Source organism: Tachysurus vachellii, chromosome 23 (assembly GCF_030014155.1).
Source record: "Tachysurus vachellii isolate PV-2020 chromosome 23, HZAU_Pvac_v1, whole genome shotgun sequence".
NCBI classification, from domain to species: Eukaryota; Metazoa; Chordata; class Actinopteri; order Siluriformes; family Bagridae; genus Tachysurus; species Tachysurus vachellii.
Genome location: NC_083482.1, coordinates 9,205,647 through 9,349,825, shown reverse-complemented (window position 1 = coordinate 9,349,825; position 144,179 = coordinate 9,205,647). Strand labels below are relative to the sequence as shown.

The 144,179-nt window shown below is 37.9% G+C and overlaps 3 protein-coding genes across 9 annotated transcripts; all 3 read right to left on the bottom strand.

Moving 5' to 3' along the window:
• Positions 1-32,117: 32,117 nt before the first annotated feature.
• On the bottom strand, positions 32,118-98,223 carry mtss1lb (MTSS I-BAR domain containing 2b). Of its 5 annotated transcripts, XM_060858864.1 has the most exons (16): positions 97,701-98,223; positions 87,164-87,225; positions 86,986-87,059; positions 51,771-51,855; positions 50,408-50,499; positions 50,224-50,298; positions 47,237-47,394; positions 46,720-46,827; positions 46,220-46,317; positions 43,748-43,967; positions 42,624-42,698; positions 41,679-41,828; positions 41,085-41,249; positions 39,386-39,551; positions 38,442-39,219; positions 32,118-35,514 (listed from the first exon to the last, which is right to left on the bottom strand). In XM_060858864.1, exons 1-15 carry the CDS (start codon positions 97,782-97,784, stop codon positions 38,456-38,458), a joined length of 2,376 nt encoding a protein of 791 aa, XP_060714847.1. In that variant the 5' UTR covers positions 97,785-98,223; the 3' UTR covers positions 32,118-35,514; positions 38,442-38,455. The 5 variants fall into 5 exon arrangements, with proteins under 5 accessions (XP_060714847.1, XP_060714846.1, XP_060714848.1 ...); XM_060858863.1 differs by having other exon boundaries at positions 32,118-39,219; XM_060858865.1 differs by having other exon boundaries at positions 32,118-39,219; positions 43,748-43,880.
• A 20,215-nt stretch (positions 98,224-118,438) lies between these two features.
• On the bottom strand, positions 118,439-126,664 carry cpeb1b (cytoplasmic polyadenylation element binding protein 1b). 3 transcript variants are annotated; one of them, XM_060859276.1, is made up of 12 exons: positions 126,544-126,664; positions 125,884-126,052; positions 123,652-123,840; positions 122,877-123,094; positions 122,524-122,773; positions 121,974-122,087; positions 121,760-121,864; positions 121,344-121,480; positions 120,608-120,806; positions 120,108-120,202; positions 119,889-119,969; positions 118,439-119,720 (listed from the first exon to the last, which is right to left on the bottom strand). In XM_060859276.1, the coding sequence occupies exons 1-12, from the start codon at positions 126,556-126,558 to the stop codon at positions 119,610-119,612; spliced, it is 1,683 nt and encodes a 560-aa protein (XP_060715259.1). In that variant the 5' UTR covers positions 126,559-126,664; the 3' UTR covers positions 118,439-119,609. The 3 variants fall into 3 exon arrangements, with proteins under 3 accessions (XP_060715259.1, XP_060715262.1, XP_060715260.1); XM_060859279.1 differs by having other exon boundaries at positions 121,775-121,864; XM_060859277.1 differs by lacking the exon at positions 126,544-126,664 and adding an exon at positions 126,368-126,443.
• Positions 126,665-129,726: 3,062 nt separating this feature from the next.
• Positions 129,727-136,291, bottom strand: rbpms2b (RNA binding protein, mRNA processing factor 2b). Its single transcript, XM_060859650.1, has 7 exons — positions 135,893-136,291; positions 134,594-134,671; positions 134,473-134,511; positions 134,207-134,269; positions 131,823-131,973; positions 131,391-131,539; positions 129,727-129,798 (listed from the first exon to the last, which is right to left on the bottom strand). The coding sequence occupies exons 1-7, from the start codon at positions 136,013-136,015 to the stop codon at positions 129,730-129,732; spliced, it is 672 nt and encodes a 223-aa protein (XP_060715633.1). The 5' UTR covers positions 136,016-136,291; the 3' UTR covers positions 129,727-129,729.
• Between the last annotated feature and the right edge of the window lie 7,888 nt (positions 136,292-144,179).

The following is a 144,179-nucleotide window of genomic DNA, read 5'->3' as shown; positions in this document are numbered from 1 at the left end:
TTATTCAAACCTAATGAAAATTTAGAATACCACCATGATTTGTAGAGTGAGGGGAAACTAGAAAACCATGGTATCAAACCATGGCACCTGGAGCAGTGGTGAGACGCTGCTGCCCACTGAGGCAGTTTGGAAAACTTCAGTTGGGAGACTTTATTTGTGCCCTCAGGCCAATGCATTGACATGCATTCATGTGGTTTGATTAAAGCAAATGCTTTAAAACCTGGTACATTAAAAGATAATCCAATTATTGTGATGCACATTGTATATCGAAGATTTTATTTTTTTCGACTTTGAACTTGGCACGGCCAATTTTGCGTATTTTAGAACCAAATTTAGAATTATCATTGTTGTAAAATGGTTCAGGTTGTCATTGTCAGAGGAAGATGATTACACATGCTCAAAAGGTGTGTTTTTCTTCTCCCTTTCTTTTTAAAATCCTAAAACCCTAACACACCCCTGTCATTATGGGGGCTATTGAAATTTTATTGATATCGACATATTTGATGATCTATGGCCTCTAAAGAAAGGAGACAGAGTAAATAAATGCTAATTTAAGTGAATGATGGATGTAGGTGTGACAGAACTCCCATGGTTGGAGGCAAAAGCAGGGCACAGCAGATAAAACATCAGGGATTGGCAAAGATACATCAAATCTAAACAAAAGAGACACAGCAGATTATCTAAATTGTCAGACAATGAACAGTGGTCAAAGCAAAGGTCTGCAGGGTAATTTCAGAAGCTAGACAGTGTCAAGGTCGGAAAAACGAGCAAAACGAGAAAAATAAAATAAACAGTATGTAAAAGCACCCCCCATGTAAACAGCTGAGTGATGTAAACAACGAGGAAGTGAAAAGGGGCTTCAAAAGATTGAGAAACGTACATAAAAGGGAACATGTGAACAAAATTAAAAGATGTTGGAGTCTTTGGCAGCCAAGATTGTCAGCCACCGTGAGACCGAGATGATAAGCTATGAAACGTTAACATATGACATATGACTAAATACATAACAGATACAACAGAAGATTTCAAACAGGGTGGGTTTTTATTTACTTATTTAATAAAAGGGAAAAAAAAAGGAAAAGCAAGGATGGGAAAAAGTGTAGGGAGTAATAAAAGAAATAATTAAATCACCATCTTTCTGGTTTCTACCTATGGTGCACATGTACATTATTTGTACTGTAGGTGCTGTTGAATATTATGCTAGTTGAAGTTTTAAGCATCTGAGAGAATTATATTCGAGTGAAAGCTGCTATTTCAGGGCCACTAAAACTAATAGCGTGGTGACAAAGTGCACCAAAATCTCACACACACACAAAGTTAACTTACAGTAATAGTAATGAGAAAAAGATACAAATGGCAAAGAAGGTACAACAATATTACCTTTCCCCTTTAAGCAGTAAGCTGAGGTCTACTACGTTATATCATGGCATATCGTCTTATGTAGCCGTTTTTGCTGGGTGTGAGTCATGTTCATTAGTGTTCATTAATTATGTTCATCAATTTCAGTTTCTGTCTGCAAATAAACCATTCATCTAGTTCTACACATTTATTTAAAATTTTTAGTGTAGGGAGCAAATACACAAATGCCACAGAACCATAGACCCTATAGACTCTATAGACCCTATAGACCATAGACTCTCTTGGTTGTGCACCCTTATGTATTTTACCAAACTACAACTAGATTTAAAACTTACTACTTACCTATTCTTGTGCATTGAATAATCTTCCCAGCCTTTGCCTTATACAAAGCCAGTTCTGTATAGGGGAATAAAGACTACTGTTCCAGTTTCTAGCCCCAATTCCCAATTTCACAGAGTATATATATATATATATATGATATAAATTTTGAATGAAGGAGACCTCCACTGACTGCAATGATATAACATTAATAGGTCTCCATAACAGGTCGAACTCTCCCTCAAAGTTGTGGGTTCAGTCGATCGACTGTGTGTATTGACTGTATTCTAAGTGATCGTACCCAGCAGGTGGGTCTATGCTTTTTTTACAGACTGTATTGCACACGTAACAAGTCCTTGAATTTCCAATGATGGCTCTTTGAGGAGGAATAAAAAGTTCTAAGCTTGAGTAAAGTCCAGAAAGCAAGTCACCTGAATCTATGAGAATTGAGCCTTTACCACCAGCAATAAGACAAATCAATCAGTTTCGGTGATGGTGAAATACTGACATAAAATTCATGTTAATATGTCAGAAATTGTTTAATAGCACATTAGTGACATCAATGCATTTGTCATCTCAGTCCATGTAAATAAAGGCCTGTAATGTTATCCACATAATGTTATACCTTTGTCGTCTCAGTCCATGTAAATAAAGTCCTGTAATGTTATCCGCATAATGTTATACCTTTGTCGTCTCAGTCCATGTAAATAAAGTCCTGTAATGTTATCCACATAATGTTATACCTTTGTCGTCTCAGTCCATGTAAATAAAGTCCTGTAATGTTATCCACATAATGTTATACCTTTGTCGTCTCAGTCCATGTAAATAAAGTCCTGCAATGTTATCCGCATAATGTTATACCTTTGTCGTCTCAGTCCATGTAAATAAAGTCCTGTAATGTTATCCACATAATGTTATATCTTTGTCATCTCAGTCCATGTAAATAAAGTCCTATAATGTTATCTGCAGCTTTGAATCTGCCAGTAATTCAGCCGGAGGTATTACAACACCATTTAATAGACTCTCTTAAAGCTACTGAAGTTTTGAAATAAACAAATTAGACATCTTATATTTTATATTTAGCTGCATATGTTCTGTGTATGGGGCACGGTGGCTTAGTGGTTAGCATGTTTGCCTCACACCTCCATGGTTGGGGGTTCGATTCCCGCCTCCGCTTGTGTGTGTGGAGTTTGCATGTTCTCCCCGTGCCTCGGGGGTTTCCTCCAGGTACTCCGGTTTCCTCCCCCGGTACAAAGACATGCATGGTAGGTTGATTGGCATCTCTGGAAAATTGTCCGTAGTGTGTGATGGCGTGAGTGAATGAGAGTGTGTGTGTGCCCTGCGATGGGTTGGCACTCCATCCAGGGTGTATACTGCCTTGATGCCCGATGACGCCTGAGATAGGCACAGGCTCCCCGTGACCCGAGATAGTTCGGATAAAGCGGTAGAAAATGAATGAATGAATGTTCTGTGTGACGAGACAAGGGCTCATGTTTTAACAGCCAAACTAAACAAAATCTGTGTCAAAAAAAGTACATTTGATAAATGCGTATATTCAGCATCCAGCTGATCTCATGCCACTGTGGCCAACCCTATTTACCTTAATTTATAAACTCTTTTGTATTACTTTCTATTAAAAGCTATTTTCTGAATAGCTCATTTCTTGTATATTTGCCTGCAAACAATTTACAAATATTAATTAGTATCAAGTTTGATTAAAAAGTCTGATTCTTATGGAAGTGTAGAGGTTTAATCCTTTAATCCTGGTGATTTTTGTCAGAGGATTAATCCTTTTCTCAAAAGACATTAATTTACTTGTGAAAACTCATTGCCATGCATAATCTGTCTCACTTTCATTTGGTTGCACTCAATCAGGAGAATGATATGTTTTTTTATTTCCAAAATGTTTCAAACAAAAGTGAATAAAACATACTTACAAAAATGTACAAAAAACACTGTAAAATTGAAATACTGACATTTTAGTAACAAAACATGTCCTATTTATTGAAATTTGTCAATTTGTCTATTCATTCAAAGGAAGAAAAAAAAACTGAACCATTTTAAATCCTTCAGCAAGCTGTTCTCCACTGTCAAGCAAAAGGAACAGAAATAATTACACATTACTCTCACTGTTGGAGGAATACGATGTGTGGCAATCATAATCAGGCTGACTGTAGTCAAGGTCAATGCAACACACACTTCAGTCTACTCCACTAGGCTCTGTATCTTTGTTTTACTCAATAACACTGATGGAGAATAAGAATCATGTGATAGCGACATTGATCGCAGCATAGAAAATAATCCAGGGACAGACAACAAAAGGAAAACCAGAGGCAAATGGAAAAAAATAACTTGTTCATTGAATGGGAGAAATCAGAGAAATCTCTAACCTGGCCTGTAAGTGGTCAACAATTGATGTGGTCTGATTAGATTTCTCTAGAGTGCTCCGAGTGTTTATGGGAAAAGTTTCATGATGATTTTTTTCCCCTGATATATATTGTCCCCTGGATAGAGCACCCATGATATATCAGAATGAAAGCTGTTATATCCTTCTAAATGATTTCCAATGCTTTATCTCTCAGTGCTCTGGAGGAGCAAATAAACATCCACTGCATTGCAGAATAAAGTTAAATAAAATTTAAATGCTTAAAATTCAAATGCTTGATTATGCTCGTATTGGATGACAGCCAAGTCAAACCATGGCGTCAGTGCCATCATTTCAAGGCACTGACACTACCTTTCATATCGAACTGATCTGATCAAGTTGCAAATCATCTCCAGGTATATAACTCTTCACTCGGCCTATCAATCAACTTCCAGTGGGATCTCACCGAGACTGATTTATGATCTGTTTGGTGGAGAGACCTGAAGAGGAAGCCCCCTGCTGTAGCTAATAATGCTATCTCTACCCTGTAGCACCAACCTCAATAATCTCTTATTCAAAGCACAGTGCACGACACAGCCTCGCTTGTAGGAGATTGGAAAACTTGTTTACTTCTTATGGTAGATCTAGAAGTAAGATGTGAACCTTCAAGCATAATACAAATGACTTGAACTGATCATTTTGAATATATTCTTTGTGAAGACCTAATTCAGTAGTAATTTTTAAAAATGGAACAGCAATAAAAACAGTATACAGTATCTCTTTGTATTCCTTTCTAATAGGATATTAGCTTTTCTATAATTCTTTGAGGCTGAAGTTTTTTTACTAGCATGAGATATTTACGATTGAGACAAATCACTACATACTCACTCTGGATAAGGCCGTCTGCCGTTCAACACAATTTAACAACGCTGCAATTAGCGCTAATAAAAGACAGTTAAAAGAGGATATTGCAATAGTGGAACATGGAAGAACAAAAGAAGTCTAAATCTGTTTCCAGTTTTGTAGGATGTGTTTTGTCAAAGTATAAATGAATATATAAAATGCATATAAGATTGATTTTTTGATTAAGTAAGGTTAAACCATGTATTTTAAGGACAGGAAAATGTATGGATGAGAAATGGAAAGAGAGCGATAGACAGAACATGTGCATGTGCATCAACAATGTCACAGCCCATAGCATGTGCTCTGTCAGAAAGCAGAACCACATTAAACAGTACTAAATAAATAAGAAAGTGAAGAATAGTAATCCCTACAGACATGGCCAGTCAGGCTAGTAAACATCTTCGAGGGAAACTGTGCATAAATCATGCTGAAATAGCTTCTAGGAAAAAATACCCATGACTTTTCTAAGGAAAAGGCCTTCAGTTCAGCTCATACTGTTACAGCTATGATTACTGAAGGTGAAAACTGTCATTCTATAATCAAGTGCAATGACTGTTATTAACAGCAAAATAATTAGAATTAGTTCCTGAGCACTACAACATGATGTTCCCTTTACAGGGTCTTACTTGTAAGTATTTTATTTGCTTATACCTGCTGAGAAATACATTAGACGCACAATTGTTATTTCATGCCACATAAACAGTATGTAAAGAAAAATGTGTATTATATCAATATATGGACAAAAGTGATTCAACTTCCTACACAATATTACAAAACTACAGTATGCATAATTCATCAACGATTGTTCGCTTGCATATTGGTTATCCTGTGAGGAAATATTCATAAACCCCGTCTAATGTTTGAGTCCCATAGAGCACCCTGAATAAACGGAATATCAAAACGCAAACTATACCTCTGTAAATCCATCAGATTATAATAAATCGAGGTCATTACAACATTATCATTTGGGCAGTTTTACTGCTTTGTACTCATGGAAAGATTATTGTAATGAAACATTTGCATAAGACATATTTTCTCACTGCTAAAAACCCATTTAAAGAATGCTTTTCAAAGTTGAACAGACATGCTGTGATGAAAGACCCAGCAGCACCGTGCCACTGTGGTACCAGCTGCATGCAGTAAGAGCCTCATGCTGATGGAGTAAAGACTGAAAATGGACGCCCTAATGGAGACACTTTTCTTGAGTGAACATACATCCTCGGTGAGAGCCTGTTAGACAATAAAGTGCCAATTTCCACATGTCCCCATCCAATGGTAGAACAGTATGCTCACTGCCTCTCCGGTATTCCGATTCATTAGGAAGCAGTAGCGATGGATAACAGAGCAGCAGCTACCAAGCATACACTGATTCATGCAGCGTCTAGGCTATTTAGAAAGATAATTGACAATGCTGTCACATCTAAGTACTTACTACCTTTAGCTTGAAGGGCTTCTAGTACTGTTTTCAAGGGGAAAATAGAAGATTTTTAGTGCTCATGCTGGTTTAGAAACTTTGGTGCACAATAAAAGGCCTTTGGAGAGACTTTTTCTAACAGCAAAGCTACATTTAGTCTCTACTAAGACCATCTTTCAAAAATTTCTTCTGGTCATTTGAGTGTCTGATTTTCTTCTGCAGACAGAGCAGATATATAATGGGTAAAAGATTCTACACGCCCCTGTTAAAATGGCAGATTTTTTTTATTTATTTTTTTTTTTTTATGAATCATGTAAGTAACTTTTTTCCACCTTAAAAAAACAAGCGAAAAACAGAACCTTTAGGTGGGGAAAAAAACATACAATATTCTGGTTGCATAATTGATTATTTAATTATTAGATTCATTTAATTATTTAGATTCTTACCCAAAAAGACTGAGTGATTTAATAAAAGGACCATGGCATCTTGACTTGGCAACATTCTGCCTCTCTTTCTTATAAAAAATGATCCTTTAACTTGTACGGCTATCTCCTGTGAACAGACTGGTTCAGTTCTCCCAGTTTTATTCAGGTCTGGGGTCTAGCCATTCAAAAAACACTGAACATCTTTTGTTAAGCCATTCCATTGTTGATTAATTAAATATTATCATCAGCTTACTAGCAGAAACCTGAAGGTTTTGCCCTAAAAATCGCCAGGTATTTTTAGCCATTCATGATTCTCTCCACCTTGTTAAAAGTCTCATGGTTTGGGGTGATTTAGTTGAGCTTGGATCTCTTTTTTTAAGAAAGGGCTTCTGTCTAGTCTCACTTCCCAAAAGCCCAGACATGTGAAAATGAGAGATTGTCATCACACACAGAGAGGAATCAGTACTTGTCAGATATTCCTGCAGCTCCTTTAAAGTTGCTGTAGGTCTATTGGCAGCCTCTCTGGTAAGTTTTTGTCTCATCCTTTTATAACTTTAAGATGGAAGTCCTACATCACTAGAACTACTTTGTTCGATTGAATATTATCATCAATGCAGATATTGTTAATAGTAAACCTAAGGCCAGCAAATACCTCCTGTATCCCTGAACCTCCTGCCCCTCTACCATCCAACCACTAGTATTTTAAATTGCTGAATTGATTGCATTCAGAAAGGTTTGTTCATTAGTAATGGGGAAAAGAGTGAGTGAGAAAAGAGTGACCAAGACTAAACACAACATTGGGTAATGGTTATTGAGTACTGGTGGAAGGACATCAAAAAAAAAAAAAAAAAAGAAATGCATAGCATGAATTTCCCAGAATGGTATTCCAACATCATTTATTTTGAAAAAATAAACCATTTCCTAAAGCAGAGATTTTAATTTGATCTCCACAATAAATTGAGTTCAAACCACAATGTTTAATACTCTCATGTGTCTGTAATAGTCAAATTAACTAACAAATTTACGTCACAATACAGCTACGTATTAAAAAAAAACAAATAAACATTTGGATTTCTATAATAAAAATAATTTTCATTAATTCCTATTTGAAATTACACTAATTTCACTAAGTACTAATGTCAGAAAAGCCATTAAGTGCATGGAAGTCCTGCTTCACATGGGTTTATTGTTCACTGGTGTATGCTAACTGGATAAATGTTGAGCCAAGAGAAATAACATCCAACACTGCATACTGTAATACACCCACTACCCTAGGCAGCAAAATACATCCTAGATGTATCTCAAAGATTCCTGTACTTAAAAAAGTTTGAAAGGACTTTGGCAAGCACAGGTTTTGCATTTATGCGCCTCATTTCCCTCTACTGCTTTAGATCCCAGCTATTCCCTTCACACATTTATCAGCATTGCTTTCTGGAATCAATATCTGCTGATAATTACTCTCAGCTTTCAGCTAAAATTCGGTCAACAAATTTGTTTGTCTTTAACACAGATTATCTACAATCGAATTACTTTCAAGTAATGCCAGGGATTATAGGTCCAACCCAATCATTTTACAAGCGCCTAGATAAAGCAGTCCCCATTGAACACATTACAAATGCGGCTTTTTTATTGGTGCAGGGAGTCTGTGATATTCTCCCAAGTCAATCAAACCTGCACTATTGGAAATCAATACACCAGCAAGTCTACTTGGCAAAAATATGAAAACTATGAATCAAAGGACACAGAGGAAAGAGTCGAATCATGCAAAATAGTTCATTTGGTTCAACAGGGCTGGTGAGCAACAAAGCGGCTAAAGTTTACACCTAAAGTGCATGGTGACATTGTTGTGTTAACATAAGACCCTTTTTGGGACACCACAAAGGAATGGCTTGTGATGATGGACCTGCACCAAGGCAAGGTCTAATTTTATTTTATGTAACTGCTATAGACATGGCTGTAGGCCTTTGAAGGAAGAATGGAAATACTCTGCAAGGTGGATGTTTTTTTTTATCATGTTAACACATTTATGGAAGATTGATGCTAGGAAAAAGACCCAATAAGGCCTAACCAACAACTGGGTAAATTGGCCAAGAGTCTCTGGTGGTGGAAGACCTACAACATCTGAAGTGATATTTAACTGAATCAAATTTTAGACATTCTTGTTTTGTTCATCAATTTCAGTTGCAGCCTTCTAAACTAAAATAGCACTACATTGCTTGAAAGACCAAGGAAAGGTCAGTCCATGGTAAAATGTGTTACTGGGCACAGTGGCTTTATCCAATAACCTATTGTTCAGTAGATTGTGAGTAGGAGTGTACTTGTTTGTTTAGTCTCAAGGCTTCCTGAAATTGGAAGAAAAGGAATGCTGGCTGACTTTTCATGCACAGCTTTGTGAGTTGACCGAGGCATCCATGTGTCCTACATTGTACATGTACAGTACAGTGCCATTGTCTGAAGGTCAGGGTCTCGTTGAGAACTTGTTATACAATGTTAAACAAATGTTTCTCTGGATTTAACTTATCTAATATTACAAAATATTGAGTCAAAATTTGTTAAAAAGAAATATAAAAAAATACATTTAAAAACTCAAATGGAATATAGATATTAATGAAGTGTGACAACTCATGTTTAATCCAATAAAATATTCAATAAAGGATCTTTCAAATGCATGACCACGTCTCACCTGACAAGTGACTGGAATGCCAGGATTCAAGCCAACAGGAAGCATTTCCTTTTAAACAGAATTACCCTCAGCAACAGAATAGCATATAAGCCAAGTGAGAAAGAAGATATTCAAGTAAGCATCTTAATATACTGTATGACTCTGTGAATAACGCTAACAACCAGGTACAAGTCATTCTCCTTTATAGAAGAGAAAATTATGTAGGTAAAAAATTATGTACATACTCCTAATTCACTAAGCAGAAAGTATAATCCATACACCACAATTCATTCAACATTTAAAATATCAGAATATTCATTTAAACCTCATGAATTATCTGAGAATTTGGTATCTAGAAGAGTGCACATTTGAGGACCATACAGCTGGTAAAGGACCATACAGTACAAATGACTGTATGAGTATGTTAAGGTGGGGGCACGGTGGCTTAGTGGTTAGCACGTTCGCCTCACACCTCCAGGGTTGTGGGTTCGATTCCCGCCTCCGCCTTGTGTGTGTGGAGTTTGCATGTTCTCCGTGTGCCTCGGGGGTTTCCTCCAGGTACTCTGGTTTCCTCCCCCGGTCCAAAGACATGCATGGTAGGTTGATTGGCATCTCTGGAAAATTGTCCGTAATGTGTGATTGCGTGAGTGAATGAGAGTGGGTGTGTGTGCCCTGCGATGGGTTGGCACTCCGTCCAGGGTGTATCCTGCCTTGATGCCCGATGATGCCTGAGATAGCCTGGCACAGGCTCCCCGTGACCCGAGGTAGTTCGGATAAGTGGTAGAAAATGAGTGAGTGAGTGAGTGAGTATGTTAAGGGTTAGGGTTAGCCAAGCAGGCTAACAAGAAGACAAGACAATAGAATAACCATTCCAAGGATGGAGGATATTGACACAGTCAAGACAGCAAACATCAAAATGATTAACGCTTCAAGCTGTACTGTACATGTTAACATACGTTATAAGTTTGCAAACTATCCTGGGGTGGCAAGGATACTGCATAGAGATTTCAGATTTTTTTTAATGCGTTTAATAAACAATTAGAAAGACACTATAATAATTCAGCCTAAAATGAAAATTCTCCAGTCCTAAACATTATCGTAGGGATGCAACATAATATAAATACATTCCGAATACATCCAATATATTTATTCATAATTCACAAACAAGAAGTGTAGAGGCCTACTTGGCATTTTCATGACCGTTTAAAATAGTCACAGTTTATCTGTGTGCAAATCAGTTTGGACAAAAACTATATATATAATTCAACTATCAAAATTTGGTCACATGGAGATGGCAATCCTTTTAAAACAAGGGAAAAAAAAACAAGGAAAGAGATGCATGCAAGGGATGTTCTACAGTACTGTATGCCGTAGAGGATGAAATTATGGAGACTGCGCTATTTATTGACGTTCAAATACTTTATTATAGTACTAACTTCTGATTTAATCTACAGTATTTTTTTTATGATTTACAGACATTTTCCAGACATTGCATTCATTGCAGCTCATTTACTTCAACACTGCTAGCATGCTGATCATCTCAGTTACTTCTTTAAAGCATCCTAGCACAAGCCAGGCATATTTTGCTGTGTTGTAGTCCTTAGCATACCACACGTGTCTTCTCTTTTAGAGCCTTTTAACATGACTATTCTCGTAACAGAATAGAACAAGTATCATTTCATACACATTAATGCTCTCAAATAAAACTGAGCTGTTAGGAAGCTTTAGTCTGCATGGAAATATCTAACTGAAGAGCTTTTTGGTTTTTTTTTACCCTGGTACAACTTAATTGATAATTGTTTCTTTATAACCATTTCTATGTACCTCTTTTCCTCTGATCGTGTTTCATTTCTTTCTTCAGCCTTTTCTTTCTCTCTGGCGCTCTTCATTAATGTCCAAATAGGTTTCTTTTATTGATGAAGGAAGCGTCTCATCTCTCATCAAAGCCCACTTCTGATGTTGAAAGTAGTTGAACTAAATGAACAATTGTTATTATTTCTTTAATGCATGAAATGTCTTTATAGATCAGTCTGTCCAGATGAAACAAACATTACACAAAAAGGATGCATGCTGTGTGAGGAATTAACGTCAGCGTTTGGTCTGATGAAGGGGAGGGAAAATGTTTCAGAAGAACAAAGATACATATCACTGCAAAGCAAGTGGTACAGTACAATTGAAAACGAATGGTTTGGCTGTGCAAAGCATTAACTATTTTGTTGTAGTGTTAGCATTTGTGACTAAAATCAATGCCTCAGGGCAAATAAATATGGAAAAAAAAAAAAGTTGAGTGCGTGTGCGCCTGCCCATGGCCCCTATTCAGAATGATCAAAGCAGAGCCCTACTTTCAATCTCCATGGCCTATATAAAAGGATAGTGCACAGGGCTTAACAAGGAAAACGCTGAAACGCACCCGCATGTTACAGCATAGAAACACACGTTGAAACCATGTGAGAAGAGATACAGAATATTCCCTGCTAATTTATACATACTGGCACAGCAACAGGATTTATCTTTCACACTGAGTCACTGTCTAGCATTCACACAATAGGATCCTGAATATATTAACTGCTCCAAGGTAGATTGTCTTAATGAGTCAGTCAGTTTGTAATGATACTAATAGTATCAGAAATTACTGCAGTCATTACTCTCCTGAGAAAACACGAGTTTAGATAACAATCACACATTAAATAGAAATGCTCCTTTTAATTAATACATTGCTGCATCCTACTATGCTCTTGGCATATTAAATTTATGCTTAATAAGATCTCACGTCTTAGCAAATTTCTTAATTAGTAAATACCTCGATTAGATAGGATAAAGGCAAGGCTTATTTTTCTTCATTTTTTCTTCCTTCCCTATGGAACTATCCCTCAGGGTCTGTCTAATTTAACTGTGAATTAAAAAAAAAATTAAGCACTTTGCACAATGAGCAAATCTGATTTAAGAGGGGGGTCATTTTTCACAACAGACTCTTAAATAAATCAATAAGAGTCAGCCAAAAGTAGTGTGCTTACTCAGGATGTTGGGATAAAGATGTCTGGTTGAGCCGTTTCATTTTCAATTATACCAAATCTATAATGGTTTTTTACCTCTACTGTATCTCTGCCTGTTTTTTTTATTTTTTATTTATTTTTATTTTTTTTATCAATGATAAGTAATTACCTCCACAAAAGGTTTGCACAATATTGTGAGCCAAAGTGGATTCTTTCAGGTGATTATTAAATGGCCATCCATTCACTGGACACAGAGTTGGAGTCAGATCAACTCTGACCTGAGGACTGTTAATACAGACACCATACTATCAAGCCCGAGACATACGTTTGACACAATGTACACCCCAATCTACCTCACAGCCATGAACCTGCACACATATTTACAGCCTCCTCACCTTCAAAGGCTTAAATATAGTTATCTGTGACTCCTGGCAGCAATTACTTTTTCATGCTTTCTTATCTATGCATTGCATGCCGTTGCCTGGTCACTGATGTGTATTTTATGTATTAGTTGCTAGTTATTTGTTGTTATTATATACTGATCTGATCAAGGCAGGTCAAACCAAGAAAACGCAACACACACTGAGTGATGTAGAATGACTGCAAGTGCACATGTTCATTGCAAGTTATATATAATATTATAGGAATTGTATTTGGAATAGAATGCAGGGGCCAAGACACAGGCAGGGCTGGTTATTGCATGCAGAACTACAATTTAGGTGATTAGACAAAGATTAAACAAGGAAAAACCATACATGAGACAAAGAACTCAAACTGGGAAAATACAGCTTAGAAATGGACAGCTTAGAATAAACACAGTACAGGTGAACACACTTGTGCAACAATGTCAACAATGGACAGAGGTGAAGACAAGACTAGAACAGAAAGGGTTTAATCACCTTGAGAACTGCAATACGATGGGGGAAATTGTGACAACCAAGTCAACTACATCCGCTATGGAGACTATTCCCTGCCAAAGCAAAAAAGTTGCTCCAGTGTAATAACATGAAATGCATTACACAGACAGGATCGGTTTATATTTCTGACATGCTGACAACATACCATACTGACCGTCATTGCGTTGGTCTTACGTCAACGATATCTTCAGAGATGAAACAATCAAAGGGATTTCTCTTCTGAAGGAAGATAAATAAACAACGTGAATGTACAGTAGTTAACAGTTTTTGCATTTTAACGAATTATTGTTTCTCAAAAAAAAAAACAAAAAAAAAAAACACTGAAGCAAGTATTGAAAAATGTGTGGGATTATAGTCATTGAGTCAGTAAACCTATTAATCCTGATCAGGATCATAGTGGATCTGAAGTCTATACTGGAAACACTTGGCACAAGGTATGGATAAACTCTGGACAGGTCTTCTGTTCATCACAGGACCAAGATTTCAACTGACTTTCAAGCATTAAATATAGCCTGTATGTATAGAGATCAGAGGAAGAGAGACTGGGTGTGTGTTCAGCTGTAACTCTCTTGATTTACAAGCATGTACTTTTTTTTTTGCTTCCTGGCTCCACCATTTACTCCAATGATCCCTAACAAGCTGGAAATGTGGCAGCCGGTTAGTTTATTTCCTGACAAGTGGTAGTGGAATAGGCAAAATAAATCTAATAGAACGACAACCCACAATTTCTGAGAAATTGCAAATTTATTCAGCTTATTTCCTTACCACTTGTCTGGAAATAAACTAATTTGGTGTGGGCTGATGGATTTCGAGCACAATTAAAGGTGGAAAATGGAAGGTTATGTATGAAGCCACGGTTTTACGGCTCTCCTCTGTACAACTTTAACCTGATGTAGATATTCCTAATGTTTTGTACATTTAAGTTTTGGACTGAAGTGGCCTGCCTTAGCATTATAGTTCATTCCTATCTGGAAAGATAATGCTTGTTGAACAAAGAAAACGATCAGCATAACAGAGGGTCCCTTGTGTACAGAGATCATATTGGAACTCCATCATATGTATGGCATGGTTTCAAATGGAATATACGTAGGTACCTCTCAAGCAGCCAAGAATTTAATCAGATAAATCACTTCTCGTTGATGCATGGAGCCAGTCATTGCCTGAAGGAAGCAGTGGAAAAATATGCAAACAAGATAGAATATGATCCACGTCCGAGTTGAACACGAGTATAAATCTATGGCTCTTTCATTTAATTCATTTGGTAGATTTGGACGACTGAAGAGTAAAGCATATATTTCAGGATTTGTTTCTAATGATATCATTCAAACCGCAGAAAAAACTTTCACAGCACATCACCACTTGCTCCTGCTATTAAACAGTATTTAATCAGACAAATCTGAATTAAGGTGTTAGTAGCAGGAAAAAGCATGTAATTAAGAAAACCATCAGTGATGTCAAAGCAAGTAGTCTGCTATCTGTAAGCGAAAGCTCAAAGCTGTTGTGTGTGTTGAGGACAATTCCAAGTATGTCTTAAAAAGCTATTTATATTGGATGTTAAATTAGACAAGCTGGTATATATTAACCTGCAGTTTTCATTAAGCAAAAAAAAAGTTTAATTTCTTTTAGTATGAATTTCCGTTGCACTCTCTTCAAATTGATCGAGCAAGCTCGTTATGCAGTAAATATTTCATGTTGATTTGAGGTCTTTTTTCAAGCTACATGTCTAGTGACAAACAGAAACCCTGAAGAGGTACAAAGTGTAGTCCTCTCTAATGGGGGATGGGGGGATTGGCAGTAAAAATGCAGTAGACATTAATAAAACAAACAAATAAAAAAAATAAATTAAAAAAACAGTACATTTTAATATCCATTTACAAACTGCCACTTGTCAAACTGCCATCGCAATAACCATTAAAATCTGTTGCTGTTCAAGCCATTTAACAGAACCACAAACAGCACTTATAATGACTAAAATTACTGTTAGATTTGAGAAACTTTTGCAGACCAATTTTTGCTCTATGCACTATTCAAGAATTTTGTTTTTTAGCATATTAGCAATAAATATAGACAGCATGTTAACTATATGCATCCATGTCTAACTACCTACAGTGAAACATATATTAATAGGTTTCATTGCATGATTTAAAAACAACTGCCCCATTGTCAATCATTCCATATTCATGCCATTTGGTGTTGATTTCTCTGGGAAAAGATTGGACACTCTTTTACTGTACTCTAAAATGAGGAGTACTCTAACTGTTAGTGAAAATCTATGCCAATTGGCAGCCATGCTATCTCAATGAATAAGAAATAAGAAACAAGAGGAAAAAGTAAGTTCCCACAGATTGCCATAAAGATTATATACACAATGGCAGATTTAGAAATGCACGAGGCAGCAGGACATACCATCTTTTTTTCTGAAAATCAAGGAAGCATGTTACTATCTTGGCTTCTAGTTAGATGAGTATCTATAAATTTACAGAAAATTTAATTGAAATTGCATTTATCCTTAGTCTTTCTGAAGACACGTGACCCAAATGTTCAGACAGTAAATGCTAATGTCCAAAATTGCTTGACACACTAATCACCAAATGCTTAACTTAACTAGAAATCTACTAAAGCAAAAAATAATAATAACAATAATAAAATAATATTTACTACAAATAAATTCGACCCAGAAGATCTTTCATATACAAATGGTTATGGCTCAGCCCTCCCAAGGTAATCATTAGGTCTAATGACAAGTCTGCATCCTTAACAGCTAATAAATAAAATAATTTTACATAGATGAATTTATAAAAAATTATATAATATAGTATACATGTACACATAACCAGGAAACTGTGCATGCAAAAAAGTACTCAGATCTATAAAATCCTGCATAACGCCACTTCTACCCTTACCTTTCATATGTACACTCCTGAAAGAGTCCCTTAAGCAGCTATGTTACTGCTCTCTATTTTATACAAACAGCCAATACATATTACTTCATGAAAACTTAAATGCAACATGCTCCATTCACTGAATTCATCCATTCATACATCAGTGATGATAAATGACAGAATATAAAAAAAAAACAACAAGCATTTTTGCATGTGAGTGCAAGTTAGAGGCTCCTGTATTGGATCAAGGTGAGGAAAATGTCATTGTGAAGAATTGTACATTTTCAGTATAGAGTGGAAACATGGAAGCTGTGGCAGTTGATTGTCACTGGTGTGTACAGTATGTGTCAGGAACTACTGGGACAATTCACAATAGTGTTTTGCGACAGTTTGTTTAATGTTATGTGGTTATATCATGTATCCTTTTGTTTATTTTGTATCATGATCAGGTTACAGTGTTGGACATGAATAACTTGGTTCTGACTGGTTGTGTTCATCTGGTCATCAGTAAAAGCAGGTGGATGCACTCCCCAGATGCGACTCTAACGGAAGGTATTAATATGCTATTTACGTGGCTACGTTATTAAAATATCCTATTGCTTATTAATGGGGATAAAAGGTTCATTTAATTTGTTAGTTTACTTCATTACATAAATTATGCTAATGGAACGTTGATTAACATGTTGCAAATATAACCAATGTTGTGGTCAGACAACATGAGTATACGCAATACATCTGCAATTAATATCGTGGACTAAACACTTAAAGGCCTGCAAATACAACATTTACTTCACATTTCTCAATGAGAATTAAAAAAAAAATAAAATAAAATCAGGAGTGTAATAAATTCTAATTCTTCAAACATTATGCAATCCTGCATCCATGGCTTTCTCTAAGCAGCTGTCTGAGGCTAAAAAACAAGATTTGGGAGACCAAAAAAAATCCACATTTAAATAAAGCTGAAAAGAAAGGCAAAGCAAAACCTGTATATGACAAAAATATGCCTGAAGGTTTAGCTAAAAAAGGTGCATCGTTATTCCATCACAATGATTATCTGCACCTTAACAGTATCTGAAGTACACTAAACATAAGCCAGAGAGATTCATTCATTCATTCATCTTCTACCGCTTATCCGAACTACCTCGGGTCACAGGGAGCCTGTGCCTATCTCAGGCGTCATCGGGCATCAAGGCAGGATACACCCTGGACGGAGTGCCAACCCATCGCAGGGCACACACACACTCTCATTCACTCACGCAATCACACACTACGGACAATTTTCCAGAGATGCCAATCAACCTACAGTACCATGCATGTCTTTGGACTGGGGGAGGAAACCGGAGTACCCGGAGGAAACCGCCGAGGCACGGGGAGAACATGCAAACTCCACACACAAGGTAGAGGCGGGAATCGAACCCCGACCCTGGAGGTGTGAGGCGAATGTGCTAAACACTAAGCCACCGTGCCCCCTAGCCAGAGTGATGTTGGGAATAAATTCTGTGGCAGTGATGAAGTAAAAATGGATCTCTTTAGTATGTCTTGAGAAGGGAGAATTAGATATTTTATTTATTTTTTTTTTTTTGGAGGGGTGGATTTATTATGCTTCGGAGTTGTGCGACAGCCAGTGACATGAGAAACATCTCACAAGTAGATGGACACAGTCAAGAAAATAAACTAAAAATTATATTTTACAACTGGACAATGAGCCACAATATACTTCAAAACCCACCATGAACCACATGCAATTATTTTAAATGCAGGATGAAGCTTTTGGATTGGTTCACAATCCTCTAACATAATTGAAAAGACCTGAAACATGCAAGACAACCCAAGAAATACAAGTGTTCTGCAAGGAAGAGTGCATGAAGATTCATTAAACTATAATGAGTAGACTCCTAGCTGGCTGCAAAAAGCTTTTACATGAAGTGATATCTGCCAAAGGGGGTGTTACTCAGAGATATAAATACCTACATGCAGCATTTGCTATTGATTGCTGTTTACGAGATGCGTCAGATGCCGAGCCAGATCGGCAATATTAGGGCAGGATTCAGTGCTGAAAAAAACAAAACACTCTAGACTGTCAAGTGATGCTTAGAGGTTTTTCCAGTAGGCAATTTTAACCTAGCTGTACAGGCCACAGTGTGGTACACTAAACCTAATTAATTCATATGACTTATTTCTTCACTCTTTGTCAAGACAAGGTTTGGATATTTAAGTTTAGCTCTGGAAAAAGTAATCTATTGTCTTGAAACAAAGCTTACCTTCAAGTCTACTCACATTAAGGCAGCAGGTGAACTTCACTTTCACAGTTTACATTTAATTTATGGTTAAAATACTACACACACACACACACACACACACACACACAGACACACACACACACACACACACACACACACACACACAATCTCCATGGTACCACCTCACTTGTATGTTTATTAGGAGAGCAGATTCCAGTCTTTAATCCAAACTACTCAAATCCAAAGTAATGACTAGTTGATAGTATGACTAATATAAAGTTTCATGTTTCCTTATTTATTATATAAAAAAAAAAATTAATACGGATCATTGATTCAAATGCTATCAAACAGACTACACGTTGAACCCTGTTCAAGTCAAGTTAAGTCAAGAAGCTTTTATTGTCATTTCAACCATATATAGCTGAGACAAGGTTTCTCCAGGACCATGGTGCTACATAAAACAAAGACAGAGCTGAGGACTTCAGTAAGTCAGTCCTAGCCACATGAAGTGCATCTGTTCAACCTGGTGCAAGCACTGCAGGACAAAAGACAGTGCAAACAAACAATACAAAACGTTACACAAAAGACGATACACAAAAGCAGCGCCAACCAGTGTACATACTGGATGTTCTACAGTACATGTGCAGAAATACTAGAATGAACACTTTATAATAGCAGCAGTTATATTGTAGAGATATTGTAATGTATTTTGCAAAACAGCAATTGACTGAAATGTGCAAGACAGCATGTAAACAGTTTGACATGGTGTGGTGCTGTATACATGGATGTATATTGGAAAAGTGTTGTATTTGGTGTAGGTCAGTGCAGTCTATACAGTTGAGTGTGCGTGTGTATTGTTCTCAGTACAGTTCAGTTCTTGGTTTCTCTTCACTATGCATGCACACAAACATCACTGTAATCAACATGTAATTTACTGAAATAATTTACCTACATGTGAAAGGGAATGCCTTCTTTGCTGGATCTGTAAAATCTGCTGTATAACACAGCAATTCAAAACTCCATGACACATTGCAGCTTGCCAATGAAGCATTTAAGCATTTCCATATATAGTGTTTCCAAGTACATAATTAGTAAGGTGCTTCAATATATGAACATGCCACCATTGCCATTTTATTTTACTTCATTGTGCATCAATATTTGCAGAAAAAATTATTTAATAGTTTATTGCAGGATTGTTTACTTCTTTTCACATCAAAAATCAGCAAAATACACAATCTGGCCAAGGGTTCCCATACTTATGCATACAGCTATAATTTCCCATTGGGTAGATATTTATAAATCTTCATATACATGTGGGAAATGATGAGCACACTGTGTGTACCTAACATTTCTAGATGAGCTTTATGCATAATGACTTGTGTGAAACTCCAGCACCAAACTGAATTAAAAATGTTTCTCTGTGCTCAATAACCCAACCCTTTTTCCAGTTCTGCCATTAGCTCTGGCAACTGAATGCTTGTACAATATCTTAACTGCAGAGTTCTCTTTACCTTTCAACATGCTATCCTTCAGATCACAGTTTTGGGCCAGTGACAGATCCATCTCCATCAGCTAATTTATCACAGGTGATGAGATTGAGGAGACAGGAAAAAATTACACGTTGATCAAAGGGTGCTACAATTTAATAATGCAATTTAAATGAAACGTTAAATGACTAAACTAGGGAATGTATATCTACAAACATGCACTAAAAACAAAAGGAATAAGTGGTCGGTCAGATTTATCTATACTGTAGTTTATTTAAAAATATGTTTCTCAGCAAAATGTGATTTCATTGCTTATTCTAAACTTAATTTAGATTGAATTATGAGCGAGTGTGATTACTTGATGTAGTATTAACGTAGCCCAATTACACTGTGAGATCACGCGAGGATGTTGGCACTGAATGGAACTACTGTATAACTGCAGTATTAAATGTAGGATCTTGAATAATGCAGTGGCAACGTGTCTGGTAGAAAACACCAAGGTTGTTGGTTTCACACTGTACAGTTTCCAGCTTAATTTTCTAATCAAAGGCAAAAATCACTTGTTTAAAGCTAATTCTTAGACATAACTTGAGACGCTATGAGACATATTTATCTGTAATGAGTTACGTTGTTAATGTGAACCCATTGCACAAGCCTGGATCTTGTTGACTGACTGATGATGTAAGCATTTATAATGCATTCATTTTCCTTAATCGCCATTTAATCTGACATGAAGAACACATTATTGTATAGTTTAATGTTTGCTTGCCACTACCTTGTACAGTGTGTAATCATTTTAAAAGTATGCTATCAAAACCAGGAAGCAAGGACTTAAGAAGAAAGTGGGAAACAAAATATGTCAGACAGGTGTCAAGTGAGGAAATCAGCTGCTGTCAAGGGTTTGTTTTTGCTGATGTTGTTCTGTAAGGATGAGCGAACTGATACTGATGTTTCAATACAGTGAGATAGTGGGAGCAATAACTATATCTATACTGGGTTCTTATTTTTTGTGTGACACTTCTGCAATCACTCGCTGCCCACCACTCCATTTCATTCTCTCTCTCTCTCTCTCTCTCTCTCTCTTACACACACACACACACACACACACACACACACACACACACACACACACACACACACACACAGACACTATCAGGCAAGCATGTAGACAGGAGTAAGAGAAAGAGAAAGCATACTGTAATGTTAATGCAAGAAAAAGAAAGAATGTATAATGTATAATATGTTTAATAGAAGACAAAGAAAATAAATATTGCAAACCTTTATCCTGAAAGCATTAGCAGTATGCTTTATTGAACTATCATGTATAATTCAATCTGATTTTACTGAATTAGGCAATTCTTGTGAAACCGTAATGAATAATTGAACAGAACAAAACAAAAATCGAAAAGTCTTAAATTGTGAGAAATTTAGAAATTGGAGGAATCTGAAAATGCTGATTCTTACGATTTCTTAGAAATTACAACTGCCCCCTTACCCCCAAGCCCCAACCCCCCCATCTCCGCCACCACCAAAACCATCACCCCCACCATTTCCCACCAGCACCACCATTCTCCTCCCTACACCCCTTATAACAACCCCACACCTACACCATCATCCCCAACCCCACCCCTCCCAAAAAAGTTGCAATATCAGCTGTGGTATTGTAATACTAGTCTTAAAGTTACTTGGTAGTGGACTGTAGAACAAAACTGTAGTATCTCATTTCCACCGGTATGTACTTTGCTATTTATAACTGGAGTGTATTAATAAACAAAGATGTCACACAAATGGTCTGTCTTATAGGTTCTAATTTTAAGGATTTGATGCATAACCAGTGATGAAATTTGGAGAATCAACCATCAACCTCAGCTCATCAGTTCACTTTGAAATATGACCCAATTCAAAAATTCAATAAGCAGTGGTCAAGAACACTGCCTGAGGTTTTACAAGTTATAATGACTTGGCTGTAGATCTGAAAAGTGGGACTCCAGATGCCATTATGTTGTTTACACATCCTTCCTTGCTCCATATATTCAACACAGCTGATCACACAGCTGAGAATCATAGAACAGATTTGTATTAGTTAAATGCAAGACTGAAGAAAGCAAATACTGTAAAACACAGCAGTAAATGAATTTACTGTGCAATATATGGAAATGACCTTAAAAGATTGGGGAGATGAGTAGCAGTACACAGAGCAGTGAGCTTAAGATGGGAAAGAAGGTGACGAAATGGAGGTGGAGAAGGAATGGAAGAGGTGCTGGAAAGGAAAACCGTGCCAAGTGAGAAGAGAAAAAAATTAATGATGAAAGCAAATTGAAAAAAAAAGAAGGTCAAGAATGAGCAGAATAAACAGATGCTATGCTCGCTATAATTCTTTTTTTTTTTTCTTTTTACCTCCTATCCTCTGCATGCTTATTTTGAATGAGGGTCTGGAGTACAATACACCTGGTAAATAATTAGTCAGTTGAAGTAAGTGTCTCCACCAAGACTCCAGGTCTAGATTCGGTTACACACCAGTTACTCATTTCTATTGCATCATACCACATTCATGTTGCTGCAGAATCAATAATCTAGCCAAAGTGTGGAGCTGGACCTGATCCTGGACTTCCTATAAGATTAACCCTAACCTATTAGACATTGGACGCAGAAAAAAAAAAAAACACTCATACAGCCTGAAAGTGTTGTCCTCGAATCAACCCTGAGAAGAGACACTGGATCAGGTTAGACAGCTGAACTTTTTAGTTCTGTAGAAATGACTAAACTACTTTCATCATGTAGATGAATTTAAGACTAGAAATTTAAGAATCTTTCCAAAGTTGGCAGTTCACAGCTTTTTATCAGTAAATTATCAGTTAGATTTATATTAGTACATCGGTTTTTGTAAAATATTTTTTTGTAATTCATTATAAACTGAAGTGTTAAAGATTATTTTAAGACTTTTTATTAGCTTTTTTCGAACCATACTGTATACGCCACTTCTGGGTCACTTTGGGATAAGAGATTGGGATTTTTTCCCAGCTGGAGGGTTGGAATGATTCTTTTGCTCAAATTACAAGAATGCTCTTCTAAATTAACAATACATTTTTGTACTGCTTAGCTTCTTTCATGACTTTCATCCAGTTTTGAGATTTGTCTATGCTAACCTCATTTGCTTATTCCCTGACCCTGGCCGTAGATTCTCGCTAACATCATCTTACAATTGTTAATAAAGTTCTAATGTTGGATTCCCAAGTTAAATCTGTTACAATACAGGGCTTAGAAAAGAGGAAGTGTCAGAGTGTAAAGGCAGTAATCAGAATGAGATGCAGTTTGACAGAGCAAGGCTAAAAGGCAAGTGAAAGCAGAAACTATTGTTAGAAGTGTCAGGTGCATTAAAGTGAAATGACGAAGGAGAAGAGAAAAAGTGAGGAAAGAATTAGGAGTGTGCTTCATGCATCTACATCCTGCTTGCTCCTTAACAAGGCCTAAACTCCTCAGTTCACCCCAATTGGCCACGTTTAATCACAAACTGTCAAATGGCTGGGTACTTTATGAAATCTCATACATAAAATATCAAACCCTGTCAGGAAGTCAATGGAAGCTGAATCATTGGCTCATTTATTACTCAATATTTTATTCCACCTATTTCAAAATCATCTATTTTTCTGATTGTGTTAAGTCAGTAACTAGAAGTTTGTATGGCAGTTCAAAAATTGAACCAGTTATCTAGAACGAGCACATCTTTTCATTAAAGCATATATTCTCATCACGCTAATGCCAACTTATCATAGCCACAGAGCAGATCGGGTGATAAGTTTTCAAAAGCACTAGGAAAAAATGAGAAGGAAAACGAGAAGAAAAAAAAGGAAGGGAAAGCAGCAGCGTTGCTGGGCATAAAGACTACGGTGTGTATTTGATAGACGCAATGATAACCAGACAATTAAAAAAAAAATCATATTTAATTTCTACATCGTGTTTAATCAGATGCTGGATAATAAACACGATAATGGCTTTTGTTCCATTTGCAGCAAACAGAACTAAGGTAAGTTGCGATTTACTCTGAGATCCTAAACAACTTTGGAAACAGGACTAAATAAAAGGTTATTAACTCTTACTTGAAATAGAGCATCTAATCATGAAGATTTCCTTCAAATCATGACAAGATATTTGTATGGTGTGTAAGAGAGCACATTCTCTGTTGGAGGATAAAAAGGCAGTAAAAATCAGCAATACCGACATAAAAAACCCCCCTATATTACAAACACAAATCTTAGCCTGTAGGCAAGCTATTTTCTGCCCACACTAGAGAACATTATGAAGATATAGTAGTACCTTGTTGTTTGTATACTTCCCATTACAATTATATGAAGGATGAGGATCCCTTCACTGCAACTCATACATTATTTACAACCAAATAAAATGTGTGTTTCTTAGCACCATACAGTATGAGCATCGGGAGGTCTAGAGAGATGTGTATAATCAAGATCTGCTGTGCTTTGATCTATAGGATTCATCTTTTTTTTTTCTGCCTAATCTTATGATAGAGAGGTCATTCTTATGCTCGAGAGACTTCATATAACACATTTTATTTGATTACATTTGCATTTTCTTTTCTAAATCAAATAAATATTAAAATCGATAGATCAGTGTGAGGCTAAATTAAGTGGGTATCATGTGGGTAACAACATTCTATTTTTTTAAATCGATAGTGGTCGATCTATTAAAATATGAAGTGCATATGCCATTAAAAAGATTGTTCATAAATATTCTGTTGCAGTTTTTTCTTAGTTTACAGTACAGTGAATAGACAGAGTTAATAGAACCACTTCCTCTTCCGGCTTCACTCTATGATTTGCAATTCCAATATAAATTAGTGGGACTGTATTTATATAATTGCAAATCAAGATTTTATATTTAAAATATAGTAGTGTTGACAGTCTCATGGCTTTGACAAGTGACAAATGCAATCTCACTTAGCTACACCACCTCTTTAAAAACACTGTCTTCAGATTAAGAGTTAATTAAACCAATGGAGATCACAGCTTGAGTAACGTAAGAAAACTCAGTAATGAATTCAGCTTTTATTTTATGCAAAGCATCTTATTCTTGGCAAGATGTATTTTACGTGTTGCCAAATTTATCAAAAGTGTTATCCATTACAGGAAAGAAAGCATAGACCTTTCAAGATGACTACACATTATCATCCCATTCCCATGAGACTTTAAGAATGGCAGAATGTAGTGTTTCTGCATATCTGTTTTTTATATTAAATAAATATATAGAAAAAAATATGCCTTGTTACTCCAAGCTATTTAGCAGTATGAGACCACTTGCTCTTATTTCGCACAGTAGAGGCTGATACTTATTTGTCTGTGCTTGTGTTTCTTTGATATTAGCCACCAAGTTTCTCTTGCGCAGCCAGGAGCTTAGTGCCAAAAGTACCATATTCCAAAAGTCTTAATTTTTTATTTTTTTTTACTCTCATAAAAAATGTCTAATTATCCAAGCAGAATTTGCAATATTTGAGGTTTTTTTGCAATTTTTTGCAAGATTTGACAGTCTATCGTTTTATTTTTATTTTGTAATTATGCACCTGGTCGGTTTCCTTAACTTGTTCAAGTTTAAGACCCATAAGTCCAAGTGAAAACTGGCCTCCAAATGAACAAAAATGTATTTAAAATATTTCGATTTTACAAACATTTTAGCAATAAGAATATTTGCAAAGAAATATTTTGCAATGGCTTGTCTAATTTTAAAACTTTATTAAATGAACTTTACTATTTTGTGTTAAAATACAATGTGTTAATTACATTAAGTGTTAAATAGAGTGTGTTGTTGGAGTGTGTAGAGATTTGATACCGTGAAGGTGATGGCATATTATTTCATTTGAAGCGTAAAGTTAGTTTCATACTTTCATATACAGTACATCCATGTTTGTATATTCATATGTCCTGGGAACACTGACTCGTTCTTCTTTATGAAATTGATGTTTAGTTCTTTGTGGTGTAGTAATGATGCTCGAAGTCTACACTGCCAAAAATGACACTGATTTCCAGTGATCATTTCAAAGTTAGTCTAGGAAGTGCAAATGTGCAAATTCTTCCTAACCAAGCTGTGGAAAATAAATGGAGGACAAGATACGAGCAGGCACAGCAGAAACAAAAGCCAGAAACAGAAAATTGTGTGGGAAATTATTATGAGGGGAAAGAATAGGGTAGCATTTCATCTGGAAATTGAGTCTTCAATGTTTAATAAGTTGAATAAGATAGAATTAAGTTCCATGCTTTCCTTTATTTACTGAGATATGATCCAGGATGCGAGCATTGCTATGCTCATGCTATTCATTAGAAAAATGTGCTCATTCATTAGAAAAATATGCTCATGCAATTCATTAGAAAAATGTGGTTTGAGTACAGGCTGTCCATTGGTTTCAGTCATTCATCCATCTTTTCTGGTGAAAAGATGAAAGGACATTGAGTATGTGGAGGGAATACACCCTGGATTAAATGCTGGTTTATTAAAAGGCACCATGCACACATGATGATGTTTTCAGGAGGTGGGAGAAACCTGGGGAATCCCACATGGCCACAGGAAGAACATGTAAAACTACATACAGACAATAACCTCAGCTCAGGATCACAGCAGGATCCCTGGATCCATTAGGCAGCAACACTTCCTGCTGTGACACTGTGATGGCCCACTGAAGAATGTTTGTACTGTAGGATCAGGTGCAACCTTTAAATGTAGGATAAGTTCTTTAATGGGAAGCATTGATACTGATACTTATAGAGGAAAAGTTGTACCTGTAGGAAATTCAATGCAAGTACGAAGAGTAACATCTCAGTAGCTCAGTGTTGAACAACTGATCGGAAGTTAGTTTAAATCCCAGGGCCAATAAGCTGCCACACCAGGGCCCCTGAGCAAGGCCATTAACCCTCAATTGCTCACCTGAATAAACGAGATAACTGAGTTGCTCTGGATAAGGGCATCTGCCAAATGCCAGAAATGTAAATCTTAGAGAAAGCAAAGAAAATGTAATAATGTAAAATAAAAATGATAAAAAAAAAGATTAAGAGAAATAATAAAAATAATACATTTACATTTACATTTACAGCATTTGGCAGACGCCCTTATCCAGAGCGACGTACATAAGTGCTTAAATCTCTAACATTGAATACATTACTGCTGGCTCACTAAGTTACATACTTAAGATACCATGAGTTTAAAACATTTGTTCAAAGTTACAATGAAAAAGTGTCAAAGGTGTGTTTTTTTTTTTTTTTGTTTGTTTTTTTGTTTTTTTTTTTTTGTTTTTTTTTAAATGCAAAAGATAGGGAAAGAAGTGCTAGTTGAAGTGTTTCCTGAATAAGTAGGTCTTCAACCGCCGCTTGAAAATAGCCAGTGACTCAGCTGTCCGGACCTCTAGTGGAAGTTCGTTCCACCACCTTGGTGCCAGTACAGAGAAGAGTCTTGTAGTATACTTGCCTCTTACCCTGAGAGATGGTGGGACCAGTCGAGCAGTGCTGGTAGATTGGAGGGTTCGGGGTGCAGTGCGAGGAGTGATGAGGACTTTTAGGTAAGAGGGAGCTGGTCCATTTTTGGCTTTGTAGGCCAGCATCAGTGTTTTGAATCTGATGCGTGCAGCTACCGGAAGCCAGTGGAGGGATCGCAGCAGCGGGGTGGTATGCGAGAATTTTGGCAGGTTGAAAACAAGCCGGGCAGCTGCATTTTGGATCATTTGCAGAGGACGGATTGCGTTCATAGGTAGACCTGCCAGCAGTGCGTTGCAGTAATCCAGTCTAGAAATGACAAGAGACTGAACAAGTACCTGAGCAGCCTGTGTGGACAGAAATGGTCGAATCCTTCTAATGTATAGATACAATAAAATGAATCAATGTGTATGTATATATGCTAGACATGTTCAATATCTATGGAATGACAATTAACTATTGCGTGCACGTGTTGGTGAGACTCAGTCAGTGGACTGGTACTGTTGTACCAGTGTGAAATCTGGCACACTATGCTAATTTCTGACCCCAGCATGCAATACGTCAAGATACAGTATTATGTATGTATGTAAGTCTAGTGTAGGCTTTCATACTAATGAGCATCGACACAAAATGTCCATGACCTGGATGTGTTTCATGTTTGATGATCAAAGCAAAGCAGACTTCAAACACTACACTGTGAAAAAATCAAGAGGTTTTACAACAGAATCGTCCTACAATATCTGTAACTCGGTTATAGTGTTTAAAGCGTATCTTTAATAGAGACATGAGGATGGTTGAATCGAGCATGCAGAGCAGTGTCAGCAAGAGTGGTGTTAAAAATGAGTGCAAGGGGCTGTGTGTGCTCACACTGAGGTATTTGGGAGCATGAGGCAGTGAAGCAAGTGTACAGAGAAAAACACACATCAGTGCACTTCATTTCTGTGAGCACTGTGACACACTTACACACACACTTTATATCCCCTCACTTACACCGATAACTAACAGTTTTATGTTCAAGATGTTCTTTGCTAGCAACACACAGCAGCGACAGACATAAACAGAGCTGAATGAAATTTTCTCCATCACAAAATATTTCATTCATTCATTCATTCATTCATTTTCTACCGCTTATCCGAACTACCTCGGGTCACGGGGATCCTGTACCCCTGATCTCAGAGGTCATCGGGCATCAAGGCAGGATACACCCTGGACGGAGTGCCAACCCATTGCAGGGCACACACACACTCTCATTCACTCACGCAATCACACACTACGGACAATTTTCCAGAGATGCCAATCAACCTACCATGCATGTCTTTGGACCGGGGGAGGAAACCGGAGTACCCGGAGGAAACCCCCGAGGCACGGGGAGAACATGCAAACTCCACACACACAAGGTGGAGGCGGGAATCGAACCCCGACCCTGGAGGTGTGAGGCGAACTTGCTAACCACTAAGTCACCGTGCCCCCCATCACAAAATATCATAGTCTGAAAAAAAATAGTACTGATAAAATCTTCAGCTTTCATTTAATATTTTCAACTTGCACAAATGTATATAGTTTGGTCAAATTATATTCCTTAAATGCCATTATATCTGTAAGTCTCAACCGTTTCTTGAACAAGTATGAAAACAATAGCAACAAGAGCATCTAATATGCTGAAGACCAGTGAGTCAATAGTACATTATTACTCATAATACATTCTCAGAAAAGACGTACATTTTCTTGCTCCTAGCGTTTAACTTTTGAAGTAGATCCATCTTCGCAGCCAGAAGGGCCATTTTCACTTCCCCTTGAAAAGCTGTCCTGTCTATAGCATTGCTGCTGCTACCATACCATGATACAGCATGGTATGATACAATGATGCTCTCCATAAGGAATAGAAGATTGCTGCACTCATTCCAGCTCTCTTCAACCTCCTCAGGAAATGGAGGCTTTGGTGGAACTTTTTAGTGATGAAGGGCTGCTGTGCCACTGATGCTGCGTGATGAGTATGTGGTGTAGGTTACAGTATCTTGAAGCCGTTTATCAGCACCTTCATCTTGTCAACAGCAAGGAAGAGGTTATATGCACCAGTCCACAAGCTGTCTCAACTCCTCTCTGTTGGCCATCTCACTGCTTTTGGGGATGTGGAAGCTTAGTGGTTACAGTGTTAGTCTACTGATCAGAAGGTTGTAAACTCTCCCAGGTTGGTCCACCAGGCTATCAATGGTAGGCCCTTGAGCAAGGCCCTTAACCCTCGGTTGTATAAAATGCAATGAAAAATGTAAGTTGCTCTGGATAAGGGTGTCTGTCAAATTGTCTGTCATTAATGTAACATGTTTTGCGTCACCGACTGTAGTATAGTTCATGTACAGTAGAATAGATTGCTAAAGTTCCTATCCCAAGCCGCTGATGGATTTTGCAAAGAGGATCCCCAGACAAGTTCAAGAGAAATCTCAGGGTAACAAAAGTAAGCAGGATTCAGAGTTCTATCTGGAGTGCTTTAGTCAAGGATCTGAACAGCTTGTCATGGTTGATTACTGTATGATAGATAACTGTGTGTAATTTATTATTAGCAAAAAGCAGCTCTATATGCCACTATTGCATGATTGTTCAAAATGAATCTTAGGAAGCTAAAGCAGATAGCAATGTAGTAGTTCTATAGATTCCAGCAGGGCCAAACGTAATTTCTGCACACCCCAGGAATTTAAGGCCAGCCGAATATAAATGGCTGGAAGATAAAACAATGTGTTATCACTGCCGTTTTTTTAGTTTAGTATTTTTTCCATCCAGTTAACTTTAAGAACAATGATCTACACTCCAAAACTACCAAGGAGTGTGTTCTTATGACAGATATCCAACATATCCTTGCAAAAATAGCCTGAGGAAACTGATAAATGCAGCTATGAAAAAGCTGACCTCAAACACTTTAGATGGGTGAACCATGGGTCTCTACATCTCCCATTATTTGACACTTGCCTTGGAATAGTCTATTACCCAGAAAAATAATGTCCACTTTAAGGTTGGCCTTGCTTGTTATGTAGCCGTAAGGCTAAATACAATAGATTGTAACGAATGTAATCTACTAGTTTTTCTCTGTTCTTCTTTTTCTGTAAGTCTAGACCCAGTAAACCTAGTGAACGTCTAGTGTACATGGGTTGAGTTAAAGTATAAAGTATTGAGTTGAGTTGAGTGTTTTCCAAGTAAACCACCATAATGTATAGCAGATAAGAAGATTAAGAAAGATGATGCAATTGATGTATTTGGTTGGCTAGAAAACTGAATATACGTTCAGCATATTTTACTTCCTGCTATTTTGAGGTGACACAAAACCTGAGTTTGTCCTTGAATAATTGTGAAGCCTGTAGTATTATATAAAGAGTAACGTCTACTGTACTGTACTATACGACTAAAAATAAACTGGCACTAGGGAACATTTACAGTGACATTACACATACATGAACCTGTGAAGTTATTCGTATATACCAGCTGCTGGATTCAGCTTCACTGATCTATCAAAGCTAATAAATTAATTATAGCTAAGATGATGTAACTGACACCTAAGACGTAATTGTTATATCAATACAAATTGATTCCTGCTGCTGCTTCATTGTAGTGGTCTTTGACAGCATCAGTCATAACATAGGTAGATCACTGTAGTGTTGAAAGCGCACAGCTGGACAAGTTCTTTTACCCATTTAATTAATTGAACAGAATAAAACGATAAAGTGATGTGCAACATCCTCCTGTTTTAGCCTTCAGTGCGGTTTCTGTATGAATTTCTTTTGTAAATTATCCGTAGCTTATTTCATTTTAATTAAACTCGCCTCGGCGTGGTTTATGAAGTCATTGGAGAGGCGATGTGCTAAGAAGATCCATTCTCATTAAAGTCTCTTATATGAAGAAAGTCATTATGGATATAGAAAGACTCTCGAGCTGTTCGAAATCCACTGCAATTATGGGGCTGTTATATAGTACATATATATATATATATATATATGTATATATAAAAGGAAAACAGCCAAATAAATTATTTGTATCACTTACTTTAATGATAGACTGATGTGTAAGACTCTCGTTCAACACCGATTACACCTTATACATACTAAATAAATGGGAGTTAACGTAGTGATGGAAATATCCAGATGGAAATATCTAGAGAAAGGTCTCTGGTGCCCCCTGCCTTTTAAGAAAAAAAAAGTCTTTTTTTTTATTTATTATTTTTTTTATTAAATCTCCTAAAGTGAAATGGTTTTATGTTTTTCATGCCTTGTCACTGTCACTGGAGTGTCAGTGCTTTCAAAGCCATCATGTTAGCCATTATATTTTAAGAGGGATTGATAGACATTTCTGTTTTTAAACTTTGATTACACATTATAAGGTTGGTTTATTCTGGAGGCTATAAAAGAAGACAAAATGTACAAGTCCAAAATTGTGAGTGGGTTATTTAATCTAGCACATAAACATTAAACGTTAAAAATCCTTCTTTTCCCCAATCCTCTACTGTCATATTTAAACATGAATGATTTCAGCTGTGTTTCAGTAGTTCAGTGCTTCATAATTATATAATTGACTGATGAGGCTTTCTGGTGTTCTTGCTTTCAGTGTTGATATTTGTGCTAAAACTTCCCATGCAAATGGTACTGTACAAAAAGAAATGAAATCAAGGTGCACAAACACACACAGACAAGACACACATACAGCTTAAGTACAATTTTTATTAATACTGGGATCATCACAGTGCGTTTTGTTACAATAGCAGTGACTAAAGTTAACAAAATGAAGAGAATAAATCTTACAAAAAAGGAATATTTGTCATCAGCAATAGAGGCAGATTAGCTTCAGAAAAGAAAGAAAAAAAAAAACAACACAATAAATTAACGTGAAAAGGACAGAGATATAGAAGCAGAACAGAGACGAGAGCACCTGTAGTCTTACTTGACTCCATTGGAGGAATTGCGGGGGTTTTGTACACAAAAATTAAATAAAATAAAAACTAAAAACGCACACTTTATTCTCTTCACAAGTATGAGAACTAGGAAAGTGATTTAAGGACAGTGGCTAAGGTCAGGTCACACTGATGCAGTATTCGAGTGGTCAGAAGTGTCAAAGGGACAATTTTCTTTTTTCTAAAGAAAGAAAACAATAAAAAAATAAAAAATTAAAACAAGGAATTTAGAGGTTTTGTGCAGAAGACAGAAAGGCGCCAGGTTGCCATGGTACCTGCTTGCATCACGCTGTCTGTCTGGCAGCGCTAATGACAAGAGGAAGCATAGGTTCCACTGATGGCTGATATTTCTGAGCATGAGTATGAGTGGGTAAGAACGAGTGGGCATTATACACATAAATCAGGCCTTCAGCAGAAATAGGATGAGCAATGAAAGGCCAGGTGGATGAAAGACATGCTGCACTTTTAGTTTGGGCAAGGCTGAGTGATTCCTAGACTTCCACAGCATTTATGTAGCTTTCCCCCCCCAGAACGGCAGATACTCGTTTTAAACCGCTGGGGAAATAAAGTCACAAGCATTAATGTAACTGCACGAGCACTGCTAATGGACACTGCTTTTGGGAAGTAAAGAAACTGAAAGTTGCAATGTTTATATGAAATAAATTCATTAGGAATTTTTGTACTAATGAATGTGCTTTTATCAAACATTTCTATGTATAACAGAACATTATACAGTTGGTTATTTTCATACACGTTTGTGGCTAAGAATGTGTTGCAATTTGCAAAAACAAGCAAAAAAAAAAAAAAAAGAAAGAGAAAAGAAGCACAGTTATTAAGAAAGCTGTATGTATGTACAGATGCATGACAGCAAAAGCTGTCGAGTAGGATGTGGGGATGTAATGGCTTAGTGGTTAAGGTGATTGGAAGGTTGTTAGCTCGACTCCTAGGTCCACCAAGCTGCCACCACTGGGCCCTTGAGCAAGGCCCTTAACCCTCAGTTGCTCAGTTGTATAAAATGCGATGAAAAATGTAAGACGCTCTGGATAAGGGCGCCTGCCAAATACAATAAATGTAAAGTGTTTTGCGCCACCGACTGTAGTCTATCAATAATTTATGTACAGTGGAATAGGTTGCTAAAGTTCAGATCCCAAGCCATTGATGGATTTGGCAAAAACATAAAAACGAAGTGAGAACAGAACTTCACTCATTCGCCCGTGCTAACTCAGGATATCAATTTTCATCAGAAGGATTTCATTAGCGTCTCATGCAGAAACAGCGTGTAGCTCAGTCACACCAGCCACAATCAGTGCGCTGTTTAAAATGTACTAGCATAGAAAATAAGAAATAATAGCATAAAAAGATGGATGTTTGACTGTTGGCTGCATATGAATAATGCATGAAGAAGGAATTTTAACAAGCACGGCCTATGGTGGAAATGAATGAGTTGTTGAATGATGCAAAGAGCTCTGTTAGAGAATAGAAAAAGATAGGTGAGTCACCTGAGTACCAAGACAGGAGATACAGCAAGTGTGAGTTTGGGCCTGTGTGTGCTGAGTGACGGTTTAGTTCAGCAGTGCCAATAGCCAGGATTCCATCCAATTTATCTGAATTAGTTATACACAGACCCTTCTTGTTCACTGCTTCTAGCAGATCTGGTTCACATTTTAGTTGCATAATACATGCACAAGTTTAATACATCAGGGTTTTTCGTCTAGAATGAAGTTTTGATACTGTGACGCAGTGATGCATGTAGGCAAATCAAATTAGAAATGGGTGATTTAATGTGATATGCTGAAAAGAGCTAAACAATTCTGGTTTTATGGACAGGCTGGATAAACAAAGTAAGTATGTCACATTAGGTCGAATGACATGAATGATTTGGTCTTTCAGCCATGCAAGTGCAGTATTCTAGATATTCCACACTGCTTTTCTGTGCTCATTTTTCATTTGTGCGCTTAGAGTTGACAAACTGAGGGTTGCTTTGAACAACTACTCCCCTGAATCATTTTTCTGGGCTCTTTAGGCTAATGGCTAGGTGCTGAAATATTTCTGTATGTACCTGCCTGTCACTTCAGACACCTTCACTTCAGTCTGATGACAACACTTTCACTAGAAAAATGTCAAATTATCAGGTTTTCATTATTTTTTTCATAGATTTTCCAGCAGTGAGCTTAAGAAGAAGAAGAAGAAGAAGAAGAGAAAGTAGGAAAGGAAGCATGTTATAATCGATTACTGTGGGGAAATCAAATCATCTTTCTTTGAGGAGCACAGCACTAAACGGTTTAAGATTTTTTCAGACATTAACACAACCGATTCAACCACTGTTACACATATTAGAAACCTGTATAGCCAATAGAGGGTGCAAATACTATTGCATGTGGTGCATACTCCCTTAAGATTTTTAAGCCAAGCCTTCTATGAGTTGTTTTATTTTTTAATCTCACTATCCGAGTCCATGAAATAGTGTCACCATGTAAATTACACTCACAAACACTCGTGTTAAGTGACTATTTGTTCCAAAATGTCACATTATTTACAGCCCTCTACTGTAAATAACTCCTTGAACCGCTAGACAGTATGTTACCAAGCATATTGTAGTTACAATTGAGGGCATATAAACTAGCAAGCTAAGATAGCTAGCTAAAACTTTAAGACCGTTTTCAAGCTAACTTCTAAAAATGCTGGAAAATACATTTTCAACTATATAGCACATGTACATTTAAATTTTTGATGCAATTAAAGAACATTTTAAAAATGTCTTTGCACAACAATATACTTCTGTATTTAATATTCTGTTTCGTTCACAGGTGTCAGTTCGAGAATCCATGTACACAACGACTTCATCAGCTATCTAGGTCTCTAATATGTATATTTATCAATTTCACTTATCAAATAATTAAAATCTGGATGTGCAAAAAAACGAATTAAAAGATTGAATTTGACACCCAGATACAGATACTTTAATTGGTTTGTTCATGGCTCTGTCTCCATTTCCCGGTGCCATTTAATCATTCCTGTCTAGATACTTTCCTGTCTGCTACATTTCGCTGTTTTGCATCCCCACTGTATCTTCCTTCTTCACTGTTTTCTTCCTTTCATCTTTTTTCCTCCCTTGTTCTTGCTCACACTCACTGCATGGGTTCATATCTGGGTCAGTATAAAATATCAGAGCAATGTAAGCACAAGAAATTAGCATGTTACACATTCAAACAGTCTACAAATACTGACTTATTATTAGACATGGTTGTTTATTTCCTCCTTTGACTAGAAACTCTGCTGTATTGCTGTCATCGATTTGACCTTTACTTTTATCCCTTCCTCTAAACTTCCGGACAACGTGTCAGATGATTTTAACCAGTATGAGCAGTACAGTTACACCTTTTCCACCTCCCTGTGTAGTATATGTTTCTACTGTATATATGTGATAATATATACAGAGCTGTACTGTACTTCCTGAAAGAGTGATCATCATTGCACCTGGCATGTAATACCATTCTTGTGCCCTTCTCACACCATTCCTGTGGTACAGTCTTATACACTCTTGCAAAGCAGATACACTTTTTTTTTTTCCTAAAAGACAGGCATTCCTAAAACAGAGTGCTCTATTTATGCAAAATAAATAATCCCAAAACAAACAGAAAATATTAATAAGTATTACGTGTCCATTTAGTCGCACATGTAGTGGTCATTTCGAGCGACAGAACTATGCAAGACGGCAGGGGGTTATAGTGAACCATGGGAGCACAGAAGGTCACTCACAGACAGATACTACAGGACTAAAACAGTGTTTTGGCCACCTATTATCCACTCCAACCCCAAAAGGCATTCTTTTCTGTCACGATTTGAAATGGGTACTCACAGGAAACCGCTGCGTCCATGCGATATTTTATAAAATGCCACATTGTTTTATTTCATAACGTGTCCTATTTTCTAGATCAGGCAGTGGAATGCTCACATCATAAAGCACTAGATGTCTATCTTTTGCCTTCTATCCTTTTCTCATCCTCTTCTCTCTCTGCGGTTCCACGCCAGACTCTACACCAACTCGTTCCTTTCGTTTTCATACGACTACCAGGTTTGTGCCTTCATCTCAGCTCATTTACCAACCTCCAGAACTTCTAGCTGAGTCAGAGCAGCGTGGTCAGAGGCTCAGGATCTAAAAGTGAGATCAACTCACCTCAATTCATTAAAAATTAAAAAAAAAATAAAAAAGATAATTTCTCAATTTAGAAGAGTTAAAAAATAAGAGATAAAAAAAATCATTTACCACCCAAAGTTACTCTTTCATTTGCACATCTGATTCACTTACATTTTCACTCTTTTTACTATCATGCCATTTCTTCCTCTGTTTCTCTGTTCCATCTGTTAGGGCGAGGATGCTTATCTATAGCTGTGTATGGCCAGAGGTCAGTCCAGTTTGGTGATTTAATCTGATCTAATACACCTACTGCAACTGGTAGGATATTTTTTCTTTGTTTTTTTACTGCAACTCTCTTCTTATTAACTTCGTAATGACTTATTCACTTGTCGGATCTTAAAACAGGCTTTTCAAACATGTTAGTGTGGCATTCAGGGCTCCTACATTAACAATCAAAGAGATTTAAACATATCTTGTCAAATCATGTTAGCCCCAGTGTTATCCGTTTTATATTTGACTTTATTTGTTAATGTAGCATAACTACAAAATCCATTTAAAAAAATCCCGTATCTCACGTTAAACAGCCGACTAGCCCTAGAATTATAAATTATGAACATTTGTCAGTATTATTTTATCCTTTGTGAAATCCTGTCATGGTAAACACTAGCTGTGCTAACACTGTTAGCAACATTAGCACTGAAGATTATGAATGTTAAAATTCTGTTAGAATTTCTGCTAGGATTTCTGTGTGATAGAAAGTTGGTTATAAACAAATTCTGTAATAATGTGGATAATGATTTTGAAAAGTTTCTGAATTTTATACTTTTACTAAATTAGACCAGTTTTTCAGTTCTTTGGCTACATCAGTTTCTTCTCTTTGCAGATCCTAGACAGCCGTACAATGAACATTTTTACATTTTTTTTATATTAAAAAATGATCTATTGTTTAATATGTTATTTCCTCGAACAACATAAAAAGATCACCAAACTGTGCTGGACTTTAGCCCTACATGCCCTGAGTTTGGTCCCTGCTTTAGGGTAAGCAGCTCTTTCTCCACTACAGTATTTCCTGTTCACAGTGCAGCTACACTGACCCCTAATGGCCAACACTGTGTCTTCAAAGTGCTTGGATTCCTATTTTGCTTCTCTTGGTCTCCTTCCTTCCACTATTTTCACACCCAGAGCCAAATTACCCAAGGCTTTGCCCTGTCTACAACCTTTGCATCTACATGCATTAAAAACTATTTTTAGAATTATGTCTTTCTCCAACTGTTGAACAGAAAGATTATTGCTCCAGTCAGTACTAAAAAATACATACACCTGATATACACACCATCAATTTCTGCAGATTATTTGCTTAGAATCAAACCAAAAAGTTAACAAAAAGAGGTTTGCTAAAAGAAGATCATTTCCAAAACCACAAGCTGACCTGCAGCAGAGCCCTGCTCATCTTCAGCTTGATTAACAGTCACACTGACCAATCACAGACAGCTCTGTTGCTGTTGTTTCAGCTGGCAGTGTGACAATGCAGAGCTGGAGGTGGCAGTGGGGCAAAATACAGGGAGAGTTTCTTTATGAGACTGTGTATCCCGACCGTCCTCTATTCATTAGACGAGCTTTTCCAGCACTAAATTCCTGGAGTCCAGAATTAGGAAATGTTTTGTCCACTAAAGCGCTGATTCCTTGTTCTTGCTAGAGCCTGACTATTCTGCCATGATGGGAAGTGTTAATATGACAAACATGCGTCCAGACACGCTACAAGTTACAGTGGCCTGAGCCTGTTGTTATTTAGAATCTTAATTCTATTTTTTTCTCATGATCGTTATTTACGACTTCTTTTAAACACTGAATTGAATTTTTTTAATCCTCTTCTTTTCGTATGTGGTTCTCTACAGAGTCAGCGCAGAGTGCTTTTTTAAACTGCACCTTCATTTACCTCTCTAATAGCTGTCACAATATGCGTGGCGCTGAACGGTCATTGGAGACGGTCTTGCGCAGTCGGACGCCGCGACGGATAGATACCAGCATGTCCTCTCCTTCCTGCGGGGGACATTTACTCTGTGTATCGGTCTGGCCCTCCGGTGCCAGTGAGGGAAAAGGGTACTGGCCATCTCCCAGGGCTTGAGCACTGGCCACCAGCTCACCAATTTTTTCCACCAGACTGTGGCGGTTAGCGGCTAGCAACTGGTCTTCTTCTCCTGGCTGCCCATATACACTCATCTCGGCACCAGCTGTGCCCCAAGCAGCATTGGGCAGGCTCAGGCGCTTCGGTGAAGCCTTCACATACTCCAGAGCAGCAGGAGAGGCATCATCTGCTGCGTAGAACACACATTCCTCACTGCCCACACGTGCTGGAGGCCCAGGGTACCCGCTGGATGAGTCAGGAACGGTGGGTGTCTTAACGGGCACAATGGGTGGCCGGATAGGGATGGGACCTGCATTGGAGAGGGTGCGCCTCACACCAGGCTTTGTCGATGGTGTTCGGCGGATGGTAGCAGTGCCGGGAGTGCCCAATCCTCCACCACCCCCAGTGCCTCCCTGAGCACCCATGGCACTAGGCAAACCAGCTGTGCTGGCTGGCCGTTTGGTCTGAATCATGCGGCGGTAGTTCTGAGCAATATTGCTGTGGCGTGGAATTGTGGATGATTTATCAAATTCGGACTGGCCATCAGCATCAGTGTCACCGTTAACAGAGTAACAATCATAATCAGAGCCTGAAGGGACATAAGAAAGACAGAGGAGTGTGAAAACAGAAAAGCAAGCACACTGTCAATTAACTGTAGCCATATCACTGCAACAAGGATAACTGACCTGTTAATATCTAAAAATCTGGTTGTTGTCAGTGGGCATTCTTTCCACACTGAGCATGATAAACTTTACCTTGAGAGGGAATAGTGTCCTCAGAGCATGAAGGTGTGGTCGTCTGTGTACTGTATCCACTAGAGTATTGAAGTGAGTCTCTGCTGCTCTTCTGCTGCTCCATACTGAGGCCACGAGTAAGTACCATGGCCAGGTCACTAGCTGCTGGGGACACCTCCTCACCATGCTGGAATATTGAATAAATATATTAGACAAAAATATTGAATCAACATGTATTATCTTCATTAAACAGGCACATTGTACAGTAGAATGGCCAAAGTTTATGGACATCTGAACACCACACACATTTGTGCTTTCTGAATATCCCATTCAAGACTTAGTCCCTACTTTGCTGTTTTAGTAACCTCCATTCGTCTAGCAAGGATTTCCATTAAATTTTGGAGAGTAGCTGTGTTTGTGTTCGTTTAGACACAAGAACATTAGTAAGGTCAGGTACTGATGTCAGGCATGGGGCCTGGGGCACATTTTTCTAAAGCATCCCAAAGGTGTTCATTGGGGTTGTGGTCAGAGCTATGTGTAGACCATCCATCCAAACCTGGCAGAAACATGTCTGAAACATGTTTGCATCCCTTAGTACCACTAAAGGAACATCTGATTGCTACAGCATACAAAGACGAATTATATACAGTAATTGTGAGCTTCATATTTTGTGGCAGCAGAATGTGAAAGGCCAGGACATGGGTGTGATGTTATGGTGTCCCCAAACATTTGGTCTTATAGTGTACATCATCCTTAATTTCATTCATTCATCCCATTAACTGTTTTATTTCTGTATCTGCTTCAACCAGAAGCTATCCAGAGCATGCTGCAGGAAATGTAGCATAGACAGAACACCAGTCCACAACAGTGGTTGCACATTTACACTCTTTTTACACAGCACTTTCGAGTTACCAGTCCCCCAAACAGCTTGATATTGGGAAGTAGGATGTAGCCAGACAACCTGTAAGAAATCTATGAGTACAACTGGGGAATGTGTAGAGATCAAACCAGGTACCCTTGAGTGATGAAGCTGAAACACTACACTCTGCACCACTGGGATACCCAAACCATAGATCAGTTCAACAAAATTGTATTTTAAATGCATTATATACGGTTTATCACTATGTGTTGTGGCGCAGGACAAAGGCGAGTGAGGATCCAAATGCAGATTTTAAAGTTTAATTATTCAAAGCACAAGAAAGCAGCTGAACAGACAGGCAGACAGAACAAGGCAACAAACAGGGCTAACAGGAAACAGAAACAGGAACAGGCACACCAACATCCAACATACAAAAACGACCAACACCAGGGAAGTGAACAAACAGAGTATATATAGCTGACAGGAACCAATGACAAAGCAGAGACAATCAAAGACAAAGACAACACACCTGAGGAGATGAATGAGTACAATTAATGTCCATGGAAACCAAAGAGTGGGCGGAGCAAACAATTAGCCACAGGGAAAGACAGCAGACAGAAACAGGACAGAAACACAGACAGACTCATTACACTATGGATCTGAAGAGATCATGGGCATGTTTTTTTGCAGTAAGATCTGTGAAGGGTTCCCATCCCTAGAGATCCCCAAAATAACAGGAAGTCTAAATCAAAGGGTCTTGTATTTAATTTAGTTTAGTTTAGTATAGGAGTACCTGTGCACTGAAGCATATCACTGTAATTGTGATTATACTGCCATTTGGTTAGTCTGTATAAACATTACCTTAGCTGCAATGGTTGCAGGGGTCATCCTGGGCCTCTGGGGATCATCAGGATGCACCCCAGCATAACCTTGAGATTGGGGCGATAATTCTGATTCTCTCGTCTCCTTCCTCCTCTGGAGCGTGTTGGCTGCTGGCTGCTCATGTAAACCTGCCTTGGACCAATCCTGAAGGAGTAAGTGTGGTTATTTCATGGTAATGAACAGTCCATCCTTTTTCTCTCGGATAATAAAAAAACAACCTGCCCACTATCCAGCAGTTTGAGTGTCCTTTTACGTGAGCATTCTTGATTTGCGCATTTGGCACTGGCCTGCACAATTTGTATTAGAGTCAAGTGAACTCAAAATGGACTGGAAAGGGCGTTCCATCCTTGGCCTGCTCCGTTTATCAAATCTCCAAGCACAGAGATTTGAAATCAGGATAGAGGAAAAACAAAAGGCTTATGTTAAGGATCACAATGAGGTAATGAATGAAGTTAAGCAGAAATGAAATTTATGCTGTTAAAAAAAGCATTATTCAGGAGAAGTGAATTAATGCAAAGTATAAGCAAAAGAAAAGAAAACTATCTGCAAGAAATTGTGCGCATGGGAACAAACCTTCCAGCAAGGAACCTTTGATGTGGGAGAGGAAGTGTTGGATCCGGGGGAGCGACTATAGGGTGGGGACGCAGGAAGTATGACAGAGAAAGGCCTGATGGAGCCAGTGTGAGAGAGAGCAGGGCGGAAGGTAGCGAAGGACGAGCCAAACTGCGGAATGGAGAGACAAGTTTCAGACAGTGAGTGTAGGTACCAATCCTACAGCCTTGTGACCCGGAAGCAGAGGCCAAGTGAGGGGACAAAATATTTCAGTGAAAAGACAAAGAACACATAAGCTGAGCACAAAGCATCCACGAATTCCTTTACCCTGCCATAACCATACACAGCAGTAATATATATATATATATATATATATATATATATATATATATATATATATATATATATATATATATTAAAATGATCAAACATTATGATGTCAATGTGTTAGAACTGTTAAGACAAGTCGATCATTTTGTCTTAACACTGTGGTAATTAAAAGGATTGTGTTAGGATGGATTGTGCAAGGACCATCTGAATGACACCTATTTCTATCAAAACCTTTTCAAATTTGAAACATATAGTGTTTATATATAATTATGGGTTAGTAGAATCGGGATAAATGGCTATATTATAATATACCATGGATTCACAAAACTATTACCTTAATAAGCACAGTATGAAAGATACAGGCTAATAAGTTTAGGGGTTAAAAACAGTTAGACTACTGAATAGCAGATGACATCCATAGAAGGCACTTCTAAACCCAAGCGCACTCAAAAACTACTGAATCAGAGATCAGAAAATAAGTATGAAAATGCAGAGCACCCTGCCAATACCACACAGCCCAGTGGAAGAACTTGGAAGAAAAAGGGGGAAAAAAAATGTACGTTTGTGAGTGTGTGTGTGTGTGTGTGTGTGTGTGTGTGTGTGTGTGTGCGTGCGTGCGCGTGTGTGTGTACTTACTGTTGTAGGACTGCTGCATTCACTCACTGACTGACATGTTTCCGAGGCCTCTGAAGATGCCGAACTTGACGACTTCTAAAGAACAAAAACGCATTAAACACATATATCATATCCTTTCTGTTATATACATATCACTGCAATTCAGTTACATTTGATTAGCACCGTTCATCTAATATTGGCTGCTTCTTTGGTCTCATTTGCATTTTGAGGTCTTGCAGTATTTTTTTACTAGTACAACATAATAGTAAAAAAAAAAAAGGTATTCAGACAAAACATAAGCCACATTTTTATTTCCATCCATGATGATGCTTCACTTCACCATAAGGACAGCTGTGTTGAGATTCCTCTTACTAGTCCAGTCTTCCACATGGTGTGCAAATCACCTAGAATTTCTGTGTGCCTGTTTATATTAAGTTTTCTATTAAACTGTGATATACAAATTTTGTTGGTCAGTCAGTATGTCCTAGAATTCATCATACAAGTCACATACAAGTACCAATTACTACCAACTCCCAATTTTGCTCACACCAACTTATTCAAATAATATCCCTAAAAAGCTTCTTTCCTGTTATAATGTACATGTACATGACAATTTCCTTTATAAAATGTATAAACCACACTCAGTGGCCAAAGCACAACAAACCATACTGAATTGTTATAATCATTTTTTCTATACAATGAAACAAACGCTGCTATTTCTAGATAAAGTGCATTCATGCAATCTCACATGTCCAGTTTTACATATCTATCCCCTATTAGAAGACACACGGATTTGTCTTGATTAAACAATAAATATTTCTTTTTTAAATTTCCCAACACACCATTCTGCAAAACTCTTAAGAGCTTCTTCAAAGAGAAATAAATATTTGAATTTTACAATTAAAAGACTAAATCTTTTTGTTTTATGAAATATTGAAATTTGTTCATATTTTATTAGACAAAGTCTCATTTGCATAAATAAATGACTTTTTTTACCATACAACAAATAATTACATAAAGAATCGAGAATATCATCAAATAATTATCAAAATTGACAGTCATTTTTTTTTAATATACCAATTCCCCTGTATTCACCAGTGGCTTGCTTTAAGAGTAGTAACTGTCTATTTGTGAGGCAGTGATACCTGGCTGGTGATGTCCGAGGGCATGGGTGAGGGGGGTTTGGAGTAGATGTTGGCATCCTGAGAGATGAAGCCCGAGTCATGAGAGGAGACACTGCTGAGGCGGTGGGCACCTCCTGGAGGTGGATGTGCCAGGCTGCGGTAGCGACAGGATGAACTGGGTGAATGAGTTTGCGAGCCTCCCGATGAGCGAGAGGCACTACTGTGGGCGCTGTTCACACTGCTGCAGGGTGAGGGAGGCACAGCAGGCACAGAGGACACAGACGGGTGGGGGGTTGAAGGTATGGAGTCGGGTTTAGGATGATTTGAGTATTAATGAGTCATGCAAGCAATTTCAAAAATGTGTGAAGGGCAAAAAGGTGGTTCAGAGAACAGGAGAAAATATGAATATGAATAAATGAAGGTAAAAATAATGGAGTAAGTGAGCAGTGATGAGACAAAGAATTCACACCATTTAGATTGAAATTTGCATAGTGTGATGAGTGGGATGTGATCATTAATATCATAAAAAGCCAGAAGAAAATAAATGGTGAATGAGTAATGATTATGAAGGGGGGGGTGAGAGGGGGAGGAAGGAGAATAACATGAAAGACACACAGGTTGGAGAGAGTGTAAGAACGGGAGACACCCAGGTATGAGCTGATACTGTATAGGACACAGTGCCTGGCATGGACAGCATGGCAGATGTCCACACATGGACACTTCCTCTGCCTCCATGCAAGGCTACACACATATACACAGAAACATGGGCACATGATGGCACTTTCATACAGCACACTAGAGCCTAACTTAGATCAAAGCTCAGTTTAATATTCATATATTAGCTTGTTAAATTTAGTCCTCAGAATAAGACTAATTGTACCTGAGAAGCTATTTTATTTTAAATGTATCTGAGATTTAGAATCTATTATTTGTACATTTTTCAGTGTCCAAGAGTTTAGAAATTTTATATATTATTTAAAACTGAATCAAACCCATTTGCATACCATTTTATTTTATTAATTTTTTTATTTTTATTTTTTATTTTAAGATTGAAACTTGAATGTGACTTTTTGCTCATAGTCTACACTGCTAGATGTTTAAAATATTTTCATTTTGTATAATACAAAAGTCCAATGTTGCTACCGTGCCACCGATTCTAACTGGACAGGACAAGTTTACATTAACATGCTTTTTCAAATTTGTCTGTTTTTTTTTTTTTAGGAAAATGAAATGTCAACTAAAGCAGTCTGTGTTGTCTTGTGAACAAATGAGACTGGTGAGGAAACTACTATTTATTGCTGTTATAGATCGTGGCCTAATGGTTAGAGAGTCTGACTCCTAACCCTAAGGTTGTGGGTTCGAGTCTCGGGTCGGCCGTGACTGAGGTGCCCTTGAGCAAGGCACCGAACCCCCCAACTGCTCCCCGGGAGCCGCAGCATAAATGGTTACCAACTGCTCCGGGTGTGTGTTCATGGTGTGTGTGTTCACTGCTGTGTGTGTACTTTGGATGGGTTAAATGCAGCAAACAAATTCTGAGTATGGGTCACCGTACTTAGCCGTATGTCACGCCACTTACACTTTCACTTATAACAGGAACTAACTGGTTTCATTGAAGTTACACCACATTACATGTAATTTGCATTGGCAAATTGTTTTGATACAAGAGGACTAAAACACAATGAGATGTGCTGTTATTAAAAAAAAAAAAAAAAAAAAACATTAATTCACCTAATTTACCTAATTTACCTAATTCAATTTTCACCACATACCTAATTATTTTCCTATAATAGCAAACATTGTTGTTTTTCATTTCTTAATTTCTTTTTGAATAGAATTCTGATCTGAACTGCTTCTAAAGTATAAATGTTTGTGCGATGTTTTATACACTGCATGTTATTTTATCAAGCAAATTAAATAGCTACTAATAATTTAACTTTATGAAGCCTCCGGTTGTGACCCGTCGGATAAAATGGGCTTAGTGTTATATGCAAATCAATCTGCAGGGACGTTGTTCTGCCACTGTTCACCGCGGTGCAGTTTCTAAAGCACTCAGCACTAAGGCAGAGTAATTTGTCTCCAAATCAACAGGCATAAACCATGTCAGATTACATCCCCTGTAACACATTATTACAGTTCAGTACCCCACAGTTTAGTAATAGGCCATCACAGGTAATTATGGTTTCATATGACCACTCAAGCTGGGCTATTAATGCTTTGTTTTAATGGGCACCCAGACAGGAACAGGATCACACACTGATATGTTAACACGCATCTGAAATACAGAAACCGAATGAACACGATGTGTGGGCTGGAGCAGCAGGTAGATAAACATGCAAGCACCACTTTAGCATGACTCCCTTCACACACACAAACGCCATTTCACACATGTCACTTAAATGCAACTGCAGGTTTAAAATTGCAAAAGAAGAAGACATATTCAGTAAACTGGATCATTAAAATAAGCTCAGGAAGGAATATTTCTCCTCATCTCACCTGCACATGCTGCTTTTTCTAGAGCCGGAGCTACTCGGGGAAGATGGAGGTGTCTGGTAGGACCAGCTGTAGTCAGAACCTTTCAGATCCTTTATCACCTGACATAGAAATATAGACAAATATGTTACACCATAATCGCAAAGGCTACCATACATACACATAAATCCATGAAAACACAGGAACACGTACTCAGACTAATGTACAAAACTCGGATTTCCTTTCTCACTATGTCAACTTTACACATTATTAAATTATATTAGTGTTAAATGGTGATAATAAATGTTATTAGTGACATTCAGTCACAATTATATGCAAGAAGATTTAATACATCTTGTGCACAAACTCAGACTGTAGTTAAAACGATGATTTTAATCTTAATCAAGAATTTAGACCATAAATCCTTCCCATGATCTTGAATGATCTTCCCACAAAAGAGAAATAGTGCTAAACCTGTGCTCTTGCTGTAATGTCAATGCTGTGGAGGCCTGTGCATGTTGTACCTGTTCACTGGCAGGAGGCAGTTTGTGGGGATCAGTTGTTAGCACAGTGAGGTCATCAATAATAGCCTGCAGATGCGTGATCTCTCCCAGCATGGCAATCTCTCCATTCTGATGGATAAAAGGAATAACAGATAAAATGGTCACTACCAAAAGTGGACTAACACAACCCTGTGTTAGAATCCCTGTCATCATCTTGGTATTCATTCATTCATTCATTCATCTTCTACCGCTTATCCGAACTACCTCGGGTCACGGGGAGCCTGTGCCTATCTCAGGCGTCATTGGGCATCAAGGCAGGATACACCCTGGACGGAGTGCCAACCCATCGCAGGGCACCTTGGTATTATTTTAATATATTATTAGTGTACTTTGTTACATGGCCACTTGGAGGCCTGAGCAATCAAGTTGTCATTGTTGGCTGTGTTCAAAATGGTATACAGAGCATCGTTTGACTGAATGGTATCATTTGTGTCAGTATGGTATGTGCAGAATAACAGCTATTTTATAGGAATCTCACCACTACAGGCTGCAAGAAGCTGATGAAAGTACAGAAGCGTCCTCTTTCTTCCACCAGGGCGCGCCGTACTGCCTGCTTCTCTGTCTCCTCCATCAGCAAATACATATCGTTCACATCCTGCATGGCGCTGTCTAACTGAGGCTGCAGGTCTCCACGGCCTTCGCAGAGGGACAGAGTGCGAGAAGACAGACGGAGGACAGAAAGAAAGGCGTGTAGAACCCAGAAAGAAGAGGCATGGGGACAATAAGAAGTGATAAGAAAGGTGAAAGAGGAAAAGCAATATGAAGTAAAAAGAAAAGATCATGAAGTTTCAGAGCAAGACAGTGGACAAGAGCAGAAAAAAAAATATGATGTGAAAACGACATATTAATTTTTTTCAGTCACAATACAAAATGGAGACATACACTAATCCATTCCGAGTAGCATCTACACAGCTAATGGAGGACAAACAATCTACAGACCCCAGTGCTTTCTAATCTCACTATACAAAAGTATACACATCTCTGACACATCTAAGCATGTTACTGTTTTACAATCACATGCAAATTGCTAATTGTGGCTATAACACTTTAGTGAGGATACACAGTGATATGATGTGACCAAAAGAGTGTTATGACAAGCAGCTACCAAATGCAGGAAAATGCAATAAGCAAGACTTGAAGCAAACAGACTGAAGGTCTAAACCAGGGAGTCAGAATCTTTGTGTGTAACCATATTTTAAATCAGGAGAAAGGGAGAATGCCATGCAAAGTAAAACTCTGCATTCCAGTGCTGTATTAAATGCCCCCTCATCGACTTTCAACAAGAACACACTTTGAGTGTAGGTGAAGAGATCAAATTCAATAAAGTGTCCTAATAATAAGAATTATCATTCTAATCAAATCAATGCATTTTCACTTAAATCTTGTGTTCAGTTGATATAATTGGACATGAGTGATTGAATGTTTTAACTTTTGAAACAACGGACATTTATTATAACGTCAGTTACATGTCTTACTTTAACTTTGACTTATAATAAGATGAATAAAGGCCATTTTTTGTGCTAAATGAAATGTTTACATTCTCACATGCTTACATAAATTGCAATTTAAAGCATTGAAACGACATATAGATGATATATGGATGCAATAAGCTACTTAAAACCTGACCTGAAAATATATTTTTTTGAGAAGAGTTGAAGGGAAGTTGGCAAAGACGTGTTAAAAAGCGTAGGGGAATGCAAGCCAGAGCTACAGAAAGAGTCACGGCTTTATCATACGGGGAATATCATACTTACCCTGCAGTTCTATAAAGGATGAGAGAGAGAGAGAGAGAGAGAGAGAGAGAGAGAGAGAGAGACAGAGAGAGGTGACAGATAAAATGGAGGATGGAAAGGGCCATTCAGGAGAAGGATGTGAGAGAAGGAGAGAGGAGGGAAAGCTCCATGTTAAGGTTAGTATAAAGAAGCCATCACAGCTTATTTCACAGCCAAAGGCCATTGGGATTGTTAAAGCAAAATCAGCCAAAATATAAAATAAAATGAAATAGAATAAAACTGTTCTGCTTCGGCTATATATTATACAACACGAATCAGTATAAAGCACAAAGTTTATTCAGTAATATACATAAACAAGTCAGGACAACGAATTCAAATATGTGTCTTCCACATATAACTGCAGTGTTTTTTAGTCTTCCTAGTAACACATACACTTATCCTCTCTTCAAGAGCCCAAATTATTGGCTGCACAGATAAGAGCTCAACAAATGATGTTAAAGCTGTAGTTACACCGACCAGCCACCAGGGTGAGCTGTTACACTATAATATTCTTCATCGCCGTCACAGGAGCAACCCAATGACAGTCTAGAGAAAGTGAGCTTGCACTCATTGCATATAAAAAAGTCCACCTGTCCATCAAGTCTTACAGATAACACAAAAGTATCTGCAGCTTCTTGTGTGTGTTGTTCTAATCTGCTGGATTACACTGAGGTGATGGCAACCTCACACCTTTCAAATACACAAACATTTCTGCTTAAATCTCTTACAGATCAGATTGTGCAGCAATAAATGATTAGATGAAAAAAAATCTGTCATCGAAAGCTACTTTATATATTTAACAACAATAAAGAACATATTAATAGAACAATCTGAGAATTATTGCACTTATTATTGCACTTGTACTAATTATTGCAATTTTCTTTATTATTATTATTATTATTATTATTATTATTATTATTATTATTATTATTATTATTATTATTATTATGAATAATAATAATAACAATAATCATACTCATCATCATCATCATCATCATCATCATAATCATCATAATAATACATATTATTATGATTATGATTCTTATTTATTTATTTATTGCATATATTTTATTCAAATGGCAATAAACATTCACTGCATGGGGTTAAGGAAACAGTTTGCAATGTAAAAAAGAGTACTTTTTTATTTGGCATTTTTTATTAATGGTTTTGTTTTGTTTTGTTTTGTTTTGTTTTGTTTTGCTTTGTTTTTTTAAAGCTTTGTCTCTTTTCTGAATTTTTTTTTTTTTGTTCTGATATGAAAAACCAATGTAACTGTATTAATGCCTCATTCTAACAGCTAACAGCTCTAACCATAATCCTTTCCTAACTAGCACTGGCTCATTACTTGCTATCTAGATTAATTACTATTTATTTTGATTTATTAGAATCAGTATGAAATAAAGATCGGTTTGCATCAGTGAGCAGTTTCTAACTGAATGACAACAAACATCCCAAATTGAGCAAAGTTGTTATTTCTAATCACACTGCAATGTTGTGCTATATAACATTGTCAAATCAACATTTCTCAATTAAACAACTAATTTCTCTACTTACTGCCTTTTAAATGACGTTTTGTGTTACGATTTTATGCAAAATGTGTGCTGGCAGCTGAAAGAAGTGTTTCTAGCTCAGTAATAATCAAATAAATGCAATTTTAGGCTTCTGTTTACAGTTTAAAAAAAAGCTCATGTACCTTTTCTTGCTTTCTTCTGTAGTTTCATAGTGTCGGAAGATTTCTTCTTTATCTCATGACGAGATCGTTTATACTCTGTGGCAAGAATGAGAAATATGCCCAACATGTCAATGTCTAGTCTTAAGCATTTTACAATGTTGTAGTTCAAATATCTTGGGCTAGTTTACAGCACACTGTGAGGAACCTTTGGCATGGTCTTTATCCAGCTGATTGGCTGTTTTCTTCCAGTCCTCAATTCGCTCCTGTAGAGGAGTGATCAGGCTTTCCATAAGAGCACTGGAGAAAAGAGAGGTGGAAGAAGATCAGATGATAGAGGCACACATTTAATTTTGGCATTTTTTGACTTCAGAGAAAAAATTCTGAGCCTTATTAAAACCTTTAAATTAGTGACTAGACACAAAATGTGAAAAAATGTACTAGAAAAAAAAACTGAAGGAATAAGGTTAATTAATGTAGTGGATTTCACCCAAAACACGCTATAAATATCTGCCTCATATCTATGACAAGATTTTTATAATGCATTAAAATGAATCGGTCCATGCAAGATTTTTTTGCAATTTTGTGCTCACAGAATTTAACACAAAATCAAGCAAACTTTAAAATATTTAAAAGAGCTTGCATTTTTTCCAAATTTCTACAGAGTTTCTGCATGTTCAGGTCAAGACACCCATGTAACGTCATCGCACCACTCATTCAACCAAAACCTCTTCGATTCACGTGCATCAAACATGAAGAAAAAGAAAAAAAAATAATCCTGTACATTGCATTACAATTTTTGACAAAATCAAGCAATCAAGCATTTTCTGGCCACATCATTCACAAAATAACTTTAGGATAAGAATTGAGGGTTGGTTGAACTCCTTCTTTTAAAGAAAACCTCATCATTGATGTGATTTATTTGTTTACTTTTAGGCCATTACTGTCTTTGTCGTTGTGAGTGGAATTTAGTAGTCAGTTAGAGATGTTCATCTGAAACAAAAGGTTTATAATGTGGCTTTAATGGTAGAAGCTTCTATTCTTGAACCTGTGAAAGAAAACTGATAACAGATGTCTTCAAAGGTGCAAGAATGTGTGTGTTTTGTGTGTGTGTGTGTGTGTGTGTGTGTAATGCAGCTTGACAGATGATGTCGCCCTGATCGACCTCTGATACTCTGCTTGTTCATTACAAGAGTACAGTCTGACAAAAGTTCATGCATGGATGTAAAAATATACTGATTTTATCACTAAAAGAGATCTGAAACACATGCACTATATTCATATTGTCATAGCATCATTGAGTGTATTGGATACATATACTATATTTGTTAGATTTTGTCTATTTATTGTTCCTTTGATCCGTACAGCCATTTTTATTTTTTTTTAATTCCATTTTTGACTCTATTTTTATAATCCAGACAGTTAAAAGTATTTCACTGCATGTCATATTGTGTCTGGGTTAGCATACAGTACATGAGTTGTTTCAGTACATTGAGTTAATTCAGATAAGTGTTAACGTATGGAATAATAATAATACACCGTGAGTTTCAGGAAAGACAGAACAGGCATACTTGGTGAAGTGGCGAAGTTTGGCCTCGATGCTGCGGTGACGCATGCACATCCTGGTCAATGCTGAGCCAATGTCTCTGGTGGCACCTGAACAGCACACAACAGAAAAAGAGACAACTGTAAAATACTATAATAAAATGTCCACATCCTCCATTTGCTTTGACTGCCACAACACCCACTACCAAAGTCAGACTTTTACACAACTGCACAATTTGCACTACATGCACATCCTGCACTTTAACTATATACATATTCACACACACCACTGCACCATACTTAATACTAGCTCTGTTTTTTATTTCTATTTTTTCATACAGTGGATCCTCGGCTTACAAACACCCTCCCTTACTGTACGGATTTTCACCTTAAAAATTGAAATTTTGCAAGAAATTTGCATCAGCATACGAAGCATTTTTGGCAGCTAAGTTGCAGAAACCATTCAAAACTTGTTTGTGTCAGTGGAAAACCAAGCAAAGCCAACCAAAGCAATTTTTTTTTTCAGTCAGCGAAAGCTGTTTCGAAAGAGTCAACCCATGATATCAGTACTGCTTTTTGAACAGCATGCGCTCAAAAGCTACCAGATTTTTTGCACTTATGGGTTTTTTTGCATTTTGTGTAAAATTTAATGAAGACATTGCACCATGGGTCCCAAGAAAGATAGCAAGAATGGTAGCATGATAAAAAAAAGGAGCCGTTTTCAGTGGAAATTAAGAAAGAAATCATCGCTAAAACAGCAGCCAGTGAAAGAGCAAGCGTTCTTGCTAGAGAGTACAGAAGGTCAGCATTCACCATGGTCTTCAAGGAAAAGGATGATTTCAAGTGCTGACGTTTCACATTATTGTACATTACTATCATGAGCATCGTTTACAACTAAAGCAATAAGAGATCACATGACCCAGACGAGCTAAACAACTCTCACATGAAATGCCTGGACATTTATCACTACTTTTTACTAGACTTTCCCGTGTGTGACCCCAAACTTAGTCAAATATTTATTAGACATCATCTAGCCATTCAGTCATAGCATACACAGTCAGAGGCTTAATCCAAACACTGCTGCATGTATATATGTGAGACAAGGAAGGGGTAAACTCTATAATGGTGACATATGTCAAGCTATTTTTAGCAGCAGCTGAGCGTTTGGAAATTCCTGACCTCAGTATTTGGATGAGGCAGATCTTTCTCTTCCAAAGAAGGGGGCCCAAGCTGCTATTGTTTTCTCCTGTGTTTATATGATGATCCCACATGTCAAAGTGAGTGAGTAATATTTAACAAAATTTCTGTGCCTGCTTTCATTCGCACAAACCTTAAATAGGTCAGTCGGACTGACTGTGATTTACACATGCGACGGAATTATGTTAATACGGCGGACTGGATACGAACAGAGTAAGACAAAAACATAGTAAAACAGCAATCAAAAACACATCCAGACTTGTTTTTAACTCGTGACAAAGTGAAAAGTTTATTATGTTAGCTTGACAAGCAAACAACATTAATGGATATGGCTTAAAGATTACATAAAAAATCACGTCAAGTTACCTTCAGTTAACGCTGACTAGCGATAGCAGTGAAAATCATAAATGTGGCTTAAAATACTGAATATAATTTCAAAAGCTCTTGCTCTTGCATGGTCATGCTCATGGTAACTATCAAAATTGACATTATGACAAACCTGAACGGTTCTTAGCCGACACCTGATTGGCTCTTAGCTAGCTGGCTAGCAAACAAGTGTGGATGAGTGAGTTTCAGTAATGAATGTAAGAATTAGCTTAAAGCTACCTCATAAATTCTGTTACATTAGCTTTGCGTTAAATATCTATGATATGCTATAATTATAATGTGTTAGCTGACCCAGAACTTTCAGCATGTTAATAATTCTACATAAATATTGAACAAGTACTCTCTCTCTCTCTCTCTCTCTCTCTATATATATATATATATATATATATATATATATATATATATATATATATATATATATATATATATATTGTCAATCTGTATTTAATGTAGTTTGTAGGGCTGAAAGGTTAAACTGCTTCCACTTTCACCCACAGGCTTTTACGATATTGACTTTTTTAACCATCAATGCATCAGGACGTCCTGCACCACTAATAACCTGGGGTCTGTGACATAATCGTTGCTGTCCATTCTACTGCTTCATCATTCTCCAACTACACATAAGCTACTCAAAACGAACATAATGAAGCATTTAAAAACAAGAGAGCATCCCCCCACACACCATTTTATCACGGTCTACCAGCTCATCATCAGTGTTAATATTTCCTTTGTACCTTACAGGAACTTCACCGTCATGCAGATTATCTGCTTGGATACCCTGCACAGTCGAGACACGCACACATGCCAGTGCACACAAAAGCAAACATAGACAGTCACACACAAATGGAAAGAAGCTCCATTAATAATTAACACATTCCTTCTTTGTGCCTACTGTTCTACCCAGCAACCATTCATTAATGCTGTGCATGAGCGCGCACATACACGCACAAACACACACACACACACACACACACACACAGAGCAGAGGAAGCTGAAATAGAGCCTAGTGTCACAACACTACAGTACTTTTAGCAGGAATGAGAGTGACAAGAGGATCAGCAGAGAGTGGGAGAGAGTAACAAAATGGAGGAGAGGTGGTATGTGAATTACACACAGTGTGTGAGTGTAAAAAAAAAACCAGAACCCAAAAGGTGTAAGACAGAGAGAGAGAGAGAGAGAGAGAGAGAGAGAGAGAGAGAGAGAGAGAGAGAGAGCATCTCACACATGTTAATTGCTGTTGAATTGATTCTTCTGTGTGCGCGGGTGTGTGTGTGTGTGTGTGTGTGTGTGTGTGTGTGTGTGTGTGTGTGTGTGAAGTACACAAGTGGCAGTTCAATTACTTTATCTCTTCCTGTTTACTGTTGTTTACTTCCTCAAAATTCTAACCCAACCAGAGTGCTGACATCTGGGCAGCACATTTCCATCTCATACTCTACTAAAAGTGTCTGGCTTCTGAATTTACCCCCTCCCTGAAACAAAGACCACCCCATGTGCAACAGTGTATTACAGAAATACAGTTGAGGTCACAAGTTAATGATGTCTGTCAGTTTGTCAAAATGCAAAGTCCCTTGTCCTGAAGACTTACTTGTGAATAATTTCAGTCACAAAGCACTGACACTGGAGACTCCTTCTATAAATTTTAATCCTGCTGTGTATGTTTAATCCTGCTGAGTGTGTTTATATTTAAACAGAAACAAGTAGCAGCGGCACTTTTATATAAACTTTTATATAAACTCAAATAAATTTTCTGAATTACAGCTGGAACTAGAATCAATCAACACCTTTTGGTAAGAATATTCATTCATTCATTCATTTTCTACCGCTTATCCGAACTACCTCGGGTCACGGGGAGCCTGTGCCTATCTCAGGCGTCATCGGGCATCAAGGCAGGATACACCCTGGACGGAGTGCCAACCCATCGCAGGGCACACACACACACTCATTCACGCACGCAATCACACACTAGGGACAATTTTCCAGAGATGCCAATCAACCTACCATGCATGTCTTTGGACCGGGGGAGGAAACCGGAGTACCCGGAGGAAACCCCCGAGGCACGGGGAGAACATGCAAACTCCACACACACAAGGTGGAGGCGGGAATCGAACCCCGACCCTGGAGGTGTGAGGCGAACGTGCTAACCACTAAGCCACCGTGCCCCCTTGGTAAGAATATGTTCTAAGAATTAAATTATTTTATAGCTACAGATTCACTATTACTGTCTATCTATCTATCTATCTATCTATCTATCTATAAAAAAAAATAAAAAAAATTCAACCTCTGATGTCCTAATGCTTTCATACAGGTTTAAATAAAGTATTTACTTCCATATAGGTCTTCATTTTATTAACCTGATTCTTGAGTCAGTCTTCTAGAAATCTGAGTAAATATATTGTACAGTAAAATACTATTATATTCTCACGTATGTGTTTTGTATCCCAGATGACCAGCTCTCATTTATTAATCTTACAAAGCCTTGTGTCCACAGCTATGTGTAAAGTTCTTCAGTTTTCACACTTCACAGCCATGCCCATCTGTTCCAGACATCCTGGGTTACACTTCTCCTCCTCACTATGCTCAGCCCTTATTGATTTTTCTCAGGACTCTGAGTCAGGACTGCTAAGGGAAACATAAGGACTGGGGAAGAAGGCAAAGGACAAAAAGACAGACAGAGGAAGCGCTTACACGTGCCGTGACACAACCTAACAAGTGTCTGTGTGGGTCACACTTTTCAACAACCCCTTCGTTCTCTCTCTTACATTTTCCTCTTTGAATCTCAGATATATTTATATTCACCTCACTGGTGTTCATATTCATTATACTGTTTCTCAAAACATAGCTACAACTGCACACGATGATGTAGCTGTTAATATTCACGGGTAATAAGGAGAGGGGAAAAAAGGAAGGTTTAACAGCTTGCAAATGATATTTCCAGACATAAATAAATATATAAATACCTCACAATTTGTTAGGAACTACTGAAGAAAGACTTGTACTGTAAACATACATTTAAGTCAAGAATACTGACTGACTCTGATGTGTTCATCATCACAATCGTTTGAAAAAAACACACACTGAGACTTACCATGTTTTTTGTTCTGTATTATTTGGGTGCAGTAAGGTATCTCACCTCTTCTGGGTCTCATGACGTTTCCCTGCCTCTTATGGTACACGTGTGTTTTTGTTGATAACTTGTCCACAAGTGAGGCCTCAAGTTGTGTTCACAATAATGGAATTACGGCACAGTTCCAGTGCAGCCGAACTTAAACCACCTCATTCAGGTAGTCTCAGGTTCGGTACCATGATGCACTTCCTGTATGACAGCTTTTACATGACCAATTACATGCTCTGTTATCAGATTAAACTGGCAGTGTGAAAAACCTACTATAAAACCAAAGGAAATCATGTTTTTTTCTATAGAGAAGAAGCCTAAGAAGGAGCTTACACACAGGTGCTACCCTAAGCCCTTATTCAACATTGTAAGCACTAACACTATCGCTGTGTTGTGGATTAATGCACACAAAGCTAATCTGAAGCTAACAGTGAAAGCACAACACAGCATGATTACATTAATACAAATTCAAGTGCTAGAACTGAGTGCTAAATACCACATCTAGCATTCAATATATGGGTAAGTAGCACTGATTGCCTGTTAGCCCTGCTGCCTCCAGCAAGTTAAACCCATCCGAAGGACACAGCAACAGTCTAAGCTCCTTGCTCGTTTCCAGGGCAACAGATGGAGTGAGCACCAAAGGTGTGCCAGTGCACAGCAGAGAAAAATCAATCAGCCAGTGCAGAAAGATAGGGCAGCTTCGGTCAGAGCACTGCATAACGCTAACTGTATTTCTGCCTCTCCCTTCCCTGAGGCCAGGATGAATTTAAATTTACAGAGAAATTTATTTTACAGAGAAATTTAGCTGAAATGTTCTTTCATTAGTAATTTACCTCACAGAAGGTTAGACTGTAAGATTACAAAACTCTGTGCAATGTTTTGAAAGAAAAAATAATAACTGAATCATACAGAGAACAAAATGTTCTCAGCTAAAATGTTACTTAAACTTTTTAGAAACCTCGCATCAAAATATTTTCAAAAGAAAAGTTTACATTGAACAGAGTTCAAGTTGGTTTCATATATGACATATAGCAGACCCCTTTAACCAGTGCAAATTATATTTAAAGTATTTTATAAGACTCAACAGGGCTAAGCACCTTGCTCAAGCAGTGGCAGCTTGGTGTTGGTGGGTGGTACGGGTCTGCTATTGGTTATGCTGGTCCTCTACCAAATCTCAGAAGATTTGTGTGCAAATCCCAGCACTACCAAGCTGCCACTGCTGGGCCCACAAACAAGTCCCTCTGAATAAGGGTGGATATCAAATTCCATAAATGTATATGGTAATGGTTAGCTGTTCTAAGACTACCAAATGGAGCATATATCAGGAAAGGCATTTCCCCAATGAGTGACTGACAGAATGATTGATTGGTCCCCTGTCTGTTCAACAAGTAGCACTATACAACTAGTATGTAGCACTATACAACTAAAACTCAAGAAAGTACTGTATTAGAAAATACTTTTTTTGTCTTAACAGCATACTGACAAATTCCACATTTTGCACGGCAGATTTTCTCATCTGCACATAAAAAACACCATAGATCCTTCTCAGGATCAAGGTTTCTCAGCCTCTTAAGTAATTTCTCAAACGATCTGATCTGGGAACTAGGGTCAGGCTAACTAGCATGGACTGACTAATCTTGCTTTAGCAGAGTGATCAATATATACTCACCCAGACTCATTGTACTTCATAGTACAGTATATGTTTAATATGAGTATGAGATCGGACACACATGAAGACAAGAGCTGAAAAACAAAACCTAGACCAAAATGGATTTTCCTGTAGTGAATGTCAGTGGAGCATTGAGATCTGATGTTTAATCCAGAGCTTGGCTTTCATAACCGTATTTTGCTAGCCACCCTTTTTGTCCTAGCATTATTCTATTCATCTCTTATTCTGTTCGTCTTTCTTGTCATGAGACACAGCAGTGCGGTCTGCATGCTACCTCATGACTCTGTTTTGTGGTTTTTGTCTGCAAAAAATGCTGGAGGCCTCCTTTAAATATATAAACACACAAAGACAAAGCACTGATCATCCACTCCAACCCAAAGCGCTCCTATACAACTGGATATACAAAATGTATTTTAAAAAAATAATAAAGATTTTTAATTTGAAACACTCACTCACTCACTCATTTTCTACCGCTTATCCGAACTACCTCGGGTCACGGGGAGCCTGTGCCTATCTCAGGCGTCATCGGGCATCAAGGCAGGATACACCCTGGACGGAGTGCCAACCCATTGCAGGGCACACACACACTCTCATTCACTCACACAATCACACACTACGGACAATTTTCCAGAGATGCCAATCAACCTACCATGCATGTCTTTGGACCGGGGGAGGAAACCGGAGTACCCGGAGGAAACCCCCGAGGCACGGGGAGAACATGCAAACTCCACACACACAAGGTGGAGGCGGGAATCGAACCCCTAACCCTGGAGGTGTGAGGCGAACGTGCTAACCACTAAGCCACCGTGCCCCCCCTAATTTGAAACAAAACTCCCAAATTAATGGGTGATTTGGTTTTACATTGTGTTAAAGCCTCTCAAAACCGTTTTGTTGACTTCACCATATTACACTCCTATGTATATTCACTCTATGAACTCTCACATGTGTGTAATCATGACTGATGCAGTGAGTGAATCTAGGATAGACTTCAGCAGCCGTTATGAATATTACATTGTTCCTCTATGTCCATTTCTCTCATAAGTATAAAGAAAAGTATTGTACTCTCTGTTTTGGTGAGAGGATTGGTTTAATTGTCTAAATTTCTCTATATTTTTGTGTTTTCACAAGATAAACAGGCCTCCTCAACTCATGCCAGCATCACTGTTTATGTATATATGTATATACTACATATCATAAAATAAAGGAGAAGCAATGTGTGCTAACCACAACCCTTTCCCATTGGTGAGTCACACACCGAGTTACTCCATATTTTGATACTGGTCTCAGACACATCTAGCTGCAAAGGGTTGCTGTCCCTCACATCACCAGAATTCATCAGCTCTCATTGTAATTAAATCATCTCCAGTGAGGGGGCATGGTGGCTTAGTGGTTAGCACGTTCGCCTCACACCTCCAGGGTTGGGGGTTCGATTCCCGCCTCCACCTTGTGTGTGTGGAGTTTGCATGTTCTCCCCGTGCCTCAGGGGTTTCCTCCGGGTACTCCGGTTTCCTCCCCCGGTCCAAAGACATGCATGGTAGGTTGATTGGCATTGGAAAATTGTCCGTAGTGTGTGATTGCGTGAGTGAATGAGAGTGTGTGTGTGTGCCCTGCGATGGGTTGGCACTCCGTCCAAGGCTCCCCGTGACCCGAGGTAGTTCGGATAAGCGGTAGAAGATGAATGAATGAATGAATGATCTCCAGTGACTTTGTTGATGTAAACGTAGCATAATGTAAAAACAAAGTCACCACAGTTTAGTACTGTGTATAGGTGGATAAGTGTGAGAGGTGGAGCGTTATTCAGATCAGAGTAGTGATCAATATAGGACAATGTAAAACGATAAAACAGGTAAAATCTGGATATTTCTAAATGAATTTGTCATGGTTTATTAATTTCTCTAAAGTCCAGTTCATCTCTAATGAACAATAATAACTGAAGGTCAGATTGCACTGTGAACCATATAAATCTTATATCCAGTGTTCCTTAAATCCAATAAGATCCCATTTCAGCCTACAGGAAGCGCAAGTTTTACAGACAAAGCTGAAGAGAGCAACGGAAAAGAGCTGAAGAGCTGAAGAAGAAGATCACAAATCACAAACTTATCTGCAAGAGGCAGAGGTACAGCACGTCACTCTGCATTGTGTTCATGCTAAAGAGTTCACTCTGAAGGCGTACTGACAGAAAGTCTATAATGTAACATCCCACAAACGGCAAGAGGACAACACAATCAGATCAAGTCATCAGCACCTGTCAGGAGTGACCTCATCTCATTTCAGCCAGCACACATTTACACGCTAACCTAGTAGAGTGCCTGGAACACACACATACACACATAGACATACACTCTCTGATAGAACTGGTCAGTGCAGACAAAATGTATCTATTTAATCTATTCCAACATTTCCACTTCAGAACGCCTTCATGTTTTTATGCTTCACACACCAACATACTGCCCTAAAACCATGTTAATACACCCAGAACAATCTATCATAGACATCCATAATTTTCTGATTACTGCAGGAAGAGAAAATAGCTCTTTTACCACATACACACACACACACACACACACACACACACTAAACCTGTCTTTCCCAGCAAAGCACATAACTACTGACTCTTACAATACACCATTTTTCTGAACTGGAACATTTTTGGAAACAACAATACAGTATGCAGAAGGAAACATCCATCCTGTGACATTTTCTGGTTAAATCATCAGATATGCTTCTAGAAATTCTGGAAAACATCAAAAAGCCTTTGAGATTCATTGTTTTCCTGAACAGTACGAGTTTCTTAGTAGGGATTATCTGTAGGCTGTACAGTGAATTTGTGGTCTAGGAACTAAGCAGGTTCAATTTTTGTTAACTGCATTTATTGTTTATTCAAACACAATTGTGGCACATGTTGACAAAAAAAGGAAGGGGATGTTGCAGCATTTAATGTCCCTATTAAACATATTTCACACAAAACAAGGTAAGTGTATGTGCGGATTTAATGAGATTATTCCTGCATAACTAATTCTTACAATGATCTAAATCAAACCCTATGTTTACTAATCTAATCTAATCTAATCTAAAACAAAGATCCAGCTCATTCTAATCAGTTATTACAACAGTTAGCCTAGCTGGACAAATTGGTAGACCAATGGAAGTCGAGTCAAGAAGCTTTTGTTGTCATTCAGACCTTATGCATTACATATTGAAATAAAACAAGGTTCCTCCAGCACCATGATGCTACATGAAGACACAAAACTACAGAAGACAACACAGAACTAAAGGCTAAAATGTAAATGAACCTATCCATATAAAGTGCATGTGTGCAACCTTGCAGAAGACAAAAGACACTGCAAGACAAGAGACAGTGCAAATAGGTATTTTGCCGGATAGTAGGCTATTTTCCGGCCTTATAATTATTTGTCTAAATTAATCAACAAAAGCTGATCTTATAAACATGTACAGTATCTGATGTATCTCAGAAACTGTTTAATTTCTACCAACACTTACCAGCTTGGTAAGGATGGTCTACCAGCTTGACCAGCTTTGGCCTGTATTTTGCAAGCTGGAAGCCTATCAGATGAAGCTGGAAGCAGCTGAATAATCAAAAGTAGCTAACCTAATGAGGCTACAAACGGAATTGGCGCTACTTCCACCTAGTTTTCCCTAGTAAGTGCTGTAGTGCATTGAGACCCTAGTTACTAGTTTCCCTAAATATTCCAGAAAAACAGCAATCCAAATAGTAAATAGGAAACAAATTCATATTTTTGTTAGACTACTCAGCAACAAATGTAGCAGCATTACATTACCTTTCCAGCATTTAGCAGACACACTTATCCAGAGCAATTTCACATTTTTAAGACAACTGTGGATTAAAGGCCTTGCTCATACGCCCAGCAGTGGCACAATGGTGGGCATGGGATTCAAACTCACAACCTTTTGATTGGTAGTCCACCACCTTAAACACTAGGCTACCACATCACCATTTGTATTTAGTACAAGTATTTAGTAGATTCCATGAAGCATAGCTGATCAGGAAAACAAAATAATAGAGACAAAAAAAAACTTTGGATTGGTTAAGATAGCCCTGACTAAGAAATCAGCTGGTGAGACATGCGATCATGTGTTTCTTCTATGAAGTCATTCAGAAATGAGGTCACATCACGACTCCTGAAAGAGAGAAAGATACAGAGAGAGAGAGAGAGAGAGAGAGAGAGAGAGAGAGAGAGCGAGAGAGAGAGATCCTAACTAATCTGCCACATAAACACCCAATGTCTTAAGGGACGAATATCAATGAGAGTCTTCAAGCCTTCCCACTACATTGCCATAGCAACTGCAGAGAGATTTGTCTGCCTCTATTGCTCTTTTTGCTGCATCTTCCACACACACATACACACACATGCATGCCAACTACATACACATATCAGTCCTCTACTGCCACTTTTATACCACACAACACACAGAAGGTTGGTAACTTGGCCTTTTCAACACATATGCAATCTTTATTTCCATCATTTCAACATCTGGGTATAGGGAGAGAAAAAGAGAGAGAGAGAGAGAGAGAGAGAGAGAGAGAGAGAGAGAGAGAGAGAGAGAGAGGAGCAAGCTGGAGCTAATTATCAGGAGTTTCTCTAGGGGATTATGAGTTTTAATAGCCCTGTTCCCTGTTTTATGAGTTACTTCCCTGCTGGGAGACACAGGATTACACTGTGTAACACACACACATACACACAGAACCCACACACACACACACACATTCAAAGCACAAATACAAGATCAGACTTAGATTCCCATATACAGAAGCAATAGAATCATATGGGAATTTTGCTGATGCACACCCTTATTCAAGATACAAGTTTCAGATAAATGTGTCACAGGTATGACAGAAAGTTGATCAGTCATGTGCCCCTAATATTTTTTTGTGTTTATGTTTTATCCCTGCTGGCTGTTGGGCACAAGCAACTCATACTAGATACACTAGCTTGTTGCATATACCTGCAAAAAATTGTTTAGACTGGAGGTCTTAAAGTATATACAGTATAATTCACAGTATGATCACTCTCCAACCCATGTGTTCGTTATTTGTTTGTATGAAGTTTAAATAGCATATCTTACAGTGTAACCTCAGCATAAATTATAGAGTCTTTGGAGGCATTGCCGTGTATCAAGCTCAGGTCTGTTCTTATGACCGTGATTGTGTGTTCCTTCAAGTTCTCTATCTTCCCCAACTCCCAAAATTTCGTACTGGGTCCTTAAGGGTTACTGGATTACTTAATGGTTTAAGGTTATATTTAGGTGTAAATATAACCTCAATTAGCTACATAAATCTATATTAAATAGAAAAAGACAGTTTAAAGCCCTAGACAAGCCTAAAGAAAACTAGACTTTTTTGCTTTACAAATATTTTAGAATGTCCTAAGAGATGTGCTGCTGTGATGTCATCATTAGTGTACACAACCCACCTGTCCTGTAATACACCTGTCCTATAATACACACCTCACCTTGGTGTACCTTGTACATGTGGGCTAAGTCTCTTTGATTTTCCAAGTTAGCACTCTTGGTAAAAAGTGAGCCATGGAAACACAAAAGTCAGATAATTTTATAGAGGAATAAATAATTGTCTGTGTCTATTAAAATTGAACAGCAACAAAACAGGACATAGGAAACTCTTCCTCAGGAGCTTTTAGTAACCAGTATATTTCAGTGCTATTATTCAGGAAACATGATTGTCTTCAGTTAAAAAAAAATGTTTCCTTATAAACTGTAATCATGACATGACCAGGTGTGCTGTTATATATAAATACAATAATCAACAATGAGGTTGTAGCCTGGCACAAAGTGGATTATTTTTCATTTCTGTTAATCCACAGATTACATTTTCATTACGTTAATAAATTTTAAACTGTATATTATAGGTTTTTTTTTTTATACGACATTTAATGTTGTTGACCATCCAAAAAATAATCTGGCTCCATTTATCTCTTCAGCTATAGCAGCTATAAACAGTCACTTCAATACAAGCCGTGTATTTTTAATTGTAAATACCAATAAAAATACTGTTTGTTAAAATACAAGAAACCAGAAATCGACTAATCGTTAAATAAACACCAGCTTACAAAAATCTTCATCATTTCAACAATGATACATTTACAATTGATGATATATATTTGAACTGTGTATTGTTAGGTGAATATTACAGTATATGGCTCATAAGCCATAAGCTGTTGCTACAACACAAAAGAAAGAACACGTTATTCTGCCAATCAGAATAAAGAATTCAGCTGCATTGTGGTAGAATTTCCTTTAAAGTTTATCTGAAAATAAAGTCGCACACTTTATGTTAAAATTTGCAACATGCTATACAACAGTGTGCATCATACAGTATAGACATATATAGTGCAGACTTGTACGTTGTATATGCTGAGGACCAACACTGAGAGAATCGGTAGGAATTTCTACCCTCCGGCAATCCATCTGGTGAACGAGGACGCTTCAGAGAGTCTGCTTATTCCTACCTCACACATAGATACACATAAATAAACCAGTTTGCACTACAGAGAAAAGATCTTGCACACTGTTTAGTTCTGTCTACTTTGTATACATTCTATTACAACACATTTTATCCTTATTACATTTCCATATTTTTTTGTGTGTGAATCTATCGTCTTCATCATATCGTAGGACGAGAAACTACGATATGCCAAATAAAGATCCTTGAAACTAGCTATATGTAAGAAATACACTGAAGAGGCAGGCTCACTATCATTTAGCATCATTAGGACTCAAAGACCAGTGTTATCATTCTGCGCCAATCCGAAAGCCAGTGAACGATACAAGACAACTATCGTTTGCCGATGTTGGTTTTCCATCAATTTAAGGATGGTTTAAGGTTCACGTGTGTATGAGCGAGTGTGTATAATGTCTATAGACCTCAATGAAACAGTGACCCACTGAGTCTGGCCTAGTTCTCAGAGTCCACTGTAGCTTTCAGCAATCCATCAGGCTTTTAAAGAGTCAGCTCACACTTTATACGAGTGACTGAGCATCCGGGTTGAAAACACACACACACACACACACACACACACACATTATATAAGCATTACATGCACATCTAAAACAGTAGAACATAAAAGCATTAACAAATGAAAACATTAAGAACTGTTCTTATTCAGTAGCTGGTATGAACTTCCTGCGTACAGTCATTACATAATCACCTAATCACAAATGTCTAAACTAATTCAGATTAATTAAAGTGACTCATTTTTAGATTAGATCCCCATCATATTTTTCAGTCTTAATTAGCTTCTTGAGATTATTGCATTGCTGTGCCATTGTACTTTAATCGTCATTGTCAGTCACATGCTTTGACCTGGGAACTACTGCTGAAGGTTCAACCATCTCAGTAATACAGTTTAAATGTTTACATTATTATTTGTGGTATGTTTTAATTTTATATTCAATCACAATGTGTATAAACTTGTCAGTTTTGACAATCGGCTCTGTGCAGGCATTCCTATTATGTGGCATATTACGTGTTAAATTTCTAACTGAATTGTATGATTGAGGAATAAGGGCCATACTCAACAGTGGCAGTTTGGATGCTGTACCATGTCCTACAGACCTGGACTCTCAGTATGTTAATATAGTGAAAATAAAAAATAAGTAAAAAATATTGATGTCGGTGTTGCTGATGTTAGAGTGTTGCATATTATCCTGTTGGCTACATTTCTACAGAGATCAGATGTGAACTGGGCAGACAGAGGATAAAATCCCTGCACTATAAGTACTGACTTTTTTCCTATAATGAGGAAACTTTGGTTAAGGAGCTTTTTAGAAATGACCTACAGTAATTAGGCATTGTTGTAGCTCATTATCTAAAGTTACACCCAAAGACCTTTAGCAAATCACACTGCCTCGCTGAGGTTTCTACTAACGCGATATAAAAAAATACACCAGTTTCAATAAGCTAGTTTTTTTAAGCCTGGAAAGTCGTTAATCCCAGTTTGTTTGAACAGAAGCAATGTGTTTAGTTAGTTTTCTTTGCTGTCGTAATGCATATCAGTCTCATTTTGCCTCATATCACAGACTGTATTTCTGTTTATAATGCTGAGCTAAAGTGCCTTACAGTGTTCATAACTCATAAACTGATTTTCATGTTCTAGTTTACTAGTAAATATTAACGAAATACAAATTTTTAATACAATTTAGGGAGAATTATAACCTCACCTAGCAGGAAAGCAGACCAGGATTTATCATAACAAGATAAAAGACATTTAAAGGAGTTTGGTCCACATGATGATACAGAAGTCAAAGTACTGAACCTTATGCAGTGACTGCTGAAGGACATACATTTGGAAAATTAACACTTTTTTAGCAAAATGGAGGTTTATTTACCAAACATCCTGTACAATCTTTGCCATTTCTTTATAAACATATACAGTTATTTCTTCTAACTTCGACTCCCAGTTCAGTAACAGTGTCGTTTGTGATGTGCCTGCCATATTTTCTGTTAAAATCCATTGCAACCTTGCAATAACTTACTGAACCAAGAAAACGATTTCAATACACTCTTCTTTTGTCAATGTCATTCCTAAAGACTATCTGGAAAACTATATACTGTACAGACTATAACTATATACTTATATAACTAAGTATGAACCATTTTGGGAGACATTCTGCTAAAAGTGTTCATTTCCCCAATAATTTCCCCAGACGTCTGGGACACCCTGAATATTGAGAGATCAACAGTCAGCGACTGACACTGAAGTCATTTATCAGCTTGTTTTCTTCCCACATGCCTCCTCCTAACCAACCAAGCCCTGATCTGCACACTGCATGCCCCAGCAACAGACAGAAAAAGCTTTTTTTTTTTCTTCACCATACACATATCCACTGGTCTGGATGTGAGTCAGCTTTCAGAACTTGGACTAAAAGTGTGCTGTGTGAAGTGTAAAATGGGGACACAATGTCAGAGAAACAGAGAAACCAGAAGCCCTCCATCAAGGAAATGCAGAGTGGGCTGACAAACCGAGTAATAAACGAGACACAAAAAGACTGTACTAGCACATTAGACAGAATAATGCATGCAAAGCTCTATTCCCAGCTCAGCATGCGTCCAAGACTGTGCCTCAAAAACACAGCAGCTGTGTGAGGAATCATACTGACGCATTGATGCCTCACGAAACAAGCAAATAACAGTGACGTTTATGAGGAAAGGGGGAATCTCTGAGAATAACTTATGAGTCTCAAAGTGTAAAAGGCAAATAGTAAGAAAAGAAGTCATTTACAAAAGATACCAAGACAGAGCACAATTACACAAATTATCACGCAGTGACTTTTAATTGCACTCTGTAAAGTGAATTAATGTGTATGATTAGTCTATGTCTAAACATGGTAGCACCAGATTAGTGGCTTCAAGGTCCAGGTTTCTTTATTCATTCATCTTAAGTAAATGGTGAATTCTTTTGTCTGTCGGCTATAAGTGGGAATGCACTTTAAGGCACTGCAGGGCTGATTATTGTAGACAAACTACATACATAGAAGAAAAATTAGAAGAAAACCAAAGAACTATTCAAATGAATGTGGACAGCATGCGACACTCTGCACAGACAGTAATCATAAGCAAAAGAATCAACATACCGTAGGTTATTTGCAATCACTAGTTCTAAACTCTTATTAAGAGTAATAACGTGAATAAAAGAGACTAAGGCAGAGGAAATAAGTCTGGAGTGTTCAGTGTCACTGCAATTGAGGACACTGATCTCCAAAGGGTATCTAATATTCATCATGTTCTCCTCATCACCAATTCACACATACTGTATGGAGCTTTTCAGGAGTGTGTAAATCATGCATGCCGGTGGACCCGTTGTCCTTTTCCCAGCATGTTCTCAGATAATTTAAAAAAAAAAAAAACACACACAAACACAGTGTGGCGATGCATAAAGGTTCTCACATAATGCCTTTTTATCTCAGCTGAAAATCAAAACTGTGGAAAACTTTCCACAGCCTTGATGTGACCAAAGGTGCTTTAAACCACTGCATGAGGACAATTTATTTGTAGAATAATTAACTCGCCAGTAGGGAAACTGGCGTAACATAGTCTGTTAACCTTTTATCACATTCCGATTCACTTCTACATGACCTGTGGAGTCAGAAGGGTCAGAGACTGTGCCGTAACTCAAAGACATAAAGCATGAGGTGAACACTTCAAAGCCTTAGCTTGACCGTGTTAAAGTGCGCCTGAACAGAAGATTGGTCCTCAGGTGCATGAAGAAAGACAGGCGTCCAGTAGGAACAGCTGTCATTCACTACAGTGGAGTGAGCGAAGAAGATTGGAATCAGCTGGGCACTGGGCCATGCTAGGGAATGGGTTTGATTAGGTAGCGGTTACGACGCTCACTTGGGGCTGGAGGTGGAGTAGAAAAGTCGGTAGAAAGATATTTTACTCCCCAAAGGAGGTTTCTGGCAAAAGAAAGTTACGTGGCTAAAAATACACGAAAATGCAACAGCTGAGGCCAGATGTGCCTTATTACACATACAAATGGGAATAAAGAAAGAGAGAAAAAACAGCAATGAGAAAAGCTACCCCTAAACAGGCCTCGCACCTCTCTCTCTCTCTCTTTCTGGAGTATTTCTGGAAACATGCTGATTTTATGACTGTACTGTATACAGTACAAGCAAATCTCCCAGGAAATGAGCTCACCAAAAAACAAAATATCAACACTGACCTGAAAAGCTGCCATGTATATTAAATAGCTTAGCAAAATATCATCTTCACTTAATTTCCCACTTACACCGATGTCGTCATTCACTCGAGACATGTTAATTGTCTGACATCCATTTCTTCAGTGTTACACAGTGGCTACAAAACTCTTACAGATAATAGAGAAAAGATCTGTAAAAAGTTTAACTGCTTCAAAAGGCATGACATCCCATCCCTTATCAACTACAAGCTCAACCAGGATAAAGTAGATGAATGAATGCTCAATGTTTTCACAATGTATCATCATCATCATCATCATCATCATCATCATCATCATCATCATACTTCCAACTTTTGCCATTTACAAAATCCTGCACTAAAGGAAAATATGTTACAGCACTCACCTACACAGTAAATCGAATCCCCAGTTGTTGAGTTTGAACTCACAGCATTCTGGTTGCTAATACAGAAGGTAAGCCACTAAAGTACGAATACAGACTAACAATGGATAAATCCGATCGAATGTTCCTTTCCTACTATGTCTCACATGCATATATACACAAATAGGAATTGTAAGTAATAATATCCTATACACACTGTCTTCAAGTTTAAGAACATCGAAGGTTAGAGCTTTGGGCCACATATGAAGAACTGTATAGCAGCTGTACAGCAGAGAAGTAATTCAGTCATTAATGATAGAGGAAATAACACAATACTCTCCTGTTCCAGACACCATAATCACCCTTTAAATCAAATATTGCTGTCGATAAATGTCCTTCCATGACTCTCTGCATCAAGCTCACCATTGACTAATGCTACATGTATCTCAGTGACATGAGTTAAACCATATGAACTATGTACACTGAAAAAAACTAATATGTGGTCAGTTATATCTTCATTTAAACATAGATCAGATTAGCAGATTGATTGATGTAGAGTGACCATGATCAGTTCATGTAGTTTTAACATACACCAGTTACACTAATGAGGATGTTGATTCCAATGGTAACTAACACTGAAGTATTCAATTTAGGCGATTAAATACATGCATGGTAGAATAGAGTAGTGTAATGTGTGTGCTGCAGGACTCTAGTGACATTGGTGTGATTCTCAGCATAAAGTTTTTTTTTTTTGGAAAATTCATGAATGGATGTTGTTCTTTCAGCTGTTCCCTGTTTGGGGTCACCACAGTAGATCAAGTGGTCCACATACTTGATTTGGCACAAGTTTCTTTTATGCTGGATGTCCTTCCTGACACAACTCTCCCATTTTTTCTAGGATTAGAACGCGGGATCCTGCTGCTGGACAACCAGGAGGCCTATGTTGGATGTATGAAAACTGTGTTAATGTTACTCAATTCAGTAACATGGAACTGACGTACTCATTTGTATTAATTGAATTCAACTAGCCTTTTTTTTCGGGTTCATCTTTGAGATTTTCACAGTAAAAGATGTTGTTAAACCACCTGATAATCCAGATGTACTGTATGACCCCTTTACAGTGATTCCTCCTTCTTCATTTTAGAGCAATGTACAATTCATCTCTGTACTGCAAAGATTAATATCACCTGCAAGCACCTAGTACAACTATTCACAACCCTTAATTGCCCCTGGCTTGTTCAGTAAAGAATAAATCCACCCTGGATGACTTGCAGATTAACTTTTATAATTAACGTGATTTATTTTATTGTGAAATTTAAAGTTGACTTCTCTTTGACATGTTGGCATGTTTTCAGTTTGATTAATGGCTTCCAACGTTGTCCACAATGCCAGGCGAATACCTGCTGATGATGGTGCCAGGGGGATTTATCCCTTGCTTCAGCTATATCAAAAGAGTGACGTGGCAGTGCTTTAGTCTTTAACTCTACGTTAGTCAAGATCAGATTCTAATACTTTATGCTAATATCCCTGTCAATGCCATCATGCTTGTTAAGTCGGAGAAGCCATACTCTTCAGTGAAAGACTGAACCAATGGAGGCAAATGGAGACTTTTCTAATTTTAATGGATCAAGAAGTGCCAAGCCACAAACCAGTCTGGCAACAGTGCAAAAATATCTCTTAATTCCAATATTATAAAGTTCCAGTGTTTATTTAACTGGCAGTTACTATAGTACATTGTGTGCATACAATCTTTGTCAATACCTTTAAATCACAAGGAATTTGCAGACTTCACTCAATGCTGTAAGCAGAAAACAGCCACCGCTGCAAATCAGCAGCCACAACAATCACTGTATCTTTACAACAGCCACAGTTATGAAGTGGTTCTGCCAACATGAAGCCCAAAACTGGTTTAGAAAGAGCACTTTCTGTGTCCTGTCTGAAACTGGGAGCTGTGAGCAATTCCAGAGCTGAATGTGCTGCAGTTTTACAATGAGTATGACAAACAGATGACAAATTTCTCCTAGTGACACATTTATAACTGTACACCATAAACTTGGAATGTACAACTCTCCGGGCATTATAACATCGTTTTAAACACATTCATATAGACTGCTTCAGCTAAATGTTGTGATACAAAGGGCTGCTAGTGGATTGTAGTCCATGTGCAGTCTCATCAAAGTATTTCGGTAGAACAGACTGAGCACTCAGGGGGTGTGGGTTTGGGGGGTTAGTTGTCTGAGACGCAAATTTTCTAAACATAATCCATGTTCAGATTCAGTAGCAGATTGTGTCAATACGTCAGGAAAAATAGAAAGGAAGATAATGGGTTAACCTTAACCTTCTGTGGATAATTAGTAAAGTAAAAAAAGTTCTTGATGAAAACCTAATGCTTAAAGACAACTGTACAGAAAATGATGTGTTTATTCTCAATTAAACGTTCAAAATTGATGGGTCTTATTTACAGCCATTAGTTTATAATGAATTTTGAAGCATTAAAAATGTAACTGTAAATATAATTGCCATTTAGTTGTTTCAGTTCAAACTTTTGTAAAACAAACTGTACTCGATTAACCCCGATCTAAATTCTAAAACTTCAAGGTAAACACTTAGTAGTTTTATATCTCATTGTCAAGATGAATACACTGTAGAAGTATTTAGGGCCAGCTAACACTAATGTGTTTGTTATTGTTACTGTTACCAGTGAGCTTAAGTCTTGAGTCTTAACAATGTCTCTGAACTCTGAAGATGATTTCCAGCCATCTTTATCAAGCCAGGAGAAGAAAAGGATGTAGCCATGACCTGCTGTTTTCTCCTATCGTACACCAAAAACAGCAGAGCCCGTAGCTACAGTAATATGTTTTGTTTGTTGTGCATTGCTGATTTTAGTAGTCATGGACACATTTTAGACACTAAATGTCTTTTAGATAAAGACATTTTGATTTTGAAGAAACAACATTGTTCTATTTTCCGCATGTCTCTAAATGTGTGCTTGCATGCTGCACCATGCTGATGGTGCACCGGTTTCCTGTGCTGCATGCATAATGTTTTGTGTCTATGTGGCATCTGTGTTGCATGTAAGTGTGCAGCTGGATGCCTACATGGTCTTCGCATGACACACGCATGAAGGCCCCAGATGGTTGCCATAGCAACATGCCATCTGCAGCAGTCTGGCAGAGGATTATGGCAGCACAGACCCTCCCAGGACACACACACACACACACTTAAAGTCATTTGTAAATACACATCAGGTCACAAAACTTAGTCTGTGTGTCATGACATAAAATAAAGAGGATTACACTCAGACAGGCAACAGTGTTCTTACAGATGGTGACCTGCCATCTTCCTATAACACACACATAGACACATACACACACGCACAAATCTTAGTTTGTGGCATTTAATGTCAGTGACATAATTATTGCAACTGTATAAAGTTCACTAACTGCTATGTCTACACCTAAATCTCAAGGAACAAAAAGGAACCAGCAAAAGAAGAGTTTTTCCTCATGGGCACTAGAAAATATCCTGACATGATCCACTCTGTCATACATTTCAGATATAAATACCCCTCTCACACACACACTCACGCAGACCCGCAAACACCAGAGGCCATTTATCAAAAAAGAACTAACATGAAATCAGTAAACATCCAACACTAACAATTTCCAACACTGAAGAAACATGAGCTTACTTTTCTTTCTCTCTTAGACCAAACAATCTTTTACCTTCATCACATCCTGTTGTCTTACCCAACTCAGTTCTCTTTATTTTTTCAAACACATGGAATCAATCACATAGCAGGTTATTAAAACAATTCCTTCCTCAACTATCATACACTCAACTGTGACTAATAACAAAGAACTGCTTCAAAGTTCATTAAGATGCTCAGAATAAAGCTTTGGGTATTCTAAACATTCAGAGACCTCACAGGGTTTTTCAGAATGCCTGTGATTTGATTGGCTTTTTGGGAAATCCACTGGGCAAAGCTCTCCACAGGTCTCTCAGCGACAGCATGCTGGGTCACTGAACAGTATGCTAGCATCCGGTCAACAGTTTATTAACAGGGTTCCCAAGTGACACAAGAGAGAAGAGTTCACCCCTTGTGTTAGCTAGAGCCCCCTGTGGCATGACCTCTGGGTGGGAAGGATAGCAGTACTCTTACTCCCCTGTCAATCAGTGACACTAGCCAATCATAGGCATCTATGAGGTCTGTGAAGTATGTGAAAAACATTGTCTTGGAGTAGAATCTTCTACTTTGTGCTGGCTAGTTGGTAGCTAATGGTAGCTCCCATCACAGGAGAGCTAGTCTAGGAGAAAAATACTCTCCACCTGTTTTATTACATGTTTACAGTTACGGCATTTAGCAGACACCCTTATCCAGAGTGACTTACAACTGAGCGTTAAGGGCCTTGCTCAGGGGCCCAGCAGAGGCAGCTTGGTGGACCTGGGGTTCAAACCCATGACCTTCCGATCAGTAGCCCAACACCTTAACCACTGAGCTACCACTTCCCCATGTTGGTCCTAGATTTTGGTAAAATGTACTAATAATAATAAAAAAGAATTCAGAATTTATGGTAATATGTAGGATGAAATGTAATTTATGACGAAAGGCTATATGAATATTTCTTATTATAGTCCAAAACATTTCAGAGATTTGATGAAAATCTGGAACTTCTCCCAACCTTCTCGACCCAACAAATCACCCCACATTACCTTAAACTATTCAGGGGATCCCTTAAAATGGCCTAACCAAGAACAGCTAGCCTGGCCCAGACCCAGACTCCTTCAGTGTGCAGAGTGTGGGAAAAGCCTCTGGGACAGCAGAGCTTCATAATCGTTTCATCAGGCCTGAAACCCTGAGGCCCCACTGACCTTTTCCACGTTCAGTGTTTCAAGAGCAATGGGACAATGGCAGTGTACCGGGAAGGCAAAAAAGCTTATATACATGTTCCTGATTCACACGTTCTTCTTCTTGGCCAGTAATCTTCATGATATCAGGTGATAATACACTGGCCACATATTTCCAGTTTACATTTCACCCTGTTTTAAATATATAAAAAAAAGAAAAGCCACTCTTTATAGATATACACACAAAACAGAGTCGCCATGCCAACACACCCAAAGGACCAACAACACATCGTCGCGCCCAGACCAGACCTTCTCTAAAAGGCAGTGTCCAAGAGTGGGAGAGAAGAAGGGGATTGGGAAGGAGGTCAAGAAAAGGGTGAGAAGGAACAGGAAAAAGAGGAAAAGAAAATGGGGTGGACCGTCTGGGAAAAAAAACAGAATAGGGCTGAATAAAAACAGCGAGCCTTTTCCCAGAGAAGATGATAAAGGAACTAGAAATAAAGTGGCTAAGCTTGGAAAAAGACAGGAAAGAGAAAACAGAAGGAATGGATGTATTGGTCACTCACTTGCTGATGGTGTGAATGGTGAAGAAAAGAAATTATAGAAATAAAATTGAGAGGAAACATGTTGATGTGGAAAAGTTATTAAAAGATAGCAAGGAAAAAATATTATACAGTGGGTTCTTGACTTTTGCAATGTGTACAGACAATAAAGCTCAGATTCAAAACAAGCTGCAAGATTCAGAAGTCAGGCAAGCAAAAATTACAAACAAACACTGTCAAGAGAGGAAGAACAGATAAGAGACAGAGAGAAAGTAAAATGAAGTAAATGGCCAAAGGAAAGCAACCATGTCTGTGATGATAGAAGCTGCTGAGACAGCAGTAGCAGCAGCAGTATGGAGATCACGCCTGATTGCCAACACTTAATAGTGAGGATTACCGCTAGCCTGGCTTCAACTGGCCTGTGTGTTCCTACACGTACACAGACACACACACACACACACACACACACACACATATTCACTCCCCACACCCAGGCTTGTGAAACTGTCACAAAGGCCATGAGAGCAGCAACTTGACAAGGCTGAGCAGTTACAGAGTTTTCCTATGATAAGAGTCTAGCAGGCTTATCTACAGGCCCAGACAAGACATTTATTAGAACATGTAAAGAATCATCAACGATTACTTCATCATTCATTCATCTTCATCATTCCTTCATCTTCTGTTATATCTTGATAGGATAGTGGATCCCAGAAAAACCTGGAAGTGAGGTAAGAATAGACACTGGACCATCTATGCAGTCCATGGCAGGGTTCATGCACATATATTCACACCTAGGGGCAACCTTTTATACCCTATAAGCACCTATAAACATTTTTAGAATGTGGGAGGAAATGAGAAAAAACTGGAGAAAACGTGTAGACAAATAAATAACATGCAACACCCCAGAAAGACAGTAAAACAAGCTCAGGATTGAATCAGGGATTCTGGAGATGTAAAGATGTCACACTAGTCACTACACCACTATACCAACCCTTTAATCATTTTATTTAATATATAAATTAAATATATTAATATGTAATAAATAAATAATAATAATAATAACAAAATATATTACATATTTAAAGAAACTATCTTTAAATATTCACATATTATGTATAGATCATGAAGATCTTATTCAAGATCGTATCTGTGGTCTGATGGCGTGAGATGCCGCCAAATACTGAGACTTGTGACTCAGATACACACACATACCCACAAGCATAAAGAAACGCTGCCAAACACAACATTCAATCCATAATCATCCATCCAGTTTAAAGGTCCCGCATGATTTCTGCCTCTCTCTTTCTATAAAACATCTAGAATCTCTTCTTCCGTGGCACGACTCTTTGTTTTTAAAAATGTCTAACAAAAACAACATTATTAATTAAGCTTCAGTCACAATGTTCATCTGTTCTACCTCTCTCCCTCCTTCTAATGGTCTCTCTCTCCTTCTTTCTGATGCTCTCTTTCTCTTGTTCACTCTCTCACTCTCTCTTTCTGCTCTGTGAGGACACTTCCTTGTGTCACAAGCTTTCTTTGTGTCTGTGGCCAGCAGCAAGTACGTGGGAAGCAGCACAAACTGGCCTCCAAAGCCAAGGCCAAAACTCCACTCTTACTAATGAGAGCACTGTTTGCATTTGTGTGTGTGTGTGTGTGTGTGTGTGTGTGTGTGTGTGTGTGTGTGTACTTTAGAACATAAAAATGGAAAAATATAATTTTGCACATTGTGTGTATCACTTATGCAACACAATCGGCATAAAACATATTTCTCTCTTTCAGTATCTTTAACTTACAGCCCTGTGTTTTCACATAATACAGATAATACAGATTCAGGGTAAAAGAATCGGAGTCGCATACAGCTACGAGGAACAGATTTACAGTGTTTAATATTTAGACTTATACTTTTCCTGTGCCTTAATGACAAACAGTGATCTACTGAGTAAACAGTGCACTACAAAGCTGTTACAATACTGTATGTAGTGAGCAGATAGAGTGAATTGCATCCTTTAATTTGCCTAACCTGTTTGCTGAAGAAGATTAAATAATGAAAATTCTACTTCTTTGTGTTGGATTATAGTGAGATAGACAGATAAATATACAGACTTGCATTGCAGAGACTTGCAACCAAGGTGACTAATGCATATATCCTGAGTATGTTGGTTGTGCGCTTACTCATTAATTACTAAGATCTTAGAAAAGTAAAATGAATTTAATGAATTTAATTATCAGATAAAAGCATTGCTGAGTATTAAAATAAAAACACATCATACAGCGTGTAGGTGGTTTATCCGGTATGTATTGTATGCTGCTTCTACTGTTCATTCATATCGTTCATATATAATTACAGGTTAATTAGCCTTTGTTCAATTAATGATGGAACGGTTTTGGGGAATCAAGGTCCTCCACTTCTGCTCCTTATCATCCACTGTAACCCACTGCAACATTTTTCCCAGTCGCTTAGCAACACTACAAGCGACTGGGGCACCTCCATCTCTGTTGCTAAGCAACAGTGCAAGAGATCCACCTCCCAAAGCGTTAAGCTGATTGGTAGCAAGCCAGCCTGGCTGATGCTCCACTATAGAGTGTCTCACACTCTTAGAGAAGGTGTGATCTGTGCGAGGAAAAGCAAATGATGAAGAAAACACCTTGCGCTTTCTTTTAAGGTTCACTTGTGATAGAATTAACTTGCTATATGACAAAGGGTCATATAATGTATGATTAAAAAAAAAAAGGGTTTATGATCGGCATTAAACGCCTTCATGCAGCTGATATAACTGGATGATTCTCACCCAAAGGAATGCCTGTCTACAATCTCATCTGAGACACACAAACCCCTCCTCCCCTGGTTGTCGAATGGTAAGTCTATCATGACGTGCGATCAGGCCATATTGAGCTGTCAAAACCAATAACATAGATGGAATGACAGACTCCAGGAGAGGTGGCACAAACAGAGTGGGGGAGTTTGATGAAATTTGGTATTTGCTTTTAGGGCTTGTATTCGACCCCACAAGCTTTGTACTACCCCTAAAGGTTGCAGCATCAACAAATGTATGTATACTGTATATACATACAGTTTTTTTTCCTGTCATCAGCTCTTTTGCAGCTGTTTAAAGCAATCTACGCACATCAGCCGCTCTAAAAATGTCTTTTATTGCGTTTTTATTTGATTTTATTCCTGCCATTTTATTCCTGTATCCATGGAAGGGTCACTTGAGAGTTGTAGCTGGAGGGGTTACAAAGGTACCACTATAAGTCTGAAATCCAAACATTAGTTAATATTTTAACATGAAAAAACATGAAAACTTGACATGCGTCTTGTGTCTTTTGCATATTTTTCATACAGATTTGGAAATTTATAAATACAGCAAGTGTTAGGATGAAAATTCTTGCAAAGCTGAAATAAATGAATAACTTATTATTATATTATATATATATTATTATTATTATTATTATACTTATTACTGGCGTTAACATTGATCAGAAAACATTGTGGGTTATAGTGATTAAATGACTTATGGATGGACAGTGACAGGGAAAAGCAATTCTGTGTTTTCCTGAAGCAGTAAATTGAGGCGATGATGTTATCGTCATTCTAATAACTTCGACAAACATCAATTAATAGAACATTTATAAGTATCAGTCAGGATACCCATAAATGTATCTCAGGAACACTGTACAAAGTGCAAACACACCCAGGATAGGAGACCAGTCCATTGCAGGACACCATATTCACCCACCCACACACTCATTCACACCCTGGAGTAATTTAGCATAGTCAGTTCACCTAGAAATAAATTATTGCAGGCATGGGGAGAACACACTAAACCAAAGCTCAGGATAAATGCAAAGACCCTGAAGCTCTGAGGCACCAAACGCTTCTTGCTGTGCCACCATGCCACCACAATTAGTGATGTGTAAATTCAATTAGAATTTGTACCTGTTTGTTTAGTTACCTGCCAACACGATGGCACAGCAGGTAATGCTGTAGCCTCACAGCTTCAGGGTCTCGGGCAACATGTCTTGATGTATTCATGCCTTGCACCAGGCCCCAGATTCACCCTTCCCATGGTCATAACTGGAGATGAATGAATGACTTGTTACATTACTCACCAGACCAGTAGGCTCTGCTTTTTGAGGTTATGAATGTTTCCAGATTCTTCTATAGCTTAACCCGTTCCTCAAGGTTTCTTTGGGAGCCTAAAGGGTGGTTTACTTGGAACGCTTTATAAAAGGAAACCCTCTGTTGCAAGGTTCTAGGGATTCCCCAGGAGGGATGAAACCAAAACCTTTTAGGTTCATAGTCTGAACATTTTTTTATGAATATGTCTATTGGTTCCTGTAGAAATTCCAAAAACTGTATGGTTCACCTCATGGAAAATGGAGACTCAGTAGTTCTTAGCAAGATTTTGGAAGACTGCTAATTCAAATTCTAGGCATGCAGGAGAGCTAGACATCTTAGCATAAACTCTTCAGCTGTGTCTTTGGTCTAAATTCTGTCTTAATATTTAGCCAGAAACACAAATACCAAACAAATAAGCATAAGTGTAATGTAAGTACTTTATTCCATTGCTCCTTTAGCTATTTGCTCTGGATAAAAACCCCTGTAAAATTAATAAATGTAACTGGAAGCATTGTTCCCATCAAGCAGCAATCCAGCTCTTTGCTTGATCCTGTTTTTATTGAGAAGTGATAATAAGGTAGTGGCAGCGTGTGTGAGGGTGTGTATAGAGCTCTGATCTCCACATAAAAACTCTCTCTCATTTAGAAACAGGTGTTCTCGGATGACCTGTGTTTGGGTGGTATGGAAAGAGCTGAGTCAGGTGCCCTTTGCAAACGGGAGGTGCCAAAAATTTAGACCATGCAACAGAATTTAAGAGTTGCTTTACCTCCCCTCCTGCTGTTTGTAATGAAGGAACATAATCAAGGAGATGCTTAGTAAGACTTTTTTCCTTTCCTTCTAGAAATGAGCAGACGTAGAAAGTTAACCTGCAGGATCTCTAACCAAGCTTGATAAAACGTTCTGTTCAAGCGCTTTGTTTTATTCTTAATGTCTGTTCCTCTCACGCTGAAGTCACTGAGACACTGCAGTGCCTCATGCATGAGGAACAAGAGCTGCTTTTTAAATCTGATGTCAGAAGAAGCCAGTTGTTTGACTCAATTGATTTCTCTTTAGAGAACAACAAGCTAGTCTTTTCAATCAGAAGGAGCATGGAGAGGGCAATAATAGCACATGGCTGTACTAGGAAGGACTCATTCAAGGACGCTTTTGCTGAGAAAGACATTTGGAAAGTATAATCACATGATAGAGTTGAACAACCTTTCTAGCTTTGTTACTGTGTACTGTGGGATGGTGTATCTCCACTTGTTTTGGAGATAAAACACTCTTTTATACCAGTTTATACTAGTTTATTCTTATATGTCTGAATAGTTTTGGGCTCCCTGAATAAAATGCTTATGGATTTAAAAGCAGAACATCTACATTAGTAAGTTTAAGATACCATGTTCTACATTTAAACCCCTAACATGAATAAAAAAAGAAGTCCGTAACTGTTTCAAATAGAAATCAAAGAAATAACTGAAGTTTATTTCAATTAATTTTAGTTAAATTAGATTAAAAGATGTACACAGTTTCTATAGAACCACAAGGTTTGGGGCAAAACTCAGTTATCTGTTGAGCAAGCATAGTGCTTCTGAAGATCTAGGATGTGAAACCAGCTGATGAAGGACTTCATGTATATGGAAAATATATGTGTTTCGCTCCAAACTTTCATTCCATCTCGAAAAACCTCAAATTTTCCCTCATAAATTTAATCAACAATACACTATTTTCCTCAAAGTAATGGTTTCAAATGTAACGAATTGTTCTATTTAATATAAAACTGCACACAACTAGATATTACATTTCATTATTGTTACAGTGAAAACAAATGCTTCTAATAAACAAATGCCATTTAACACTTGTTTATTTAATAGAATACTTAAATTCTATTGGTCAGATAAAAGTAAATATGGCTAAACCAGACCAATACTCTACAAAATCCATTAAATTGTTTCCCACATGAGCAGATCTGACATCCTACAGTATGTTTGAAAAGTACTAATTTCACCACTTTCACCATTTCAAGTTACATATCAATTTCCTTGTTCACTCATTTTCTTCTCCTTAATTTGGTCATATGCCCATTTCCACCAACCTGCCAGCTCATCCTCTGCTATAAAGTCATTATGTGATATTCTAAGTAGGTGTTTTTCAGCAAGTAATTCCCCATTTAAGATCTAGCCTCACTTTTATTTTAATATTAGTTTTGAAAGAAGCTTAAATTTTAGTTGCTTTTTATGTGAACCCCTGGATAAATTGTAAGTGTAAAACCTATCTAAATATTATGAATAAATAAATAAATAAATAAAATATTAAATCTTAAACATAAAAGTTTATGCTAAACTGCTGAATTTACTTTTGTTGATTTTTCTCTGCTTAAAGTACATATAGTTACAGTACATATTTATTCATCTAACTGTAAAACTCTAAATGCATTTGTTTTTAGATTTAGCTGCGTATTCTTATGTAATTTTGTATTTTCAGATTTTTTTTAATATTGTTCATATTTACAGATCTCATATACAGGCACTGTTCCAGGATGTCTGTAATTTATTCAAAACAAGCACACTGTGTCTGTCTGTTGCAGTAACAACTATCACTTTAAGCTTACAGAAATTAAAACAGAAATACAATTATTTAAAGAATTTGTCAGCCCTATTACAATTTCTCTGAGATTGTGTGGAGATTCTCGGAGATGTTCCTCTTGGCTTGTATTTGCTAACAAGCTTGTGTGAAGAGTAACACCAACTTGCGTACTCAAGTCTGGTGTGCACATCTGGAGCAGCAGTTAAACCCCCATCCTCTCCCTGGCCACACAAACACACAATCTAAAACACAACCTGAGCCAGACTGCCAGTTGATGAGCTGGCACACAGGTTGTTTTAACAGCTCTGTGTGTCTGTGAAGGGAAGCCATTCTGTCCCCCTGGTGAATGAATTAGATTTATGATGTTCATTATGGTCGACTGTGATTCGGTTCACGCAGACTGGCTGTAAAGCACCGGGTGAAGAGCTGGGACAACACAATGTGGGGCATTTTGGACAGACTTGACTTTGTTAATATTCATTCCTACCACAGAAGACTAAAGATCGTGATATTTTGGATCATGAATTAGGGACCTTTATCTTTACTGTCTTTATGCATAAATAAAAAGGCTCAACATACACAAGTCTGTCTATTCCTGAATGTAGCACAGAGCTTGTGCTGTTCCACACTTCCTTGGTACTTATTATACACATATAAAAAAACACACAACGTTATGATTATTATCAAGAACAGCTCTCAGGCGAGGGAAAGCTATACTTCTAGTCTGAAGAAGAGAAGCACGATGAATGGAGGGATACAGGGAAAGAAGAGCAGTAAAATAAAAGCAAATGAGAAGCAGATTAAAGGCAGTTAAAGGCAGGAAGCGTTTGTTTCCTTCCTCACCACCAGAGACCCCCACTGTGAGGATGTGTGTGTGTGTGTGTGTGTGTGTGTGTGCGTGCGTGTGTGTGTGAGTGTTTTTCTGCTGCACTGTGGTTAACTACTATTTTACTATATGACTCACCACATTTCTAAATTAAATTGTGTATATAGGATGTTTTTGTCGGTGAATTGGTCTTCTCTTTCTCAAACCTATTCTTTATTTATGACAGTATCTGTATTAATATAATACAGTTTTAGCCCTTGAGATATAATTTATGCAAGTAATGCTTTTTATGCCTATGATTACACTTAAAATATTTGAAGGAATTATATATACACACATGCATATATATATATATATATATATATATATATATATATATATATATATATATATATATGTATATATGTATATATGTATATGTGTGTGTGTGTGTGTGTGTGTGTGTGTGTGTGTGTGTGTGTGTGTGTGTGTGTGTGTAACATATAGTATAGTAATACATAGTATTTGGAAATATTCTAAATCATATGACTTTCTTAAAGGACATAGTATTACATATGTAAGTGTGTTAATGCTGCTATATTGTCTACACAGTCAGTGTATTGTGTATTGACAAAATGGCACATATAGATACTACAATTGTAACTAAAATAAATAAATACTAAAATAAAAAAAGTTCCTTGTCAACTTTGCTACTGTACTGTCTTACATTGTTTACCATTGTCGTGGAGGAACATCGTTTCTTTTTTAGTGTGTACTGTAGCTGTTTATAAATAAAATAACAAAAGCTTCTAGACTTGACTTAGCATGCATTTGTGAGAGACTGGTTTTTTTTATATATCTTTTTTATACTCCTTACTCACATACCCCATACACAGCAATTTGCATGAAACATGATTAGTTAAGTAAAATCTGCACAAGATGACAGTGTGCTGAAGCTTTACTGACAGATCTCTGCTGTTTAGGCCTGACCAAGGGTCTGACTATTTAACTAGGAAATAACATTCAACATCTAAATATAACGTCATTTGAAAAAGTTTGGTATTAATTAGTATTTTGTCTCAGAACTGACATCTAGCAAATCTGGCCATATTGCTACTGAAGAAATTAATTCCGTGATTTGTGATCAACTCACATGAGAAGTATGTTCATTTTGAACAGGATCGGTGTTTTCTGACACTATAGAACTGAAAGTGATCAAACCTAATTCTCTGAACTGTTTAAAACAGAGCACTGGGTTAAAAGGTTTCTCAAGAACTAGGTACTGGAACTAGGTACACATTTAATCCTACTTTTTAAATAACATCGTTTTTTGGATTTAAAAAGACAAAAAAAAAACATATTTAAATGGCTGGTGAGAATGGGATTAAAGATGTTATATTTAACATAGGGATTAAATGTTTGCATATGATCCCTATGTCTGAAAATCTACTGGCATAAATCTCCACTGTAATAGTGCTGTCACAAGGTGTGTGTACAAGTCAGCTATTTGGCTGAAATCTACTTTTGCGAAACTTATATCTGGTATAAGTTTCAAAACTTTGTCCTCAGCCGTTGGTATTATTCTAAATTCCTTTTCTTCGACTCAGTTGAACTAAAGTTGTCTATGTTATATAACACTCTGACCTCACCTTCATTTGTCTTCACTGTCTCTGCTTTGTTTCTATTTCTCTTTCAGTTTTTTTTTCTGTTTTGTTCTACCAGACTTTGATCACAAGCCGAAATCTCTCTCTCTATCCTCTCTCTCTCTCTCTCTGCCTGTCTGTCTCTCGTCTCGTCTCTCTCTCTCTTTCTCTCTCTCGCTTTCTCTCTCTCTCTCTGCCTGTCTGTCTGTCTCTAGTCTCGTCTCTCTCTCTTTCTCTCTCTCACTTTCTCTCTCTCTTGTCTCATCTCGTCTCGTCTCTCTCTCTCTCTCTCTCTCTCTCTCTCTCTCTCTCTCTCTCTTTCTCTCTCTCTGCCAGTCTGTCTGTCTCTTGTCTCATCTCGTCTCGTCTCGTCTCTCTCTCTCTCTCTCTCTCTCTCTCTCTCTCTCTCTCTCTCTCTCTCTCTCTCTCTCTGCCTTTGATGTTGTTCCTAGCGTCCCGTGCAATTATCATCGTATTACATGAGCCTTAATAGCTGGTCCTGTAAAATGACCAGACCAGCTTAGATTTTCTAGAGATAAGTGAGAGTGAAACTGAGTTCACTAAAATGTTAAATCCAGGTTACGTCATGTGGTTTCTTGCTCACTTAGTTCCCAAAAGATTTGGAAAAGTAAAAGACAACAGTGAATTTTGACATTATGCTAAGCCCAGGATGAGGTCTATTCTATTCCCAATCTCAAGCATTCATTTCTCAAGTCAGTTTTTTCTTAAAACTAAACAAATAAACCAAACATTGTGAATGAACACACTAGTTTAGTCTGTAGCAAGTCATATAGAGAAGCCACAGCAGTTAAGTGCTCTCTTTTTTGTCTCCTCTTTTACTGTTCCAGGAAATTTTGCTGTATTCCATCATGATGCCGGTTTTAATGCACCTCCAATGCACACTTTCAATGTACACTCCTAGGTTGTTACTCTCCCTATTTCAGTATTCAATCAGTAATTCAACTAGTAACCCTTCAAGAGAGTAAACCTAAGACCTTCAAAACCCCAGTGGGCCTACACTACTTTTTTATTTTGTAGACTTACATTTCTGACATGGAAATATAAGAAATATCTGCTCTGGCCCATACTGTACTTCCACTCCCTCAAATCAGAATAATTTATGAATATAATCCTACTCTACAAATATTAGGATCAGAGTTTAAATGTGTATGATAACATGCTAACTATAGCTAGCTAACCAGTCTGTGATCCTAGCAACTATTAAAAGCTTATAACTAGCTTTGATACTGATGGTATGTGAGTTCTGCCATTATAACAAAATGACAAAAATAAATAAATAAATAAATAAATAAATACAATTACAGATGTCTGGTTATGATTTATTGGCCCAAACACTGGTCTGACTCATTTAACCCTGACCCTCACTTGAGCTAGATCTCAAAAATACTGTTAACAAAACACAAAGTTTATATTTACTTTTTCAGCAGAAACCTTCAATTCATTCTCCACAGGCTACGAACACTATGAGGCTCTGCTTTCCTCCACCCCTGACTGTTTAATAATCATTTCCTTCCAAGTTCTTTCTTCTTACTTCTCAGCATCCTCCATCTGCAGCCTTGGTCTGCTGTGGAGTTCAGACAAGCCCCTCGCTGCTTTAAGGGTCCACACAGGATAAACGTAAAGCATGTCACCACATTAAAAACTCCTGTCTGCATTTCCCTTAACGCACTTCCTCAGCTTCATATACACACATTCAGCAAGACAGGATATATAATCAGAACCTCGGGCAGCTGAAAATGGGAAGACAGAAAAAGACAAATGAGAGACCGAAGGAAAGAAGGCAGACTATTAAGGCCATAAGTGGTTTTTAGTGTTTTCTTTACCACCAGCTTTCTCATCAGCTACTTTCCCTAAAGGACCACAGCTCCATTTCATAACAATGACTGGCACAGCCAAAAATAACCCACAATCACTTGCGCTCTCTTTCTTTCTCTCTCTCTCTCTCTCTCTCTCTCTCTCTCTCTCTCTCTCTCTCTCTCTCTCTCACTCTGTCTCTCTCTCTCTCTCTCTCTCTCTCTCTATCCAGTTTCAAGTAAAACCTTTGTTATTGCTCATTCGCATTATGTAGTTATTTCAAATACAACAAAATTCCACCAACTTCAACTACAGCTCACTTTTTCAAACCTAAACTGTGCTTTTTAAATCAATGAATATACATAGCCAAGAAAACCTTCTCAAAGGGAAAGTCAGAGTTATTAATGGTAACGTCTGTTTTCCTAAAAGGAACTTTAAGGCATGACTTATCCTATGGATCACCAACCACATAATATTCCATTCATATCTACCCCCACATAAAAAGAACCTCACACACATAAAGAGCATCAAATTCAGAGTTTCTGCAGGGGTGGAGGCAGATATGTGCCACAGGGAGGCAACTGGAAGTCTGGAAATAAGCATTAACTCATATCCTTTACATAGTGACGTCACTATTGATGTGTTTTAGGTGTTTTGGTCAAGGCTGCATAAATAAGCTCGTTATAAGGCTGAGACTTTGTCACCAACAGAATAGTTTTTGTAAAAAAAAAAAAAAAAAAAGCCCAGACTATAGATTTATTTAACGTATCAGTGACTAGATGAGTCTAGTGATTCTACTTAGTGACATGCACCTAGACTTTTCTGTTCATTATAAGCCAATTATGTTACTGTAATATCTATAAAATGGCTTCAGCAGTGATTGAGATGCAACACATGAAACACAATTGTGGCCATAAAAACATCAGCTAGAACTACTTTCTCAGTGACTCTCAGTGATTTTTTTTGTATTATTTTTTTTTTTTGTACAAATAAATAGACTTAAATATAGCAAAGTATAAGTATCAAATCAAAGTATAATTTGAATAAAGGTACAAACAACAGAATCACAGAAGCAGTTTGTGTGGTTTGAAAGAAAGAGCTGGCTAACTGCAAGTTTTATTGTTTACGAGACATGGCATGATTACAGATTTGATTTAAAATACTGCAATCGTGAAAGATGCTGTCTATGTGTCTTGCAGTGCGTGTGGTCCTATGATTATTCTAATCGTGATAAGACTCCATGCTATAAGTCTCATCTCTAATGCTTTTGTAACTGCAAACGTGAGTTGAAGCAGAAAGAAAAATAAATGTCTCGTAAATACCTCGGTGTGCTTTGGACCTCCACTGGAATATGCCACAGAGACTGTAGGCTGATCCTACTATAATGTCTAAATCTGGAAAACCCAAATCCCCTGCTATCCAGCCAGCCTAAAACTACTCACATACACACACCACATAGTCCTACCTCGTGTGTTGGTTGCCATGTCTGCCACTTTTTGGAAGGCATCCAGAAAAGCCACTGCTGCAAGCACGGTGGTTCTAAAAAAAAAGAGACAAAAAAGTGCATGAAATAATGACATTATCTTTCCTCAGCCCACAATAATAAGACTTGTTCTCTAATGACAGGTACAGATTGCACTCACCGGAGCTGGGCATGCAGCTTGGTAGCCTTGGCACTGAAGTCCTCCCAGACCGGATATGAACACTGCAACAGAACAAAGGTCTACGTTAGAGTCTAAGCACATCTGTGTTTACTGAAATAACCGATAAGGTTGTAATCCTTGAATGGCAACTCTATTCTTGATCTGTCGTGTCTTGTAACACTTTTAGAGCAAATTGGGTCAGAGGGTTACATCTGTGAGATCTATGTTCGTGTTAACTTGTAGAATTTCAAATACAAAGCTCCATTAGATGTAGATAAGACAAGCAAGTGTTAGTCATGTGTGTGTGTGTTGGGGTGATTTGGCCTGCAGGAAGAAGAGTCCCGTGATAAGGATCTGCCTTGTTACCACGGAAACAGAGAGGGCACAGTGCTCCCTGTGACGTGTTATAAAGGACAGCGGCACCTCAACATGTCCCGGCCATTACAAAACAAAATTAAATCCAGATCACAATCAGACGAACACATTAATGTTTAGCGTCTAGAATTACTGTCCACTGTGCAATTCCACAGAATGTACACTATGCAGCCTATTTTTGTGCTGTGTGTACCTGCGGGAAGAGAAGAGGAAGGAGAAGAGGAGGAAAGGAGGTGTGTTTGATCAGCTTAGTCTTTGTTAGTGATGCAGGGAGTCTGTTGAGGGGTGAAATTTGACTCACTTGAGAACACAGCTGGAGGTCAGAATTCACTAACACCACCCCAAACCCCTTAAAAGTGTGTCCTCCTGCACCTCCCCTCAGCACCTCAACACAACTGTACCCCCTCCTGTGCATGCCTGACATCATAACCCTGTGCCTTTAACACTTAGACAGGGAGAAACTAAGGTGCAGGAGAACAAAGAGGGCAAGAAATGATCTGTATAAAAAAAGAAAGGATCTGATATATGATGATGGATACGGAAAGGGAAACGACAAAAATGGGTGAAATCCAACTAGAATTGTTTAAGACACACAAAAAAAAGGACAGAAGAGAAACACAGAAATAAAGTGAAATGAGATGAAGAACAATCAAAAGAAAAGAACAGCCAAGAGAGATTGAGAGTGAAAATAAAAAAAGGATGAGGAATTAGAATTCATTTGATTTACATGATAATCTAGAGATTCAAGATCAGATAACACACAATAAATAAGGAAATCTAAAATAAACTAAAACTAACTAATCAGAATGAATGGCACACAGAGGGTCAAGAGACAACCTCTAAATTGTGACACAATAAAAGAGAAGGGAATGAAAACAACATGAATGTTAACAAAAGAAACGGCGATAGCATAACTTAGAAAATGAGGTGGACAAAAAAACCAGGGAGCAAAAGTGACGAGCTATATTTGGACGGGATTAGTTTTTTATGTTGTACAGAAAAACATTCAGAAGAAATAACCACAAGATATATATATATATATATATATATATATATATATATATATATATATATATATATATATATAATTACTTCAATATATATACCCTGTCTGAATTAGTATGAATTAATATTCTACGTAGCGAATCTGTAATATTTAAGTTTTTTTTTTTTTTTGGGGATTGTTGCAGGCAGTAATGCTTGATTTTTGTTCAAAATTGGTGAATTTATAAGCACCAGATTCTTTTTTTAAACTCCTACCAGTAAAGACACAGACTGTAATATGATAGCTGTACTCATGTTCAACACGTTTTTCAAAGTGCTATTCGTCTGATTCGGAGTTGTGATGATGTCACACGATACGACTTGGCTCAAATCTGTGTTCATTTTGAAGTTAATTGTCGTATTACAATTGCAAGGTCCTCCAAATATCATGGAGTTTGCTTGAATTGGTGTTCATTTACTGTATTTAAATACTTCTATTGGGTTTAAGTCAAACGAGTTCCTTGCAATGTTCCACAGAAATAGCTGACAAGGTTTTACAGGCACAGCCTAATAATGTGGAGTGTGTTTTAATGAGGACAAACCAAGCAACATCATGGACGCTAGTTACGGGGTCAATACACAGGAAGGCAGAAACAAACTGGAATAATCCATAATCACGTTCAGAATAATAAACAAGTGGAAAAAGATGAAACGCAGAAACACAAAACGGTGAAACGTGCATATATTGTGATGACACAATATGATTTATCAGTGTGATTTAGACAAAAAACAGAGATTGCTTATCTCATCCGATTCTATCATAATTATTTCAATTGACCTCCAGCAGCATGACTTAACAGGCATGTAAGGAAAACATACTGTATCCTGTCCAAATAGTACTTATGATTTAAAAAGGAGAGAGAGAGAGAGAGAGAGAGAGAGAGAGAGAGAAACAAGAGACAGGAACAAAGCTGTCAGTATTTATTTTGATATAAACACTGAATTTATTCAAATATTACATTCTGACACACCAGAATTGGAGGCAAACAACAGGCAGAAATTGACAAAATAGGAAAAGAAGGAATGAAAAAATGTTCATAAAAAAGACTGAAAACAAACAATTAATATAAATGTTAACTTTATTAAAACATTAATAAAATGTTAACCTTAAAAAAAGTCCAAATTGACAAAGACTCAGTAAACTAATGCAGGATTGAAAAGAGAGCACAGTCATTGATGATGGCACTGAACTGGAGTCATCTCGTTTGATCTGTCGTCTCATTGACGTGTTTGATGTCAGACATTTCGCTCTGAATCCAGAGAGTGATATTCCCAGTGGAACCCTAAACACACACCCAGACTGTTTGAAGTGCTCTATTCTGGTGTTCGGGCCTGAGGTCCATCATACTGAAGAGGGCTTGTGAGGAAGAGATAAGAGGATAGAGAGACATGGCCGACTCCCTTTATGTCCATATCCGTGTTCATACTTCATTAGCATATTCACCGAGCTAATCTCAGAGCTGAGCAATCCCTCAAGCCCAGCTCATTTTTTCTCTCGGTGTATCCCATCATCCTCTTTGTGTTCTCCCTATTTATTTCCTGATTTGCCAAACAGGCCACAAACTATCGGATAAGCACAACTGCAGTAAGAGATGCTCTTCTCGGACGTACATAGGTGTAAAGGAAGTGGGCTATTTTAACTTTAGCTAAAGCAGGCAGAAAAAGGTATTACAAGTGCATTTTTATCAGGACAAAGACAGCCAGAAGGTAAAACATGATAAAACAAGGACAGGATAAAGCAAAAGACAAAGGCATTCCTTTTTATTTGCTTAACATAAAGATTGTGTATACACAAAAGAAAGATTATATGAGATTGAATTCAATCAATTTAAATAAATAACAAAAATTTATGGATGCACAACAATCTATAGCAACCCATAGAACGTTTGCTGCATAATCAATCCTGTATTGATCAAGTGCAGAACAGCAGCATAAGTGCAGAACAGTTTCATTACATCAGTTCTTTACACTTCTATCCCTTGTCGTTAATACGTCCCAAAACTAAATATTACTGCATTACAAACAGGACAACATAAAATGATGTGATGTACCTGAATTAACAGATTAAACCATGAGGAAAATGGCTAAGCTACCCTTATTGACAGACATGTAATCATCATTTTATATATATATATATATATATATATATATATATATATATATATATATATATATATATATATATATATATATATTATATTATATATATTATATATAAAAATATATATTATATTATATATATATAATGTAATGTAATCATTATATATATATATATATATCATAATCATCATTATATACCATGTCAACATAAAATATTCTACAAAAGGTTCCAATCAAAAATGTAAAGAATTCTTTTACATAAGAAAGGCAATACTCAGAAATACAGGATCTCCATCTTAACAGATACTTTCTTAAGAAACCGGACCATATTGAATCAACACATAAGGCAGAAAATGTCTTCACAAATTGGTCTTGAACGATGTGTTTCTGCATTTTTTCTCGAATGATGTCAGAAGTCAGAATAGATTTTAGCATGCTAAAGAGTAAAAACATTGCGTAGCATAAAGTCATATAAGAGAATAAGACCTAATCTGTGGTGCCTTTGTCATAATCTGGTAGTGAACTTCAATAAAATCACATGACCTCTTAATGGCCACCAAAATACACAGCAAGCAACAGTGGAATCATTTGTACAAGAAAAGCAGCTTGAAAGATTTGATCATACCTTAGTTACTATGTTACATAGGGCTAAATCCTTGAAAAAATGGTATCCTCTTATGGTTAATTATTCTAGTGTCCAAAGAAGGTTGGTTTTTGGATCTTTTTGTGAAATAAAAACCTGCTGTTGTTGAGCTCTCAATAGAATATAAAGCTTTTATCCAGAGAGGCAAAGAAAAAATACTTTAAAGTATGAGATGGAATCATTTCATTTTCTTTTCGGAGTGAATATGTACAGTATATGGGTTTGATCTCTGAGTACTATTGGCTTTGAATTAGACTTTCTAGGAGTTGTATGGCTCTCTTTTAAAATAGTGGTGTCTCAGTGGTTAAGGTTCTGAGCTTTATTCAACTTTAAATCTCAGGAAATATGTTTGAGATTATACCTAAACACACTTCCTTGAGGTTTATTTCAATTTGTCCGTGGTCCATTTAAGACAGGTAAACTTCTTTGAGGTACTGAGGAATTATTATTTTTCTTTTCAGAAAGGATGCCAAATGGAGCACCCTTTAGGAAGCAAGAAAGCCTTAATTAAGTAAAAAAAACACATGATAACCCTTTAAAATGTGTTAAAGTCCATATTCTGATAATGTATGGTGTTATTTTAAGCTTACACACTTAAATAGTATAAACTATAAATATGGCTCGATGAAGTTACAGATAATTGTGGAGTGATTTATACATCAACATTATGTACCACAAGAAATGTGTACAGTATATCACCCATTTTCCAGTATATAATATCTAAATAAAATGAGCGTTTATGTTTTTATGTTTTTGCTGCATGTATCACTCCATACCCGTCTCAAGCTTCTATTGCCCATATATGTCTATAACCTCTGAAAAGGCTCTACAGTCACTTATCTTCTCAAACAAAGAGCCTCTCTCCACTTATTTCTCCACTAATGAAAAGCTATTGAACATCCACTGCCTGGGAGTTTAAAAGACAAATTCTGTCAGCGCTCAAATGACTCATTTTCATTTCTGCTCCAAAAATGAATAGCTCACTACGCAGCTTAATTTCTTTTTTTCTTTCCTATTGATTTCAGGGAAATCCAGGGAATCAGAAGTGAAACCACATTAGCCTGATTCCACTGCTCCAGATAGTGAACCAGTTCAGACATTCAAACAGCAATAGTTTGAAGTGAAAGAAATAAAAAAGGGCTTTGTTGCTAACAAAATCCCTGTTTCCCAGTTCTCAAAAGAAACACCATGCTTAAATGAAAAATCAGTGTTTGTCATTCCACAAAAAAGAAGCTACAGTCTTTATTCACATGACCTGGAACAGTACATCAGTGATGTTGATAACAGGGCTTCTAGTGTGAATTAGGTTTCTTAAACACTGTGTTTATAAAATCATCACTCACTTTATATTAGCAGACAGCAGTAAGTTGTTGACAGATGAAAAGAAGACGTTGTTGCATAATTTATGAAGAAGGGAACATACCGAGTTTGCCACACTAATGAAAACCAATGATAATTTAGATGCCTTGTGGCACTGAGGCTGATAAATTGTTGAAACCCCGGTGAAATATTTGACATCCTACATGAATGTATTCATCTTTTTGCCTTCCGTTCGTTACTGCTTTCAAACCTTAGACTAAAGAGGATTCTGTCTGAGGCTGCAATGAAGCACATTTGATATGGGCCACATTTCAAAGAGACTCTAAGCCTGCAGTCTGACTCACATCTTAACACTCACATCCATGTTACATGACGATACCCTGAGTATGAAAGCAACATCGGCAACAAGCCACCAAATGACTGAGTTCACTGAAAAAAAATACAACTGAAAAATGCTGTGATGGGACAGTCGTATGTACAAATGGTCGTACAAAAAGTATCCCCGTTAATTTAAATGATTCTCCATCACCAAATCCATTTCACCACTCCTTAATTCTCAGCCAATGAAAATTAGATACAGGTAGGTAATGCGATGCCTGTGAGATCAGCAATAAAGAATCGTTTCATCTCAATTTTAAAACTGTAATGTTTTGATGACCTCTTAAGACATCTGGGAGAAACTCTACTAGTACGAACTAGTGTGTTCGGTACGGTTCGAGTTCCGTGGTACCATGGCATCTGTTTTCAACTTTGTACATTTTGAATAGGAATATGTGTGGATATGTGTCATCATCATTTTGTATCACGGCTTGATGAAAGCTTGATAAAAATGTCTACTGAATCTGAGACCACCAACATCACACAGCGAAAGAACTATCAAGGAGCATATGTGCATTGCCTTTCCAATGCTCCCCTCCTCCATCTCTTACACAAGTGAATGTGGAAAGCAGAAGAACACATGACTTGTGTGATTCAGAGTCATTGAAAGGTTGGTGGATTCCAGATCACATCTAATGAGCTGAGTTACTAGTTTAAAGTCAAGGTGATTACGAGGCTGAAGACAAAAACAGACAGCATGTCTTACAGCCTCTACATCTTACTTGCTTCCATGAATGAATGAGTGAAGGACCAAAAAAAAGAAAATGATCTCTAGCTCCTACTTTTGTCACTGCAGTCTGAGACCATGTTGTACCGATTTATTTATTTATTTATCTCTCTCTCTCTCTCCCTCTCTCTCTCTCTCTCTCTCTCTCTCTCTCTCTAATCCTAAAATGCCATCCTTTTTCATTTGTTTCTGTTTGAACGAGTCCATCCTTCCTGTTAGTCACTGGCCACTGAATAAGCATAGAAATATTGACAGACCTCCCATGCATGAATAAATGACCCAATAAATAGAGCATCACAACAAAACATATTTTTTCCTAGAAATGGAGTCAAGGTCGATGGAAAAAATGACAACAGTAGGGTCACGGTGGCATTGGGGGCAGGAAATTATGATCTCCCGAGATGACAATAAAGACAGCTGATCATTCATAGGCCATCTGGAACCCCTTTATTCGTAGCCGAAGCTCTGGATGGGAAATACATGGAAACGTTGACAAAACTAAGATGAACATAGAAAACTATTTGAGTTATGTAGAGTAAAATATGTCATATAACATATTACTATTAGCTTGCATTTAAAAATTAAAGTGAAAATGTAGGATGCATGCATGATGCTAGAATTATTGAGAAATCTAATGGAATCAGTGCTAAACGAGAGCTAATTGAAACATACCAGACTTACTGCCATTTCTTTGTTTGTTTACTCAGCATTCAAGCTGATGGCCTATGAATGATGGTCTATGAATGATCAGCTGTCTTTATTGTCATCTCTGTAGATTTGAGACCATTAATTAATAACATATAACTTGCTGCAAATCAAAATTGATGAAAAACGAATCAATCAAATATACAATGACGTGGCGTGACGTGACATATGGTACGGTGGACATAAGTACGGTGACCCATACTCAGAATTCGTTCTCTGCATTTTAACCCATCCAAAGTGCACAAACACAGCAGTGAACACACACACACACACCGTGAACACACACCCGGAGCAGTGGGCAGCCATTTATGCTGCGGCGCCCGGGGAGTGCCTTGCTCAATGGCACCTCAGTCGTGGCCGGCCCGAGACTCGAACCCACAACCTTAGGATTACGAGTCAGACTCTCTAAACATTAGGCCACGACTTGCCCCGTATGCAAGCATATGAAAGGCAAAATGTTGGAATGAAAATGTCTTAAGGATCTCAAAGGCCACAGTAACATCACCACACCCCAATGGTTAAATCAAACTGTATTTTAAATGAATATTACAACCCTTGGGATGAGTTCAAAAGCATATCCACTGATCAGACATATTTCATCTGCTACTACACAGAATGATCACGCTTTATGAGGTTTCCCAAGAGTCAACAGACAGAAGAGACAAAATGAGTTTGACAGATCCAACAACGCCTCAACCAAGCTGGCTCGCATCCAAAACAACTCTTCCATCCAAGACGGGACAATTCATCTTTAATAAGCCTTCAAAATGGCCGTGGAAACACATTCTCGATTGATACAGCTGCCCTACACACTAAATAAGTAAGCAGAAGACCATGAAGAGTCTCACTAGGATTGTCAGGTTGTAGAAAAACTGGGTGGAACTGAGAAGGGGTACACATGCTCCTGTTCACACGTTCTCCACCCCTGCAAATAGCACTGCTCGTGCAGATTCTGTGCTCTCAGGAAGCTCACATTGCATTAAAGCCAATTACAGCCATGGTTTCATGTGCCGCTGATGATGATTCACAGCTGATTTATATATGATATCCTCCTTAGTGTATCTAGCAAGTTAAAAGGATGGCAAAGTTGCATTTCAAATGGTTCCTGCGCAGACTGAGGGCCATCCTTCTAGTCAGCACATACAGTACATAGCTGGGGTGCCTTTGTGTGTGTGCATGTGCATGTTGAATGATTCTTTTCAGTATGCTGGTATGTACATCTCAGCAGGAGGCTTTTGAAGGTAAACAGGAGTGATATATAGCAGGTCCAGCTGGCAAACACATGAGCACTTGCATCATACAACTCTAGCCCGGGTGGTCAGAATCCGCCCCTTGCTACTCAAATATTGGATTAAAGTCATGGACATGAGGTTCACATTCAATACGCACACAAGGTCATCCATATAAATCAGCACATCTGGTCTAATGGAGTTCATGTTCTCAATGACAATGCATAACAGAGTCTTATAATATGCCTGTTTTATTTGTAGTCAACGCTTGTTCATCTCCAGCCAATCAATTGTATTCTTTCAAAGGAAATTTGGCAGACAGTGGATTTAGGCCGGAGCTCAATATTTTGATGGGGTTCCTACTGTATTCCTCCAGCAGAACAAAGGCCATCCAGACAGCATGCTGACTGTCAGCCACATATAAGCAGTGCGCAGTCATGCCCTCAGGGTGCCATCCCCCAGCAACAAAGGAACGCAGGCAAAGAGCTACATAGTCCAAGAGCAAACCCGACAAACTATGTATGCATGCAGAGCATTGGTTTCATTCATACAACAAAGGAAACACTAGTACTGAAGTATGCAGATCCACAGAAACCAGATGGCTGATTACTCAATGTTCTGAGAAATCACAGTGAAACTGTAGAATCCAGAAAGGCATTTAATAACTTCCCTGTGGTCCTGAAGCCATCCCAGAATTCATATAAATAACAAGCGCCACCACAGTGAACAAGCAGCATTCTATGGGTTCATCTGATTTTATGATTGTAAAAAATTCCCCACAAGGGATTCAAAGAACTTTGAAATGTCACCAAGCTTACCAGAGAGAATACATCATCGGATGAATGATCAAATCTACAAATAAGGGAATGCTGAATGAAAAATATCAGACTATATGATCACGGTCCATGTCTCAAATTAGTTTTTATTATTCTCCTATGATCTAATATCCTAAATTTAACTACCATTCATCTCCATTATGCAAAAGGCCAAACATGGATTAGTAATCTGGTACAAAGGTCGTCACAATGAAAGCATGACTGGTGTTTCAAGACAAGCCTATTGGAACACTGACCACATTTTGGCATCATTTTGTGCTCCAGTGCAAATACTGACCCCAGTGACCTAGTACAACAAACCTATTCTACAACAAATATAAGACGGAATATGTCATGAGTCATGTTTAGACCCATATTTTTGCAAGCCAATGGTGCATAGGTGGCACACAACCTAGGGAAACCAGCATGGGGAAAATCAGTGTGTGTCAAAACAACAATGGGAACAGAGAAAGTGGACATGAAATAGAAAGATGGAGAATTCCTGTCCTGAGGAGTTAAACTGTAGGAGAGGACATGGATACTCAGAACCTTGGTAGATCTGCTTCACAACAGTCTCTAATTTAATATCCCTTTACAGCTCATTGTCTTGATTACCCCAAAATTTAAAGGACAGATACACGTCAAGGAGAAAACCACAGAACTACACTTTCTACCTTACCAACACGTATCTGTTCCGTTTTATGTTTTTAAAATTGATGCCGAACATTAAATCAATCAAGAGAGACGCCGGGAACTATTCTGTAGTGCGCAAGAGAGCAAGAGCACCAAGCACGATTGGATGGCAGAAAATATTCAGTAGCAGATGCGTCTGTTTAATTGCTTCGGGGAAATTGATTGTTTCCTCTTTTTGTTGCAATTCTAATAGAAAGGAATTTTGTTCTTTTAAGGTATGTTGCAATAGTCCGAATCTTTCCTGCACAGAGCTCACCTCCAACCCGCATAAACCAAAATCAAGGAGGTCACCAATGTGGCTAATAAATCAAATGATTTGTCAGTTTCCAACATGCAGAAGCACCTGCGCCTTTATGTATCTACTGGACGCAATGCATGCAGGCGCATGATAGATACGCGGTGATGGAATTTGATGCAGATCTGCAACGATGCACGAGAGAAAGAAATCACGAATGCATCACTGGGTGCTGCATATTAATCACAGTCGTAGCTATAGATTGTAACCCACCTTCATGTCATTGACAATCGCCTGGAAGAGTCCACCAAGCGCGTCGCACTCCTTCTCCACCGTCTCCACATTTATGTTTTCCATGTTAAGAGAGGAAAAAGGGGAAAGTAAAACAGAGCCAGAAACGAAAACGATGCCACGGGTATTCCCTTCCGTTTGGAATAAGAGTGAGGTTTCCTACTAAACGAAGGAAAGGATGAGAAAATGCGCAAAGAGAGAGAGAGAGAGAGCGAGAGAGAGGGGGGGTGGATAAAAAAAAGAAACGAATAAAATTGAATGAGTGCTGAGCGTCGACTGCCTCCCCGATTTAAAGAGAAAAGAGAGATTCAGTCCATCTTTTCCCTGCGCGAGGAGGTGAAGCTCGCAGATGGAAGCTCAGGAATCACGGTCATCTTCTCCAACCGAGTCGGACTGATGGAGTGATGGGGAGACGCCGGAGCGGAGAGCGCGGACTGAGCGCGTGAGTCGGACGCTGCGGCGTAAGCGTGCGCTACTTCTGCCGCTGCACTGAGCCAGACGGTAATCCGAGCCATGGGAATGGAAGAAGGAGGTCACGTGGAAGGGGGGAGGAGGGAGTTGGTGGAGAAAAGAGACGCGTGCACGCGCATTCACGCACCGACCTGGTTGGATAGTCCCGCACAGACGCACACGCGTACTCGTGTCATTCTGCCTGTGTTGGGCATTTACATGGACTTGCGTAGTAACATACAACTGCACCAATACCTAATCTCAGTACAGTTATTTTTGCAAAAAAAAAAAAAAAAAGTAAATAAAATGAATAAAACCTGCACGCGCTTTCACACGCTGACGCACAAGCAACACATTTAATTCTATCTTGAGACCTTTGCATTTTGTGTAAGAACATACAGCTGTATCTAACCTAAAGTCAATAATTGTCCAGGCTACGCCACAAACCCCCACACACACACACACACACACACGCAAAAGACTTGTATAACAACAAGCAATGGATATAAATGAAATGAGGATGTAAAAGAAAGAAAGAAAGAAAGAAAGAAAATATTAATTAAAAAATTTGCTTTTATTGTCTTCATACTTTAATAATCAGCTTCAAGAAGACAGAGATTATTTTCATATCCCTTCAAAATACCCCAACCATCCCCACAACACCCCCTCCAAACCAACACACACACACACACACACACATACACACACTCAGACATCTTCATCTTCAAGTTTCACATCTTTAAGAAACTTAGCACATAGCAAGTTTATAACATGATGATTTTAAACTCTGCTGAGGATCTGTAACCCATGACAGAGGTAAACGCAGGGACTGAGGATATTTTTACAGACCCTGTGTGAAGGATCTCTTCATAATCAGGACATGCTTAATAATAATAGCATATAGGCTACAGTACTGTATAAAGAACTTTATCTAGCTGACTATCTAGCTACAGGGAATAAAAGAAAATGTATTTCAATCTAAATTTTCCATGATAGATTTGTATTTATTTGTTTATTCCGAATACAATGAGCATGTTTACATCAAAAGGTTTATTTATTATTTAGCCCTTAGCTCTAGAGATTTTGACCTACAGAGAACTTATAACGAAATGTAATGTAAGGTAAGGTTAGATAAGGTAATGTATTGTAATGTCAGTTTCCTTGTCAGTAAAATTAAAGCTGTGGTGAAAGGGTAAAGATAGGATACAGTGGTAAAGATAGGATACATGGATAAAAGAACCACAGGATAGATAGGGTATGATGCATCATTTTTTAGTCACATTTGAGCTCTCTTACTTGCTCTCTCTGGGGGGTCCACCTGCCAGGGCATGCATTACTCAGCCTGATGGAAAGTGCTGGCATCAGCATCACAGCATCCGTCCTGCTAGTCTCCACAGAGCCCATCGAGCATGCCTAGACCTGCCAATCAAACCACCAGCTCCATCCATCCACTCCATCAGTTGTTCATTTTCATTTCATCTTTCATCTTGTCACTTTCTAGATAGTTATATATTTTTTTCTGACTTTCAAAATTACATTTACTTTATCCCCAAATGCCCTTAATCAATCAGCACAGATCTCATTGCTGCCTGGAGTCTGGATTTTTTTACTTTGCCTTTTTTTTTTGTTTGTTTGTTTGGCTTTTAAAAAGCTTACTAATTTTAAGGTTTGCAAAAACTGCAAGAGCCAATCTATAAAGTGTGGTTTGGATCACTAATACCAATATAACAAAAAAATGTTAAGTAGCTAAAACAAATTAAAACATATGACCAAATTGCAGTACAATGTACAGTGTTGCCGATACAGTGTTGCCGAGGTGACATGGTATATATTTCGATATATTTATAAAGTATAGCCATGACAATGTATTGAGACCTCAATGTAAGATTCTTGCAACTATGTATTCGGATATATTAAAGACATGAATGACATTTTTCAAGATCTATTTTGTCCATCCATCCTTTCTCTATACCGCTTATCACATCATGTCACGGAAAAAACTGGATACCCTATATAACCTATATACCCTGGACCGGATGCTAGTCTATTGCATGGCAGAACCACACACACACCCTCCTATACCCATTGACACATTACAGACAATTTAGAGATTTACATTTACATTTCCACCCTTATCCAGAGCGACGTACATTATCTCATTTCATTTTATTATTGTTATTTTTTTATACAACTGAGCAATTGAGGGTTGAAGGTTGAGACTCACAACCTTCCCATTGGTAGCCCAACACCTTAACCACTAGTCTACCACATGCCCCAATTAGCCTACAATCTATGGCTTTGCACAGGGGGAGGAAACCAGAGTATCCAGTGGAAACCCCGGAGGCACTGGGAGAACATGAAAAGCTTAGGTGTTAGACAAAGCTTATGTGTGAGACAAATGTCCTTCAAGGTATTGTATTTTAAAGTATGTATTGTGTAGAAAAGAACTAAGGCATGGGTATAATGTTTTTAAACAGATTATTAGCCCATGTCACCTTAACTTAGAAATGCCTATTTACTTTGAGAATTGTGTTTGTTCTCGACAAATAATTAACCAGAGGCCACATATTAGATATGATGTATTGCAACATTTTAATTTGTGGACATAAATAAGACAATTAATGGCCACAAAAAGTAGTTACTTAGTGGCCTTTTCTTTTTTTTATGTTATATTTTATGTTATCTAGATAGTGTACTAAGTGAAAATAGGTTACAAAGAAAACACTTGACTCAGAGGTACATTTTTCTTGTATCCCATCTAAACCAGTCACTCTATACAGGAATTCTATTGTTTTCATGTTGTCATTCCTCCTGCCAAATCATTGTGTCTTCTCTTTACCTTGCAGCAGATGGACAAGAAGGACAGAGAATCCTGGATAGGACAAAGCAGTTTAAACTGATAACATATGGTCCACATTCTAATGCAGTCTCCTTGGATAAGAGACAACAGAAAATCACACCAGGGGCACAGAGAGAGAGAGAGAGAGAGAGAGAGAGAGAGAGAGAGACTAGAGACAGGCAGACAGACAGGCAGAGAGTGAGAGAGAGAGAGGCAGAGAGAGAGAGAGAGAGAGAGAGAGAGAGAGAGAGAGAGAGAGAGAGAGAGAGAGAGAGAGAGGCTAGAGACAGACAGACAGGCAGAAAGAGAGAGAGAGAGAGAGAGAGAGAGAGAGAGAGAGAGAGAGAGAGAGAGAGAGAGAGACTAGAGACAGACAGACAGGCAGAGAGAGAGAGAGAGAGAGAGAGAGAGAGAGAGAGAGAGAGAGAGAGAGAGAGAGAGAGAGAGGCTAGAGACAGACAGACAGGCAGAAAGAGAGAGAGAGAGAGAGAGAGAGAGAGAGAGAGAGAGAGAGAGAGAGAGAGAGAGAGAGAGAGAGAGAGAGAGAGAGAGAGAGAGAGAGAGACTAGAGACAGACAGGCAGAGAGAGAGAGAGAGAGAGAGAGAGAGAGAGATAAGATCATAATACAATAAGGACAGAATAGAAAGAAAGAAAGAAAGAAAGAAAGAAAGAAAGAAAGAAAGAAAGAAAGAAAGAAAGAAAATATAAATTAAAAAATTTGCTTTTATTGTCTTCATACTTTAATGATCAGCTTCAAGAAGACAGAGATTATTTTCATATCCCTTCAAAATACCCCAACCATCCCACACACACACACTCACACACACACACACACACACACACACACACACACACACACACACACACACACACACACATACCTGTACACACACACACACATCCAGAATCAATCAATAATCTGTATTTAAAACATATTCCTAACTGATTTATTTGTGTACACTGTGTTTTAGTCTCCCAAAATGATCTCAATTTACAGCTATAACAATTTGCTTAAAAGGTTATTGAGATTATGATACCTAATATTCTGGATTTTTAAGTAAAATATCACATTTCATTACAATCAAATTGACAGTATCAAATCTACTTCAAAGGTTTTATGACTTTTTATGATGTAATGAGTGTTATGATTTAGATTTGCAGATTGTAAGATGCTAAACTAGCAGCTATAATGTATTGTATAATGTATAATATATTACACATGTATTACTTAGCTAGCTTAGTTACTTAGTTACTTGTTAGCTTCAGACACCTGCGTTATAAGTCACTTCCTCTTCGTAAGCATGTGACTATGTATTACACTGTTAAATCTTCTGTGCATGTGTATGTGTTTGTGTATGTTTATGTATGTGTGTGTGTGTGTGTGTGTGTGTGTGTGTGTGTGTGTGTGTGTGTGTGTGTGTGTGTGTGTGTATGTGTATGGAGGAAGGGGGTGGGGGTGCACTGACCTTTGTAAGTGGCATCCAATTAATCAGAGCGTTTAAAGAGAAACGTTTATAGAGCAAACCATTAAATCAGCCAGTGCCTGGAAATATTTTCCACAAATCTCTTAATCATATCTTTTAAAGAAATTACCAATAAGATGTTTTGCAAAACTAAAAAAATTTCTATATCTGAAAGTAAATAGAAAAAGCAAATATTTCTCTGTCGATCTCATCTGTGTATCTATACGCTTGTGTTTTGTCTTTTACACACAAGTACACTTTCAGTCAAAACTAAATTCTAAGAATATTGTGAAATTGTATCAGTTTAACTCCAAAGGTCAGGTGGAGACTTTTGCCAAACTGCAATCTGGGCTCATACCATTACTGTGGGAGAATGAAATAACAAAAATGATTAAATGTGTCAAATATTTATGGAACATATTTTGAGCGTACATAAGCCAAAGCAAACCTCTGCATCGTTTTGGGATCTTTTCCACATTTGAGTCTCAGGCATGTCATTGAGAGCACATTCTTAGTTGTCTGGCTATGAAAAATAGCAATCACATCCACACCAAGCTCACCATCGCCAGCAGGGGTTGTGTAGTGCTAATATTAGCTTTCACTCTAGGGAACGGGGTCTTTATGTGTAACCACAAGCCACTAACTGGCCTTCGGGTGCAACTGCAGTGCAATTCGGTGTTGCATTTTATTTCTGTTCCTACTCAAGTGTTCAGATTTTTTTTCTAAATTAGGAAGCATTTAAAAAGGGTGCTATTACAGAGCCCGGGAGGTGCTGCATGTGCTGCATATAGTACGGGTTAAAGTCACACATAAAACATGCTGTGAATGACAGCTTTAGAGAGTAAGAAGAGGCCATTGCTCCCATTTCAGTGATAGGCATTTGTTAGTTGCTAGGCACGAAAACCAGGATGTTTTCCGGTTGTAATCTTACTCACTTGCATGAACTTGGCTATAGACATGGCTGGAGTGAAAGAAATTCAGTATTATCTTATACATATAACTAAAAGAACCAACATATAAAGATTCACAAAAGCAAATGAAACTGAACAAATACAGTTTAGATACATTTATACATAGAGTTTGCTGAATATTACCAGCTTTAGGGATTTTTTTTTAGATTATCTTATCTTTAGTGGCGTCCAAGATTTCTTTTGCGATTAAATTCTTTTTTTTTTTTTTTGTTTAGTTTTTTAGTTTTTAGTTTAAACTTCTTTTATCATCATGTTTGCATACACTAGATAGATAGATAGATAGATAGATAGATAGATAGATAGATAGATAGATAGATAGATAGATAGATAGATAGATAGATAGATAGATAGATAGATAGATAGATAGATACTGTAGATAGATAGATGGTAGCCTTGATGTTAAGGTGACAGACTACAAATCAGAAGGTTGTTCAAATCCCAGGTCCACCAAGCTGTCGCTGCTGGGCCCCTGAGCAAGGCCCTAATTGCTCAGTTGTAATAAATGTGATAAAAATGTAAGTAGCTCTGGATAAGGGTGCCAAATGTTGTAAATGTGCTTGTGTTTATGGTGTTGAGAGGCCATGCTCCTCCATGCCAGTTACATTGGTGTTTAATACAAGGAAGCAATTTCAGACATATCATAATTAACACTCTCAAACATGTTTGTGCTTAGTCCACCATCAATGTGAACGCATGTGTTTAAACAGATATTCAGTACAAACGAGGCAGTGAGAGAGATGAGACAGATTTAAGGACTACAAACTGATGCATCGCTCTCTTAAAGTGCAGATGAAGTGATGGCTCAGCAGGTCAAACAGCAATGTGGTTAATGTAGGAAACTATTATCTTAATTCAGAAATGATGGAAACAAATGACTTGAACATTGTAGTATTTATGTAGCGATTCCTATTCTAGGATTAGCACAATCCAAATATTATCATATTATCATTGGTGTCCCCCCTGAGATGTTGAAAAATTTCATATTCAATATATTATTTAATGCATTTCAGGGTTGAGTTTTATTTTAAGAAGTGTCTGTGGTAGTAAATAAACAGATCTAAGTAAGCATTCATTTAAATAATGTACAGTATAATTAATACAGTACTCGAAGGTGGAAGGGAGAACCTGCTTTCATGAGCACATTTCAGCTTAACACCAGCTTACCCATCTAGCTCTCAAACTGGGTCAGAGTGAGTCATTCAACACTTTCGCTCGCTGTCTCTTCTCCCCTGCAGCACCCTGTGCTAGACACCACAACACTGCCTGTGCTTCTCACACTCCTGACTGGATTCTCCCACAGGCTTCTGAATATCGAGAGAGGCTGCTGGCAGAAGAAGAGTACGTCTGAATCCCGGCCAAAAAAAAAAGCCAGCGATGCCTTCTGTTACCGTGCTGCTGTAGACCAGTGAAACTGCATCATACATGATACATGTATGTCTTATTTTTCACTTTAGCTTTAAGTAATAAATATCGTGTTAATCAGCATTGCCTTAATATTGCCTGTGTGTTGGTAAACAGTCCTGCCAGGATTTTGTAGGGTTTTTTCACCAAAAGTGCTTGATTTTGTGGATTTTTTTCAAAATTTGCTAAGCAACTTACAGAAAATTACTTGAATTAACAAAATTGTGTCCAATTGTGAGTTAAACTAGTAAACTAAACTTTTTACTAAACTAGTAAAAATAGTCCAGTCAAGACACATATGTATTTACTTACTATGATAGTTGTACTCATGTTTGATGGAGTAAATCCAAGAGGGCTTAAGCCGGATGTGAGTTGTGACAGTAGAGGACACACCATGCGTCTTGGCCCAAATCTAGTAATTTTTAAAAATTGGAAGCTCCTATAAACAGTCCATCCAAAATCAGAAAATTGTGTTGTAGTATTGCACTACGGCATAGAGGATCATGGGCTTTCATCACCATAAACAGTCACATATTGTGAACTGTGCCTGATTTGTGACATTTAAAAGGAGTATGTGCAATATCACCTTTCTCTTATTTTCCTGTCTGGCTAACAAAAATACTGATTATGACATTGTGTAATAGATGTTTTAAATTATTTTCCAATACTATGGACCTCCATTTTAAGCATCAAATTGACCTTTGATAGTTAAATAAATAAATAAATAAATAGATAGATAGATAGATAGATAGATAGATAGATAGATAGATAGATAGATAGATAGATAAATACATACATACATACATACATACATACATACATAAACAAACAAACAAACAAACAAACAAACAAACAAACAAATAAATAAATAAAGCAAAGCAAAGCAAAGCAAAGCATCATGTGCACCTTAGGATTTACTGATTTTTAATTTTGTAGATTTAATTGATTTGATAAATATTTGCAACCCAAAAAATCATTCACAAGTAATTCCTAAGTAATCAGCAATCATGTTTGGGGCAGGTTTTTCCTCTTGTTTTTAACTTTTCAATTAAGCTATGGGGAAATACTAGCTAGTCTAGTCTAGCTTACCCTATATTGTTTTTGGAAATACATGACCAAATTTTCATGGCTTTGCATTAAACTGCATATGTAATATTGTTTAATAATTAATTTCATACAGTTTCACAAATGGCAGGCAGAATTATAGCCAAAACAAAAATATTACTCAAAAAAGTGATGCAGCACCCAGCATATGATGCATAACAATGTTTAGTTTAGTGTTATGGTCATTAGCAATGTACCACACTGGAAAATCAGTGATTGTACTGAATGTATTTTGAGGCAGATATTGTTAGAAAAGGTCATGGGTTAGACTATCACTGTTACAGCTGTTAATAAAAACATATTTTTTCAGTGCAATACTTCAATTAGTTAACAACTGGTGAAGAAATGTGATTTTCTTCCATTCTTTTACTTTAAATATAATTCTGTCCTGGTTTCATTTTCCAACTCAGGAATGTATACCTATGACCTGGGCCGGTGGCAGCAGTGGGCAATTTGGGTCTTGCCCACCCAATCAAAGTTTGATTAATTTATTATAGTTTAGGCTAATAAAGTTCAGGTGATTAGAGATTTGAATAATAAACTATCCCAGCCAATATTAGTTAATTACCCGAAGCGTGCTTTCGGTAATATATTCCGTTCATTTAACCATTCCAGGTATTGCACATGGCCAAGGGTGCAGCACTCTGTTCTGTGGTATAAATGCTTATCATGTCAGAAAAATGCCATTGCCAATGAAAAGGATGTTGTATTTACTTTGCATGGTTTTAACAATTGGAAAGCAGCACACAGTAACACACACATATTTACATATTCATTCATAGCTATATAGAGTAGCCAGTCCATATACTGTAGCAGCATGTCTGACAGTTTGGAGAAAAACCAGGAGGATAAATCCATGCAGACGCAGAAACCTGTAAAACTCCACACAGACAGAGAAAGCTGAAAGTGTTAAAACTAAAAAAATTAAGCATTTTATTTATAAAACAATTTAAAAAAATTAAAAACACTGGAATTTGTTGATTTCCATATAAACATAAATTCCAGCTTTTATATAAGTAAAATTGTATCAGAGTAAAATCCAGATCCTAGACACATGAAATAGCCAGTAAATGGGGTCATAACTCTGAGAAAAAAAGCTATATTTAGTCTCTCTCTCTCTCTCTCTCTCTCTCTCTCTCTCTCTCTCTTTTAACCTACAGTATACACTGCACTTCTGCTCTCATAAGTGCATGAACTTGAGAGCTGAACATGTGCCTCAGAAACTTCTTAAATTATTCAGAATCCTACCTTAGACTGAGTAAGCACTTTAAACTTCATACAGGAGAACAATATTATGGGTGACTTATAAAAACAAAATACAAAGAAAAAAAAAGAAATGTTTGATATTTTGAACTTTGTGTCTGGATGTGTAGTCGTAATGCCTTTAAACCGGCATCGATCCTTGCGCAACCTGCTCGTAAACCTATAGGAAGCACCTGCCCTCAAGCACTACACAGTTCATGTGTATCATTTGACCTTTGACCTTTTGTGAAATTCCAGAAACCTCATCAGGGTCATCTCAGAAGTGGAAACAGAAGACAGGAAACCGGTGTGTGTTTAAGCACTGGGATGTTGGGGTAGAGGTCATTAGCCTTGGAGCTATCAGTGATTTAACACATCCTCTTCACAGTGGGATTTCAGAGGACACGTAGCATGCATTTGATACGGCTGATGTTTTCTACACCAGCTATATATTCACAGGAATAGTCTGTTTGAGTGTTTGATAATGAACTTCTTGAGAAATAGGTTGTAGTTAATGTGTATAAAAGTTTATGTCGTAAATCACGTTAGAAAATGTATTGAAATGACATGACATACAATGTGTAGCCGTATACTGTGGATAAATCAATAACAGTTTGCTAAGACCAAGCTTTCACTCTGGGTAGGCTAATTTCCTGGACCAAACCACTTTACAATTACATTTCTTGTAGAAACCTGTAATAAATGAATAAATCAAGAGACAAACTGCATGTGAAATCAAATAAAATCACAATTTTACAAAAGTACCTGTGAAATTAGGTGATTATAACAGGCTTAGAAATATGTTCGAAGATTACAAGCGGCACCTTTAAAAGAGCTCATTAATAAGTTTTAAACATGAAAAAGCAGGGGAATTTTTCTTTTTTTTTTTTCTTCCCCTTTTTCTGGCCAAAATAGATCTGTTTCAACTTGAAATCTAAATCAATCTTAACTTTGATAACCAATAAAACCCAGTGAAAGATTATAAAGATAACAAACCATAACACTTTGGAAGCTGCATTTTATATAATTTGATATTTGGAAATATTGTACTGCACATTGTAAAGGGTCATTTGTCTGTGGAATAAATGTCTTTCTTGCTTTTATGTACAGCAGGAATAAATGGATTAACCTATGAATGATAGTTGAAGTGGTTCCGACAGGAAGGACTGGCTACATTTCAGAATGACTAATGCACATAATAAGGAGGAAGCACAGGTTTGATCCACACAGGGGGTCTCCTGTCACACGTCCATACACACACACACACACACACACACACACACACACACACACACACACACACACACACACACCTGTCACTAAGACAAAATGTCACCTTCACCCTGCATACACTCCCCACATGAATCAGCAACACTTTAATATTCTATCTCACCCTTCTTATTTAATCTCTTGTACTCATACCATCCTCTCATTTGTGTGTCTGCGTTTCTGACTTGTGGCTGTTCACAAGAGTCAGTGCGTAGCTCTTTATGCCAATCTGTATAGATCATTCTGTGTGATAGAGGGCCAGCAGATGGGGTGATTGGACTATCCGAGCATCATGGGGTTTTCTACCCCTATTTTCCACACTGGATCTCTTTTAATCCTTTCCTTCTCTCGTTGTTTCAATGTGTTTGCGACAGGTAGAAATAGCATCAGTACCTGTCCTCTCAAGCCCTTCTAGATATAGTAACAGAAAAGGAGGAGTTTAAAGGGTAAATACCAATGACTTTGGCCTAGACTCTAAGAAAACCACCCCTCCTCTCTCTCTCTTCATGTCCTCTACTGTCACTAAATGTAGGTCTCTACATGCCTACAGCTATTAGCAGCAATCAGTTCTGCCCCAGTTATTGAGGCATCATAAAACACATACTCAAAACATGCAAAAGAAACACAACATACACAAAGACAAATAATCCATAATCCATTATACCAAAGTACATTTCTCCTATAGAGAATATTCTTCATATACACACCTATGTATATACAGTATATATACAGTATAATTCCCTTTAAGAAGTACATACGTGTATTACTGTGCATTGATGACATCTTTTAAGGTCTTTCAGGAATAATATATAAACAGCAAGATGGCTCTGTCTGCAGACCCTAGGCCAATGGAAATGCATTGAGTGTCAGATGAGTGTGTATGAGTCTCTGTATAATATCAAAGCCACACATTTCACATGTTTCTACCATTATATGAATATTTGTGACTCCTGGCAGGCTGTCTCATGTTAGCAGTTGAGTGTCACTAGTGTTAGCTGTGAAGATTTTTCCCTTTACATTTCAGAGAATTTGATGGGATCTGTTAATCTGTGCCACCAGGATTTTGCAGAATTTTTGTGATTGTTGTGGACAAAAAATGTTTGATTATGCTAGTTTTTTTTGCAGAGGATTTTGTGCTTTTTTTTCTGGAAATCTACATGATTTGGTGAAATTGCAAACACATGATTCTTTGTTTAAACTCCTACCAGTGAAGATGCATATGTAATTACTTTCTGTAAGATGTCCAACTCTCATGAATCAACGAGGGCTTTGGCTAGGTGTGTGTTGTGACATCACATAATGCATCTTGACCCAAATCTGCAGAAACTCTTTAGTAATTTTGAAAAATTGCAAGTGCCTCTGCAATTTTTATATTTATATTCAAAAACTGCAGTATATATATATATATATGAAGGGTATAAATTTTGGCTAATTGGGTTCAGCTTTAGTATCAATATTAGAGAAGAAAGTGGTATTGATTGTGCAATGATATGCATTTATGGATACGGATTGCTTAAACAATCAGAAATGCTGTCACATTAGCACACGATAGCCAGATAAACAACATTCTCAGTGAATTTTATAAACATTTATGAATATTCATTCATTCATTCATTCATTCATTCATCTTCTACCGCTTATCCGAACTATCTCGGGTCACGGGGAGCCTGTGCCTATCTCAGGCGTCATCGGGCATCAAGGCAGGATACACCCTGGACGGAGTGCCAACCCATCGCAGGGCACACACACACTCATTCACTCACACAATCACACACTAGGGAAAATTTTTCCAGAGATGCCAATCAACCTACCATGCATGTCTTTGGACCGGGGGAGGAAACCCCAGAGGCACGGGGAGAACATGCAAACTCCACACACACAAGGTGGAGGCGGGAATCGAACCCCGACCCTGGAGGTGTGAGGCGAACGTGCTAACCACTAAACCACCGTGCGCCCCGAATTTATGAATATGAATGTCAAAATGTATGCTTCTGTAGTATAGTCAGAGTAGTAACTCTGAATGTAATGTTCTCCTATTTTACAACTACGTTATAGAAAATATTTAAATTTAAATATGTAAATACTTTTCCCAGACTTTTCCCACAAATGTAATATAACAATGTATACCTTACATGTGCCTGACTAAACCTTTATACTGTACTTTGTCTAGGTGGAATAATCTCCTTGAGTGCTGGAGATATTTGTTTTGATATTAATTGTACTTTGTATACGCAGAGTTTATAATTGTGTTAATGTGTTATGATGTTGATATTTTTTAGTTTCCTAATTGTGAAGCACGTTGGCCAACTAAGGTGTTTTTAAATGGGCTATAAAATGACGCTGAGTTTCATATGAAATCACAAAAGGATTTAATTTAGTTGATATTCATTATGCTTCAAAGCTAATTGGTGAGGATTTCGCTAGTGAAGTTAAGCGACTTTGTTAGAGGAACTTTGTAAGAAAACCACAGCAGGTGAAAAGACACGGGATAAAACGGAAGGTCGTGCACATCTCACAGACTACTGTATGATGTCTACCCGACATTTGTAGTTCTTTCATAGTCCAAATCCAATATAGTTTAGCCCTCTAGAATATGTTTGAAATTTGAGACATGATGCAACCTTCTCTCAGTCTGTTGAAAAGCCTCAGGCTGAAGTCAGGTCACACTCTTATGGTACATTCTGAACTACATTCCGATGACAAAACCATTTCACAAGAGTTGTTGTCTGTGTCAACAGACTTGTACAAGCAAAACAAATAGCATTTGTAACTTTTAAAAGGACAGGCATGCTGTAATCTATGACCTGGCCATTTTTTTACCGTAATTTTTCAGTTTTTGAATGAATACACATGGTATATAGTTACCAAGTCGTTTTTTTTTTTATTCTGGAGAAAGAAAGATGTGAAGGAATGCAGAAAAATGGACTACATAAAAAAGAAGAAGAAACAAAGAGATGTTCAAAACAGACTTTTGGAACACTAAATGTTATGAAATTATTCCATCATATAATTCTCTTTTGCTTAGTTTTTTTTTTTCATTTCACGATCATTTTGGGGCCAAAATTAATAAATGATCAAGCTAATAGCAAAAAAGAGGCTAAATTAAATATTTCTCTTATTCCCTGATGCTGCTGATCTAGATCATGCTTTTAAAAAAAACACTCCCTCTCTCACTCATCTTCTACCACTTATCCGAACTACCTCGGGTCACGGGGAGCCTGTGCCTATCTCAGGCGTCATCGGGCATCAAGGCAGGATACACCCTGGACGGAGTGCCAACCCATCGCAGGGCACACACACACACTCATTCACTCACGCAATCACACACTACGGACAATTTTCCAGAGATGCCAATCAACCTACCATGCATGTCTTTGGACCGGGAGAGGAAACCGGAGTACCCGGAGGAAACCCCCGAGGCACGGGGAGAACATGCAAACTCTACACACAAGGCAGAGGCGGGAATCGAACCCCCAACCCTGGAGGTGTGAGGCGAACGTGCTAACCACTAAGCCTAAGTGTGGTAAAACAAATTAAAACAATTTCAAGCATCACTATTCATTCATTCATTCATCTTCTACCGCTTATCCGAACTACCTCGGGTCACGGGGAGCCTGTGCCTATCTCAGGCGTCATTGGGCATCAAGGCAGGATACACCCTGGACGGAGTGCCAACCCATCGCAGGGCACACACACACACTCATTCACACACTAGGGACAATTTTTTCCAGAGATGCCAATCAACCTACCATGCATGTCTTTGGACCAGGGGAGGAAACCGGAGTACCCGGAGGAAACCCCGAGGCACGGGGAGAACATGCAAACTCCACACACACAAGGTGGAGGCGGGAATCGAACCCCGACCCTGGAGGTGTGAGGCGAACGTGCTAACCACTAAGCCTAAGTGTGGTAAAACAAATTAAAACAATTTCAAGCATCACTATGTTTTTTTTAAATAATTATTTTCAATAAATGAATTAATGTTGACTGTTGTAGTGTGCCCCAAGAATCCCCCTAAAATATTAATGCAAGTAATGAAACACAAGCTGCACTGTCTAATTCACAGCAATTTCTCTCTTTGGGATTATTCAGCCCTCAGATCTTTTATGCATGGCTATAGCTTTCATTCCTTTGATGGCATGGAGGGTTGCAAAGAGCCACCAAAGTGTGTGTGTGTGTGTGTGTGTGTGTATGTGTGTGTGTGTGTGTGTATGTGTGTGTGTGTGTGTGTTTGAAGAGAAATCATGGCTAAAGATGGAAGACCCTCTTGCAATCTCCCTCTGGGATAGATTAGGAGGTGAAGACAGACATATCGTTCTCTCTATCTCACTTTCTCCTCCCTTTGCCCTTTCTTACACATATATGACTATGACAGATCTCATATATTCATGTATGAATGCAGACTCATCAAAATTCCTTCTAATAAATAAATCATGAACTGGAATTCTAACAAGAGTAAAATGTGCATAATACACATCTAATTAGCATGACACACACATGTGCCGCTGCTGAGAAAATCATTAAGCAGGCCACTCATTTTATAGATAACAAGGCATAATGGTGATGCTTCTCCATAGCAGTGTATTTTAATACCACTGTATTTTCTTACAGATGTTACTCTGGTCAAGATACTGATGTGTGATCATAAAACAAGAGTGTAATGGATATTGCCTCTGATTATGAGCTTGGGCTTAGTAATGTTCCTTTGATCAACTCAGTCTGTGTGTGTGTGTGTGTTGTATGGTGTTATATACTATGTGACTATGTATAAAATCTATGTGCATGTGTGTCATGTTCTATGTATACACTAATCATTCTACCATTCTAGCAGTCAGTACATCTTTCTAACTGCTGAGCTACTGCTTACTATCCACACACACACACACACACACACTTTGGCATTCTAAGAATTATGGGCGATCAGTTAACTATCCTCCTGAGCCTTGAAGGAGGAATGCAGATGAGCTGACTCAGTGCAAGAAAAAATGAGTAGCAGATGATAATTCTATCAAATTTGGGTGATTTACAACAAAAACAAGCAGATCATACGGTTCATAGGATGAGGAATTACTTACTCATGGACAGTCACCGTAAAACTTTTCTTTTTCCTTTATTTTTTTTTTTCTATGATTATAGTGTTAGTATGGTTAAAGTGTTTGTGTATACTAGTCACAGCAGTAGAAAAAAAATTATTTACTGAATTGTGGTTCAAAAACAAGTATGGCAGCCTATACTACAACCTTCACATCAAAAGCATTAAAGGATGGATGGGTGGATGGATGGATGGATGGATGGATAGATGAATGTAAGAAAGGATACATGGATGGAAGGATGGATAGATCACTCCCTGGAACACTCCCTGTTCTGTATATGTAAGTAAAAAGATATTTAACACAAATAGACACTTCTGGGTCTACATGGCCTTTTTTCTGACAGTTTACATGTACATGGTGGTGAGATGAAAATGAGAGCAGTGAACTTCCCACCAGTCCATGGAGCTCAAGAACGCCTCTCCAGAGTTGAACAAAGAGAGAAAAAAGGAGGAGAAATGGGTTACTTCTTCCCTGCCTCTTTACTCTCTCACCCCGTCCCCTCTTTCTCTTTCTCCTCTCCAGTCTGCTCTGTAAGTGCAGCGCCTCAGTGCTAATGAGCCTAGGACCAACAACCTTCCCTCGAGGCATCTCATTGTGAGCACCATTCTTTCTCTCTTTCATCTTTGTCTTCTCTCACCTTACCACACACCTCTCCCTGCCCCCTCTGCTCTCCTATCCCATTAGTACCCATAATGAAGGTTCTTAAGAATGATCAAATTGTTCTTAAATAGTACCTACAAATGCCAATGTTTGCTAAATGATTGTATTCTGTTTTTGGCTGTTATAATTCAAATTAAAGGTCTTGTGTCAAAGACTAAAGATATTCTTCAATGTCATCACAGCAAAGGTTTTAGTAGATGCAAAGTTGCAAAAAAAAGCATCCATCATTAAAAGATTTAGAGGAGTTTTTTTTTTTTTTTTTTTTACGTTACGATCCTGCTCCTGTAAGAACAGAACTATTTTGCTTCAAATTAGAACCAGGTCTTCCCTTATGGGTGTATATATTATTTACTCTTATCAAGACCCATTATTTTGCTTTCAGTCTGAGTGTGCCACTGGAGTTCTTTTGCATTCCCTTTCATTCAGTTACAGCTTTACATGCTACTCATTCTTTTATCCTAAAGAGAGCAAGAGCTATTTTATGGTCCAATTCCTAACAATTGGTTATTGGCAGATTGAAGCATCACTGCTCACTTTAAGGGAATCTAGAGAATGGAGCTCACTCATGTCCACTTGGGCTTATATCATTCATATGGTAAAATATTTTTTACTATATATATATATATAGTTCAGAAAACTACATTGTTGAATTGAAATATGATTCTGTTTTGTTCCCAAAGAAAGTTAGTGTTTGATTGCACCGTTTAGTGAAAAGAGTATAGAAAGAAATGTTACAAAGAAAAAATACAGTTTTTAGTGCTTTTGTGATGACAGGACAGAAACAAAAAAAAATAGTTCGTTAAATGCTGCCTTTACTCAGAAGTCAGTAATTTCTATCTTTATAACTATTCTAGCATTTGCACTTTTGAAACAGCAGAAACACTCTCGAGTATAGGAGACCCCCCCGAAAGAAACAAGATTAATTAATACCTGGGGATAACGGGAAGAAATAAAAATGACAAAAAAAGAGGCTTTCTACTCATATTGAAAGTATTTTAGCATTAGTAAGCAATGAGTAACAGTTACCTCATGTCTAGCACAACAGTGCCATAGCTTCTGAACTCCTTTCAGCTTTTAAAGTGGTTTTATCGCTGTTGATGCGTCACTGTTTTCGTTGGATACAGGACTGTCTAAGCAGCTAAGTCAAGCATTAATCATACATAATGAATGTTTTATGATGTTGAATTGTGACAAGTAAAAAGCTCAGATTTCAGACCATCCCAACACTTCTCCAGATGCTTTACTCCGATCCTTTTACAAAGCTCAGCTAAAGCGTGAATTGCATCTTTGTTTTGACTGTAGTGTCTTGTGTTTTGGTATTACAGAGTTGTTTTGCCTGTACCATGCATAGTGAGCTCATATTTCTCTGAACTCTATGGGTCGCTTACACTCTTACTGTGATCTTGGCATTGTGATTTAGAGTGGCTGCAGTGTTACGGTGTTCAGTTGGACTCTTCAGTTGTGGTTTCTGCAAGCTCTTGCATTCTCAGTGGTCATATTTCCTCACAGTGGGGGTTGCAGCCAGCTGGCGTGAAAGTATCTCAAATGCACACACTCCCCATTTCAGGGAAAGTGACAAACCACAGACGATAAAGCAACTGCTAAAGCAGGAAGGACAGTTAAGGCCAAGCTGCAACGAGCTGAAGCCTGTATTTCCTCTAAAGATTATTCCAATCTTTTCTATTCTCTTCTTCCCCTTCAGTAATCTCACTATCCTGTCCATGTGTACTATAAGAAATGAAAGCAAAAGCTACACCTAGAAATGGTTAAAACAACCACAAGCATAAACAGTGATGAACTGGGACCGTGTGATATATATATATATATAAATACAAATAAACACCCTTCTCCACACAAACACACCCCCACCCCAAAGTCTAACTAGGCCAATGAGGCTTGTGCAGTTTCCATGACAATTTGCTGGAATTTTGGGGCAATCAACAACATGGTTAGTTACATCTCTCTCTTTCACTTATAGTTCTGTGCTTTCACTTATTTGACATTTTAAATATGACTACACACGTGCATTTTTTATGTGCGATGACACAAATTAGCTTAGTTATTGAAGTTGTTCATGCAGTGAACCAAGACCTAAAAAAGGTAGCAATGAATAAAATGTATATAAAGATTAGGTAAAGAAATTAATGAATTTTCTGAATACCTCTAAGAAGCCAAGCATCTTCAACTCCCAACCAAAACAAACTGCTGAATGATGAAGCAGCAAGGTTTTATCACCATTTCCCATCTGTGCTCTCAGGAAACAGAGCTGGTATAACGCTAAACTTTGAGCATGACCTTTAAGGATAGAGGGGTCATGGCTATGCAGGACATGACCTTGGATGAGTTAATGTTCAGATAAACTTCTTTTTGGCCCCAGGATCAGTGTCCGACAAGTTATCCAGTAGGGAGCTGAAAAACACAGACTGGCCAGTATAATCCTGAGAGATGGTCATACATTAGACTTTAAGGTAAAGATGCAGAGAGAAAACATGCTCTGGCACCGTTTCTCACTATTGCTTCCTTCTGACAGCTCAAATAAGTTTATCTTGCCTTATTACGTTGTTCTTTCATGAGGTGGCATATCCTGTCCAAGCCCTCCCTCTTTCCCACGCTCATCGAGCTCGCCTCCATTCTAAGCATTGAGCCGTAGTTAAAGAAAGAGCTGAACTTTAACCCCATAATCTATAGTTTCCTACGAGTGCTGACGTTTACAAATGCAGGAGGGTTGAGCTTTGCTTCCATTTTAGTTACTGACACCCCAACTTAGTTTAGCATTTTTGGCTGCATTATTTTTCCTTGAGGCACAGTAGAACAACCTTACTAAATCCAGCTGTAGTAAAAGTACTATACTGTACCTCACAAGAACTCTTGTATTAGACACTGCAGCACCAGGTTATGTAATGGGCAGGGACATTTGACCAAATGAAAGGTGCTTATATAATAGTGGGAAAAACTGAACCCTGTTGCCAGCTATTCTTTTCTCACGTTTCAGAAAAGCTTCACTTGACCCCTCACACTGCCTCTTACTGGCCAGAAATAGACCAGCAAGGAACACTTGATGCAAGGAACACTTCATGCCCCAGGCTACTCAGATCTCACACTCCATTTTCCAGAAGGCAACACACAAGGAGGTCTTGAATGCACATTATCTTTGGAGGGGAAATAAAAAAAAAAAAAATCACTTTCTGGCATGTATTGTGCATCTGCAAAGACACCTACCGAAGTTTATGACATTGAAGCCGAGGCTCCAGACTTCATTTGAAAAATAGCTTTTGCTCCATCCATCACATGCAATACAGCAGTGTAGGAAGGATGGATATGGGGATTTTAAATACACCAGATCTGGAGGGGTGTTGGGCTTAAAAAAAAAGGGGGGGGGGTGCAGCAGCTCAGCACTTACATAAACCACCACGAGGAAGATTTACATCAACTCAACCACTATATAATATTTCAGCCCAACATACCAGCACCTCTTCCCATAAAATCACACTTCTTATCTAGGTTAGAAGTGACCCGACAAAGGAGGATGGTTATTCCCCCAACCAATGTATAGAAGAATTAACTGCCAGGTACACACTAAATCACTTCCAGGTTTGGAAAGCCTTCTTGAAATGAACCAATTTTTTTTATCCTAAAAGCCCACATCTCTGTTCACCCACCCACTCATCATTCTGACTAAACACTACAGCTGATCTTTTAGGTTCTGGGCTGGTTTTATGGAGACCTTGATAAAGGAAGTGACCAAAGGAACAATTGTACAGATTTAGAAGTTTTGCAGGTTACCATTTTAAAATAATTAGTTTAATTGATGTAATTAAACCATTAACTACAATAACTTAGGAAATGTTTGAGGTTCTGGCTTTTAACAGAGGTAATCAGTCCGGTGCTGCAGATAGCAACCATCTCGGCCCATTTACTTGCAGAAAGTAATCCAGATAAAGGGCTTAAACACTCTCTGAACTGTAGTGACTGCAAGTGTCCAAGAATCTAAAGAAAAGCTTCTAGACTAACTGAAGTGTATGAGGATTTTATGGGTACTTAAAGACACTGGTTTGGTCACAAAAACAGTCAGCAGTGCATAGTTGCATTAGAATGCAGCACCACCTAGTGGACATTTGGAAAAGAACCACATTTTTAAAAAGGCAATTTTTTTTATAGTGTAATGAAGACAATCACCCTACGTTTTGACGATCAGTCAAAATCAAGAGAAACCAAACTAAAGCAATATGAATGCTTAAACACCTTTATTGTGCCCAATCAAAAAAACAACTTCACAGCTCTAAGTACACAAAGTCAGCAGACCACAATGAGGTAGAATAAAAGACAAAGCAGCTGGGCTCAAGAGGCTCAGCAAGGAATCAATGTGGAGAAATGACAGTCCAGGTTCAGAACATCTCTTGATATTCCAGGGGCTGGAAATAAAGTGACATCTGCATTTGGTCTACTAAGGCGCCAATGGTACATTCAAGTGAAGTTTAGAGTTTTACATTCAACAAGCAGCTGTTTGTAATCTGAGGTCATGCCCATAGCAATACCTGCTGATGTTCAAAAATAAGTGATTAAAAATCTACCCCCTTCCAAAGTGCAAATTAAAAAGTGCAACAATAAAACTATGTGCAATCTATGGCCATTCACATTTCTGATTGAGTTGATCCAAAAACTTGATGCAACCCAGTAAAAGCAATGCCTCTGAATGGCATGCAGTAAAAATTCTGGGTTGGTGATAACATTACACCCAAATCCCTTGTTCCACAGAACGTAAAGCCGGACAAGGGAGAAAACTCTCCAGAAAAGTTGTGGAGAAAGGGAAAAAAAAAAATTGAGAAATTAAAAAGCCAATAGGTAGATTTCTGTTCAACCTTCTTTGTCTTGACTTAAAACCGTTTTATGTAAAAAATTAGTAAAAATAACTGCGTAAAAATGTCTGGAAGATGAAAGTTGGGCTTTATGTATGTTTCTAAAGTAAAAACCCAGCTAACTGCAATGGGAAAAGCAGCTAGGAGAAACCAATTTAAAGGCACTGTATGGCTTCGGTTAGTTAAAGAAACTTGCATGACTGTTCATGAAAGAAGGGAGAAAAAAAAAAAAAAAAAAAACCTGAGAAGGAGAGAGAAAAGAAAAAACACCTGCTTCTGAACCATGGCCTTATTCTCACCCCAAAAATCCAGGGAAATTTTCAATGTTTTGGGGACCCCTGCAAACCCATCATATCACTGTGCAAAGTGCCAACGTGAACAAGCCCAAAAAAAAAAAAAAAAGTGCCAAAGTGAACTTTCTACAGCGCTTGCGCAAACCCACACTGTCAGGGATGCCTGTTGCAGGCCTGGCGCTGGAGCTGGTCTGGAGGCATGGTGGCAGTCCAGGCAGGAGGACTATGCTGCCATGTTAAGCAAGGCCTTTAGCTGGAGTCCCTATTCTTCTGGTTGCGCATTAGAGGGCGGTGGTTGCTCAGGATATCCATGGAATGCTGCCAGTGCCAGCATGAGCGACAGTAGTACTTGAAGCAGGCCTGTGTATGATAAACAGGTCAAAACAGGGACACAATTTGGTCTGTTTGGTAATTTTTAAAGTTCCAAATCTAAATAAATGTAATGTCTACAAAATTCAGAATAGAAAGCTTTTAACAAACTGTGCATGTGTAATGATACAATCCATCTCAGAAAATCTTTGATTTTACCTGGTCTCTGCAGAAGAAGGGTCCAGGTTGACGGCTACACACCTGACACATGGAATCTTCCAGATATGGGTCGATCTGAACCTAAAAACCAAATTAAAACCCCAACAGATCCTCTAGTTATCATATAGGGTTGGTCAGGAAATTTAATATTTTCAGATTTCAAATGTGAATTATTACTACTTGAGTAATGCAGAAGAATTAAACCACTGAATTTTATACCTTTTTTGTAAATTTGGGGGTCTTGATTTCAACAAATGCAGCACTAACAGCCTTCAGGTAACTGCGTTGGTTGTTAAAGGTTACACGACCAGACCCTGAGAATGAAAAAAGTCAATATAAAATACAGGCCCTATATAATCTGAGGGATGCAAGACAATACAAATTAGATATTTAATTGAAGAGCTGATTCATTGTATGCACTTAATTCTTTTTAAATATAAAAATTAAAAAGCAATTCAACAGTAAATGTCTCAAGTGTTACATTTGTCACTAATGAAAATCAGTTTGGGCATCGATCATTAATTTTTATTTTTTTAGTAAGACAATTCAACAGAATGCTCAATACAGTCAATATTTAATTCTTAAAAGCAATCCCTTATAGGTTGATTTAGCAAAGCTGTTTTTCCCATGTTCCTATTCGTTCACCAAAACAATGCTGGCACACATCCTTTTCCTCCACCACTCCCCACTTGAAATTTAACACCAAAATCAAATCTTACCAATTGGATATTTGTGCTTGTCCGTGTCAATCCCAGCATACATGACTCCACCAAACAGATCATTCATGATGCTGGCCAAGGCCTCAGCATTGAGCATGCCATGTAAAGCTCCTACAAACACTGTGTTACTGGGGTCTAGCCTTTGAGAAGGGCAACGAACATAGTTGCTGTCTGAGATTACCCACGGGATCACCTGCACCTAAAAGTCACAGGACGAAAGTGTTACCAAACAGAAGCTGCATGCCTTAGGTCATGCACTAAAGGATCAAAGGTTTGTGGACACCTGACCATCATACTGATATTTAGGTCTCTCTCGGCTGGAACACGTTTCTGCATCTTTGTTTCAGTAAAGCGAGGTCACAAAACATGTTGCCATGGATGCCACAGAGCATTAACTGAAATACTGACTTGCCGGACCTCACTAATGCTCTTTTGGCTGAGGAGCAAAATTTCCACAGCCATGCTCCAAAATAGAAGCCCGTCACATACATTACAGCACAAACCCTTTCAGATATCCCAACTTTATTTGGAGGTTCAGGTCACAGCATCCCTGGAGCAATGAGGATTAAGGGCCTTGCACAAGGGCCCAACAGTGCCAGCTTGGCAGTGCTGAGGCTTGAACCCCAACCCTCCAAACAATAAATCAAGAGCCTTAAACCCCTTGAGCCACAGTGGAAAGTCTTCCCATCAAGCTGGAGGTTAGCACAATAGCAAAGGTAGCAAATGTAAGGCTTACATCCTTGCAGCGCATCCTTCTGCTGGACATTTTGAAGTAGTACTCGCTGTAGCCCTCAGGATGAAGCAGATCCTGTGTGCAGGCCTGCAGCAGAGCACGCACTGACTTCTCAGATTCAAACACCAGGTACACATAACCTAGAACAGACAAGTCTCAGTCAATGCACAGACATGGAACTCCTTGCAAACTAGCAACTTGAGATGTCAGAAAATTAAGGTAAATCTTGTACACCTCACACCACATGCAGGTTTGTCAAGTGCAACTCTAATCTGCTGTTAGCAAAAAAAACCCATAATCACATGAATTTCTACCTCCAAATACCAGTTATCAAAAACTCCAGTGCCTCTCACCCAGCTGATGGTGCACACCACCTCCAAAGTGTTGGAATGAACTGAATAACCTACCCATTGCATTACCTTTAGGCATATTACCTTTAGGAGGGCAGCGAGGATGCTTGCCATCCTTACCAGGCCACTCCACACTCAATGGGCCATAACAGTTAAATGTGTTAATCAAGCCAGCTAAAACCAAAAGAGAAGATAGGAAAATAAGAGTAAAACCCCACACATCTCAGTCATCACAAATTAGATAAGTGCTTTTATAGGTTCAAAATAAATAAATAAACCTCACCCTCAGTAATGTCCCAAGGAACTCCTCCAAGGAAGACCTTGCAGGAGTAAACAGGGTTTTTGTAGTTTCTGGATGGGAGCTGGCCACTCCATGTGAAGGTTGCTTCATTAATTGCTGGCATGTAAAGACAAGATCAGTCCACTGCATTAATGAATGTCTATACTAAACCAGCATCAACAATGCAAAGACCAAAAAAACAAAAACAAAAAACTGAAATTACATTTACCCTGATTATATCAACAAGGCTCTGTTGGTTAAGCCAAAAGCATAAATTAGTGCAAGAAAACCAAAACAACATTATGAGAGAAATTAGTGGCCAGCTAGGCTTAGGGGAAAGGGATGCACTAACCAGTTAAACAAAAACTGTTTGTAGCTCTTGTGAGTTGCTGCATTTTTGCATTTTTTTTTTTAACAAAAACAAGTTTCAATTCAGTGGAGTAAAATGCAGCTCCATAGGAAGTACTCTGACCAGGGTAGTTTGTTTTTCTATGCTGACTAAATGCAGTCAAAAAGGCAAGCCTTTAACATAATCTAATACAACTTGGCATACCTGCAGCTTGTCTGTGAAGACGAGCCTCCCTCTCAATGCTGAACGGGCCATCTGGAGTCTCCAGCAGATCCCAGTTAGGCCACACTGACGCTCCAGGCCAGCGGCGAGACACACTGTTGCCTGGCGGAGCACTGGGTGGAGGGGTCAAGGGAGAACTGTCATGGTCCAAACGGGAGCCAAGACTAAGCTTTAATGGGTCTTTCTGCATACTAGGCATGAAGGGCACGGAGGGGGAGATCCTCAAAGAGGACTGCAAAGAAGAAAAGTATTACCCAAATGCTATCCAAATAAAAAAATAAAAATCACGTAAATAAGATTGTGTATTCCAAGTAAGGAAGTCAATTCCAACTTACTAGCAGATCAGAAAGATGATCAGAACCAGAGCTAAAGCCACTAGTCTCAGAGTCCACTGGGCTACTGGAATGGGAACCCAACAGGGAACGGGAGTTAAGGCGTGCCAAGGCTGGAAACTTTTCTAGGAAGTCTGAAGCGCCTGTACTGGGCTCGTTTGTGATTATGCCCTGGGGCTTGCTCAGGAGCTGGCCCAGGGGACTTCCCAACATCCCAAGCACTGCAAAACAGCATTCACATTAACAAAGGCTGATTAGTCACAGGAGTAAACAAAATGCCATTTACAAGGGGAAATCTCAAACTTCAAGAAATGGGTAATAATGGTAAAAAATCTGAGCTAACGTAACCATTAAGAATAGGCAGGTCATGAGGGAGGCAGGGAATCTGAGAGAGCCTTGTTTTGAATCCCTGTACAAACTATGCTTCAGTAAAACAATACCATAAAAATGGATTAGCTCAGAAACTAAAAAGGCAAATTTGAAACATTACTTTTGATATGTATACAGAGTTTATTTGGCAAATAAATCTTAGTTAAAAAGCCAAGCATACATTGTAGACAAGCCCTTGTTTACAGGAGTGTTACTGTCTAGGCTCAAAATTAACAAATGAAACTCCAATGGAACACTGAAATGACAACACAGCAATGTTGAGCTTTTTAACTTTATGTTCAAATGTATGTAATTTCTAAATATGTAAATTTGTTTTTTAATGTTTAATTTAAAAAAATCCTCACAAATAGCTGGAAATATCCAAGAGAGTTTTGAAAGCATTACTCACTTGAGTTGTTGTTTGGGGCTGATGAGTCCGAGTCATGGCTGCTCCACGGCCTCTCCCAACCAGATAAGCTGAGGGATTGCAGGCCCAGGCCCAGCTCGGTGACATCAGGCAGAGCACGAGATGACTCCTGCCCATTGCTGGGAAAAAGCATCCTGCTCCGGATAGCGCACGGATCAGAATCCGCACGCTCTATTAATACACCCAAGAAAGAAAAAACAAAGTATGTGTATGCTCTGCATCAGCTGCTAGGTATTTTTAAAAAACAAAAAAAAAACCCCGCAGCTCAAAAGCAGCCTCTACTGATAAACACTGACTCCCTCTAAGCTCTGTCACAGAACAAATCTGCAAGCTGGCAAGCCGGACTGCACGAGGCCGCTGCAGATGCCATGCAGTGACATGTGACCGAGGTGCCGATGCCCTCACACTCTGCTGCTAATGATCATCCCACAGCCCCCCCAAGATACCACAGAGTTGCGCTCAAATTCCCCTGCAAGCTAAATTTGTGCAGCCTTCCCCAGAGATGCCGTCCTTGGTCTGAGGCAGTGCAGATGAGGAAGCATGCAGGCTAGAGCGAAAAGGAGATAGGAGAAATGCCTGGCAAATCACAGAAAGGTGGCAGCCTGAGGCTGCATGATCAGAGGCTGAAGGATGGAAGCGCTGCATTGCTTACTCTGAGCTGGAAGTCATCCAGGAGCTCAAGGCCTGATTCAGCAGCATTAGCGCATGTCTCGGGTGTTTGATGTTGCATGACCAATGCAGCACTAGATTAGGTAACTTGCATGATCCAAGAACAAATGAATGAAGAATAAACATGCTTGCACATGGAAAGGCACTAAAACAGTGTTCTTATTTTTTTTGATATTTGTTTCCAGGACTTATACGTGATACAGATGCATTAGTTTACTGATAACTAAGCAGACAACAGAAATCAAGAATTCATCTTACTGGCAAACAAAGAACCAGAAACGAGTTCAAAACCATCCAAGTTTCACTAAACAATACGTGCAACAAGCAAGACGCACGTTACATATTCATGCATCATGTCTTAGTATTTCTAAGACTCATCCGTAATGGATCGATCATGAGAAGAAATGCAATTAACTCAACACATTAAAACCCAATGATCAATTTAAAGGCTAACAAACAGTTAAATAATCTAACCGTAGTGTACCATGTCTTGCTGGGCTAGTGTAGAAGGTGCACTGGGTCCCAATTAACAGGCACCTTTTGCATGGGGGGGCGGCTAGAGCATCTAAAGGCCCTTTTGCATGGGGGGGCGGCTAGAGCATTATCTATAGGCCCTTTTGCCTGGGGCAGCTAGAGCAGCATCTAAAGGCCCTTTTGCATGGGGGGGGCGGCTAGAGCATTATCTAAAGGCCCTTTTGCATGGGGGGGTGGCTAGAGCATTATCTAAAGTCCCTTCTGCATGGGGGGGTGGCTAGAGCATTATCTATAGGCCTTTTTGCCTGGGGCAGCTAGAGCAGCATCTAAAGGCCCTTTTGCATGGGGGGGGCGGCTAGAGCATTATCTAAAGTCCCTTCTGCATGGGGGGGGCGGCTAGAGCATTATCTAAAGGCCCTTTTGCATGGGGGGGCGGCTAGAGCATTATCTAAAGGCCCTTTTGCCTGGGCGCAGCTAGAGCAGCATCTAAAGGCCCTTTTGCATGGGGGGCGGCTAGAGCAGCATCTAAAGGCCCTTTTGCATGGGGGGCGGCTAGAGCAGCATCTAAAGTCCCTTTTGCATGGGGGGCGGCTAGAGCAGCATCTAAAGGCCCTTTTGCATGGGGGGGGGGCGGCTAGAGCATTATCTAAAGTCCCTTTTGCATGGGGGGCAGCTAGAGCAGCATCTAAAGGCCCTTTTGCATGGGGGGCAGCTAGAGCAGCATCTAAAGGCCCTTTTGCATGGGGGGCAGCTAGAGCAGCATCTAAAGGCCCTTTTGCATGGGGGGCAGCTAGAGCAGCATCTAAAGGCCCTTTTGCATGGGGGCAGCTAGAGCATCTAAAGGCCCTTTACATTAGCTTGACTGATACTACAAAGCCTTCCTTTGGTTCAATTATGTATGTTAATATTCTTAACACTACACAAATTTCACATTTCCAAATGGGGAAAAAAGTTAAGTTTAAGTATTGCATAATGAAGCAGGATTTAACAGTACTATGTAAAAAGGATTTCTGCTGGACAGCTTGTCAAGCATTTCTGGTAACAATCCAGGACTAATCGCCAGCAAGTTACCCATCAGTGAATCCCGTTTAGTCTTGGCACTGGGAGTCGTGCACACCCCGGTGAGGTCCAGAGAGTTCCCCAGCATGGTGTTCATCCTGCGGAAGATGTCTGCGTTACTGCATGTGGACAGGGCTGGTGTCTCTGTGTCCCAACGGTTAACGGCTCTGGGATTATCTCTCTGAGACAAAGACAGAAAAAGTAGCATTACAAAATCACAAAAAACAATAAAATAAAAAAAAAAGGTACCATGCAACCTTGACTTTTCCTTTGCTTGCTCGCTTTAGTACATTAAAAAACAAACAAGGTGAACATTTGGACCTTTAAGTCAAACTGAACCTCAATGACCAGTGGTTAAAAGAAACAAAAAACAAGACACACACACACACACACACTTTTAAAAAAAAAAAAAAAAAAAAAAAAAAAAAAATTTTACCATTATATCCGAAGGCGTTAGACACGGAAAGGACCTTGCATTTTTTTTTTTATTGCTTACCTTCATGAAAATTAACAAACGATAGCAATGGACATGAACAACATGACTGACGACACAAACACAAAAACTGAGCTAATGCTAAGCAAATAATAATGACAATAAAGAAAAAAACAAATGCTCATTTTAGAGTTGACTTCTTATCGAAAATAATTCTCTTTAAAAAGAAACCACCTTACCAGAGAAAACGCCATGGTAGAATTATCAAAGAGAATGATCTAAAACACCAACAGACTTTGTGCCACCTTTAGGTGTACTTAAGCCCTCTGAAGAAAAATCAGCCCTCATTAGGAACATCTGCGCACACGTTAACTCAGCCTGACCTGGCGCTGCTCTTATTGGCCTAGCAGATTGACCAATCAGAAGCCGATGCGTAATTGGCCCACATGAGATACACGTGATCAATAAATGGTTGATATCAGGGGCGTTTCCTTCCTTACTGTAACAAATGACTATTTAAACCTTGCTTGTGGATTTGAGAGAGTTTTAAATCTCAACTAAGGTAACTCATTTTGGCAGATATTTTGAGTTAAGAACGTGTTATATACCTTATCATATCTTCTGCAATAGGAAGTCAACTGGAACTCATTTATGGATTTTTTTCACTATTAATGCAATTTCTGGCCTTATCAGTTATGCAACAAGGTAAAAACCTTTGCATTGCAGTTCCTTTTACAATCCGTCATGATGATGGTAATGCTTTGAATAGATCACCAATTTACAAAGTTTCTAGTGAAAGAATAGTTTAGGCAAAAATATTTTAAGAGTGGTTGAGGTCAGGGCTCTGTGTGTGGGCCGTTCAAGTTTACCCACACCAATCGTGTCTTGATCCTGCTTTTGTAGGACCAACCATGTCTTGGTAATGCTATTGTAGTACTGGTCAAGTGTCCACAAACATTTGACCATATAGTGTGTATATATACTCTTTTCTGTTCATATTGTGGAATTAAATTCCCCTAGATGTCCAAACAGCTGAGTCACTGACACTTGAACTAGCACTTTTCTCCTCGTTTGTTGTGCATGTTTAAAAAAAACAAAAAAAAAAAACAACCTGAACACGTTTAGGTTGATGGTATCCTAAGTTTATAACCTAGTGAACCAGTGATAATGTATTCATCAACAGAGACTTAAAAGTACTTTTGTACCTTGCTCTTTATAAGTGCGTCTGCCAAATGCCATAAATGTAAATACTGGAACATCAATTAAAACAATTCAGAAGTGACTTACAATTTGGACATTACATATACAAATATATAGAATCAATATTATGAATAACATACATAATGATTTGCTGATATTACAGAATACATGAAATTTGCCACCACTTCATTTTCCTGCCTTTGTCTTCAAGTGCCTGTATTCCATCCTAATCAAGAAGTTAAAGTCCCACAAGTTGTTCATCATTTGAACAAGTGAGTATGCGAGGTAGAATGAGCCTGCAGTATGAAGAGTATGAATTCTGTTGTACTGTCCTTAGTTATTAGGCATTTGCAGTCTGCATTTCTGAGGTCTATGCTTATAAGCTCTTCGTAAATGGTGGTTTTGGTAACACTTGTTTGACGTTACAGGAAAAGACTGAGTAAAGTGCTGTTATGCTTTACAGGACAGGGGTCACAACATAATTGTAGGGAAGTCAAAACAAAAATAAAAACTTGCACTAAAAACAATTTAAATACAACTATTCAATAACATTTTATGGCCATGTTTAGTTAAGCATTATCAGGACTTGTCAATGTATTTGCAGAGTTTAAAAATTAAGCACAACTTGAAATTGTAGGTGCATCACAATTTAACATGCCGTTTTAACTATGACAACAGCTGTGTCCGTTCTAGAGCAGAAGTTCTCCCATCATTTGGAACCAGGTACCCAAACTTAAATATATGCAGACAGTCTCTGTACAGATGTTTAATAAAAACAATGAAGCCACTTCTCACAAGGGAAATCTTTTATTTTAAATCATTACCTTAAAGTTGATTACAGATCTAATTACCTGCAGGGATTAATAAATCAAAAGCAAATAACTAAATTCTTGGTTGTGATCACCTTAACCCAAGAAAATAAGTTACAGAATATTACACTCTCTGCTACCTTATAGTACCCAAAACCATCTTTTCCCCTAATTGACCTCTAGTGGGCAGGTTTGGCCACTAAATTAACTGCAGCAGCACTCAACTGGTTTCCTGGAGATTCAGCTTCAGTCCCTCTGGGACTGGAGTCTGGCAGTCTGCTACCATGCCACAAGACTTCTGATCACACTCCTGACAGTGTTTAATATGTAACTGCTGAGAATCAATTGGAAGATTTCCTGACGTAAAGGGCACCACTTGCACAAATCAGATTAAAACATCTGTATTATATAGTTACAGTAATCCACTCCTTTACTCAGTAATAGGCAAGAACATCATGGTAATGCATTAACATGTTTTAATACTGTATCATACAATTTTCCATACTTTTTTACAAATTAATTTCAGTTTTTACCATATGTACTATAATCCATTAAAACCCCTTCATGCATCTTTTGTTCATGTGCCATCAAGCAGCATACATCCTTCTACAGCAATCAAATGTTAAGTTATATCTGCCACCCACAAAGTGTTAGACTTGTCAGCATGACAAATCTAACAAAGGAAAAATCAGTTCTATAACTGTTCTACAGGATATTAATATTAAACAAAAATAATAACTTAGATTATTTATTTAATTGCACACTTTTCTCCCCATATAGACTACATACTTGGATTGTCTATTTGGCAAGGTCAAGCTGTCTTGTATGGAAATGTTTACAAGCCTAGACAAGATGGCACATTAAAATAATAGTTCACGCATAATCACAGCTTGCACAAGCTGTCTGGGCAGACACCCAACCTCTCTAAACAGAGCTGGCCACTACTCGATACAAAAGGACTAAGGTAAACAAATGATTAGATTACATCAAGCCAAGGAGGAATACATATGACAAGGGGGCACAAAGCTTATTTAACTAGTTAATGAGGAAAGAAAAAAAAGAAAGAAAAAAAAAAAAAAAAAAAAAAAAAAAAAAAAAACTGACTGGCTCAGACGCTGAATTGGAAAACAGCAAGCAGTCTTGCATCTCCATTGCTTACTGTAATCTCATTCAAAACATTTCATAACAGAACTAAAGCAAGTGCTAGTATGCTTGTACCATCTGAGCCTCCTGTTCAGCAGAAAGATGAAGTTCACAACCCAAGCAGCCAGGATGAATCAAGTACAGGCTGCAATTTGAAATAAGTGCCACCACTCATATCTGTAAAAAAAAAAATAAATAAAAAAAAAAAGACTTATTCTTTACAAAAAAAAAAAAAAAAAAAATTTAACTCCACACATTGAATACACACCATTTTTAACAGAACTGCCTTGATTTCCATCCAGGTTGGGAAGACTCAGATGTTGCTGCTGGATACCAACGCATCTACAAGGAAAATATGTAATCCATAATCAAGTGGTGTCACTGCTTGCCATTATGCAAGGTATGTAAAGCTAGAAGATAAGAACTTAGCGTCTAACTAAAACCAAGTTTTCGTTCATTATTCTATACCATTGGGAGATCACCAGCCCAAACAGAGTAAATAGTCGCATCTAGAACTGAAAGTAACCGGTTCATACACCATTGTGCTCGGGTGGATGAAGACAATCTGAACTGAACTGAACCGAACCAGGGGCCTGAGTTTGAGTTGGCATTACTGCATATAACATCCAGCTTTAGAACAGTATAATGCCTTTACCCAATCAAACTAATCTTTTCAGGTTATGCCTATAAAAGCTATGTAGGTAGGTATATGAATCCTGAAAATTAAGATGTATGGATTCAGACTGAAACAGGAAGATTCCTGTTTGACATTAGCTTCAGAAGCTTTGCAAGACATTAAAGTATTATGGTGGTACAGGTATATACACCAACACTGTATAAGCAACCATCAGTTAATGACCATCGGTGAGAATAACCAGTTACTCCGACAGGCAACTTTATCAACAGTTTATGATCAGCTCTCATTTGAACAGTCTGCAAGAAAAGTGCAAAGAGCATGAAGTCTGCAGAGTGTTTAAAAACAGCATCTTCAGTAATATTGTACATTTTAATAGGAAGCCTGCTGTTATCACTTCCTCTCACAGAACAGTTACACAACACAAGATTTCACATCACAAATCCCATTTAAAGTGTTCATACATGATACTTAAACTTCCAAATATCTTGTTTCACTAATGTGCACCATAAGTAGTATCAATGCTAAAATACTACCTGGTGCACCATTTAATTTAGACACTAGAGCAAATAAGAGCAATTGCTTTATTTTAATATTCAGGTCATTGTTTATATTGGAAGCTTTAAAATGTCCATTTGCACTAATGATTCTTTGTCCAATAAAACCAAAAAAAAAGTTAAATCTTGTCAATTTTTTTCAGCATGTATTTGTCAATTTTCTGACAAGATTTAACTAATTTTGTTTGTTAACAACGGGTTAACAATGCTTGAATATTTTAGATTGATTTTAAACAAACAATGAAAAGACTGCACGGGGGGGGCAACCTCTGAGGGATAGAAAACATGTACATCAGTAATGACATTAAATAGCTCATTATTGGGTCTAAATATTAAGATATTGAAAGAAATTCAAAATTTCAGAAATTCAAAAATTGAAAGGCTGAATATTTTCAATCCCCTCCCCCAATATACAGTGAAGTTCAAAGGAAATGAACATGTACATCATGACATTATAATAAAGGAAAATTCTTTTAGGTTATGATCATAGTATGATATTAGCTCCACCCACATGGTGCCAATTTGTTTCAGACATGAGACGTGGACAAGTGCATGCAATAAACATTTGTCACACAAAGCTATAGTTGGAATTTAGCCTTTAGCCAAAGATATGACCATAATGCTTTTACTTGTAATGTTTTCCCTTGTAAACCGTTCCCTTAAAGCTCATTTAATCAAAATGTTCATATGAGCAAGGCAATGGATTTTCTGGCTCTGATTTATTGGACATTTAAAAAGGTCACCTGGGCGTGGAGGGCCGCAGCGGCTGCTGCAGCAGCAGGGTAGGTGAAGGCTGTGTGGGGAAGCCCGGGGTTCAGCTCTGCTGTGTACAGAGGGTATGGAGACCAAGCCTCTGGAGATGCAGGAATCAGTGCTGCCCCAGTCAGATCATCTGAGGAAGTGCAGCAAGCCACACCACACACATCCATATAAAACTGGAACCCATGTCCAATTTTAGCACCATTCGAAATGTAAGAACTTGCAAACTGTCTAGACACCTAAAAGGTTTTGGTTTTATTCAGAATATCAGAAAAGTTAAATGTGGTGTGAAGTGAAAATATCAAATGGCAGTCAGGGCTCTAATGATACATGCATGTGCCAGAGGTGAATAAGGCTCTAGGAGAAGGAGTGTTTGCATGTGCTGTGAGAACGCTACATTGTGGCCGTACACTTACATGGGTCCCGTGCTATGAAGTGTGCCCCTAGAGCTGGGTGGATATTTGTGGGGTTTGGTGTGCCCATCAGCTTACTCTTTGCCATCTTCGTGTTGGCTTTAGCAAACTCTAAACGAAGGGTCTGCGGGTTCTCAGGGTCAAATCGAACGCCCTGGAGACACAAGGTGGGGGATACAATAATAGGAGTGGGCCTGTGCCTAGCAATGTGGAAGAATGAGCAGTAGAGTGCACTAAGCTGGTGTCCACATGCATGTGAGAAGATTATTTAACTGGACAGAAAATGTCCTACAATAGAGCTGTAGAATAAGTTGTTAGTCAAGGAAATAATTATTTCAATACTTTAGAGGTCAAATTTGCCAAAAATGGCACAGCAAGCAAATCTCAGGCAGAACAGCCAGTAATTGGTGTGGTCCATTAAAAAGTGAACACTAGGCTCTAATCCCAGCCGAGGCAAAGCTCTCCTTAATGAGAACCTTGAAGGGTCCATATCCCAAAGCATAGCCAAAAAACAGTGTCCTAATGCATCACCTAATCACATTCATGCAAACAAGAGGAAAAATACTGCAGATTGACTTTAACCAATAAAACCAACCTCGACATGCCATTAATTAGTTTCCGTCTCCAGTTAGTTTTCTAGATAGTTCAATCTGATTAATAAATGCCATGATTTCACATTTGTTTTGGGATTATTTATTTTTAATGGGACTAAAACTCTTCAAATTCAAAGTTCAGTGTGACTAATTTGATCATAAAACAGTCAATTACAGAGACAGCTTACTAATACAAATGTGTCTTTTCAATAAAACATTATTGGTTGAGCTCATGTAAATTTGTGTACTACATTGTAAATGCTCAGTTGCCACCAAATCCCTAAAAATATTGAAAAATTGTCAAAAAAAAAAAAAAAAAACCCACACCCCAAAACAAAATTTACAGAACATTAAATGGAGTAGCAGCCTTTAGGCAAGAAAAATGGCAAGCAACAACAGAGAAATAGCTAGTGGGGTTTAGGGTCAAAATGTAATTGGTAAATGTGAATCAGAGGTGCAGACATTGAAATTTATCAGCTCATTAGTCCTTCATTTGAATTATTGCCCTGTCTACATCCTAGACGCGTCAAGGACATGAGATTTTAAACAGCATAGTTGTTCAAAGCTGCACAGCTATAACTTCCTATTCCAAGGTGCTATGATTTTAGGGGAAAGGAGAGAGAAGAAAAAAAAATAAATAAATAAATTTTGGAAGTCTGGTTTTCACTGTTTGATTCATTTATTTTACCCATTTTCTTTGTATAAAGAAAGAATTTGCCCAGGAAATAAATTTTATTGACTGACCTATATTTAAATAAAGCTTAAATTAAATCTGACCCATTTTTAAAAGGTCTACAACAGTGAGGTTAGAAAATGCTACAAGTTCAACCTTAAACAGATTTATACAGAGCCTAAAACTTCTCTCTCCATTCTCAAACACCATTAACATCCACTAGACAAGGGCTGAACAATCATTTCCTCAGTTAAATGCAAACTGTCAGTTGATCATTTTATTACGTATTGCATACACACCTTTTAGGACCTTAAAGAGCATCTTTTATTGCAACTGCAGACATGAATGCCTCAAACATCATTAAAATTTGGATGACTAAAAGTTAAACCTCTTTTTTGGATCTGGAACATCAGGTTATATTTGCTTGCATTATGTAAAGGTCTGCACAACATCTAAACAATGGACTAATGAGCAGGAGCTTGAGTTTACGCAGCTGAAACAGATTCATCAACTATTCAAATCACCACTCAACATTGGTTCAGTAAACAAAGTGCATGCACATTGAACTCGAGTCATGCACTGGCAGTTTGCTTTGCAATGCATATTATAATATGTGGCAGAGTGCCTAAAATAGCTAAACGGGATTAGATGGTGGTGATTAATCATGTTCAGCAAAATCTAACATGGATTCTTACTTTAAGATACAATTCCCAGTCATTTTTCCCCCATTCAAAACAATCGAGGCAAAGGCTTTATTGTCAACAAGGAGTCACAGTGGCTTTCTGGAAATTGTCCCATTAAGCCAGGACTCAGTTTAGTTTGGAACAACCTTACAAATGGCCACTGAAAATTCTACCTCCAGAGTCCACTATATAAGCATTCAAGTTTGTTTGGACCACACCAATTGCATAACTTTGTTCAGCCCCCCCCATCAATTTAAAATTAATAGTAAATACATAAACAAAATATGTACATATCTAAAGCTTATGAGTAAATCTTCAATAAACACAAAAAAAACATTTAAAAGATAAGACAACGTTTAGTAAACCACTATGCATGTGATCATACAACAGCTGACTGATCAATAATGTAACATTGCTTACAGACGACCCAATGCTTACATTTAAGGCGTTTTTTGCCGCTTCAGCACCAGACCGATTGTCAAAGGTTACAAACCCAACAGGCTGGAAAAGAAAGAGGGAGTCAATTGAACTGTGCTTTACCCTGAGGGTAGACAAAACCACAAAGGATGAACTGAAGTTTATGACCAAACCTAGCAATGTTAGAGAACATTGAATTTTTACACACAAATATGTAAATAGATTTTTAACTTCAAGCAACAGTTAAACAAAAGCATTGAAAAGCATATGAATGTCTGCCAGCTCACCTGCTTTGATGTTAATTTGATTAGAGAACCTTCATAACCCTGAAAAACAGGGGAGGGGAATCCAATCAATGTCAATGCAGAATGAATGTATAAATGTAACATCCTTAGTATCCATTCTTACCTTAAAAGGTCTAAATAGGAGGTAGAGTTCACGAGGTTTGATGTCTGTTGGTAGGCCACTTACAAAGAGTGTTCGCACCTACAGAAAAGGTGGAGGAAGCATGAAAACTTTTGAAAACAGGAATTAATAGCCCATCCTCCAAAAAGACTAAATTACAATAAACAATTGTATTTATGTCTAAAAAATAAGAATAATTAAAAATGATAAAATACATAATGCATAGCAACATAAGTTCATAATTTAGTTTCTTCCAAAGGAGGCATAGCTATAATCTATTTTAAAAGAGATCAACTATAAAAGAGAAATTCTAGATCATTTCTCTTAGAATTTCATAAAAAGGTCTACTAAACTATACGCAGTGTGAACTTCAAGCTCTGTGGGAAGCTCTGCTCTACAATAGACTGCTAACGGACAACAACACAGCATGATGGGGTTTCCTTCCTCTGCTCTGGAGCTGAGGTCAACGTGATTATTCTCCACCTAAAAACAAATTATAAAACTCTTGCAGTCTTATAATCTGAAGCACTGATGCATTTCATAAATTCTAAAATTTTGCCTTATTTTGCAAAATCTTCCAGATGTACAGCAAGACTGCATCATGACCCCACCTCTCCTCAACACCATTCTTGGAAGCGACATTACCAGAATTTGAGGCTCAATCAAAAAAAATTAATAAAAATTAAGCAAAAACCAACATATTGACTCAACACTGCTCCGGCATAAACCATCAGAATTTATGTGCTTTGTTTATTCTTTCAACATTGGAGACTTCCACGGTTACTGTGAATGGAAAAAAGTCCACATGTGACATTGTGCCTACTGAAGCTGGGGAGTCAATTTGATTTTACGAATCCAGTGATAGTTTGAACGGAGTTCAAATTGAAATTAGAGTCGAATGCAGCTGCTGTTCTGTATTGGAAACATGTAATTAGTCACTTCAATTGAACACACACAAAAGGGAAAAAAGGGCAAAAAAAAAAAATAAATAAATAAATAAATAAATAAAAAAAAAAGGCACGGACATCCCATCCAAGACCAATATTAAAATTACGCAGTAAAAAACAGGGCGAAATAAAAGATGAAGGCTAAAAGCTGTCTAAAAAACTAGTTTAGATATTAAATGACCAAACTTGATAGACAAAAAGACACACAATGGCTTACTTCTGATTGGGGAAAAAAAAGTTTTTGGCACACACTGTTAACCGTATAGATAACTTACAAGTAATGTTCGCATGGAGAAAGAAAAGCCGCTAATTGCGCACTGAAACAAAACTCCACTGACAGACACACAAATCTTACCTCCTCTTCAACAACGTTGTTGTTGGGCTCGGAGTCGGATTTAACACTCATCCTGGTGGTCGGAGAACTTAAAAAACCCTCAAAAAAAAAAACTTTTATCCCCCTTCCGATGCTGAAGTGCATCCAATGTGTGAAAGTGCGCGCTGGTGGGGTGGCGGTGCCAAACCCGAACAGTAGCAGGTGAAAGAAAAGGAACTGAAGGTGAGTTGGTGGCGGGATGAAATGGTGAGAAAAGTGCACCGTGGGGATGAGAAAGTGGAAGAACTGCAGCTGCTCACATTTATATCGTTTTAAAGGTGTACAAAACGGGAGCACACGGAGAACCCTGTGCCATGTTGCCCTCTGCGCGCAAATTAGGTCATCAGTAAAGATGTGAAGGTCTTCAAAGGCAGCAATCACAGACAGAGAAGCTACAGCTGGTCTACATGTACCAAAGCCCTTCCCCTGCAGGGTTGCCAGGTTGGAGTAATTCCTTTTCTGTCCTTAATCCTTTATGTATGGTGTCCAGGGTCGTAATCCATTAATTCAAGGTTAGTTTTGGAAATAAATACGACATATTAATCACCTTTATGCCACCCCAATGGGTTGTAGACCATTTCTTGATTAGGTGTTGTACGATCACTATTTATCAAACATGATTGTTATATTTATATAATTTTGGGAATCAGAGACATAAGCCGTGTTCAGTCATATTTTATAATATTCACACTATTTTAGTAGTAATTTGTAAGTTTGTTTATTGTCGTTTTATATAAAAATGTTTAAATATATTTTCAATTGCATGCCATTTTGAGTAATAAACAGAAATCTAAAAGACATCAGACGTTTGTTCTCTCTCTTTCTGTGTGTGTGTGTGTGTGTGTGTGTGTGTGTGTGTGTGTGTGTAACATTTCAAATCCATTCGTATAGAAAATTGCAGCCAGAAACCCCTGAATAGGCTGATGGATCAAATGTGTATTAAAATATGTTTTTCAGTTATTAAAGGTTAGATAAAACCCCATTAATTTAAGAGATCACTAAAAATAATAGTGATAAGTTCTCAAAATTAAACACAACATGCTGGCAATGCTGAATTGTGATTTTTTTTTTTGTAATAACTATATAAAGAATTGAGTGACCCCACTGCAAGGGAGACACTGTGTTGTCCACTGGACTCTATGAGACAAATTACTTTGTCACTGAGTTTTGAAAAGAAAAATACACAGACAACAAAAAACAAACAAACAAACAAAAAAAAGTCAGGTCAGACTAATCAGAATTTCCAACTAAAGAATGCAGTATACACAATCACTATTTGGCAGTTCAAACAATTATCTCACTTGTGAATATGGAACAGTTTCGGTTTGAATGAGTCAGGGCTAATTGTGCTTTAAAGGCCACATGGTTTCCTGACATTGTCTGAAAACACAATCAGAGCGAAGGTCTTTCTGAAAGTTTGGAACATTGCCTTTTTAGGGATTGACATAATTCAGCTTTATACTTTATGTCTAAATAAAGGCAAATTCACTTCATCACATTTCATCATACATAAGTGAATATTATTTATAACCACATGCACATTGAACGGAGCAAAGTCACTTGGAAATGCTTTAAAAATGAAATAATTGGATAGACCTTTTGTATAAACCTTTATATAGATTACTTCAAAAAGACGTTTTTAAAGTGTTAATGCAACAATTATGCTACACAAAGCAAACATATATGTTACGTTTTTGCATGCTTTGGATATTTCAGATGTTGGTGCAGTTCCAGTGGTTTAAAAATAAAGCACAGCACCCAAAACTGGTGATAATCATGGAGTGTGAGATAGTATTATCAGTGTAAAGCTCTTGAAAACTGACATGTGCAATGATTAGGTGAGTGGAACTGACTGGCACGGAGAGCAGTGTTGATCCTAGATATTATTCAAGGAAATATGATTAGACACAAATATGATCAGTCCATTTTTGTTCATGACTTCTCTTACATTGCATTATAGTTATTGCGCCCCAATTTCATTAGTCTGTTTTAGAAGATATAAAACATACGACAAGCCGATGAAGTCAAGGTCTCTTGTGGTGCACCAATACGCCACTGTGGCCATGGGTATTCTTTCTCCATCAACCTTTCATTTCTCACTGACTGCTCATTACTGGCACATAATCTCCACCACACAAATGGCATATAGTGAGACCCCAAACCCCACCAATGAGGCCTTCATACTCTGTTCGAGAAGAGCAGGCCCTTTGTTCCAAAAGCCACCTCGTCTTGTACTCCTCCACCCTACGCCTCACTGAACCCATCCCATCATATCAGCGTCACAAAGCTCCACAGCACTTAGCTTGTGTTCCCAGTGTCCTCTGTGCCTCAGCGCATATCCACCGTCTGCTGAAACTTCGGATCTTCTGACATCTTCGGGGAAAAAAATATGAGCTCTCTATCATAGTCTTCTAATTACAAGTTACTAGATATAACATTTAAGCCTTCTCTTGTCATTTTAGTGTTAGTTATTTCATTAGCATTAGGTTAGGAATCCATGGTGTAAAAATGTTACACAACAGCACCTAGAGAAGTGGACTTAAAGTGCTGTTATTGTGTTTCTGAAGGAGCCAACGAGTAGCCAATACACACACAAGCTGGCAAGCTCACACACTCTCACACCAATCTCTGCAACCTACAGTAACATCAGCATGATGGCCAACTGTGATCTGTGTTGCTTTTAGCTTTGGCTACAGTCAATCTGTCACTCATGACTGAGGACACACAAACACATTGAACAAAGAGCTGGAGTTCATTGCTTCGCTCTCAGGGCCACTTCACAGTAAAAGCAAACCCAGTGCCAAAATTAGCCATGTTTATTGTTTACACGGAAGTTAAATAAACACAAACTGAAATATGATCAGTTTTGTTTGAAATAATCGCTGATTTGTGGGGAATTTTTCCAGCTTTTGTTTGTTCATACTGTACACGTTTTCATAAAAATAGAGATGCAACATTGCCATATTTGGGCCTAGTTTCAGACACGATGTTTACGTTTAATATTGTTATATCTTGCACTTTCTTACTAAGCAAATTACAGTGTATAAGCTACATATGAGTGCATTCATTGATCAATTCATCTTCATTTTAACGGATTTTTCCTGGTCAGTGCAGTTGTGCATCTGGATGCTTGTCCATTGTATCGTGCACACACATCCACACACTCATTCACAGGTAGGAGTCGCCAAGCCATCTGGTATGTTTTTGGGAGGTTTTCCTGCGGTATGCAGACATGGGAAAGACCCTGAAGACTAGATCTGGATTGAACTTGTGGAGTTAACTGGAGCTCTGGCGTAGCAACACTTCCTACTATGCCAGCATGACACCCATATGAGAACATGTTTCTGATCACAAAACATGGATTAATAATGCTTTTAAGCTCCACCTTTCAAAGTTTAGCTTTAAGATATTTCATTCATAATAAAATAGCTCAAACTAATCTAAAAAAATATTTCAGTGTAAATGTAGTATAAATATACACAAACCTGACACAAATTAGTATACAAATAAATATCTGTTTAGTCCATTATTAGATACAAGACACAGATCTATTGTTGCGAAAGTACATCAAGCTTCTCTGTGCACCCTCAGTACACTGTATTTGAAAAGCACTGAGGTATAAACTAATCTTATCAAATATTGAACAGAAGATTTTGGAGATTCAGTGATGCATGGTGCTGCTAAAGACTGAATGAAGGTGCTGTGTTAAAGCTTAACTGGGACATGAGACTTCAGGCAGATGATGAAAGCTATAACAGATAAGGAGGACAGAAATGTCTTTAGAGTTATTAGAATTATTGGAATTATTTAAAAAAAATATATATGGTAATATAAGCAATATTTATAGTAATAGATTCACAAAGCCATTCCCACTAATATCAATCTGGGGTTTCATATTTACAAAACGGTTATTTCTATATATTTTTTTCTAGGTAATATTTCATTTCAAAATGTCCTGGCCTTCATATAATAACAATATAAAAATATGGGTTTTATATTTTTGTTTTATTTATTAGTAAACAATAAGAATTGTAATATTTTTTAATATTTACAAAATTAATTTGTAAAAAAACTTTCAAAACTTTAAAATGGCCATTAGCACCATAAATCAACATGCAAGTGTTATTAAGTGTAAATATTGTCAAATGTTATCTAATAATATATGAATCATTCTAATTAAGCTTGTTTTTTTTCTTTTCTTCAGAAGGAAATTGTAACATTCAGCAGAACAGGCTTGAAAAAGGGGATTGATAAAGAACGGGGAAACATTCCAGAGTGGACATGAGCTAGAGGACTGGCGTTTCAGGTCATTAACCTGTAGTCCATCATCTCTGCAAAGCCTTGCTTTAGTCGCAAAGAAGATGAATATTTGATAGAGATCCTCCCCCTTGAGTGGGTCTGTCAGACCATGTTTCTCTCCACAGCTGAACACCGTGCTCACTGTGATCTTCAGGCGACGCAGAGGTTTGCATAATTCACATCCCAAATGCTGTGTTTCTCCATATTACATTTGATTACCTAAATCTGTGCAGTCTAAAGGCCCGAGTCTACTAAGAAGAATAATTAGAGGAACAAATAGTGAAAACTATTACTTTACATTTATCAATGGTGTAAATAATAGTATTGGCAAAGATAATGCCTTATACATATTGAGGACTAACTGTCATAAATGATATGCAAATAAAAGAAGGAAAAGGTGAACACAATTATATTATTATTTATATATTTATATTATGATGTTATAGAGATTTTTACAAAATCCAACAAAGTCTGTCCTTAATGAAGCATAGTGTAAAAGCTTTAAAATTTAAAACATTAAATTATTATGGAGAAAAATTATTTTGCTTTTGATACGCAAGGAAACAAAAAGATACTGAGTGTTGGATGCTTAGTTTTTCCCTTTGAGGTTTTTTCTTAAGATTCTCGGTAGACCCCTAAAACACTAAAGTAAAACTTTATATTAAGGTTTCCTTATTTAACATTATTTAGTGTATTTTTTATTCTTTTAAAAATTCTGCATTAATAAGCCATAAATGTAAAATAAATAAATAAATAAAAAATCATAAATTGCCGAACAGTGAACATCTGAATTAACCAATGATTTACTCCATGAGTTAAAATTTGTTTCTTAATATTAACTTTTTAATGTACATGTTTGGGGTGATGACTGGAAAAAGTCATAAGTCACACTGAATAGTGGCTCCCAATATTTACAGCTTAAGGCCTAAACTTTGTAGTTTATCAGCATATATTTTGTAATATACTGTAAATTATTTATGCTAAGATTATCTGGACATTTTCATAGTCGTCGGTGGGATGCTCAACCCTGTTCAACCCCAGGCCTATTTTTGAGCCTCTTGCTTGAAAACGACATGCTCGGTTTAAAATGAGTGTCAAACTACAAGGTGTATTTGAATAATTCTGGTACTTAGAATAAGTATATGTTTTACCAGGTCAGAGTAAGAGGAGATGGAACACAGCAAAAAAAAAAAAAAAATCTCTATATATTTTTGTACTGTTAGAATCTGCAGATTCCGGTTGTGTTTGTAACGTGTAGTGTCCGAATGCTTGTGTTAGATTTGTTGATTTGTTGCGTGTGCAATCTTTACACATTTTTTCTATCTGCTCATTTACTCGTTTGGTGTTGGAGTTGTGTTTAGGTCGAAATGGTCTTTGTAATCTTACAGCTGAACTTCAGTTATGTTGCATGTGTAGATACAGTGAGGCTTTGTATGCTTAAGAAAGAATTTATCATTTCTGTCCTGGCTCGTCCGCAGTAGGGTGGAAGGGGTATTAGCATTACTTACAGTTATACACTGTTACTTATTTTGAACATTATTACATAATTTTTACTATGGTTTGTTAATGTCAATTAATCCACTAAATCCACTCATAAAAAACACATATTTTTCAGTCTAATGTCAAAAGATTGTGAGGGAATGACCGTTTCTAGCTGATATTACTGTACCTACATTAATCACAGGCAACTTTGAGGTGAAGATGTAACTTTGCTTCGTGTCTGACATCATATCATATCCCATTGTTGATTATTTTCCTATGACAGAATGGTCTGCTATTTTTTGTAGGGAATAATGATATTCCCTACAATGTTTTCTAATGTTTTCTAAAACACTTCAGCAATCATTTTTATGTGCAAATACACTGGAACAGAATGAAACTTAACACGTGTTAGACGGAGGTCTTAGGTTCTACTTGACATGGTTTCAAGTGGAAAATAAATGCTAGATTAATTACAATATTTACTTTAGAGCAGACTAACTACACTGCAGTCTCATTACACTGCAACCTCATTATCTACACCTTGTTCATTTGTCACTTAAAAAAAATATAGATTTCGACTCTTGTTGTTCGAAAATTTTTGTGTTCGAAAATGGCTTTGTGTGTTTTATGAAGCCAAGCCGTTGTTATGCGCTGCACTTCATGCGGTAGGACGATTAACTCTGAAGAACAAAAGCCGCATTGATGAGCTGAGAGTTAGCGAGGACGGCAGCTGACAGCCGCAGCATGGACAGGGCGAGATGACCACTAGAGACCAGAGTCACAGGTGGTGCAATGGTCAGTTGTCACCATGTATTCAGCTTTCCATTTCATTTCGGTGATACAGTAAAATCGAGGACATCATTCTGATGAGGAAAGCAAAACAAATTAAATTCTATTGTGTATTAATCTATTATTCTATTACGTAAATAGTACAGTTGCAAATGCTCTAGTTACATTAAATTTTTTTCTTCTGTCATTGGACTATACATTTTTTTGCCATGACTATTTACATATCATCAATAGGATCACATTTTTAGGATAGTGAAAGTTAACTGTAAAAACAGTTACTGCTCACATTAGCCAAAGTAACACTCCTCCAGGGGCTGTGAGAGACACCGTTTCTCAGGGAGGATACTAAAACAAAACACGATTTCTGCTGAGAATGTAAAGTCAACTAATAGACCTAGTGTTATATGACTCCCTTCTTTGTACAAATCAACATGTATGTTTCTAAGACAGGACACATGGTAGGATTCACGTGTATTCATTACTGATCCTAACATCATGTAAGATCATAAATCATGTACAATTGCAGACAATTAAATTGTTCCTTTCGAATTTTTTTTAAGTGAGAAAGTTTGAAATAGCTACAATCTCAATTTATATGTATATAAATAAGATAAACATGAAAAGAAAAAACAGATTTGTTTTATTTTCCTCTGCTCCACCAATGTTCTTTTTCCTTGATTTGTTAACCAAGGCCTCGGCGCTCTGCCTGTGTTTGGATGGTGCAGGGGGTGCTACTGTCATCCAAAGAGCTGATACACACCACCTGCCTTGGCCTCTTGTTGACCTCTTTCCCGCCCCCACAGCGAAGGCATTCCACTACCTTCCACTGCCATGTTTACACCGAAGACATTTAGCCAGAGCTCCTATCTGGTGCTGATAGGCTCCGTCTCTCCTCTCCATCAGAGAGCGGGTGTCCAATGAAGGCAGTTCAGTTCAACACCATTTTAAACCACCATGTTCTTCTCTCACTGCATGAGACTTCACTGCTGACAGGTGTTACATCATTCATCTTAGTTTGTTTTATGTCTAAATAAGAGACTATCACAAGACTACAAAAAATCACAAATCATCACAAGACTACAAAAAAAAACAACAGAATTAAAGCTAAAAAAAACACCATTGGCTCAGTGCTCTTTGTTGAAGAATTTCTCATGTGCAATTTCTGTGATTTGATTTACACTGAATTAGTTTGTTCAACTGTAAACATATCAACCGAATCTAATGGTCACATCATGCCCATGACTGTACTGATCATAAAACCTATACATGAGTAAAGTGCCTTTTGTTTTTGTTTAATTCAGCACAAACGGAGCTATGGTATTGTCTCACATATTCTTACGTCTAATCACGTCACACTGTGACAATACTTTTGCTTTTGTAGCCATTACTTTTGCTTATTATAGGCTTGAACTCTGAGATATTAAGCAACAAAATGCGTGGTCATATAGCCAACCTGTGTACTTCAGTTTAATAATGCTTTGAATTTTCTGGACTTTTTCTGAACACTGTATTCTGAATAATTCTGAATAAGTTTAAACAATGCAAGAACATGAAATGTGCTGAACAAAAACAATTAATTTTTTTATTTTGCATTCAGTCTAGACAGTCTGGTAGATTCACAAGTCTGTATTTTATTTTTCTCTCTCATCCATCTCCAGTTATCTTTAATATAGAATCAGTGGCTAATAACGTAGTTGCA

Bases quoted from the DNA above. Each gene is read 5' to 3' on its own strand.
- mtss1lb (XM_060858863.1), bottom strand. From the start codon at position 97,784: ATGGAAAACATAAATGTGGAGACGGTGGAGAAGGAGTGCGACGCGCTT. The intron at 87,060-87,163 runs GTGAGTGCAATC...CTTTTTTTTTAG, and splicing joins AAGCTGCATGCCCAGCTCCG to AACCACCGTGCTTGCAGCAG. The intron at 50,299-50,407 runs GTTCCTCACAGT...TTCTTGCCACAG, and splicing joins GGATAAAGACCATGCCAAAG to AGTATAAACGATCTCGTCAT.
- cpeb1b (XM_060859276.1), bottom strand. The intron at 121,481-121,759 runs GTAATGCAATGG...TGTCTGTTCTAG, and splicing joins TAAAGGTAATATGCCTAAAG to GTTATGTGTACCTGGTGTTT. The intron at 120,807-121,343 runs GTAAGCCTTACA...TGTGACTTTTAG, and splicing joins GAAGGATGCGCTGCAAGGAT to GTGCAGGTGATCCCGTGGGT.
- rbpms2b (XM_060859650.1), bottom strand. From the start codon at position 136,015: ATGCACTTCAGCATCGGAAGGGGGATAAAAGTTTTTTTTTTTGAGGGT. The intron at 134,512-134,593 runs GTAAGAATGGAT...CCTGTTTTTCAG, and splicing joins TCCTATTTAGACCTTTTAAG to GGTTATGAAGGTTCTCTAAT. The intron at 131,540-131,822 runs GTAAGTGTACGG...GCACTTCCTCAG, and splicing joins CTTCATAGCACGGGACCCAT to ATGATCTGACTGGGGCAGCA.